The sequence below is a fragment of the Plectropomus leopardus genome, chromosome 1, assembly GCF_008729295.1.
Source record: "Plectropomus leopardus isolate mb chromosome 1, YSFRI_Pleo_2.0, whole genome shotgun sequence".
In the NCBI taxonomy this organism is placed as follows: domain Eukaryota; kingdom Metazoa; phylum Chordata; class Actinopteri; order Perciformes; family Serranidae; genus Plectropomus; species Plectropomus leopardus.
Window position 1 is genome coordinate 36,829,387 of NC_056463.1, and position 144,179 is coordinate 36,973,565.

General features: G+C 40.4%; 1 protein-coding gene and 1 long non-coding RNA gene across 3 annotated transcripts; one reads left to right on the forward strand and one right to left on the reverse strand.

Moving 5' to 3' along the window:
• Positions 1-21,157: 21,157 nt before the first annotated feature.
• On the reverse strand, positions 21,158-38,593 carry LOC121947317. The gene is made up of 3 exons (XR_006106071.1): positions 38,481-38,593; positions 22,007-22,083; positions 21,158-21,307 (listed from the first exon to the last, which is right to left on the reverse strand). It is a non-coding gene; the product is annotated as an uncharacterized LOC121947317 (long non-coding RNA).
• A 4,063-nt stretch (positions 38,594-42,656) lies between these two features.
• Positions 42,657-90,202, forward strand: tshz3b (teashirt zinc finger homeobox 3b). Of its 2 annotated transcripts, XM_042484550.1 has the most exons (3): positions 42,657-43,011; positions 43,430-43,907; positions 86,052-90,202. In XM_042484550.1, exons 2-3 carry the CDS (start codon positions 43,868-43,870, stop codon positions 89,702-89,704), a joined length of 3,693 nt encoding a protein of 1,230 aa, XP_042340484.1. In that variant the 5' UTR covers positions 42,657-43,011; positions 43,430-43,867; the 3' UTR covers positions 89,705-90,202. The 2 variants fall into 2 exon arrangements, with proteins under 2 accessions (XP_042340484.1, XP_042340476.1); XM_042484542.1 differs by lacking the exon at positions 42,657-43,011 and having other exon boundaries at positions 43,325-43,907.
• Positions 90,203-144,179: the final 53,977 nt, after the last annotated feature.

Below are 144,179 nucleotides of genomic sequence, written 5' to 3' on the forward strand. Positions count from 1 at the left end.
CTGGAATTTTGTCAAGAATATATTCTTGTTTCAACTTGTAATTATACAAGCTTTAATTAGATAAAACATAAATTATTTCCATATTTGGTGTAGTTACAATGTTTAATGGTCATTTAACCTTTTTTTTTTTTTTCTTCAAATGTGGAAACCCAGTTTGTGGCAAAGAGAAGCATAACCACCTTAATAGACAAGGTGAAAATAAATGAAATGGAAACAATTTGTCAATTTTAAGGTGCCAGACACTATTATTATTATTATTATTATTATTATTATTATTATTATCATCACAAAAGCAGAAGTGGGGTATATGTTAACAAAACACAGGAGTTGAAAAATAAGGGATATATCACTGAAGAAAATCTAATTCTTGCAACCTACCTTTTTAAACACTGTAAAGTTAAAAAATAAAAAAAATTATCAATATTATGGTAATTAAGTACATCTTCACATTTCCTTCTCTATATTATGGAAAAACAGTCGGAACAACGTTATGTTTTTAAAACTTGCCTGCACTAATATCAAATGTGCCTGTCCTGTTATAAAACAGTAAGAGTAAAATAAGATTTTTTTTCTTATCTCTTGAATGTAAAGCACTTTCATTAATGTTTGTGTATGTTAAGGTGCCATATCAATAAACTTGACTTTCCTTTCCAACAGAAAGAAAAGCTAAATTACTTACTTGATCTAATTAGTTGGCTGAACATGATTTTGTCAGAAGTTGTCATAACTACAAAACATTGATGTAAACTGCTGCATAATTTCTCTATTATTGTTGTTGTGCCAAAACATTTTCTACCACACTGTGGCTTTCTACCACTCATGACAAGGAGTTCTGATACTTGGTTGACTGTTTGCCCTGCAATGCCTGACTTTACCAGAAAAGTCTCGCCACGTGACACTACTTCTCCTGAAAATCCTAAAATGCAATGCATATTTAACAGATCCATCAATAATAAAGCAACAGCATACTGCTCATTACATTTTTGGTGTTAATCATGTATGCAATGGTAGCTTTTCAGTAAAAGTAGTTTCAACAATTTTTAATTTTTAAAAAAAGCAATGACATGATGTTGTCCCTGTTTTCATGTTCTCCCCTGGTGCAGGATCAGTACAATGTGATCCCCTGTCTCTAAGACCCAGTACCCCCACCCACCCACCCCGTGCCTCTGCAGTGTTCGGTGCAAATCTTTCCATTGCCGGAGTCCAAATTCCCTTTGGACCAATGCTGCACTCGTATCATCGCTGTCTGGCGTTTAGCCCGGCCTCCTTTTCCAAATGGGCCTAACCTTGAGGGACTTGTTTGACCCCCCCTTTCACCACCAACACGCCACCCCCAAACCCCACAGTGTGTGCATAAACACACTGAGATACGCACTTTTCCAAACCAAGAGGAGTGAATAATTGATGCCTATCCTTCTGATGCATTTGTTAAGTTGCACCAGTCAGACAGGGACTGTCAGAATGTATGTGTATGTGTGTCTCTACTGGTCTGTGTGTGTGTGTGTGTGTGTGTGTGTGTGTGTGTCACATTCAGTATGTTTTCCAAAATCCCCCACTCCCCCATCATCACAGAGAACATATACTGTCCCCTCCGACATTCATCATAAACTCCATATGTTGTTTTTCCCCTCCTTCTCTATCTCTGTCTCTCTCGTTTCATTCTCCCAAAGACCCAGAACTGACAAACACACAAACCGTTTCTGATGTGAAACAGTGGACCAGACGAGCTTTTAGACCTCTCACACTGACAGTTGAGGGAATAGAGTGTGGAAGGCTGTGGGGGGGCATGCAAGTTTAAACACACAATAAGAGGAGGGGAGAATAGTTTGTTTGAGAGAGATGTTGACAGATGAAACAGATGAAAAAAGGCAGAGAGGAGCTGGAGAGGCATTGAATTCGCTTTGTGTATTTCCAAGTCAAATGTCTTGACTATTTTGCCTTCTGTGGCGGCAAAGCTGTGTTTGTGGCATGGCACCATGTCTTTTGTGTCTTGTTTGAGGGAGAAGACTGTCATAACAAAAAAGGGATATCAGCCATTAAAAGACACAGGCAAGACCAAGGACATGGCAACAAGTTATTTAAAACTGGGTTTTACCCTTGAAGAAACACACACAGTTTTATTTACATCCAGTTCATATTGATGTGAAGTTAGGTCAGCAATTATGTTACGTCAGTGCTGGTTTTGGTTGTAGCGAAGTAGTAAAAAAATGCAGACTGCTCCATCCCAGCAAAGCAGCAAAATGACATCAGAAAGACAACAAGAGGGGAAGGCAATAACAAACATTCATCAAAACTACAGGGAGGATGAGGCTATTCATTCTAGAGGCAGGGAAGAGAAATATCATCAATATTTGACATTGTTTTATGGAGAAGCCACTTGATTTCGTCCCGGGTCCTGTGCGGGTGACCAGCAGCAATCAATTACCATTGACAAGATTTGTGTACATGGAAGGCCTTCGCACTTTGTTTCGCTCTGCCCTGCCTCTGTGAAGTTGCCTCCTCAGAGATCACAAAGCAAGTCTTTAGTGAGTGCTCCATCTTCTCTATGACTGCTTGGCATCATTACTCTGAGCCTGCTAGAATAAAGAAAATATTGGACTAATTATGTGGTGTGGTAGTGTGTTTCAAAGTGGGAAGAGGCCTGCTGCAGTGCTGAGCAAGCACCCTGACGTAAACCCTTTTTGTTACTCTAAATTTTAAAATCCTTTCTAAATTGTGTTGTGGAAGTAAAGTTGGGCTTAGATTTCTAGGATCAAACCCTAAATACTCATTGTGGGTGTAGAAATAGTGGAAGTAGGCATGTCAGTATACCAGGAGTTTGCACTGGCCTCAGAAAAACACATTTTCTTTGCAGCTGCACTTGTCATCGTCTTCCACGAGTTGTTGTTCTTCCATGCTTGTCTGTGTTTTACATCTGTCTTTGGCATTTTACAGCAGACTAAGAGGCCATTTACCATAACGGTTCTTGCATGAAAAGTTAAACTTTTGTTGCTGGTTGGAATTTTGTTCACACGACAACGGCGTTTTGGGGGCCTGACAACGCAAACTTCTGAAACCGGGTTCCAGAGTATAATCTTTAGAAAACGCAACCCCTTCTGTCGCCATGTAAACTGGCAATGCACAGATCTATTGAGAACGGTGACATCAAGGCCGCACTTTGCGCATGTGCATGGTATTCTTTTATGGTGTGTCATTACAACGTTACACCGCCAGCTACTGGCCTGGCAGGCATACTACTGAGTTTTCTGTTGTTTTTGTGGATCAGTGTACGTGAGGATCGTTTTCACAATGTTATCATATGAACACAGATTCTTTTTAAAACGTAAAGGAAACATTTTTAGTAGGGCCGCTCTGGTCTAACCGTGGCCTAGAGTTATCTGTGTATATGCTGCAATGTCAGGTCTGGAAGAATTGCATCGCTGGTACCTATGGTACTAGAGAAAAACGAGTACTGTCAGGTTTTCAAAATTTTGGCACCAGCATGGTACAGAGAAATCGGTTCTTGTGACATCCTTAAGTGAGAGGTAGTTGTCACTATTTGCTATGTGGCACTAGATTAGGAATGCTATTGTATACCCTAAAGAGCCATCACGCATGTATGTTTGCAAATGCATCATATGCCGCACAACATTTATATATTTGACAATTCTACAAAACCCTAAAAAACACATTCCATGTGAATGTTTGTAACTTTCAACACCAACATTTTGAAATGTCTTTCTTTCTACAACTAGGGAATGGTAAAAGTTAGGGAAAGATTGAGGTTAACAGTTAAGGTTAGGCAATTGAAACACTTATGTGAAGCTGGAAAATGTCATAATTGTGGATAAAAAAAAACAACAATAACAAAAGAAAGAAAGTGATGGGAGGGCAACTCCAGCCTCTTGCATGAAAGTTGAAAGCGAAACATTCCCATCAACTATGCCGACCTCTGTACTTTTGCATGAGCACTGAACATTGAGAAAGGCAGCATAGGAACTTAATTGTGAGTACCACCTTATAAATAGAAAAAAATATATATATCTATCAGATCTAATACAAATGAAATGGGATTTTAGCTGAGTTAGGGGTTGCGTTGGGTGTAATAATGGAATTTTGAGGAGCAGGGCTACTTTCCATCCACCACCATAAAGAGCGGAGAGGGGAGTCAGCCTGTTCTCATTCTGAACTCATCTTATACCTCTGCTCTGTCTGTGCCCGCGTTAGTGTGCAATGCCAAAAGCCAACTTTTGCATCACATGTCATGGTGTATACCTGCCTGCCTGCCTCCTCCCCCTCCTCTGCTGCCAGTACTTTTCCACTCACCCTCCCTCTGCTCACCCCACCTGCAAACCACGCCCACCTCCACAGCCTGCTCACCACACAGCTGCAACTGATCACCAATCAACCCTGCATATAAGCCACTCCAGCACACTCACTCTCTGCCAGATTGTTCTTCAGCACTATGCGAGACTCTCCAGCGATATTCTGCCAGATCTTCCGACGCCGACTCTGCCTGTCCCCGACATTCCCTCCTCGCCTGACTCCTTGTGTACCTACCTGCCTTCTGTCCCTGACCACGTGCTCTGCTTCGGCGTTTCGGAATCCTGACTGCTCTCCTGGTTACATCTCCTCCGCCTGGCTTCGACAATCCATCTGCTCTCTCCTCATCGGTACTGCTGCCTTCACGGACTGCTTTCCTGGTTACGGAACTCCTGCCTGCCCTTGACTATCCCTGTGCTCAACCGACGACGATCATTCACCACATGTTGTCGGCTCGACGGGCTACGGGGCTTCCTGCTCTCCAGCTGCAGTAACTGCAAGGTTCGTGTCTTCTCTTCGTGGGATTCCCAGAGACTTTGTTTGGGCTCTCAGCCTGAAGAACGAACTTTCCACACCATTGACTGTGAGCAGTATTGACTTTAATTGTGTTGGTTTAAATAAAGTTTATTACCAACCGTCCCTGAGCATCAGAGTACTGCATTTGGGTCCAACACTCACTCGTTTCATCACAGAATAATGCTGGATGGCATCAGCTGAGAACATGGCTGGACAAAACCATGGTGTTTTTATCGCATGCCAACGGACAGCCGAACGGCACCAAGCGAGTTCATGATACGTGCACAGACGGCGTGTCATGCTGCTATGGCAGCAGCCATGGCACAGCAGTCTAAGATCTCTCTGGACGGTTCTCTACAGCTGTGTTCTCAGCTGAAGCTGTCCATCTGTGTGTCATGGAGGCATGAAAGGTTGTTTTTGGTGCTGGTATCTTAGGCCAAAATCACTGCAAAAGTGGCAGTATTTGATGACTTTGGAAAGAGAATGTGCTGGGTGTTCAGGACCCTATACAATCTGAATGAATTTTGAGTCCTTTTAAGGTACGTCCTCACTATGTTTCTTCACCTAAACATAACCACAGTAACTTTACAATACTTGCCAGAATCTTACCTCTGTACCTTTACATTAATAACATAACACTAGGTTAAGAATGTAACATAATTTGTGGTGCGCTAATTCGTAAGATATCATACAAACTCTTGTGTGTGCATTTTCATAGTATGTTATTTGAACCATTGTATGACACCTTGAAGTCGTCTGGATAAAGCTCGTAGCTGTGAGGTGAAGAGAAGTAGCTGGTCACATGAAGACATGTTGTATGGGGAAGTAGCATATGGCTGCAGCCATAGGTCAACGGGGTGCAAACGGAGTATTCAAAATTGTGAGAAAACAGGAAAAAAAATGCATATACAAATACAATACAAAATGCTTAAAATACGTAATGATTTAATGTAATATCATGTTTTCAGCTCTCTATAATGTTTAATAATTTGAACACAGTTGAATGTCTACCTTTTGCCTCCTGATAGTTAGTAAAATAACAAAGTCTGATCTAAATCAGGTGTTAATGATGGCTGTCTTGACACCTATTAATTATGTTGGTATTTTTAACAGTTTTTTTTCTGCACCTCTTTGTAACAGTGTTTCTGTGGCACTGGTTTAAGCATCCTTGAAATAACTAATGGATAAGGCTTCTGTCAGGACAGTTTAGAAAGTGTCTGATAAGTTTTCACCATCATGTTTACTAATGCAACACCTGTGACCTGCATTAGCTAATCAAGGTAATGATTTTCACCCATGAGAGCTTAAGTGCTTGTTTTCAGTCAGCTTGAAATAAAACATCTAAATGCATGAGTCATCTGCTATTTTGACAGAATAATATGGAGTTGTTTACTGTGTGTATGGGTGACCTATAGGTATTGCTACTGAACCACAATGCCACGTGCCTCTTGACTGAAGGCATGTTTATTCAGTCATGAGCTCCTGCCAGCACTCAAAACTTTTGAAAACTAATTTGACCAAACAGTGTACAAGCATTAACATCCAGACTAATATGTTTTCATTTATAACAAATGCTGCATTTACTCCTAGCCACTACAATACTCCGACATTTTGAAACCCTAACACGGAGACCTTTAAAAATAATGCTGACCCCTTTTTATTTTTTTAAAACTCAGGGGTTAAATTTTAGTGTGAGACAGAGAGACTTGTAAAATATGTTGATACAGTCACCCATGTTTGATTCTCAATGGGGTCTTATCCATCACATTGTGTCAAGCCAAAACTTCAAAGCTAGGTCTATATACCTTAAATGTTTTCATCCTTCCTCTGTGGGTCCCTTAACTATTTTGCAATTGCCATGGCTTCCTTCAGTTGATATGCAATGGGTAATGCTCCAAGTACTAATCTGATGTGTCCTAGTTTGCTTTGCAGTGACTCCAATTCTCTTTCCTGCCACCTTAACTGCCTTATACTTCATTCTGAGGTGGTCCAATACCACCACTTTTGCAAGCTTTATGGCATAAGATCCCCATGCCAAAATCCACTTTTTGCCTCTGTATGATACGCTGCTGGAGCTAAGAAGCCGGTCAGACAGAATATATGCAGTCCGCTGGCCAGACTGCACCTGCCAGGTCCGTTAGATATGCAGACAGGAGATGTAACTTGATAACGCAGCTGGATGGAACCTGTTGCATCCACATGATATGTCATCAGGTTGAAATGCTACCTGTAAGGACATAATATAAGGAGCACAAAGGGAGGGGCTTCTGACTTTCATGCAGGAGAATGTGCTGTTGTTCATGTCCTGGCATTGGTTGCCATATGCTTTTGTTGCCTAAACATAACCCTGTTCAGTGTAATCCCACCATGTGCTTGTGTTGACATCACAGTAGCAGTATCTCAGAACAGAAAAAGTAAACGCAGAAAAATACTATGTAGATGCAGAAATGCACTGATAAGTTTGTGGAAACTTGGGATGAGAACATGTTTATAGTTGACCTTGATGATGGATGCTGGTCAAAGTAACAAAATGTGTAGAGACCTTAAAATCAAATTTAAGGACTATAGGTAAAATTAAATCCTACTGGAAAATCACCATTGCTTTCAGACGTCCTAAGACCATCCTGTCCAATGTGTTCTCACTGTCAGTGACCTTCTGCATCCATTTATGACGTTCTAGGTATCCTTCCGCGCCAGCTGTTTACACTCTGGAATGCTGTTACTGTGATGTCAACAAATAGACATGGTGGGATAATGCTGCACATGGTCCTTATGTATACACAACATGAGCACCTGGCAACCAACCTCTGTAAGGATGGTTAGGCTTAGTCAAAAAAACAACATGGTAAGGTAAAAAAAAACAAAAAAAAAACTTCCACACAGAAAGTGAACACCGGAATCCCACATGAAAGTTAGTTGTTGGTGGAACCCTTCCACCTCCCCTCCTGCCCACTCTATAAACACACCCACACTCCTTGCATTATGTCATTATCAGTAGCCTTATTATCTGCTGTGTCCGTCAGCATTTCATGTTCAAGCTGCTGGACATGATGCCATCCTCTGGCATATACTACCAACGCCACTGGTTCTGTCCAAGTGCATTCTCATCTGATGGCATCCAGCTGCATTCTGGTTACATATGGAAGGTGGCTTTTGGCGTCATGCTTGTTTGCCAAAAGCACAGACAGAGCAGATGTATTAAGCGAGTTCCGAGTGAGAATGGGCTGTCCTGTCAGATAGTCCTGTGAGACTGTCATGTGCACTTACAACAAGAAACTGAGCCAATTGAGCAACAATGTGATGAAAAAGCTGATTAAACAAACAAACAAACAAAAAAAACCAAAAAACACTTGAGCTGCCTAATGCTTCTCTGTCTTTCTTCTTTAATATGCAAAATCATGCAGCAGTACACTCCAAAATATAATCAGATCATCTACTTCATAGGGACACCTGTAGTTTAAATATCGTGTTCTGTGTGTTTGTCTTTTGTGATACACATTCAGCACAGAAGACAGTAAAAATACAATCAAAGCATACACTGCACATCAGTCCTTTGTTTAAGAGAAAGTGATCTCACTTCCTTCTTGCTTTCACATTTTAAAAAGGAAATTCACCAGGGGGAGGCAGTTACACATACTGATACAAGAAAAAAAACAAATGAGCCTCCAGCTGCAGGGCTTTCCACTTTGTGGATTATGCCGTACTTAAAGCCCGCACATTTATCGTAGTAGTGTTGACTTTGACCCACAGTAATGCTGGATGTATAGAGAATATTTTTGCATTGCTTCATAACTCACTCATAATGGCTGTGTGAATGGGCGGTCACTTTAGACTGTTGAGGCTGTAGTAATGTAGCATAGGTAACAGCGGTCCCTCTGAGTGCCGCAGCACTAGCAGGTGATTTGTAGCTCAGGGAGACTAATGAAGTGGTCGCTCTGCCACCCTGCTTCTTTTGCAAGATCAATTCGGCGTCAGGGCGCGTACGGCCGCCGTGCTTTATGAATGATGGAAACCTCCTTAGGCCATCCATATACCTGAATCCCCGGCATCACGACACAACCCCCCCGCTCCCTCCCCACCCTCAGGCCCCCCTGCTCCAGGATGCAGGGATTCAGCAATCTTTCTTGTTTGGAGAAAAATAGATTACCATCAGCCTCCGTGGCTCTCCGGCCTTTGCCCAGCACACACATATACACTCCTTGACTCTATGGCTGCAAAAGGAAAATAGTCACAAATTGTGTGTGTGCAGATCCACACGTGCACTCCTCCTGCTTTTGTGTGAGTTCCCCTATTTTTCCTACCATCAAACCAGCTCCCAGAGTTGTCATAATTAGTGTCGATGATTTGATCGACTTGACGCACAGCCTTTTTTCCGCCATGCTTTTGGCCACGATGACATCCTCTAATACAGAAAAGGTGTTCAAGAGGCTGGAGAAAAGAGGAGCTTTTAAACGGATAATGCATAATGCGATAGATGTTTTAGTCAGTGGATGATAATGAAAATGAGCTAAAGCGGCGAGCGAGGGAGCCAGTCGCTCTCTCACTGGCTGGCCTTTGATCCCATCCAGTCTGGCTTTTAAAGCATCTGCTTCCGTAATGAGGAAGAGTTTACCATAGCCGATGCAGATTCAGGAAATGAATTCAAAAGTTAATGGTGTATTTGTCCCGATGATTAAGAGCCGTGCCTCGTTCTTTATGACATTGCTGATCCTCGCCATAAAACAGGTTGTGTCGAAGGAGAAAAAAAAAAGTATTTATCATAAGTTATAACAATTATCCTAAAATATCCAGGGAGTAATTATCTTTGCTTTAGATGTGGGTACATTCAGTGTAGGTGCTTTTAATGTGCCGGGATGAGCGAGGCCTTGGGCTGGCAGTGCATGGGTTGATCTCTGTTACAGCGTGTGTCAATAAGAAAAATCTGTCAGGGGTGTTTTCATATTCCAAGATCACAGTGCAGCTCATCTAAAGGCGTCAGTGGCAATTTGAGAGTAGGGCGTCATATATAAAGATGTCACAAGCCAAGGCCCCCAGCCGAGAGGTTGAAAGCAAAAAGTAGATCGACAATGAATACTTGCCGGAGTTTTCTGGAGGCTATGAAATTTAAAGGCCTCCCCTTTCATTTCTTGCTTAGATTAAAATATAAAAGGAAAGAAAAGGGAGGGAGGAATTGAGACAACAGAATGTGAGTACGACTCAGAGGAAGCTGGGACGGGGGAGTGAGAGGACGAAATAGAGGGGAGCGTGAAGCCTTTACCGTTAATCTTAACTTTTCAGATTGATTGGTTCAAGCTCCCTGTAAATCAGCACCTGCACGGCAGTCGTCTTCTTATATGATAATCTGGGTGTCAGCAGCAAAAGAGGGAGAACAAAAAAGGTGGGAGTGAGGGAAGGCAGAGTGTAGTCGTCCGATTGAACCCGGCTGATAGCTTCCCTCCCTCCCTCCCTCTCACACCTTTCCTCTATCCCTTTTCTCCTTGCTGAGAGCAGAAAATGAGCAGGAAGAGTGTTTAATGTTTCCTCTGATGCCACAACAGAATGAGCTGAGCCCTGCACCTGTGCGAGGAAACAAGCTATATGCCGATGATACTGTAGTTTAGAATATTCTATTGCTGGAAGAAGCTAGATCTCTTGTTTTATCACTAAGAGAACTGGTGTCAGGCATCACACACACACACACACACACACACACACAGTGTGATTAATGTATGGTAGTTTTATGCAGCGTAAAGAGTTTGCCACATACAGAAATCCTGATTTCAAAACTGATAGATGGATATACTTTTGATTTAGGACTGCATTTAAAAATTATTTTCAACATCAATTGTCTTAAACTACACCCTCCTAGAGCCCAGATTGACACATTTAAGGGCACAATACATTTCCTGTCAATCAGTTTATTTACTGAGGACGGTTTGATGCATACGAAGAAGCCATAACATAATAGTGACTTATCACCACCTTATGAATGGCAAACACATTAACGGACAATAACCTATTCACATATCCAACAGAAACAGTTTTACTAGCATCACCGAATATCTTGGGGTTCAACATTCGCTTTCATTTAACCATTTGAAACCTGGATTGACATTAGTTTTTTTATGTTGTGTTCAGACACCTTGCCCAAGCATTTAAACCACATGGAACCAGAGTAAATTGGTTTGGTTTATTTTAAAAACATGGTAAAAAAAAAGGCATTGAGCAACGTGGCAAGAGATGTAGAGTTACTAGAACAATAAAAATGACCTTAAAAAGAAGAGAAAGATCAAGAACATTAGAACATTAACAGAAAACTATGGGGGAAAATCCATTCATCCAATATGATTATAAGAATGATCATATTATAGAAGAAAAAAAAATTTAAATTATTTTTAGCACATTTTCAGGTAATTTCTTAGGTTGTTTTTTTTTTTTTTGCTGTTTAATTATTTGTTATATATGGGTTGTTTTTTTTTAAGTTTTCAGGTATTTTCTTGAAACAGTTACTAATTTCTTGCCAATATTTTGGGTCACTTCTGATAAAGCTACTCATTGCCTTCTTCACATATTCTTAACAAGAATCAGGCTAATTTGATTTATTTTATTTTAATTATTGTTAGAGGAACTATCGCAGTTTTTTTTTTTATTACATAGAAAAAATGTCTGTTAGATTTGTTTTGTTTATCAGCTATAACTAGTTAGTTCATAAAGTTTGGCTACTTCAGTAGTTTATTATGGTTAAATTGGACTAGGCTACACACAACATAGACACAGACAGAGAGAGATAGAGAACAACAGCCCATCCTGCCCTCCACCTCAATGGGTACCCATAAGATTCTGAAAGTAAAAAGTTAAGACATTGTGAAGTACTCTCAGGGAGTTTAAACAGTTTTATGTTCAGCTTACAACATTAGCTAGTTAAGTTTTTGTCCTTGACTTGGGGAGGATGATTGTCACGAAGATGTTGGAACATATTCAAAGTTTTGGACCCCATTGCAGTCACTTTTTTAGCATGCTTAGGAAGTTGAATATCCATCTTCTACAACTCCCTGGTCAATCCCAAAAAGCTCCCACACTGCCGATTTAAGGCATTTTTTTGGCAGATATAAGCCTGGAATGTTCTTTTTTTTTTTGCAGCTCTTCTGCTCAGTGCTTAAGGTGAGTGGCATGTCTCACACACACACAGAAGACACGTTACGTACCATGGGAGAGAAGATTGCGCCGCACACATTAACAAAGCAATAATGAAGTGATCAAGTTGGGCTGTGTTCTCATCAAGTGAAATGAAACGTGGCAGGATGAAATGCTGCCAGTAACGGCATAGTATGAAGAGAGGTGGGTGGGGGTGGTGGTGGATGGGTCCAACAAACCCTGGACTTTCATGCGGGAGTTCAATGTGTACCTCCTGTCTGAATGTGATTTTTTTTCCCCACACCTTATCATGTGCCTCCTTCCCCTAATCTTAACCATCTGTACCATCATGAGTTCCAGCATCAAGCAGCTAATGTCACCCATTGGTCTTTTACAGGATGAGATCACATTGTGCTGTGTTAGTTCATGCTATCCAGGCAGGAAGAGGAGGAGAGCCTCTTATAGGGATTTTCCTTTCATGTTGTGTCAAAAAGCTGATCAGTGCCCATCAGTTGTTAGTACTCCCCATCCCCCACCACTCTTCCTTCCATCACACAAATTCTAATTCTTTGGAAAACACTGAATGCTCATAATAATACACTCCGAATTAGAGACAGCATTGCAACTGTTTTTGCAATTTTCACTTGCACATGCAGTTTCATTGCAAAAAAATTGCCCTTGCAACATACATCATGATATTTTCAAAGAACTGCCACAAAATCAGGCATTTTAGGCTGCAATAATCACAAAAGGACGCTACAAATGTTGAAGGGACTGTTGAATGCTGGGCAGGAAGTGGATAAAGAGTTAATAGTTTTTATTACTCAAACAGCTTCTCAGGACTAGAAGCTATGCTGATGAGAGCCATGAGACTGAACCAAAAAAGTAAAGTTGTTGCTGCCAAGCAAAACAATGAGCTGAAAGATTCTAAAACAGTTCGTACAGCCGAGCGTAACTGTAGATTACAGTGATAGTTCTCTATGGGTTTGTCACCATTGGCGACACCTTATTCATTATACATGTAATTTGAGTTATTGTTAATATATAAATATTTATTGGTGCCACTTTATGTATCCTTCACAAATGAACTTTTATGACCTTAAACATTATCAGAGCCCTTTGTTTATTATTTCCTCATGAACAATTTTATGACAAAGTCCTAACATATAACTTTGACTAGTTATATGTTAAGAAAAAAAGAAACTGTAAAACCCATGTTTTACAATTTCATAACAGATACCATTTTTGTATGGAACAGTCTAAATGCTATTGTGGGCAGACATACCAACTATCTGGAAATATATTCAGAAAAATGACCACACAAACCTTCATTTTCTTTCCCTGCCACACAAACGGGCAAAAACTGTACCGCAACACACACATGCACCACAGCTGGCTGCACCACCACACACACGTACAGTATGCACACCACACACACACATGTACAGTATGCACACCACACACACACACACACACACACACACACACACTTTTCCTCCACAGCAACAGGGGATAAGATTGACCAAGAGATACAGTATCTGTGCAGCAGCCGCAGCAGCAGCAACGACGGCGGCAGCAGCAATGAAGCCCTCTCCTTGTTTCCCCTGAGTGTTCTACATTTATTTTTCCTTTATATATTATTCAAGTTCAAATAATTAATTCAGGATATCAAATCAAGATGTAGGAAATCAATCAAGAGCCTTTTTCAATCTGCCTTTCATTACGCTGAACCCCCGGTCCTGGCTGAGCCTGTAGCGGAGCTGGCCTGGACTTCTATAAAGACAGACTGAAACACTTACGTGGCATCCCGTCCGCCGGAGAAGATGACTGCTTCGCTTCGCACGGCCATGCTGAAGTATTTAGGCTGCATCCGATTGGGTGGTTGGAATTATTTTTGTTTAGTGCTGATATAAAAATGAACCACATGGCAGGCTGGGATCTAATGGTCCACTTGGGTAATGACTTTTTTTCATCGTTTATGCATACTTTTTTTTTTTTGTTTTGTTTTGTTTTGTTGTTTTTTTAAATGTAGGATATCACTTGCTGTATTGTGCTTTATGCTTTTACAGAAAAAAAAAAAGATTCTGCCCTTGGTTTCACTCAAACTTTATTGTCTCAAGGGAAAATTTTATTTCACAGCCCTAAAAGGAGTAAAAGCAGAGCATGAAACACATCCTCTTTCTAAAAAAAAAAAAAGGATACATTTGTGCAAGATGCTTGTAGACTGAGCTGAGATTAAGCAAGAACAGATGTTATTATAAGAAACGATCTGAAGTCACCAGACATGTATACATATTATCGTTCTTTTTATGCCCCGTCCTCTTCCTTAGTCTGCTGTCACCACAGCCACCGACTCTACCCGCTCTGATCCTGCGCGAATCAATAACCCCAGTTCAAATGACACAGAGGGCCTCGATTCATCTCATCCCTTTTTAGGTGGATACTTTAGCCACATTTGGTGCAGCGATGACTCTCCCGTCTTGAGGCAGACGCAATAATGTCGTGGTAAAAATGTCAGTCAAAGAGCACGAGGGAGGAGGGCTGCAGACAGGTAGTGAGTTGTGTGTGGTTGTGCTGGGCAATTTATTGAAGGAAATGTATCTATATTCGCATTGAGCCACTGCGAAGCCGAGATCTCCATCGCAGTGATAATTCGCGGTTGTTAAAATGACACAGTGTTGGTAGGGCTGGTTCGAGGCGAGGAATGTGGGGGCCAGACCTGACAATTAGAGCTCTGTATATCACACACACTCTCAAAGGAGGGGTGGAAGAGAGAGGGCAGGAGAGGTCAGGACACACACAAGCACAAATACACACTCTGGGGGGGAAACACACACTTGCAGAGACAGGCAGTACTTTAAATACAAGCACGGAGAAAGAGGTCAGAACATATCGTGCTGCACTCGGGCACATGTATACAAAGCAGATAACATATGGCTTTTATTTGTAAAAACACAGAGGAAACAACAAAACACTTCTCAGGTATAATAGAAGTTAATTTAATTTCCTCAAGCTGCTCATTTCTGAGTTGTGAGGAAAAAATGTGACTGAGAAAAATCCCTTAACATGTGTATTTGTATCATTGGAATCTTGTTTTACATCATGAACCATCGCTTTATCTCACTCTGCCTCAGAGTAATGTGATCTAATTGGAGGGGCTTTGTCCAGCACATAATAGACACCATTCCCATGCAGGTAAAAATCTATTTCCGACACCAATACACTCACAAAAACATGCACATGCTTAATACGCCCTAACCCTTTATTTTCCCATTGAGTCTTTTTGGGTGCATCATCACACAACCCGTGCAGAGGTGTAAAAGCAGGAGTCGATATGTGTCTGTGATATGAGGGTGAATAATTGTTGTAATTAATGACCTGTGGGTATTAACTCCAGCCATCTGACGGACCTCTGAGGCTAATTCTGCCACCGACTCTATCTGGTATCAGGTGCATCATCCACGCTCTCAAAACAGCATATTAAAAGATGCGGTACTTTGTTGCACAAACACTTTATGCGTATTATGAATGTGTGTGTGCCCTTGGGAATTTTCCCTGGGTGTGTGTGAGCCCGCTGGTGTGTTGTTTTCCGCTCACGTCTGGCCCCAACTCCTCTGTGACACACACACAAACCTGTCCAAAGTGTCTGAACTTATTCCATGTAAGATAGCTGGAGCCATTAGCTTCCTGTGACCTTTTACCACTCTTTCTCTGCCGTCACATTCCGCCTCGTCTTTGTGTGTGTATTTGTGTGTGTGATTGTGTGTGTTTGCAAAAAAAAAAAAGAATTTCCACAAGCACCAATTGATTCCAATGCCTCCAAAATAACCAGAACCCCTCGTAGATATGTATAGGTATCTACTGTCTTTGTGCAGTTAGGTAAATGTTGGTGTAGATACAAATCGCACACACACACACACACACACACACATGCAGGCATGTATTTGCAATGGATTTTCCTTTTCTTTTATTTGCTGTAATTGGAAAATAATTCAGGCAACGTCAGGGAGAATCGATAAAGAATTAATGAAAGGAGAGGGGGAGTCATTAAAGGCAATAAAGAGGGAGAGGTTATGATGAAGATGGCATCATGGAGAGACACAGAGGAGACAGACGCCGACGCTGCTGCTGCATGTGTGTGAGAGAGAGAGAATGAGGGAGTGTGTGGAGAAATGCTGTCCATGGTGCAAAATAGGTTGCAGGGTTTTTTTGTTTTTTTTTCTCAGTTTCTTGCTGTAAAAAGCGACAACAAAAGTGAATTACGCAGATGTTATTTATTTTCCCTCTTAAAAATGCAGCAAATAAATAAAAGGAAAATAAAACATTCAAAGTTTGGTTTGATTATAGCAAAGTATACTTTTATGTAACTGTAACATCATTTCAACAGCACATCTATTAATTATGTACGCAAGACACATTTTTTTATCATATCATTTAATAAAAGGGCCATCCTATTCTACCGTTTCAACAGCCGGTGTCACAGTCAATCATTCAAAAGGGTAATTATATGACACTGCAACGCTAAAATACCTACAGTCCCTTAATAGGATCTGAGCCATCGAGATCCAACCTTAAGCTTCCATCCCGGCCCCTACCACTCATCTGAACGCCGTAAAGCTGCCAGAGGAAACAATACTGCCTCTCTCCTCACCGCTGAGGTTAATGGCAAATGGGGCTATGGCTGCCGGTGATATTGTTGGATAAATGATTATTGATTAGGTAAAGGTTGAGCTAATCATTAGGCTTCATCCATTTTACAGACTCTCTCTGTGACCTTTCTGCCTGGCCCCCTTGGATCACCAGGATTTCTCCATACGATGATTTGATCGCCCCGCAGATGGGCGCAGGGGAGGAGAGGAAAAGAGGGGGAGGAGGAGGAAGAGGAGAGGAAAAGCAAAGGCGGATTATTGGAAGAGAGCTGCGAAGGAGCAATGGAGGAGATGAGTGTGGTGAATGTGTGCATCTGTTAAAATAAGGCTGATGCAGAAGATGAAGTCACTCTTAAATACTCCACCTGCCCGCCAAACCGTGGAGCATTGCATTTTCTTTGCACCCTTTATTTGTAGAATTTTTTAATTTACAAAAACACAGATTGGGTTGATGTGGTGCAGTCTGTGTAGTTTCTCAATTGCAAACTAAGATGTAAGACATTTTTTTAAAAAACATAAATAGCTATATTGCAATTAGACAGCATTCCTCTGCAGCATCTAATTCCAGTTATCTAAATTTTGTATACATTTTTGCAGATGTGGGGACTGCAGAGGTGTTGGCATTCATATGTTTACAGTGAACATTCAATTCTTTTCAGCAGTTACAGATTCACATTCCTAAAACACACTTTTTTAACCTTTAAATGAGGAATTATAAGACCTTTAGTCTGCATTATATGTAGTTATATGTGGCAGTAAAATAAAAAGTATAGTTTTATTATGAACGCATACACAAGAACCTGTCGCTTATGAATGACAAGGTCATGATGAACATTATTAAGAGCATGATTTTGGTTTTTGTTCACCTAGATGATGGGACATATTTTTGTATAAAACAAAACAAACAAAAGATAGATGATATCGACAGATAATTACTAAATGACATACAACCCCTGAAATACATAGTAAATGTGATGATTTGAGTTCTCCAGTGTGCCAGAAGAACCAAAAATAAAACAGGGCATTTACTTTAATTTAATATGGTCATGTCCATTGATCATAACATTTCAGTTTTCTTACATAAATATACATATATATATATATATAAACCTCATTCATTTGCCTTTAACACCAGAATATTTTTTTCATTTCATATTACTCATAAGTGTCTAAATATTATATATGTATATATATATATATATATATATATATATATATATATATATATATATATATATATATATATATATATATATATATATATATATATATATAGAGAGAGAGAGAGAGAGAGAGAGAGAGAGAGAGAGAGATAGATATTTATATGTATAATATGTAAATATATATTGGAACCTTAGAGCCTTAGGTCCAAATTGTTATGCAACACCATTTAAAAACCCATATAAGTGTGAAGTCTATAGACATCTGTAAATCCAGCACTAAATTCATGTTCAGTTTCATCATTCGGTCTGCCGGTGCAGAGTTTCAATAGCAGCATTCTTGAGTTACACTGTTTTACATTGAGCTGAGTGTATAAGCTCAATATTAGATCCACCCAATGTGAAACATCCGCTCTGAAACCTTGACATGGTGACAAGGAAATGCCTTGCTCCTAACAGCTCTATTTATTGAATTGTAGCGAATATTCCTGGCAGCGGGATTTTAACCAAACCCAGACTGGAGCTCACATCTGCACCCAATCAGCACAGGAGAAAACCCCTCTGTTCCTTCTCCGTTCCATTTACTCACAAAGTCCAGCACTGGGAAACAGAATGTTTATTTGAAGTAATACTTTGGTCTGAACTACTGGATGGTAATATGTTCGAATTTTCATTGCTACATGAAAAACCTGTTGTGGAAAATGATGAAGAACATGCTTTTTTTTTTTTTTTTTTTTGGTCCTGTGTTTCTCTTTGTGGAAATAACTGGAAACTGGAATGTATGCCACTTTTCTTTGCTATTCACCTTACACAATATGACTTGAAGTATAGCATGCAAAATTGAAATAACACACTGCATATTAAATCTTGATTTTCTTTTTAATCACTTTGTTTATGAAACACTACAGGGCACTGTAAAGTTTTATTCACTTTTGTTGCTGCACATTTAAGTTTGTACAAGCTAACAAACTCCCCCACCTTCACAGACAGGTCTGATTTCCAGCTTTGTAATTACAGTCCTTTGCAAGCAGGACTTAACATTCAGGGGAACCATACAAGTTAGCGATGCAGCATGAAGAAACATAAAATAAACTGCAAACACAAACCCATGCATGCATGTTTATGGGCATATAGTCCAATGATGTGGGTTAAGAATATGCATACACATACACCTTAACAAACACACGCATGCATGCTTAAATAAGCATTTGCACAGCCAGCATGCAGCTCTGCACACGAGTGGATGAGAAAATAATTAAAGCAAGCTTATACAGCACGTGTGGATGATTGAATAAACAGCACACATATATATACACACACCTACCAGTTCTCCTTTATTGTGTTCTTTTTCTTGGGTAGGAGATGGAATCAATAAATTGAATTACAAACTTCTATCTGAGATCCTGTTTTGCAATTTTGAGGTTCCAAGCTTTTAGATCTCATATGGCAGAAAGTGGTGTACAGTTAAATTCTCTTTTAAATGGGCAAAATCACAGGCACCTAAAAAGGTGCTCTAATGATACAACATGAAAATCCTTCTAACATTTTAGATGAGGTTTTGCAGATAATACTAATAACAAATTTTCTGTTTGGAGAGGTGACTGTGCTAAATAATAATAATAATTTTTAAAAGAAATACCATTAAGTCTTACTTTGTTTTAACACATTTAATAAATGTATTAATTACTACAAAATAGTAATAATATAAGGTACATATTTGGAATAAATTAATAATTTAATTAAAAATCACACAAAAAAGTCATAAAATCTTTCTCTCCTAATTTCAGCTCATTCTTTTGTGTCGTGTTCTATGCTTTTTTTGTGTTCCTCAGTGTCCCACTTGTCTTCTGTTCCTCTTTTTTGGTGTCCATCTTTTTTTGCTCAATTTGCATGTACTATTTTTACATGGACAAACTCAGGTCATCACTGTCGGTGTCTGAGCTCTGAATGTCTCCACTGTTATCATTTTATGTCTGCAGCTGTAGATGAGCTATAATCAGACACCAACTCTGTTAGGAGCTCTGTAGAGTGAGCATCAATTCACTGAAGTTTTAAACTTATATTCATCTCAGATCCCTGCATATATAAACAAGTGTGGATACGCTGAGTTATTAATAAAAAAACAGGAGATCTTGTAAAACTGGCAAAACTCTTGAATGTGCTCAATTTTATGTTTTAGCTTCTAGTTAATCTCAGTTAGGTAACAGGGCAAAGGCAGGAAGAGGTGGGACTTTATTACCTGAGCACTGGTTGGCTTTGCAGCAGAATGACTTTGAAGATAATACCTTTTCTTCTTTCAAACTGTGGAGGCATTCATTCATGAAAGTAAGAAAAGAAACATGTGAGTAACTGATTTGTGGCTTCAAGTGACGCCGCCTGTGGTCGTTGCATATGGACGCGCCTGGCTGTCTAACGGTGTATAATAACACCATCGGTTCTGTCCAGGTGCATTCTCAGCTAATGCCGTTCGGCCGCGTTCCAGATGGCTTTTGGTGTCACTCATGTGCGCCAAAACGCACACAGAACGGAAATATTTGACAACTGCGAACAGACTGGAACATCACAACACTAGGCAGCCTCTTGTCCCATTCAGCACAATGAACTGGTGGCGGATCCCATCGTTGAGAGAAACCATTCTTATCTGCAGTTCAGCTCAGTGAATGAGAAGAGTAATTGAGGTAAGGCAAGAAAACAAATGAATGAGTCTGAGGAGTGAGATTAAAACTTCTTCTATTAGTGAAGCTTTTCTTTAAGCCATTGAGCTCTTACCAGAAAAGGTTCTTAATTGTTAGTATTATTGTGCACTAGTGTACGGTATGTTTTAAATGTGCTAACTAGCTAACTAGAGTCTTAATTCGTCTGGTGGGTCTTCGGTTTCCAATTTTAAATGACAATTACAGACCACCTCTACCTGCAGATATGGAGAGTTATTTCTAATGCAGAACATGTGTGCTGGTTTGCCATCTGTTGTCATCTTTGGGGTTCATTTAGGTGCAACTCTTTGGTCAAGACACAGGTGGTGTGAGGTGTCTTGACACAGTGTCATCACCAGTTCCTTGATGCCACTGTGTCGAGATCTTTACAGAGCCGTGCGTATAACAGAAAAAGTCTGAGCCCTGTAATTCTAAGGTAGCAAAATCACTGTAACAAAGTTCTATTTTATTTGATTACGTTTTAGATTCATGAGCAGCTGAGCTGGCACCATGCTGGAAGTACTGTGACACGTACTGAGACTTGCTGATGATTTCAAGACAAAGCGATGTGATCTCACACTATATTGGTATATTTCTCTTCAGGCTACTTCGGTAGGTGAAAGCCAATTCATCTGCACTTCTTGTCGCACGGCCCTCTCTTTGCCAAGAAAAGAAATCCTTCACATTCTGCTCACCATCTCAATATCGTCACTCTCTCCTTCCCTCGTCCTCTGTCCTATATTCTTTTCTCTCTCTCACCCCCCCCCCCCCCTTCACCTCTTCTACCCCTGCCGTCTTTCATTTAAATATTTCATCCAGTTGTCTTGCGGCTTCTACAGCTTGCCAAGTGTCATCCAGATCCCAGGGCCCGACACTAAAATGGAGCACGGAAGTCATTTTTAGAGGCGTGTGTGTGAGAAAGAGAGAGAGACAGAAAGAGAAAAGGAAAAAAGGGTGGGATGAGGAGAAGCAGCTCGGCTGGGGTCTGAGACATCGGGTGGTGATAAGAAGTGAAAAGGTGGAGAAGACATGGGAGTGATAACTAATGTACTTCCTGTGTACTTCCTCTTCTGACCTGTCAACCCCTCACGCTGCCAACAACCCCCCCCCCCCCCCCCCCCCCCCCCACACACCACTCCTTCAGCCTAAAAGATATAACTGATGTGTGATATATTGTGTGTGTGTGTGTGTGTGTGTGAGTGAGTGAGTATGTGTGAATCTCAGGTGACGTGTGATGTAAAGGAGTCGGTCTGTGCGTGAATGCGAAGATGTACATTTATGTTTCTGTCAGAGAAAGTGATGGCTGATGCGTAGGCGTGTGTGTGTGTGTGTGTGGTTGTGTGAGTGTGTGGGTGTGTGTGTGACTACCTGATGGCTGATGTGAAAGTGGAATAGTAAGGGATGGCATGGACAGATGAAAGAACAAGGGAGGACAGATGAGTGAAACTTCTACTTAGCAAAGAGTGATGTGTTTTCTCTATTTAACAGATGTATGTTTCTTTGCACGCCAGTGTGTGTTTTGTGTGTGTTTTGTGTGTGTGTGTGTGTGTGTGCGCATAACGTTCGCTCTTACCCAGGTGTATTGTTGGTTCCGGTTGTGGTCAAAATGCACTGGGTTATAACAAAAGATCTCGCAATATCCACGCCAACCTGCAAAACAAAGCACAGGAAGCAGAGAGAGCGAGAGATGAGATTTTGACCACGTAGCACCAATCTGAGACGCCCTATTGTCCTCGCCATAACACCGACTCATGTTGTAGTTTAGATCGTAGCTGTGAAAACATAACGACAAACATGGTTTGGCTTTTAACACATTTCTGCCTGCGTTGTCAGGTAGCTCAGCTTCCCCCGCAGACATGCACCGCCTGCCGCTACAGCACCGTACGCTGTGGTACGATACGTTAGGAGTGGTAGAATCACACCGACTGTACATCATTATTATTTCTGCACAGAGGATCGGCTCGTCCCAAGTATAAATGAAAGTCATGCTTTTGTCGCTACAGCATAGTTTGACGGGGTGAGCTTACTGAGTTTTCATACATAGAGAAAAGAGAGAGAATTTTCACAGTTATAATAAAATGTCCACCTGGTCACAGTTAGTAATAAAGTACCTATTAACATGAAAAGTATTACTAGTGTAAAATATCATGGTATGCATGTCACGTGCTTAAGTCTGTTATACATAAGACTCGACTTATTGCACTTACAAGACCACTTATCAGAGCCAGTACATAATTGGTGCAATGAATCAAAACAGAAAAAAAAAGTTCTTCACTTTTCTTTTTATATTAATAGCAAGAATTCTGCAAAATAGAGTTTCTTTTTTTTATCTATATTTTATTTGCCATGCCAGGAATGCACCTGCCATTTCACCTTGTTCCGCAAACCTCAGCTTTGTTGTTTATTCAATTCAATAGTGTGTCTTTATGTTGTTGTATTTCAATTTCAAGTTATCAACATGGCAAAGTATAGCTGGTGTCATCCGACAAACTATGAAGCTTCTGCAGCTTTCTTGTTCAACATGTTGAAATCTGTCTTTAGTTTTAGGGGAGGAAGACATTTCTATGATGATCCCTCTAATTTAGGCTTTAATACCTGGAATAACATTTTGTGCTGCACTATTATGAATTTCACAAATATATATTAATTTTATTTTAGTTATATATATAAAATCATATTACAGGATACAAATAATTGCACTTTCTTGAGGTCATTTGATTGTTTGTTTGTTTTGCTTATTTTTAGGTAATTTTCATTCATTTTCACTGTTCACCAGTGTCTTTCTTTTTGCAACTTTTTGACTACTTCTTGTTAATTTGCTTGTTGACTTCTGCCCATAAATTTGACCAAAAAAAAGTCGAGGTAATTTGCTGAGGTATCAAAGGGCTAAAGGATACACTGATTCATCCAAGTGGGGATTTACATATTCAATGAACTGCTGGTTGGCCAACAGTTTTGATAGTCTGGTATTGTTCTTGCCAAATAAACATTTTTATTTTATAAACATTTCAATATATTTAATTAAAAATGGTTAAAATGATTAAAAAAATCACCATTAATGTAAGATAGAGAATTTGGGGTCGTTGTGATTAGGACAGTAACAATTCAATAAAATGACTTCATCAAGAAAGCCCCTGCCAAACATAAATTGAATGTTTTTATCACTTAAATCTTCAGGGAGAAATGGTAAGTTCTGCCCCATGAGAACTGCAACACATCTAGAGTTTCTGGAACAAATATTGGAATATGGAATATGTTGTGTGATTTTAAGCAATATCATTACCTTGCTTAACTCCTTCACAAAGAACCCTGTCCTCTGGAGCTCTTTGGATTTGGGGCCATCCAGTTCACAGAAGTATCATATTTGGCAGCTGTAGCAGGACGGCTCATTGTCTGAACTGTCCATATTGTTATAATTCAGTATAATGTGTGGCGTACAGTCCCAGGATTTATATCCAGTAATTGACTTGAGTATTTGGAAAATCCTTCAAATTGTCCTGCTCGACACCAGATGAAGGACATAAATTTGTAGGTGCAGTGCAGCTTGTGTAATTTGAAAATGTATCTTTTTTTTCTTTTAAATGAGACAGAGACATGTGAATTCATAAGACTCAACTTTGGCATTTTTTTTTTTTTTCAGGAAAAAAGAATAATAGATTGTGTCACATGGACCTGTACCTCTACTGTAAAACTTTCAAACCCAAAGTTGGCCTTTGGTTTAGTTCCGCCAATCCTCCGCCGACACTCATTATTTTTTTCCCAACCTATTCCCAACCTAAGGGTCAGGACCAATGTGAAGTCATGATTACTGGAAAAAAAAAGGGAAATGAGAAAACAAAAAAACTTCCTGCACTATTTTTCAGACTTTTTTTGAAATCACACGTATTACTTTAACTTTTTAGGCCTCAAAAAAAAAAAAAAAAAACTTTTCAAATTAAACATTCTATTAAAGTAAAATTACTATTCGATAAAACTAAAAAGACATCATGAAGGTTTGCAAGTAGACCAAGTAGACCTTGCTTCGTAGTATGGGGTCACAAGTAAAATAGGCTAAGAACCATTGTGCAAACCTAGATTCATTAAAGGCCTTTAATCCTTAAACGTTTGAGTGAATTGGATTCCTTGCGACCATGACCCTGTCATGGATCACCGTCATCACTCCTGTTCCCATTCTTTTATTCCATTATTTTACTTTAAAGCACAATCTGCTTACAGTCAAGATGGTCTATGCAAACCGTATGATTCTACATTTTAATGTTTTAAATATTTTCAGGCTCGCCTCATTTGACTTATACACACACACACACACACGTGCACTTGCACACACACATACACACACACACAATAACTTACCCTTGTGTTTCTGTGTGTATGACGCTTTCGTTCCGCTTGCCAGGCTGCTCACTGACCCCCCACATGTGTGTTTGACCTTTCAACTGCATGCTTCCCCCTCAGGAGAAAGGCCCTGCTCTATGATGCACCTTTGTACACCCAAACAGACACACACACGCACGCACGCACACACACACACACACACACACACACACACACACACATAAAACTGATCCATCCTTCGAGTGTGTCTGGATTTAGCCATGCAAGGCAGTCAGGCTTGTGGTCATCCACGGTAACAGATAAAAGGATATATCACTTCCTCAATTCCTAAAACCACAAGTGTGGGCTCTGGGACGCGCACACACACACACACACACACACACACACACACACACACACAAGCACGCCAGGCACTGAGCTCCTGAGTCCCCTGCTTAGCACTTGATCCTCTCCCTGGGAGGCTGACACTTCAGAGGGAAAGCCTTCACAAACTCCTTTGGTCTACACACACACACTTGCTCTCAGACCCTTCACAGAACATACAGTGAAAATCCAAAACCTCGGAGGCCTGTTCATGGTGATCTGCTGGTCAGCATCTGTTTACTGTCGAGGACGCTGCTTCCTATTTCCCTGACCATCAGTCATCGCTTGCACCAAATCCACATCTCAGCCTTTGAGGTGCGGCGGACACATCAAGAAAATGTCGCCAATAAACAATCATCTGTGTCACTAAATATCCTAAAGCTAGGAGTCTTTGCGCTCTGCAGAGGGGGAAAATCATTTGAGTATATTGACCTCCCCTTTGGACTTCCCCGAGGTGGGGCAGATTGTCCGGCAGAGAAGCGCTAATTCAGATAGGCGTAGAGCAAGCGTGGAGCAGACACGGACGTCAAGTCAGCTAGCATCTTTGCAGGGCCCTGGGGCACCTGACCACCAATTTGTAAAGGAGACGTTGTGGCCACAGCACCCTAGGGTACCCCCATTTAACACAGTGTCCTATCTACTGTTTGTGCAGAGGCGTGCAGAAGCATATGGATGTTGGTTCAACCTGAGGTCAGGGAGAGTTTATGTTAGGAGGGGGGGCATGCACACACTTCGACCTCCACACAATTTAAGTGCAGGGATGACTAAAGCTTATTTTAAATGACAGACATTTCTGTGCAGGATAAGATGAATTTTATTACATACTGTAACTACTACAAAACCCTATTTCCTATTAAAAAGATAAATATGCATCTAATTTAATTTTGGGGTGATGGGTAAGAAATTTATGGGAATTCCAACACGAGGTGTCTTCGTGAGGTATTGGGCCATCGTGAGCCTCCAGAACAGCTTCAGCACTGCTTGTCATAGATTTTCAAAGTCTCTAGAACTCGACTGGAGGGATAAACAGCATTCTTCAAAGATATTGCTTCATTTTTGATGTTGATAGTAGAAAGCACTGTTTTACTGTTCGGTCAAAAATCTGCCATAGGTGACTGCAAAAGCCATAGCATATGGTTGAAATATTTTTCCTAGTCATCAGACTATTCAGTGTAGCAGTGGAAGCATCTGTTTTTGTTGTTTCTCCAATTTTTGTACAGTTTTTTATGCCACCATTGCGGGGATAAACAAGGCCGGATCAATTATACTTTGGGGTTATCCATATGTCCGTTGTCCATCCATGTATTGTCTTGAATGTAATATCTCAAGAATGCCATAAGGTAATGCAAAAACCTCCACTTGGACACAAGGATGAACCAATTATTATTATTATTATTATTATTATTACTATTTGACTGTCATAGATAAAGGTCAAGGTCACTATGACCATCTCTGTCTCAATCTTGTGAATACATACTCTCAAAAACACCTTGAGACACTTTTTTTTTTCAAATTTGGAACAGACATTCACTTGGATGAAAGGATGAAGTGTTTAGATTTTGGTGGTCATCGGTCAAAGGTCAAGGTCACTGGGACCTTGTTTGTCTCAGTCTTGTGAACGCAATATCACAAGAACACATTGAGGGAATTTTTTCAAATTTAAAAAAAGAATGAAGAAAATGTTTTGACTGGACTCAAGGATGAGCTGATCTGATTTTGGAGGTCCAAGATCAAGGTCACAGTGCATTTGTCTCATTGTTGTGAACGCAATATCTGAAGATTGCCTTGAGGGAATTTCCTTTAATTTGGTGGAAGCATTTAAGTGAACTCAAAAATGAACTGATTAGAATCCATTCGACTTCAAAAATGTGATGTCAAAGGAAAGAGCAGTTTGACTCCCAGGGAATTAACAATGAAAATATTCTGGATATAGTGTACACTTAGACCAACATAGATTCTTTTGGGGGGTTTTTTTAGGCTTAAATGTATTTTGCTGCTAACCCCTGCCCACATTAGTATGTAACGTACATTCACACTCAGCTTTTCTTTCACTGAAACTGTTTTACAAATGTATGCAGAATCATACTTCCCTTGTGTCACATCAGGGCCTCTCATAAGTGAGACAGCATCAGCACTGTCACAGTGGACAAATGTCTGAACATTTACTCTCTTTCTGTTTCTCTCAGCGTCTCTCTACGACCATAAAATTCATCCGTCTCTCTTACCATTTAGCAGGTATCTTAAGCAGGGTAGGAGTGGATGGAGGAGGGGAGACTTTGGCGTAACAGCAGGGAGAATGTCACAGTAAGATAAACACCGGGTGCAGCTGAAGTGGCTTTGGGCTCAGCACGGGCTGACGTGACAAGAGTATCGGCCCGTGATTTGTATCCACTGAAGCTCTCAGTGTGGAGTGGCTCCCACACACTCGCTATACATCCTGAAATATACAGCGTTTGACTCCTAAGTGTTTCTGTAACCTAGTGCTGTATAGCCAGCAATATCGTAATATACTGGATCACAGTGAAGCTGTTAATGGTGCCACACTCAAAGGGGCTAGTATGAGGCGATGCTGTATCAATCAAAACCTCTCAAAAAGAATTTTTCTTTTATCGTTGTATTGTGACGTTGCAGACATTGCGATGTACTTCTTGATCCAGCTGTCCAACTGTAACTATTTGATGCAATAAAGATAAAATATGGCCTCAGGTCTTGGGTTGGGTTCTGGCCTCAAATTTGGCAACACCAGAGGTTCAGGCGGGTTGGATAATAAAGGACAACCTTGGATTATTAAAACTTGAATTTTACTTGTATTGCGTCTGACATTGTTTCCAATGATATTGTATTCAACGGAATATTCCCGAGATCTCAGAATGCAGCCACATTGTGTTTTGGAAGTAATGTGCTTTTTGTGTAGTTTTATGTTGTATTGCCTGTCTTGTGTCTTCTTCTTTGCGTCACTTATATCATGTGCTATTGTGTGTATTATAGGTCTTGTGGGTGTCTTTTATTTTCTCCTCCTCTTGTACAACTTTGTATAATCATGTCATTGTGTTGTGTTTTTGTTCTGACCTGCCAAGGGACTGCAAATGCGGATTAGCTCTAAACTATAATCTGGTACAGGGCATCAAATGATAACATTTATTTTTTTTAACTGTACATGGTCCCTTTTAAATAAAATTAATAAATACATAATACTGTGATGTCAACAAAGTCACTTGGCGGGATGACACAGCACATGGTTTAAACAACCCAAGCACATGGCAACCAACATCGGAACGTCAAATAATGCATATGATGCCACATAGTTAGGATTAGGGAGGAAGGCACATTAAAAGGTGTAGAAAAAAATCACTTCTGGTGCCCTCATGCTGCTTATATTACATTGTTGCCGGGAGTACTTCAACCTGACACTGTTTTGAGGTGTTTCTTGCAAATTCAACCTGTTTTATCTGGCCACAATCTCAGTCGATGCCATCCAGGGGCATATCATGCAGGCATGAAAGGTGCCTTTTGGCATTGGGAAGTGCGCCAAAAGCACTCATTCGTATGGTTACTCATTCTTATGTAATACGGAGCAGGTGGACCTAAAAGCAGGAAAAACTTGAAAAGGTCACGCTTCAGTTCAAAGGAACAGCAACTGAACACCACACAACCAAATCAAGGAACTAACAAATACTGAACTGAAGGCTAGGACTTATATACAAACGGGACTGACGTAGGGATGAAGTTCAGGTGGAGAAAAAGGGCAGAGAAGCTTAAGTGAGGGGAATAGGGTGATGAGGCAGAGGAACAGGCAGAGAGCTGATTGGCTGGAAGTAACTGAGGAGCAGGAAGGACTAACGAGGTGGATGCAGAGCAGGTGTGCAGCTGGGTCATTGAGGGACAGGCAGCACGGGAACACAGGAGGAGAAAACACAATAAACTGAAACCCCCAAACCAAAAAACAAACAAACAAACAAACAAACAAACAAAAACCCACAGTATTCTCAATAGTAATCTGACCAAGTGAAAACAAAGACAAACTTACTAATAAAGGCAAATTAATAGAATTGTATGCACCAGACCAGTCTCCCCAAAAGTCTGAAGAAATCAGGACACAGACTATGACAAATATATATACAAGTATTTGGAAGCAACCCAATAAGCAGAATAAATGTTGGTATTGTATTTTTCAGCAAACCATGCATTTGTTACGTATATACATTTTATACATGGTGGATATGTTGAAACCTTACTTTTCTACATTGTCATTTTCAATTTCATCTTGTGACAACACTGTGGTTACTGTGTGGTTAGGTTTTTGCACAAATATAACCTGGCTGGGGTTAGGAAATCATGTTCTGGCTTAAAATACACATTTTTTTGGTTAAAACATGGCTGTACATTTCCAAAACCTCAAATTAAAAATTCCCCGCTTTTATCACTACAAACTTGGCTGAAAATGTCTCAACCTGTCGTTTAAAAATATCCATTTTTGTTGTGACAATAATTCTGAAAATGTCCAAACTCTCCTTCCTTTTTTGCTAAAAACACAGCTGGAAATGTCCCAAACTCTCGTAAAAAAAAAAATACCCACTTCTGTTGCTACAAACATGCTGGAAATGTCCTGAACTCTACTGTTTTTCTTGCTACAAACGCAGCTGGAAATGACACAAAATCTTTTTTAAAAAAACCCACTACTGTGTATATTAATAGAGATGGAAATGTTTTGGCTTGTTGTTAAAATATATCAGCTTTTGTAGCAAAACCACGCCTGTAATGTCCCAAACTCTTGTTAAAAAATGATTGCTTTTGACGCTATAGACAAAGCTGGCAATGTCCTGAACTCTCATTAAAATAACTGCTTTTGTCGTTACAAACACGTCTGCCAATGCCTCTTGTTAAAAAAAAACTACACTAAATCTACATTAATAAATAGCATTAAAGGTAAGAAGAAAAATATGTAACTTTAATTTTGGGGATAAGCTGTCCTTTTAGCCTGTTTCCTTTGTCAATATGAATATGTATTATAATTTTAAAGCATTCGGTCATCATCTCAGAATGGATGTTCCCTTTGGAAGCTCTTTAAATGTTTCAAAAAATATAGTGCTGAACAATCTTACAATGACATCTTTGAATGACTCAAAAAAAGATCCATTTGCACAGTTGTGCCTTTTTAAAAGCTCTTTTTATCTCAAAGAGGCATTGGTATGAGCCAAAAGATGTATCTTTGTGTTTTCAAAGGATCTTTTGTAAAATATGGTTTAATATGTAAAAATACAATGACACAAATATGCGTGAGATTATTACAGCTAACCTTTTTGAAGGACTTAATATATCCCTCTGGCTTTTTAATACAGATTCATTATATGATGAATCTTTGCCATTACTGTTATTACTGTTATTTTGCTATTTTTAGTGGCCTAGTGACTGCAAACTGCAATTAGTCTGATCCCCAGATTTAACCTCACATCAGTGGGTGTACTTTATAAAGCACCCAGTATTAAAAAACTGGTATCAGCAAGCCTGTAATTGCCTTGGTGGACAAGGGTCATGCCTTCTCCAATATATGAAATATGGAAATCTGATCCCCCGAATAACTGTAATGACCAGACACATCATCAAATCCCCCAAAAGCTGAGAGAAAGCTATTTGTTCGTCTGAATAATAAGAGTTAAAACACTGGCTGCGTAGCTTTGACTGAGCTCTTCCTGCCTTCATGTTGTGTACGTGTCCTGTGCACACAGGTCAGGAGTGTGTGCCAACATTTTTTGTATCATCTGCTCACCCTGCACATACCTCTAATGCACAAGTTGACCACTCGCATGTCTTAGCAAGGAAAACACAATCTGCTTGATCTGCACCATCTCTGATACACATGTGAGATATGAACCACATCTGGACTGGTGTTTTTCAGTGTAACTGGCTGTAAGATGATAAAGTTTCACTCAGTCACTGTATATTAAAAAATGGGTCTGTAACTGATTTGTCGCTAAACTGTGAACGGCCCAGGTTATGTTGGGTGGCAGCCCTGAAGCATGCCCCAGGGCACACACTGTCTGTGGTGCATGGTGCTAATCGCCCATATACTTTGTTCTGTGTTTTATTGAACTTTGACATGTAGCTGCTGATTTAAGAGAAAAACACAGCATTCCGCCACTTTTACAAAACAAGCTCTTACACAGTATTTGTTCCAGGTGTGTGCACATTTGGATACAAACACGAGCCCGACTGGCCAGTACGACTTCCAGATAGTGTCAGACTGTTGGGAAAAATGTTTATAAAAATTCTAAACTTTTTTAACTGCTTAAAATGTCCTAAATAATAAAATGAATGCGCAAAAGAATCTTAGCAATGCATAAACTGAAATTTATAGGTTAGGAATTAAAAAAAAAAACCACTACCTTTATCACAAGGGAATTTAGATATGAAATACTGCTACAGTGTCAATGTAATATCTGCAGGCAGGAGTTGCACCACATGTACTTTTTTCACTTATTTTTGATATGTTTTTAAAGACACAGATGTCTAATAATTTCCCTTCCTTTGATGCATTTCCTTTTGCATTGTCCCATTTGCACTTTTCATTTGCTTGTAATGAAGCTTTCTGCTTCTCTCTACTGTCCTCTTTCTTCCTCAAAGTGATGTGTGTGTCTAAACGAGGAGGGAGGGATGGCTGGGAGAAGCTTCAGCATCCTCACGTTGAACATAATTAATAAAAGCAGCCTGTTCCAATTTAAGAGGCTGATTAATGCAACAGATAGATCACAGCGTGGAGTGGACCATCTCTCTATCTCTCTGGTCATGACAACACAGAGACAGAGTTTGGCATTACTAGGTTATGGCAGAATATACTTATAATAAATCTTTGTAGATAGATTATTTTTTTCTATAACCAAGTCTTGCAATTGGAATTACAAATATTTGTCTATGCCGACGATACACCCATTTACCACTATGCCGAAGCTTGTAAAAGCCAATGAAGAAACTCAAACTAATATAGATTTTATATATGACTTGCCATCAAATAATCAAAAACTGTATCCTGTTTTGCTTTGGGTTTTTTTGTTTTTTGTTAAAGTGAAAACTTCCAGCCAGGCCATTTTTCATTATGCAATGTTTCAATCTAACAGAGAGCTTCGTCTGGCATTTTTAAATCATCATCACAAAGCAGAACAAGCGATGTAAAGACAAAAAACGCATTCATCTCTCAGGTTTGTTTGTTTTTTTAAGATAATGTTATATATATTCAATGTTACTTTTGGTGTGTTGTTTTCAGAATAATCCTCATATAGTATTGCATGTTTTTTTTTGTTTGATTCTTTCTTTCTTTCTTCTCGTGGAGACATGTTCTTTCCCCCCATGTGGAAGAGTCAGACAGTGCCAGTCAGCTTTGCTTTGACTGGCCCAATCTGACTGTTTCGACCTCAGAATGGATTAACTCTCAATCAAGTCGATCACCATCACTAGAGAAATGTTTTAACATTTCTTGTTCTGCTTTGTGATGATGATTTGAAAATGCCTGATGAAGGTCTCTGTTCAAAACATTGCAGAATTCAAAATCACAGGGAGCTTTTAATACAGTGTGAAGATCTCCTGTCTGATTATATTGATTGATTGATTGATTGATTACTTAATTTGATTTACCAGCACCTGTTAAAGTTTTTTGGGTGTGGGTGCCCTCAAGCTTGCTTGTAATTCTGACAGAACCACATTCATCACTGCAGCTCACATGTATGAACTTGGTTTATCAACTAAGACTGGTTTTGTGATATATGTTTTTGTTTTAATAACATTGGTTCTTATCCAACTTAGAAACATCTGGGTGTATTTGGCTTACTCTATTTCACTGCTGTTTTCTTTCCTTAAAATATAACAATTCTTTTAAATATTATTACCATGAAAACAATTAACTGATCCTCTAATGTATAAAGCCCAAATTTAGGCCATTCCTCTGTGCCATAGAGAGGGTGCAAAGGTTAGTAGAATGGATCGAAAAGTAATCAGAGCTGACACATTGTTGATTTGGGTATTTTTCCTGAGATTTGTAAAATAAAAGAATAATTCCAGCTTTAACCTTCAGTCTTGAAGCAGACTACTATTTAATCCTCTGTAATGTTTGAAAAAGTGATTTTCATTTTATTGATAGTACAGTAAAACTTAAATTTGACACTTTGATGTTACAACACACTTTTGCAAGCTTTTTTTTCTACTTCTCACTTCCACAGTACGAATATCTTTCTTTGCGGCATCTCTTTGTTTGCATCCTCCCTTTCCGTTCTTTCATGATGCTGCATTTTTAGATCGTCCGCAGTTTAGCACACATTTAAAAGCCGAATAGACACAAAGAAAAGAGCTCACCTCCATATACTACTGCAAGTGTAACTAATATTATCCTAACTGCTGCTACTGCACAGCAAATAACAGGAAAAACAACTGTTAGATATGATACAGTGCTATGTCGGGATTCTTGAGTGCTTCTCGTAAGAGTCGTGCAAATCTTAGAAAAAATAGCGATCCTTGTGTTCTTGTGACATAGAGCTTCAAATAAGTTAGATAAAGAAAAACAGGTAACTGGCCTTTTTTTATGTAATGAGGAAAGCCCCAAGGCTCTCCAAGGAGCCCTGGTGGTCCCTGAACCTGACTTTGAGAAACCACTATTTTCAAGCAGTGTAACCAATGAAGTACAGTAATGGAGTGTAGTGGCCTGAAGTGTAGCTATGAAGTCTTCCCTAATGACTCTAGCACATGTGTGTCTGGCTTTCAGCCCTCTCATTAACGTCACTGGACACTGTATACTCTGTGGCTCCGTGTGTGTGTGTGTGTGTGTGTGTGTGACGCTGCTGTTTGCCAATTTAGAAAGGCTTAGAGTGCTCCAGTGATCTCATCTCCTCTTAAGTTTGCTCACCCTGTGGCTGGTTTGTGTGTGTGTGTGTGTGTGTGTGTTTGTCTGTGTGTGTTTAAGTGAACACACACCTACACAACTGTGTTTGTGTACTACATGTAAAGGAGTATACAGTACTTCATGCACAGGTGAAGGATGTCTTTCATTCCCAGCAACTGGTAGGATGGAGTGTGTGTCACCTGCTTTTATAGAAATTAGCTTCCTTTTTCTACATTTTTCACTGAGAACTAAATGTTTAGTAAATGTTTCTATATGTTTTTTATCTTTATTTTTTTTTTGTTGCTGTTTTTTCAGTTACAGATGTTGCAGCTCTGGTTTATGAATAAGCGAGACCTGTGTGTGTGTGTGTGTGTGTGTGTGTGTGTGTGTGTGTGTGTGTGTGTGTGTGTGTGTGTGTGTGTGTGTGTGTGGTAAACAGGGTGGTTTGCTCTGTGGAAGAAGGAATTTCCCCCAGCAGTCCCCATCAGTAATAGTGCCTGTAATGAGCTGCAGCTGTCAGCGTGGTTTCCGCGCACACATGCACGTAAAACACACACATGTACACAGCGAGGAGGAAGCAGTGACTCACTCAGCAGCGCGCCGTCACACTGTATGCTGATAAACAGTGTAACTCATCAGACTTGCATCAGACATGAGACACAAACATTTCCGAAGAAATACCTACTTCTAAAAATACCCGAGCCTGTGAATTTACTTTACAGTTTATGACTATTGTATAACCAAAAACACACTGTTTGGGCTTCTCACTTACGATTCAGTGGAATAAAAAATTCAAGTTCTTCTCCTGCGTTTTTTTTTTTTTTTGCTATATCTTGGCATATGTTTAGTATATGCCAAAACACTATTTTTTTGAGTTATTAAAAATCAGTTCCTGTTATCTTGTCTCTGCCCTGTTTAAAATGCATTTTTCACTGCATTCAGGGACGTATATCAATCCATCCAATCAAATCGCACTATGAGACAACTTTTGGCCTCATTAGCAAGATAGTTGTAGAAGCTAGAGGATATCAGCAAAAACGTGTCTGATTGCAGTCTAATTTCTCCCTCGCTCGCCCCCTCATGATCTGACAATGTGAATGAAGAAAGATAAAACAAAACAAAAAAGGAGCTTAGAAAAGATATGTAACATATTAACTTTGCTAATTTTATGATAATTGCTTAGAAACAAAATTTTGAAATGATGGCATATTTTCAAAGGCTCTGAAAATTACATTTTTTTTCTGGGTGGTTCTAAAATATGCAGAAAGTAAATAGATTTCCATATGCTTCATGTCCGCTATTGCAGTTCAGAGTACTTTTTATACAGCATCTTTCTTCCAGAAACCCAAATAATGCATGCATAGCCCACAAAACACAAAACATTTGGTATTACTTGGTGTAATAACAAAGCTTCATCCTCATTTCAGCACATTGTGAGCTTCATCAAATGTGCATTTTGTGTCAAAAGGAAGGGTTTCTACCATTTCAATAATTCCCAACATTTTCATATTTTCTTTTGCAATCTTGTTTGCAGGATTTTAATTAAATTATGACAATAACGCAAGCATTGCGGGGTGCTTTGATTTCATTATTATGACTGTTGTTGAGACCAGTCATGGACCAACATGTGTCTTTTCTTGTTTGTTGATTAATTTCTGATTTTATCGCATTTTAACCAGAAAATTAGCAGAAGTGGCAGTTTAAAATCAGGGGCGTAGCACAAAATTTTGGGCCCAATGCATAACCATTCTCTGTTGGGCCCCCACCTACCCACCCCTTCCTCTCTTGATACATGCCTCTCAACCTTTTTTTTTTTTTCATTTTATAAACTCACTTTCCTTTCTTTCATTCATTTCTGTACTGGGACCCTAATTTCCCTCCCTTGGGATAAAATGTGTCAATGCATATGCAGTCATTCACTTGGCTCTAGCTGCATTTTGTGCAGGGGGCAGACTAAACCATTTTGCACCTTTAAAGGGTGACAGGGGCCTCAAGAAACTTCTACTGTTGTACAAAGTTCAGTCTTTCAACCGATTACTTGGGGGGGGGGGGTGCAACTTTCCTACTTTCTTCCGTTTTGCATGTCATTTTGCAGTACTGTTTGCAGGGTTTTAATTAAGTTAAGACAAAAATGCAAGCATTGCTGGGTGCTTTGATTGCTTTAGTTGAGACCAGTCATGGACCAACATGTGTCTTTTCTTATTTGTCAAATCATTCCTTTTTTACCATGTTTTACCCAGAATCATAGTAGATGTGCCAGTTTATAACAAGGGGTGTGGCATCAAATTTTGGGCTCCAAAATTGTTGTTGCTCCAGCAGCACAAGCAGTCTGTGTTTAGAGATGAATCCTTGTGCAGGGGTAGACCAAATCATTTAATCACCTATACAGGGTGATATGGGCCTCAGACAGCTTCAAATATTTTTTTTTACACAATGCCAGTTTAAATGTAGTTATGGCACTAATAATTTTGCCATTAGCAAACAAAACCAAACTACGACGCCCCTGTTTGTAATATCACATTAACTGCCTTATTACAATTTTATCTTATTGGCAATAGTTACAATGGACATAAATCTATGGCTACTAATTCAGTCCATCTTAATGAAACATCAGTTAGGATTGCCCTCATTGGCCCTCCCTACAGACCTCTTGGCGCTGATCCACCAGACTCCCCAACAAGTCCATCTATTAATTTGACCATTTCCTCCAAAAAAACTAAAATCACAACCACGGAATATTGAGACAAATAATTAAAGCACCTCACATCAGCCCAGCTGAGCCACAGCTTTGTGTTTTGACTGGCCTGGCCCTCAGTGACCTCTGCCAATTTTTTATCTCATTTCACTCTAACTTTGTAGATCAGACTTTAATTTTGAAGCGCGGAGCACAGGACAGTGATGAATAGGCTACATCAAGGAGGGCTTAAATTACCCCTCTCCCTGGTGGCAACACTGACCGCAAGGAGAGGTATGTGTGCATGTGTGTGTGTGTGTGTACGTGTATGTGTGTGTGGTGACCTAGTAACAGCAGACAGAGAAAGAAAGAGGGCTGGTCAGCACTTGCCCTCTCAACCCTGCTAGCTCCGCAGCACACCCAACTAGGTGCGGGGGGGGCACTGGGGAGAGGGAGAGAAACAGAGAGAGAGAGAGAGAATGAGAGCATCCACTCAATCTTTTTGTTTCAGCTTCTCATGTCGATGTGTTGTCTTGTTTTTGCTTGGACTTTGGAACTTTTAAGGTTATTTGAGGAGAGTCTCACCCTGGCCTCCTTTCCTTTCTTTCTCCCTCCATGCAAAATAGGGTCTTTTTTTAGTGAACACCACCACCAAAACTGGAGAGTTTTGGAGGTCACTCAGATATCGACAAAGCCTTAACACTACATAATAAAACACTCGGTGTCAAATTGAAGTGGGAAAGGCAGAAGGGTTTGGCCAACAGCCACAGGCACGGCCTTAGGCTGAAAGGGAGAAAATCAAAAACGGTGACAAAAAGCAGATATTTTGGAGGGAGAGAATTTTTTTTATAAAACTAAAGTAGGAGTTAAAAGGATGCTTGTGGACTTCTCATTTCAGCCTGTCCACATTAATAAAGAGAATTATTTTTTCCCATTAACAATCTTGTCAGTACAGGAATTTATTTGAACTGGTATATATATAATTTTCTTTATGCTTAAGGAAACCCGTTTTCTAAAAATAAATAAAGTCCTAACAGAATTCATAGTGATAAGAACTTGTTTTGGCAATGTTTGGGGAGCTCCTTTATCAGCAATAATATTCATCAGTTTTGTTCCACTTTGTTGTTGTTAAGGACAGATAAAATGATTCAGGGGCTGTGCTATAGTTTAGGTTTTAGGGTATACTATTTCTTCTATATTTCCTGCGTGTTTTTTTTTTTTCCAGCTGCTCTGCGGACTGTCCCTCCCCCTGGCTCTTTATCCAGTCTACTAGAAACCATTGTGCCGTGAAGCCGGTGCGCCATGCCGCCTCTCCACGCCAACATGATCATCGTAGAAGAAGCAGAAAAAGGAAGAGAGAGAGAAAAAAAGGAGTAAATCGCGGATGGTAGAGTGGTGGGGCTCAGAGATAAATCACAGTAGTTGTGCTCTAAACCTCCCCCTGTTTCTACTGAACCGAATGCATCTATTTGCGTTGTGAGGAGGGGGCGGATATTCACCAAAGCCTAATCTGGACTGTGACAAAGTCCCTGCAGCTAATAGAATATGGCATTGGAACTTTAAGAGTCGCATTAACTGGTGCTGTCTGTGAAAAGAGGTGTGTGAATGAGACCCTAAAAACATATTTTTTCTCATCCCTGTGATAATTTATTTGTTGCAGGTCACCAGAAAACATCTTATATCTGTGCGTCTGCGCGCGTTTATATCTGCACTTAGATGAGATGTATGCATGACTTCAATTAATTTTGACTTTATCTTAGCTGTTATTTGCAAAATAAAATAACAAAATGACAGGATCGAATTTGGACTCACCAAAGCGCAGCGTGAGTGCCAAAACCGCCATGCCGTGCGTCCGTGGAGAGGGGTTTGGAGCTCCGAGTTGTGCGTAAAGGCACCAGCGGCAGAAGGCAGAGGCGAGGTCCCGATTCCCTCTCTACAGACTCCTTTTACAACACACACACACACACACACACACACACACACACACACACACACACACACGGGATACTGAGGGAACATCGACATGAATTACTGACCTTTTGCGTAAAACAGAGGTTTCTCACACTAACACACACACACACACACACACATCGAATGGCTCCTGTGTAAAGCCTTTAAGACTATGTGTGTGCGCGCTGCTGGAATCAACAATATAATTGCTTATGATTAACGTAATCAGTTTTGTAATAATTTCACTCACGTTCTTGAACAGAGTCTTTGGCTTAAACACTCAAATATGAATCATCTACGCGGGTATTTCTATGCTCTCTGCCTCTATAGAGTCCGCGTCCTATAATTCCAGCAAAGTCTTTAATATGTCAGCGGAGATTTATTTCGCTGTATGATGCATATTGTTTTTAGGAGGGAAAAGTAAATCTGTTCATCTCATCAGTGAAAGTTGAAAGTCACAGATGTGAGCAAAGAAAGGGGAGAGAGTTCAATTAAATTCGTTTTAACATCAGTGAGAACATAAGGACGCACCAGGCACAAACACAGAGTTATATTTATACTACAGGCCCACTGGCAATAAATAACTATCTGAAATGTGAAAATATTTTGTATTGCAGTAGTTTTCTTGTGTGGCTCGAGAGGGACACTAATTTACTCAAGTAATTAATCAAAAAAATAAACTTTGCTTAGCAATTGACAAACGAAAAGAAAATCAAGAAACGCACCTCTGCGTCATGCGTAAAACCATCTTTGCGCCACAGACGCAAAGTTCTGTTCTCTTTCACAAAAGAAGTTTAAACAATTATGTACGCATGAGAGGTTGATTCAATGAGGTTCCCAGATACACAGTAAAGTGCCTAATCTGACCCAGAATGACACCGCAAGTCTCTTCAACAGCAAACTTCGATTCCAGACAGTTCCTCTACATCGATGGGTTCTGGTAACATCAACAATTTTTAGCTGTACCTGCTATGAAAGAATAAATAACTTTTGATGGGAAACGTTTTGTGTTTGATTAGAGCTTACGCGCCGTGCAGCTTTTTAAATCCATTTTTTCAAAATAGTTAGGTGTTCTGGAAAGTTTTATGTAAACATTTTAATCTTGTGAATAATATGGATGAACCGTGATTCTCTCTCTCTCTCTCTCTCTCTCTCTCTCTCTCACACACACACACACACACACACTCACGCGCGCGCGCACACGCTGTACGCCACTGACTTCATGATCTTTCCTACAAAATTGATAAAATAATTAGAGGTTATAACGAATATTATCAGTCTTTCGTAAGAACAATAATTATTGAATAAAGTCCAAGAAAAATGTACTCGCTAAGAGATGACGAACTCGCAAAAACAAGGACGAAAAGAAAGAAAAAGAAAAGAAAGAAAAAGATGTTGTCAGATAATAAACCTATTTAACTATGACTCCCCACAAACGTCCCTTAATTCTGACCTCACGTTACCTTCAATTTAATATCCATACTATTGTTTCCACGAGTTACACTTGTACACGAGTCTCACCAGCACTCTGACTTCGTGATTTCATTTCACACATCGATGGCTGAAAGGATTAAAAGTCCTAAAACTCCGCAGATGCCACCGTGTGATATTTAACAGCCGGAATTTGCCAGCAGAGCGAAAGTTGAATGAAGTCCCCACAAACACATCCGGCACACAGGAACTGTTGAGTTTTCTTCTTCTTTTTTTTTTTTTTCCTACCTGAACCCAGTTCTCCACCACACTGGTGTAAATCTCTCGGTCCAGAGCGCAAATCAGATTCCATCTAACAGTTTAAATTGTATAAATTGTAGGATAATACGACGTTTAAGAGGATAAAGAATTAACTTGTGATATTAAATTTGAGTTTTGTATTCAAGTGTTTGGCAGCTATGTAAATCAACGCGCACCCCCCCCCCCCCCCCCTCTCTCTTTTCTCTTCTCTCTCTCTCTCTCTCTCTCTCAGACTCAGTCCTACAAGGTGTCTGAATGTCTGCAGCCCCGTTCACAATGTGCACATTCAGGCGAGGATGATCAAATGACACTAGAGTTAAATTGTCAAAACACAGCAGAAATAACCAAATATCTCCCCAAATCTGCAGCACAATGTGAAAAGAGCAAAACATGTTAGGCCTGAGGAAATTTTATTTCATGAGAGTAATGAAAAATCCAAACGAGTTTGGGATAAGTTTGACGGATCATAGCTTTTTTGACATATTAAATGATACATATTTTAGCTCAACTGTTACTTTAACTTGATGCATATAAGTTGTAAAGGTTTTTTTTAATTTTTTTTCAGGTTTTTTAAAAACATCGTTGCATTTTGCTGCTGAACAAAAGACAAAATTCGCTTTTGCCCTGGCACCTTAGCAGGTAAACACCTCGGTTATTAAGTAAACATCCTTTATTTGCTTTTTTTTCTCTCATACATAATTATATCGTGAGCAAATTGAAGTTTTTCATTAAAGCGCAAAGCACGGAAAACCCCGCTGCATCTGGCAGAAATATTTAGAAATGTTTAATACAGAGGAAGCAAAAATATTTCTCTGTCTCAACACTGAGTAACCTGACACACGTTTTTTCTGTTGTAGATATTTAGGGAGAAGAATAAAATGCTGGCGCCGCGAGAAGAAAAAAAAAAATAACACTCGGACTTCTATTTGGGAAAGAAAATGTCAAACAAAAACGCAGCACGCTCGCTGACGGGCTTTTAAGAAAGTGGGCTGTGTCAATCAGACGGAGAGGAGAGCTCTCCATCGGCCGCGAGCGCGGGCGCGTTGTGTGTGTTTGCGCGTGTGAATGACTGTTATGTTTGAGTGTACGCTGTGGGGTGGGGGGGGGGGGGGTTGTGGTATCGCAAATATTCAACCACTGTCACTGATAACAGGCCAGGTGGACAAATAATTGATACACAACAGGGTGAAACTGGAGCGCACGGCAGCTGTGTGTGTGTGTGTGTGTGTGTGTGTGTGTGTGTGTGTGTGTGTGTGTGTGTGTGTGTGTGACACTGATGGATGCGCCAATGGAAAGACGGACAGATGCTTGGGCGGATCTAACGGCATGCAGTGGTGGAGCGGCGCACATAGTCGCGGCGAGATTAGGGCGAAAACATCCTCGATCGGCGGAGAGTCACCAATCACCAATCCTTCCAGCTACCCCGGTGAACGGAGAAGGAGCGGACGGACTCCCCGGTTTACCCGAGGAGAAAAGAGATCTGATTCCCTCGGCGGTTCCGACGAAGAAAGCTGTTTCTCCGGCTATTGATGAGCGCGAGAGACGAGGCGCAGCAGCACCACATCTGGCGCAGAGGAAGACAGGAGGTGAGAGACAGACAGCCCTTGGCAACTCACCCTCATTGCTCTCTCCCTTGTTCTTCAATCCCCTCTTCAATAATCCTTTGTTTTCACCGCCGTGAAGCCATCCACGCGGAGGATTGCCTGAAAAATAAAGGAGGATATTTTTTTTTTATCCACTTCAACTCAATCCCCAAAACTTTTATTCCTCACCGTGAGGTGAAACACTAAAAAAAGAAGAAGAAGCAACGACATCACCAGAAGAATAAGAATAACCCACAACTGAGGATTTTGATCTTACCTGTGAAGACAAAAAACTACTTTATCCCATTCAAATCAAAGGGACAGCGCTTGGTGAGGGGTTTTTGCGCCTCTCCGGTCACTTGAGGCGCAGGAAGGAGCGCAGTGTTGGGAGACACGTCTGATTCGCTGCGTGGCTGATTTAAATAGCTCCTATCAGGCCACGCAAAGAAAAAACGGGAGAAAAGTACCATCAGCGACCAATAAAGTGTTTTGGCAGAAGGCGCTCGAGCTCGGCTGATCCGTGCGCTCCAGCCAGCCAGCCTGCATGCATGGGAGCAGCCTGAGCCCGTCCCCTCCGCCTCCTCCTCCTCCTCCTCCTCCTCATGTACATTATTACAACAAGGGAGACCCAATCAAGCACGTATCTCATCGATTCAGGAGCAGACACACGCGCGCACTTACACTCACGCGCACGCGCGCACACACGCATACATACTGACTTTGTGACTTGCCCTCAGCGGATTTTTCAAAGCGCTCTCGGACAAAATATCGTATAGCCGCCGCGCCAGGCAGGGCAGCGTGTGGGTGACCAGTCCCGGTCGTCACCTCCTCCTCCTCCTCTTCCTCCTCCTCTTTCCTCCTACGCTGTCGGTCCTGAGAATAACAAAACTGAAAAAAGCTGCTTTTTTCTCATCACCACCAACAGGACTTGCCAGAGCCGAATGGATTTTTATGAGATGCTTTCAGGCACGTTTGAGCTGGTCCACCTTTTGGCTTTGAATTACGCGTGATTGCCGGAGGAGGGGGGAAAAAGCGGAAAACCTCATGGATAGCGCGGCGGCGGAGGATCAGCCTGTAAAGTAAGTATGCATTTCCGTTCAGATCACGCTGTCAGCCCGTGAGTTTGTGTGTGTATGTGTGTGCTTGTGAATGATACTGTATGTTTTGTTAGGCTACCAGGTGTCTTTAGATCCATCTGCAGCGTGAATGACATTACGCGCATTTCCAACCTTCTGATTCGGAATAAACGGGGACAGAATGAGGCAGTGAGTGACAGAAAGAGAGTGAGAGGGGTAAGAGACAGGAGAGGCAGAGAGAGACAGAGAGAGAGAGAGAGAGAGAGAGAGAGAGACAGGGAGCTACGTGACGCCTATCAGCGGCTGAGAGGTTGAACCGTAGAGAAGGCGCAGAGCTTCAGTTGTGTCAGCTCTTGATGTGCTGTCCGCTTGTTTTCGGACTTTTGACTGACGCGATCGTTTGGTTTTTATCCCCTTCAAGCTTGCCTGTTGCAGTCGCCAAGTGAGGAGGATCACTCGGAGGCACGAGGCGCTATTTTTTAACAACCTCCGGACTCTGTTTTTCTACCGCGAAGCCCCCCTCTGTGTTCCCACCGCGTCCATCCAAGCGGGCAAGAGAGAGCGACCGACAGCCAACCGGAGGAGTCACGCTGATTTTTTTTTTTTTTTTTTTTTTTTTTTACCCCTCATATCTCTTATTTTTTTTATTATTATCTTCGCATTTGCTGGCTCTATCTCATCTGATTTTCGAAAACTGCACACCCTCCTCTCCTTTGACACACACCCACCCCGATCTATGTGGGAGCCCTGAGAGCGCACCCGGGGGGGGAAACTGTGTATCAAAGCTCCGCGGATCCCCCAGGCAGCCTCGAATCACCGGGGCCAGAGAAGAACTCCCTGCCGGGCCCCCGACGCCGACATGCCGCGGAGGAAGCAGCAAGCGCCTCGGCGCGCCGCAGGTACGGACTGGCTTTGGTTTGAATGCAATTTGCCTCCCTCTCTCTCTCTCTCTCCTTCTCTCTCACTCACACTCTCTCTCTATTTCCCCCCTCCCTTCTCCTCCCCACCTTCCTCATTCACTTACTTTTCATTAATATTGTCTCTCTCCCCGCAAAAAAACATATTTTGTTGGCAAACTAACAAGGAAAGGGCAAGACAGACAGCACTCTGGATTCTACTTTTCACAGCTCTCAACACAACTTTTACCCTTTCATACTCAACAGATCCTCTCATTTCTGTCAGAATTCCTCCTATTATACCCAACACATGCCTCTATTATACACTGTATCACCTCACTTTAGAATCCCAAAGACCTTCAACCTCACATTTCTCTCATTTTCTGTAGGTGCAATTTGTAAACAAGGTAATTTCTTTTGTAGTGGAGCTGAAAAGATGAGTTAATTAATTTATCCACAGAAAAATGCATCTCTAATCTTTCATCACTTCGGTCACTTTTCAATGAAAATTGTCAGACATTAGTTGTTGCAGCCACTTATGCATCTCTGTTGTGCATCTATGCAAATTTTAAATCTCTTTGAGTTGGACAAAACAAGAACACTTCGCGCGCTGGAAAACTTAATTTCTGAGGTTGTACACACAACCTCAGAAATTGATTTAGAAAGAAAAGAAGGTCAGATCAATTGACGTTGAAGATAATTGTTAGTGTGTGGATTATTCACATTTTTCATGCACCTGTGTCACAAACAACACACGTTTACAGGTGTGACCAAGTAGTTGGAGAGATCATCCCTCTAAAAAAAAAAAAAAAGGTCACAGGTCAGCCTCAGCATACCAGTGCACATGTCCTGGAAGAGTGTCAGTGTGAGTGGACTCAATGTAAAAAGCCTTTTTCGCTCTCCTTCTTCACATTCTTCATTCTTCTCTCCTCGCCTCAGAGATCTTCAGGTCTAAATTTTTTTTTAACTCCTTTATGGCACCTCCTTCTACTTGTAGATATCGACTGTGGAATTACGAACGTACACTGGAGAGATTTGGTTGAGCCCTAGGGGTCAGCTGACTTTAACGGAGGCCTTTGATGCGTGCTGATTTCTTTTGGGGAAGTCGGATTAACTCCAAAACGTCAAAGGAAGTTGTCTCTTTTTAGCCACATTTGTCTTTTATAATCAGTATTTTTCTTTCTGTTCTTATTAAAGCATCCGTCCATGATCCCTAATATAGTCTATAGTGAATCTGTTAAACCATCATGTTGCTGGAATATTCTCAACAGGAATTTGGTGTTTTGATACACAATGTTGGATTTTGGTGTATTTTCCAGGATATTTTATCTTGCATGGTATTTCTTAAAAACTCCTCTTGGAGTTTGCTTTTTGTCATTACCTTCTATTCCTTTGAGACTTTAATATTATAACTTCTCTGAGAATTCACCATGCCTCCTTTTTTCATCGGGGGTCCTGCTTGTTTTCTTTCCCTCCCTCCCCTCCGTTTCTGGGAAAGACTTTTCCTTCAGCCTAAAGATTATTTCACAGCCCGGGGTGGGAGTGTATACTGGAAGAGAGCTTTAATGGACAATTGCCATCTTTGATTTGACGCCTGATTGATCGCCTGTCATCTGGCCGAGCCTTTGATCTGTTCATTCCCGATAAGTGTCAATAAATCACCCCTCCCTCCCTTCTCTTCCTCCCTCCCGCCATCCCTCCCCCTTGTTCATTCTGGTAGCACAGCAGGGCCTGCTGAAGTCACGTCTGGCCTCACAAAGTTCTCGCCATTAACACCATCATTTAATTGCATCTTTGTATCTATTTTCTCCCTGCTTTTATTAACTTTGATTTCTTACCCCCCCCCCCCTCCCCTTGCCTTAGTCTTGAGGAGGATAAAGTGAACTCAGCATTTATTTTATGCTCCCGTTGAGGTGGACAGACTTTTGGTGTTCTCATAGGATCTTTTATGACACCTATAATTTGTGTTCATGTTAAAAATTTTCTAGGGTTAGGGTTAGGGTTGCTTTTTTCCACACATCAAATACATCTTTGAAACACTAATTACTGCTTGTATTTATTATACTGAATTAGTAATGATTTTTTTTTTTACGTTTCACATTTTACTGTAAACTGCTTTACCTTTGCACACTCTCGTCTGCAACTCTGTCTCACTGTCAAGGAAATACAGCCTCCGAATTTCGCCCACAGCCTACCAGCACACACTCTAACACACATAATTACATATGAGCAGTGGTGCATGCACAGAAGACATGCTGCAATGACTTTATAGTAGCCTACATATAAACAAGCATGCAATACTTTTTTGCCGCACACACACACACACACACACACATAGAGTGCTATGAAAAATGTAACTATTAGCCTAATCGTGAGGCGGAAGACTGGTTTGCTCCATCAGAAGGGCCCGTCAGAGAGACTTTGTTTCATATTTGATTTAATTGTCTGCCCTCTGACAGCCACATTCATCAATGGCCCTAATGGTCAATCAGAGGCTGGCACTGAGAGAGAGAGAGAGAGAGAGAGAGAGAGAGAGAGAGAGAATGTATTCTCAGCCCTGGGCCTTACTTGATCAAAATGTTTTAGCCGTAATGGACACAATGGGTGGGGGTAAAGGAATGGGTGGACGGACAGATGGATGGATGGATAGACGCATGGCGAGATGACTTTTTATTCATCCGGAATGAGCGAGTGAGTGTGGTGGCGGTGCGAGCGGCAGAGAAAATGAGGCATTTATTTCTTTGATGAGCGGACGAGAACAAACACGAGGCAGGCGAAGGAGGAGTTTCATTTTAGACTATTGGCAGCTTCTTATTTTTTTCATTCCTCCTCCTCCTCCCCACGTCTCCTACCCCTACCCTCCCCGTCCCTCCGCTCACAGCTGCAAGTTATAAGGTTGAGGAGAACTGCATGGCACACAAAGAGTGATGACAAATTGATTGCGCCGTAGTGATGGCAAGAGTTATGGGAGGATGGCAAATGATAGGCCTTGATTAGGAACTTGGGAGGAGGCAACCTTGAGTTTCTTTCCCCCACTTTTGTTCTCTTTTTATGTCTCTGCATCCCTGATAAATTAAGCATTCTTTAAGGGTTTGTGGTTAAAGGCAGCAGATATATCATAGCGAGCTTCAGTGATTCATTCAACCATCAAATTTGTTCAAACGACATCAACTCGTAAATCTGGCTAAAGGTCAGCGCGCTTATCGAAAGGTTCCTTTAAATCTGCTTATTTGGAGCTTTTCATGTGCTCTTAATTGGTCATTACCCAAACCGACCATATGTAGATCTGGAACATGGCGTCACAGCTTCTGCAGCTCTAAAGGAATAACCAATTTATTTCACTTTTACACATCTCTGTGTGTGTGTCCTCTCCATGATCCCACACACTTCTTCCTCTCCTCTCTCTCTCTCATCCAACAAACCTCGGCGCACACTTCCCACCCCGGCAACAGAGCGCATTCAGCCGTCTAAAAAGAGGAGTTGTTTTGCCAGCTTCATTAGCGTTCTCCTAATTAGCCGAGCATCTGATGGATCCCTGACAGGCCTAATGATTGGAGATGACAAGCTCAGCACACTGTCACGCTCGCCAATTAGGTCTGCGACATAGTTGGATGTAATCAACTTGATCTTACACCGTCCTTATTTGCCCACCCCCCCGCCTGCCCGCGACTTCCTTTTTTCAACCCCAGCCCAGGTGAAGCTGTGGACAGTGGCGGCGCCGTACGAGCGTGAGTGTTGAAGCCAATCCAGGTCATTCCTAAAATTGAGATTAAGATTTTTCAGGTGTTTGTGATGCCTTAAAGACTTGATTCTATAGAAGTTGTGCACACATGTATACGTGCGCTCACACGCAGTTTTGAGGTATTTATTTTTTCAGTGCTCCAGCATTCAGGAAAGGGAAAAGCTCAGGCGCGCGTCAGGCTTTTGTCTGTGGGCTTCAAAGCCAGGCAAGACCAAACAGATTATTGTTATGGTAGGAGGTAGCTTAAACATCAAACATAAAGTATATTTTTTTGTACCAGTTTTATTTTTTTTTTGCACTTCCAAAATGTGCACATCTTCACACATGCAAGTACAAATCAGTTGTTTCTGTTTAAAAAGAAGCAATAGCTGCAAGGTGTTAACATCGTTTTGTGTGTGTGTGTGTGTGTGTGTGTGTGTGTGTGTGTGTGTGTATTGTTCCCCTACGAGGCCCGCTGCAGATTGATGACGTTGACAGTGGTCATTATTAGCTACTCAATGACACTTTCTCAGAGTGGGAGGATTTTTCACCCCCGCGTTGATTTTTCAGAAACACCTATCATCAGCATGGTGTCCAAAGAGGCTAAGCATGATTTATGTAAATATTAACATCAAGACAGATCTGGTTCTGTCCAACAAGAGATAGATGGCAGCCGAGGAGGAAAAGCAGCTGATTTCTGTGATTTCTCTGCTTCTCTGTGTGTGTGTGTGTGTGTGTGTGTGTGTGTGTCTGCCAGCGTGTGTGTGTGTGATTGATTGTAGATGAGAGCGAGAGATTAATCATGCTTGATGTGTGTTAACGTTGCACTCGCAGTGGATCTAAGTCGAGATGCAGTGGCCCATTTAAATATACTCACTCAAACACACACACACAAAGATTCACAGGAGGGAGCGGGTGCACTCACAATACAGATACACACATTGTTCAGCTGAGAGGAGGACACATTTTAAACAGGAATTTTGAATTTATAAAGGTAAAGGGCGGTCATTTATAGCGCATTTTATGCAAGGGGTTTGTTCAAAATACATATTATAGCTTGTATCAGAGCCTGTAGTCCCAGCCAGTGTGTGGCAATGGGATCTAATGAAACATATCAATATAATGAAGCTAATTAACCTTGTTTAAAAAGGCCCTGATAATTGTATTAATGATGAAGAGAGTGAAAAAGGATTTTACAAACAGCACCTTTCACACAGCCCTTTGCATCAGCCCACCATTAGTTATATTTAATGTTATAATGTAACAGAAAAGCACTTTTTATGTCATCTCAGGCAGCTGCTATATTGAATAGTGAAATGATAGCATGAATCATTACATTGTACAATCTCTAAGCATGTTACATTCTATCTTTGTCTAGTACTTTTAGCTTGTACAAAATTCTTTCTTTTTTAATATTATTTTGTCTTTTAGATAAAAAATGCACCATCTCTCTTATGACTTATTTTATTTTTTTCACCACTTTTGCTTTTTCTACTCTCCCTCTTCAACGTTACAAAGCGTGTCGCCTGGAAATGACATATAAGACACGCTACAGGAATTACTAAAGTCCTTCATTGAGAGATGGAATCCAGAGGTTCCTCATCCTTGAAGTGAAAGTCGTCCACTCCAGTTTCTAATGAAGTGGATGTATTTGAATAACAGCGCTTCAAAGTTTTCCATCTGCAGTCCATTAATCTGAAAGGTGGTGGTCCTTTTATGCTTCGGCTGCTTCCCACCTCGCTCAAACTAAAACACATTAACTCTTTTTTTTTTCTTTTTTAAATGTACCGATCACACATTGGATCATTCTCAGATGTAACTGTGACCTGAGGAAAATAAAAATGAGGAGTTTTGTTTTAAATGAAGTGCAGTAAAAGTACATGGTTTAGTAAACCATAACAGTATTTGTTCTGTTAGTATGACACATTGTCCTGCATGGGATAGAATTACACTCATCAAACATGAATCTAAAGCAGACTTTCTCTTGAGGAAGACATTGGGAGGTTGTTTTAAAAAAAAATTTTTTCAGACTTTCGAATGGTTCAAAACTGACTTTTGATGAGTTTTCTTCATTGTGGTTTACTTCATTAACTTGCTCAGACTACAAGATCATGGTCAGATTTGCCTGGAGAATACTTGCAAAAAATATTTAACATGTTTCATGCTGTTGCTGTCCTGAATGATCTGACACTCCGGTGGAGGATAGAACTTTGGACTTGGTGCAGACTATCCCAGATCTTTTAAAAATTAGTTGCCACGGCAAAATCGGATGTGTAATCAGGCTTTTATTTGTCTTTTTTTTCTTTTTAAGAATAGCTATTAATTTTTATAACTTTTGTGTGGTTGGCCTAACAGATTTTGTCATATTTTTAGAATTTTGTCTATGCCATTGGTTCTCAACCTGGGGGTGGAGACCCCCACATTGGGTCACAAGATTTATCTGTGAGATCACCAGAAAATTTTAGTGTTAAGAAATAATAAAAAGCAAAATTCTGCAGCTTGAAATTATTTTGAGTATTTATTTTGAAATACTCTGAGTTTGATCTGTTGAAGTCTCAAAAAGATATTTAAATTAAACGATATGACTAAGGAAAGTCACTCTTGGATTGTATTGCTCACTGCTCACAGATATGCAATCTGTGATGAGAAGTCAGAACTTGCTTTGCAGCGTGGTCTCAGAAGGAAAAAAGAGTTTGGAAAAAAAGGTTGGTAAAACTGAATGTCGTAAACTGTGGTTCCCAGAGGGCTAGCTTGGTATGTTAATTTTGTCCCAAATCCCAAATCTGGTTTCACTAGCCAGTCTCTGACTAAAACTGGCTTGTCTTTTTTTGTTTGTGTGTTTTTTGTAAAGGTAAAGAAATGTTGTCATATTTTCAGAGTTTCTTCTATGCAAGTGGTTCTAGGAGTAAAAAAAAAAAAAAAATTCAATTTTTAAAGATTTTGGTTATTTCTTGTACAATACTTTATAGTCGGATCTGTCCAGAACACCAAAAGATATACTTTTAACTATTGTTCTTACTCAGGTTTTTAGATCTAGATTAGTAGGGTTGTTTTTAACAGGAAGTTTTTAGATTTTTTTTTTTTGTTTTATGTATGCACACACAAGAAAAATGACAAATTGAATCTAAAATGAAAGTCACTCTTCGATCAAACTGCTCACTACATACAGATCTGCAACCTGTGATCAGGGATCAAGCATCGTTTGGTAGCGTGGTCTCATATAGAAAAAAAAGTTTGCAACCACAGTTTCATGACATTCAGTTTAACGAGCAAGCGAACGTGGTTGGTTAAAGTTAAGACTAAAATTTAGCATGTTTCTTAACATTTGCATGTATGCTGAGCTGCAAACACATCAAGTCTATCAGTGTCTGCGTCCCAGCCTCAGTCCTGCTCCGTGCATTACTTTGTGCAGAGTGAGTCTTTCCCAGGCAGCTAACTGACATTGTGATTAGTTATGGCCTTCTTCTGCTTTTCTCAGTGCTCCTGCCCCACTACGCTCTGCCACAATGAAACAAGAGAGGGAGCGAGAGAAAAGATATAAAGTGGGAGAACTGTTGCATAGTTAAATATTCTATCATAGGGAAAGACAGAAAGGTAATGAGATTGTAAAAAAAGATTATGTGCACGGGCGAGAGAAAGTGGGAGCAAATGAAAAAGCAAGCAAGTAGACAAACGACAATCATAGCGAGAGAGACAGAGGAAGACGGAGGGAGGGAGGGGAGGGGAGCTCCAGCTCCCTCACCCCCCCTCCTTCCCTTCCTTGAGGATAAGTGGCTGATGGTTTATAAACAGTGTTTCTTTTCCTCCCTCTCCCAGAATCTTCCGTCATGGCTCCCATTAGGTTGACAGCTGTCAATTAGAGCTCCCTTGGTCTGGCGCACTGCACTTTATTGCAGGCGGTTGATGCTGTCATTTTGCTCCCAGTTTCGCCTTGAGCGTTATCACGAGCGCTCAAACAGTCAATAGCTGATGCATCAGCAGTTATTTCTTAAATTGGCTCACAAGGCTGCATCCTTTCCTCATTTTTATCCTCCCCCCCAATTCTTCTCCCTCTATTCTCTTTCTATCTCCTCCCTGTTCTCCTCTTCCTCTTCCCCAAAGATTATTTTGTGAGGAGAGAATGGGATTGTGTCTGCAGAGGGCTGGGTGCAAAAGAGTGGAGGAGAGGTTACACAGGACGCATACATTCATACACAGACATATGAGTTTGCATCTGTATTTTTTTCTTTTTTTATACTTAACATAAATTTAAGGCAAAATACATGATGCAACTGAACATGTGTTTGTGGATGGCTGCGAAATAAAGAATTGAGAATAAATTAATTTGCCATGGTTTTTCCCAATAATAAGAAGAGGAAGAGGAAAAAATACTTTGTGTCTTTTTGGACATATTTGTTGTATAGTTCTTAGTAATAGATTAGCAAACAAATTAGAAACCTCTCTTACAATAGCTGTAAATTGTGTATTGCCAGTAGCATTACATTAATGCACATCTTACACTGATACCTTTACACATACCCCAGGATTCCCACACATTTTCATGGACAAAATTTCAGAGCTTTTCCATGACTTTTCAAGGACCCATAATAACATATAACATCCATTCACTACAACATGAGCACATTTGTATGGTAGTGAAATCCCATGAGTATGCCAGGTTTTCCATGAAAGTGGGAACCCTAAAACTGCTGCACATTTTGGCCATCCTGCACATCCTCCTTTTTTTTTATTTATAGTACTTTTTAAAAGTATCTCTGTAATATTGTTTGAGTACTTTGGCTTATTTTTTAACCTCTTAATTTGTGGATTTTACAGTTCAGTCTTTGCACCAAAACCCAAAACAAGTTCTTTGTAAACAAAAGTCTATGTGGTAATAAACTGTATTCAGATTTAGATTTTTATGTTGCAAATACTGTATGTGATACAGAAGTATACAGTTCAGAGGTGTTCTTTGTGACATGCTTGTACAATATGTGCACTGAAATGCATGCTGGAATACTCTTAAGCAGTACTAAAAAAATCTAGTGTGTATTTAAAGAATAGCATAAAAACAATGATAAAAAATAGATTATTAATAAATTGTATATATATATATATGAAAATGAAACATACATACATTGTTTTAGTATATAAAAATGTGAAAAAGAGGGACTTCCTGCACACTGTCAAATTAATTGTTCTTTTATTCAACCTGATGAAGGTCTGATGACTGAAACGTTGTTTATTTAAGAAAGTTTTTTTGCAAGTCATTGAACATTGTGCGGGAATTCTCTCTTTTTCTCATACAGGGACATTTTCCTTCTGTGCACCTGTCCATATGTTTTTGTGAAGATGTACATTAGCCTCCACAGTTGAGTATATGAAAATGTAAAATTTACACTATTAACAGTTTTAAAGCAAACCAACATCAAAAGTTTGGATGCACTCAAATGCAAATATGCAAATGCCCAGGGCGATAGAAGTCTATAAACTGTTTGAATATAGAATGAGATATAAAATGTTGATGGCTATTGATTTAAGTAGTTTTGTGTCGGAATAATATTATTGGTCTGTGTATCTTCCCATTGCAAGAAAAGTTAAACCACACACTAAACTTTAAATTTACCTGTTATAATGGGGATCAGAGGTTGTTGGCTTTATTCCCAGCAGCAGGACATTCGCTGTGAGGTCCGATTGGCTGACTGGGCCACACCAAGGCACCCTGGGAAAATGGCTGAAACAGGAAATGGAGTGATCTCCGCACATACACATGCTTCCTGTGCTGACACAAAGCAGATATATGTGTATTTACTGTGATCCCATAGTGAGCTCTACACCAGACCTGCTGTATACAAAAAAAAAAACTGTTCCTGGGATGGTCTGTCCAGAGTATGTCCTTAAGTCCAAGTCATCATCAAACAATGGATGTGAATTAAGAATGACATCAAGCGGCTTTTTGACTTTTTGACTCATTTTAGAACTTTTTTAATTGTCAGCCAAGTGCTGTTTCCAACAAGACAACCGGCTTCTGTTTATGGTTAGCTTTATTATTTATTTACTTTTTTTTTATAGCATGTACAGCCTGTTGTACTTCCTGTCATGTTCAGGAGACAAGGGATGTGTGAGTGTGTGTGTCTGGAAAAGGCTCATGGAGTTAAAGAAGCTGCAGGGCCAGTAGGAGGACGACACAGTATCAAGACAAGGTATGTGTGTGTGTGTGTGTGTGTGTCTGGTGTGTGTGTGTGTGTGTGTGTGTGTGTGTGTGTGTGTCTTTTGAGTGTCATCTGGGCTCGGCTCCAGGTCTGGGTTTCTTCTTACCCTCAGTGGGGGTTGCCTTTATGTTGCAAAGTGTGTGTCTGTGTGCACGCTTTACACAATCAGAGTCCCCTTTGCTTCCCTTTCCCACGGAGGCTTTGGCTGAACCGAGACGAGACTGGCAGCCATCAGTCTCGTGTGTGTGTGTGTGTGTGTGTGTGTGTGTGTGCGCATGCACACCCGTGTGTTACGGTGGCTATGATGAAAGGCAGGGGAGCCAGCGAGGACCCGTTTGAGGCCCTGGTAATCAGGGCCAGCCCGAGCTGACATCCTTCTCAGGCTGACAGCGCCTTCCTCTTCTCTCCTCACACACACACACACACACACACAATGGTCACCACTCAGTCACTGCCAAAAGACAGTCCAACATGCCTCTGGCCCTCCTATTCCTCCTTCTTGTTTCATGTTCTGATCAGTTTCAGATGCCGGGAATTATCCTCACCCTCTGCAACATAGTGTGTGTGTGTGTACATATGCGCATGTGTGCAATCTGAAGGGGAATGCAATGTTTGATACGGTCTGGTTTTACAAGGGTGTGGTAGGAAACGTGTGTGTAAACCAACACCTCGGCGTGTATGTTTTTGCGTGCAAAGAGGGTTAAGATCGAGGAGGCAGGTGAGAGAGAGACAGTCGACCGTGCTGAACGGGGAGAGAAAAAAGTGCAAGAGAGAGAGATGAGAGGAGTGAGGAGGAAGGCTGTTTTATTTTATACTGCGAGGGCCTGTTGCTAATTAATGTTTCTTGGTCGGTTTCTGTCGGAGCTGAGTAATGTTTTTGATCTTTATGCCTGATAACTGCATACCTAATGAGATTTCAAAGCTGGTGGAGATGGGAGTTGCTGCTCCCTGCAATTATTGACAGATGCCTTTTCTCCGCCACTGGCTGCCGCGCCATAAATCCTTCCTCAGTAATGAGCTTGAGAAGTGCCACCCTGCCAGTGAGCTAATGAAACCGAGCAAGGGGGGCCGTCTGTGTGCGTGTGTGTGTGTGTGCATGCGTGCAAAAGAGTGCATCACACTCCTCTGACACATTTTTTTCTCTTTAAATGCACTCTGCAGATGTCAGCCACCTCGCCTGCTAGCGACAAAGAGAGAAAAGAGGCAGGAGAGAGATAGTCGATGAGGGGAGAAGAAAAAAAAAAGAAATACAAAGCTGAAGCCGCTCTATGTTTCTTCACTTTATGAGAAGTTTCAGGGTGGTGCTGGAGGGTGCTCAGGTTACAGCCCCATGTTAAGGTGATTTGTCTGGGTTTGGCTGTTTTATTTGAAATGCTAGTATCTTTGTTGCAAACCGGACTGTGATTGATATCACTGTGCCCCTCTCTCGCCGCTCGCCTGCCCAGATCCTTCTCTCTCCTTTTCTTCTCTTTTTCCTCGATTAACTCTTCCTCTCTGTAACTCAGCCAAAGGGCTCTAAATAAAAAAGGAAAGAAAGTGGCACGTGAAGAAAAAGAGATCCCCCAAAAGAAGAGAAAAGGAAAAGCAAAGCTGCCTTTTCTTTGCACATTGTGTGTGGTATCACAGTACCAGGGTATTTAGAAACTCCAAAGGTATGTTTTTTTTTAATACTGTCATAAATGTAGGCACTCCTCTTTCTATGAAACTCATTATATGTAGTGCACAAAATGCACCACCAGAGCTCATTCCCCAGTCTCTACTGGTGGAACAGCTGAAAGACACCGCAATGCCTTGTGGTGGAGGGATAAGTTACAGGACTGTGATCAGCCTGTGGCCAACAGGCAGAGAGAGAAACCTTGGGAAATAACGGCAGTTTTTTGACATCTAAATGATTGTTGGAAGTGGACTGACTGACGAGATTACAAGCAAGAGTAACCAAGACGCTTTGGATGAGTTTAATTTTGTTTCTGTTGCGTTTGAATGAAGTGTGTTTTATGATGACTTAATGAGGCAATTGGGCTTTGACAGTCTTGTCAGTAATGGAAAGTTGAATTCAAAAGGTGTACAGTTGTATTTTTCTGTTTAATAAGGGGAATAGGTGTCTGAATATTGCTTTTCTTAACATTCTGTTGGATTCTGTTGTGTATTTATTAGTCAGAAAAACTGAAAGTAAGTAGGGCACTTTCCGTTGGTACTTGCCATATTTGGCAAAACTGCAATCGAAACACCTTTTTTCGCTTTTATAGGTCACATGATGCTATCGTCGGTAGGAACTGCAGTAAAAAATAAATCTGCTAATGTTCTGAACATCCATCACCATGCTTCTTGGAATGTTATTGCGAGAGGAGAAGTTGCATAACATCACTCAGTAGAAACACAGTAGTTGCAATTGTATTTTATTGACACTTCGAAAGTATCGCTTAAGTTTTGCACAGATCTGTAATGGAAACCTGCCATGCTATAAATGAACTACACTATGGTTGTGTCACCATTGCTACGAGGCTGTAAAGCCGTGTTCGGCATAGCTCGATGTGATGACCTTCTGTAGTCTCATTTAGCCACTTGTTAGCAACCGCCTTTTTTAAGACACATAAAAGATTCAAAGTTTACAAGTAGGATATTTACATATTTTATGTCAGAGAACAAAACGTGAGAGTCTCATCTTGTATTAACCACAGACCTTATTTATGACTTCAACCCAAAAACACATTAAAAGAAACTCACTGACTTTGAGGCAATGGGGACCAGAGGTGACAAAATGCTAATTTATTTCAGGTTTTAGGACTCATTTCTGGGGTTCTGTGTATCATCATATACCGTATACCCTGGATGAATGTCAGGAAAGTATGAAATATAACATACCGCCCAAGCTTACCAGACAGAAAATCTGCTGCAGGTTTGTACTTGTGCATCGACGTGTGTTTGCGAGTTAGCATGTTGATGTGAATGCATGCATGTTCGGTACGTGCTTTTTTCCAGAAACCAGAGGAAGGAGAGCAGCGAGTAGACGAGCGCCGTCTCACTGCCAAACAGTCGATTTCCCCCTCTCATCGTCCACACCATACATCACCGACCCACCCTTCTCTCCTGACACAATGACGTGTGTCATTTATCAAACAGGGCCTTGCCAGGGCCTCACATGTGTGTGGGAAGCGGTGTGTGCAGTTGTGTATGTTTACAAGCACATGTGTGCGTTTCAGTGTGCAGGGCAGTCCTTTCCTTCTGTCTCCGAGGTCCCCCCCTCCAGGGAAGGAGGAAGGGAGTGAGGGATGAAGAGTGAGAGCAAGAGAGAGAAACAGACAGAGAGAAGGGGATTATTGGTAGTAAATGAGTGAGTGAGTGTGTGAGAAGTTGGGGTAGTGGAGGAAATCGGCAGGACTAGTTCCACTTTTGGCCCGGCTACTTTCCAAATCCCCTACGGGTGGTCGGAAAAAAAAAAACTGTGACTGCTTGTGATATTGATACAGCAACTTTTAATCGTATTTTACACACAATTACTCACATTTCAAATCATAAATAAGTATAGATTGTAAATCAGAGCTCCATTAATCTCCATGATGCATGTGTAGGCAGGCATTTGTGTTTGTGTGTCAATAACAATCTGTGTATGTCTCTCTCTCTTGTGCTCGTGTGTCTTGGGGCTTGCTTGCAGGCGTGTATCAGTCACAATGTCTTATCTATCACACACACAAACTCACAACCGCGCGCAACTCTCTCCCATGGGCTCGGGCAGTGCAGTCTTTCTCTCTCTTCACTTCTCCCTGATTCAAAGGGAGGCCTTATAGAAGATGGATGCTCCTTAAAAAAAGAGCCTGTTGATGGATATGAATCTGGCCCTGCCATTCATCACTGCTATATTATTTAGACTGGATCACTACAGAGCTGTAACCTGAGCTACGAGTGTGTGTGTGTGTGTGTGTGTGTGTGTGTGTGTGTGTGTGTGTGTGTGGAGGACACGGCAGGTGAAGGAGGGGGACGGGGGTGGAAGGAGGGAGGGGACAGCTGTGGTCTCAACAAAGGGAGGGAGAAAAAAATAACAGTGAAGTGAGCGGAGGAAGTGACCAAAAATTGTGCAGCAAATAAAAGAGAAAAGAGATGGAGGGTTGAAATACACATAAAGGTCCTGAAAGGTTAAAGGTTGGTGTTGATGATGGATGATAAGGGACACTTCCCTTTTATCTGTTCTCTCTAAAGGCAATGCACAAATATTTAGATGAAGGAAGCAAATTGAGCAATATTTTTTTTAATTCTTACATGGTCCAAACTAATATCATTTCTAGTAATATAATTTCATTGTGGATGCATTAGGCCCTTTATACATGTATACTGATATTTTGGAAAACAAAGATTTTTCCATGCAGTTTTAGAAGTATTTCTATCCACACTTCTTTTTACAATATACACAAACTAGAGGGCAAAAAATGACTCAAAACGCTTGCAGGTCAGTGTACCCTGTCACAAAGGTAGTGCAATGTTACTTTTTTTCAAAATACCTACTTGAGATTAGGGATTGACAGATTATCTGCCTGGCCGATTATTGGGTCTGATATTTGGCATTTTGTCGATTATCTGTATTTGCATTTTATTTTAATGATTATCGATAACAATAATTAATCAAAAAATGCAAACAAAGTGTCAGCATGGAAGGAACTGTTTTTATTTATTCACTTTTAATTAAATTTTCAGTTGACTTAATAAAAAAACGTGCTGGGAACTTGCTGTATATGATGTTGAAATAAATATATGAAATAAATACTGACAGAAAGATTTTCATTTTTATTGTAAATGCACATTGGTTTTAAATACCTGTTATTGATATCATTAACTACTAATAGTTGGTATGGGTCCTGAAAAAACAATATGGGTCAACCCCTAGTCAAATGTACAGTCTAACATTACATTTTTCAGTGTTACTACCAGAGATCTCATCACCACTGATTCCATTTCTCCATGGAATCAATGTCAGAACAAAGGAGCTTGACACAACACAACACAAAAGTGATGCTCTGGACATGCAAAACTTTTCCTTCCACCCCTCATCAACAACAATCCAACTCTAGAAAGTGTCCCATCTTCTGCTGCTTCAACCGAGGCTGATCCACAACTGGTGTTTCTGGTAGACTAGCAAAAACACTGGGAGCAGCAGACCCTTCAATTTGTCCATGAAGTTGTGTAACAATACAAAGTTCAAGTGTGAAGTATTAGACTAAGATGTGTTAACAAAATGTTAGCAAACCTGCAGTCTGTCAGTGTTGTTTATAGCGTATGCTCATTGCACAAAGCAACAATAGGCATGCGTGAATTGAGGTGAGGACAGCATTGTTTCTCAACTGTTCTATTTTACCTGTCCTCACGGATAAACAGTAACAGGAGTTTTAAAAAATCTACACCTTAGGAGACATTTCGGTAGGCAAAATTCTAAATTTGTTTCCAGGTGTTGGGGAGTACCAGTGCAACAAAATTTTAACAAAGTTGTCAAAGGTCTTTGTGGCGCCAGAGGGAGTTGCATAAGGCCTTGGGGCTTAAGATTGTAGCTTAGCTGTTAGAAAGAGGTAAGCTCACAGACCTCTGTAGCGCACTTCTCATCTTTGCTTAATGCTAGCAAGGCTACATTAGCCACTGCTTGCATAACACACCAGCTATATCAACTTGGATGCATTTTTTAAAATAATTTTTCAAGTCTCCAGTTTGATTCTAACACTGTTACAGGAGTGCAATGCTACGCCAGTGGAGTGCTCTTTTATGAGAACTGGATACCATGTTCCAAGATGGTGCCTCATTCTTTCCAATTGAAATTAGATGCCTAAAACTTCTCAGCCTTTCTTTTGCTTCCTCATGTTTTGGGTCTGTAGAGCATGTGCATCAGCATCCTCCCTGACTGAGTTAACTGAAATCCGGCTACCTTCCCATACACAGATATTGCACAAATTATCATAATGATGAAACTTTTTTCCTTCTTTCTAATTTTTTTTGTCAGGCCTAATGAAACGAATTCTGATAATGCAAACAGTTAAGCCTATTTTGTGGCAATTCGATTATTGTCTTTTGTAGAGATTGTTTTTGGGATGTTCTGTGTTACATGGCCAGCGTTTCAGACTTTGGCCAGTACGTCAAAATCACCCCACAGCCTCACAGCTCAGTGCTGTTTCTGGAGGCGTTCATGCATTCCTTTAATTATAGTCCAAAGGTCTAAAGGAGGCAACAATGTGTCGGAAATCTTGGCAAGTTTAAGATGACAGGAATGTCCTCTCGCCTCCAAAAGTGCTGACTTTGGTAATTGCTGCAACTCACTGTGGTCTTTTCAGTTTTTTATTGCTGTGTTTTGTCTGATTGTGACAAATTATGATAATCAATGGATTTTGATTTTTTTTTATGGCAATTAATACAGTCAAAATACTGCAGTAGTTTGATTAAAATTAGACATGTTTGCAAACGCCTTAAACTTGAAAAATAACATAGTGGGTCCATGAATATGATTTGAAATGAGCGAAAGACTACACTGGCTATAATCAATTGGGGATTTGCAGCTTTGGCAATGCCATATTCACCCAAAACTACCACCATACCTACCAACTATTTGTCTGTCTGTCCCAGTACACTTGAGGCAGCCATGAAGCTAGCATGCTAACTGTGGCAGATAATTATACTGAAGGACATCATGATGGCTTCATCATGCACACATTGTTGTAAATAGCAGGTCTCGTGCTTTTTTCATCCACAATAAATGTTAGAGCCCTGCCGATACCCCTTGTCAACCCTTCATGTACATGTAGTGAATGACTCATGTTGAGTTTGTGTGATACAATATTCAATACGTGGACACAGTCAGTGAAGAGAAGGCTGCTCATTATTGCTCTGAATGGTATCGGTCTGAAACCATAGCAATTTGGCTTGATTTCCTAAAAAAAAAAAGGGAAGAATGCAATGAGCAACGTTATAAGAAATGACAAAAAAGCAAGATATTAGTAAAAAGTACTAATATAAAAGAAAATTACTTTAAATGAGGAAAATATATAAACAAACAAGAAAATTACCTCTAAAAAAGTGCATTAAAATGATAATTCATTTTTTTGTTTTTTTACTTTCTTTTTCTTTTTAATTTTTCAAACAAATTTTCTGGTTATTTTCTTGTACTTTTTATTCATTTCTTGTTAGTTTTGGGGTCATTTTCCCTTATTCTGCTCATTGGCTTCCTCCCATGTTTTTGAAAGAAATCAGCCAATTTTCTCAGCTTTCTAGGGAATAGATACTTGTGAAAGGCATCTATGCAGTACAAGAAAAGTGTGATCCAGGTTTCAAGGGGTTAAAAACCTACCAGTACTACATTACTTTACCCTGAGAGTTTCTTTGAATGAAAAGGATATTGGGAAAAAAATACCTGTGTGGAAATAATTTTATTGTCAGTGTAATTTCTGTGTTGACTGACTATTTTGTAACACAGATTTAGAATTCATGATATAAAAAAAAAACAAAAAAACATTTGCATTATTGGCATGTTTGATGCATTGCATCACATAAAGAGTTTTTAGAACTGGTGGCCCATAAATCCATGCTTAAACAAGAGATGTAAAAGTAAAGAAGCGAGGGAAGAGGGAACCACAACAAACTCCTTCTCAGAACTCCTTCCACTTGGCTGTAACTGGTTTAAATAACATTTTAGGTTGGTTTTTTTTTGGTATGTTCCCTCCTTCCCTTCCCCTCCATCTCTCTCACACTCTTCCCAGGTTTCTATAGCGCCAAGGCAGACGTGATGATTTATTGTGGCCATCCATCTCTGGTACTCATCCATCACCGGCCGGTTGCTAGGCGATCATGGCAGCAGCTGTTTGCTTTTGAGTTCAACAGAGGGGCCGTCAGTCAGCGGCGGCAGGTGAAAAGCATTACGAACGCGCCGTTGTCACGCCGAATAATTAATCAAAGGCGGGAAAGATAATTAAAAAGATATGACCCTTGCTGGTACTTGGTCCTGGGTTTGCCCAGGGAGGGAGGGAGGGGAGGAGGGGGAAAATGGAAAAGGTGAGAGGAAAAGGATTCTTTCTTTGTTGCTGCTTCGCTGCAGTATCATGCTCAAATGCTTCTTTGAGATTCTACCTTATTTCTAACAAGTATTTGATGACATTGCCGTAGCTTTAGACCCCTCCTCCTCCTCCTCCCTCAAACACTTGTGGAGGAGTGGAATGAGTGAGTGCTGATAAAACAGGCTCTCCTGTTAGTCAGTGGCACTACTCCATTTAATTAGGAGGAGATGGGCTGGAAAAAGGAGAGAAAGGATTTTTTTTTTTTTTTTTTTCAGAAAAGGCCTGGCAGAGAGAATGAGCGAGCTCTTAAAGCTGGTGTGGATTCATCGTCACCTCCAGTTGCACTTGCAGCTATATGCAGATACCAGACTGAGCTGGAGCCACCTGCTCTGTCAGTGTTTCAATTATTATTTTTGGTGAGGCTTTTTGGAGAGTTTGGAGGGACAACTGATGGTAGCACAGCTATGAATTGTTGGTTCTAAAAACGCTCTGAGAATGGTACAATGCAACCACTGAATGTTTTAGTAACGTTTTCAGCGGCAAGTTTTCTTTATGTTCCCAGAACGTTCTTCTTAAAGATCAGGCAACATTCTCTACAAATATAAAAAAAAAAATGATTTTGTTACATTTTCATCTAAAAATGGTCTGTAATCTCAATCCTTAATAACATCTTCTGAATGTTGCTTTGAAAACATTCTTCCTTTTGTTCTCATGTAACATTGTGGGAACGTTTTATAAAACAACAGTCTATGATCTGTCCCCTCTCAACATCCTCAGAATGTTGCAACTGTCATGTCTTAGCCAGCGTTTGACCTTACATGAACATTTTTTGAAATGATAAACATCCTTAAAACATTTTTTGAACATTAGACTAAAATGTTTTATTTAAAACATTATTGCAACTTATAGGTAATGTTAGCCAATCTTGTGAGAACGATAGCTTGGAGTGCATACACACAGTGGCTTTGCGCTCCTCTTTGCAATTTTATTTTGCTTGAACAATGGAAATAAAGTTCTGGAATCTTAAAAACAAACAGGCGAAAAAAGAGAGGAGAGAGTGACATAACAGAAGTCTGATGTGTGATTAAGCCAGTTAAAGGCTTCATGTTACACACACACACACACACCAATGTATCCTCATAGACCGGCTGATATGATATCCTATAAAAATACACACACGATGGTTCGTATGACGTCCTGCAAATTAAAGATGTTTCATCCCAAACGTAAGGTTATGTAATTGATATAAAGTTACTGAGTTTAGGTTTAGGACAAGAAACAGGGTGAGGATGTGCCTATAAGTAACTCACAGAGTTCACACGGTTCTGAAAACTGGTCTCCTGCAGGAAAGACCTGTGTTTCATGACACATCCAACACCCCAACCTGCCTCCTCGTGGAACGCTCGCAACCACTTCCTGTCAGCACATTAGTCACATGATCATAGCTTTTAAAAATACATGGGTTTTGCACAAATTACTGGTTCATAATTACATTGGATATGTATGAATTTTAGCGCATTAAAAGATGCTGAGAAAGTGAACAGGATTTGAACTTCGATCTCAAGTTTTCTTTTTAAATTCCAAATACATTAACATGTGCAACACCATGAAGGAAGATGGATTGTCCAAAACTGTGCACCTTTTATCATGCTTAAAAAAATAAGACTTGTAATGGCAAGTTTTTCACCCTGAATCATCTAGACACACTTTTGGTGCCTGATGTGACCAGACAACATGCTTTACTATTACTATTTCATTTTTTACATACTAGAACCTTTAATTTTCCAATCTGTGATTTTTATTTCCTGGTACTCTACCCTTAATACCTTTTAAAGGAACTAGAGAGAGTCCTAGATCTGATATCACATCTAGCTATATTATTTTTAAAAAGACTTCAAATTCAAATGACTCGATAAGTAGTTTTATTTTGTGTATCAAAAGTCTGTCCATCAACAGTCTGTTCCATGTTTCTGGTGTGTATGAGTGTGTGTGTTCATGCGTACACTTTGCTTAGAGTCATCTTAGCCTTTACATGTGCATTTCCATCAGTGACGAAGTATCAGACAGGATCTCTATTCTTCTCCTCTCTGTCACATCTTTGATCTCCGAGGCCGGGTCCCCGTGTGTTTTGACGTCCCTCATTTTCTCACCACCATTTATTATCTGGAGTTTATACAGAGCCAACACACCGGCGGAACCAAACGTTCTGTGAACACAACAAGCCGGGGTTTGAGACATAATAACAGCACGGGAGAGGAATACACGGACAGACTTACAGGAAAACAGATTATCTTGTATTTGTCTCATCTGGCTCATTTAGGGATGTCTGAAACGGTTTTGCTGCAGTATCAAATTTATATTTTAATGTTTTTAACAAATAGAGTTTGTTTTTTTTCCCTGAAATATTCGACAATTACTTGAAACAGGAAATAGATTCTAGTAAGAGTCACAGTTTTTTTTTAAATTAAAGTATGTAAACCTATTTTAGTAGCCCCTCAAAATACAAATATGATCCCCAAAATGAGCATTATAAAGCCTCTTCAATATTCATAATTAAGTTTTCATTAGTGTATAATCGCCTGAAACTAAGAATGGTTGCGTTTTTGTTAGCTTAGATAGAGATAAGGTCATTTGTGTTTTATGCTTAAGTGGCAGCTTGTCATGTAATGCAGAGCAGGTGGATAAAGCAGGAGACAAAAGAAAGTCAAAAAAATCACTCTTAAACCCAAAAAACAGCTACTGAACAACACTCAACTAAATCCAACAAAGACTAAAGTGAAAACCACAATTTAAATACAGACTAGAATAATGAGGAGATGAAGTGCAGGTGGAGAAAAAGGGTGGAGAAGGGGAATGAGGTGATGAGGCAGAGGAACAGGCAGGGAGCTCATTGGGGAGAAACTGATGAGCAGGAAGTTACTTAAGAGGCTGATGCAGGACAGGTGTGCAGCTGTGTCAATGAGGGACAGGCAGCACAGGAACACAGAAGGGGAAACATAGTAACTGAACCCAAACCCCCCCCCAAAAAAACTCTGCAATATTCTCAATAATAATCTGACCAAGTGAACACAAATACAGATTTACTAATAAAAGCAACTTTGCAAGACATTTCTTGCTATGTTGCTCATTTAAGTTTTTTTTAACGTTTTTTGTGAGTGTGTGTGTGTGTGTGTGTGTGTGTGTGTGTGTGTTTCTCAAGAAATCAAACCAATATTCTCAGGGTAAAACACCAGTGAAAGGTGTCTAAATGCAGCACAAGAAAACTGATGTCAATCCAGGTGTTAAAGGGTTAAGGAGTCTATCATGTATTTTATTTAAGCAGGTTTTCATGCATTTCAAATCCTGCATATGCAGACTTATTTGGTGGGAATAGGGTAGAAGGTGGCAGGGGGGTGTGTGAGTAAAAAAACAGAATGAAGGAAAGTGCATTTTTTCTTTATCAAAAAGCAGTTGTTTTAAAAGAAGGAGCAGTGCAGAGAGGTGTGAGGACATTGGGGCAGAGAGGAAGTCTCAACAGATTGACATATACTTACACAGGTAGTTAGGAAGGACAGAAAGAGAGAGTGTGTGTGAGGAAGACGCTCATTTTTAGGAATCCACAGAGCGGAGGAAGGGAGACAGAGCAAGCAGCAGAGCTGGAAGCAGCAGACACAGCAGTCAGTCAGCATTTAACATTTTGCTTTCTACCTTTTCTGCCACTCTTCCAGGAATGATTTAGCCTCAAGCCTTGCCCCAGGTTATATCCAGTCTCACTGAACTCTGTCTCTCCCTCCCTCACACACACACACACACACACACACACACACACACATGCTTGCACATTCTATCTTGTAAACATCACACAACCCAGCGACATAAATGAAAGTCTCTGTTTTGATTGAACTAAATGAAAGAACACAGGCTATTTAAAAGCACATTGGCATGCAGAATCACGAGCAATCCGCAGTTGGGGAAACAGAGAGAGAAAGAAAAGGAGGGGTGTGAAAGTGTGTGTATGTGTGCGTGCCTTTCATTAGCACTTATAAACCCAGTCAATAGACACTTGATTGGTTAACATGTAGCTATTGATTCATCGACCATTATAAGCTCGAGTGTTAAACGCCTCCGATACACAGCTGCAACTGCTACTGTACGAGTGGAACTCTGAAACACTTCACACTCATATCTGAAGGCCTGAAAAAAATGATGGCATTCACTTTTAGTCTCACTCTTAAAATCTTATTTTTTTCTCTTAATCTAAGAAAAATCTGCTGTACCTTTTAAAGAGGTCTAATCCTGGTAGAAATATAATCTGGGTGTATGAAGACTAAATTCTTGAAATCAAAATAGTGTTTCTGTGGAATCTCAAAGCATTACTGCAATGGCGTCCATAAGGGAGCTTCCAAGGGGACCCAAGGCCACCCTGATGCTGGCAAAAATAATTTGAAGCAAACATCATTTAATGTAGCGCAAAGGTATCAACCATGGCATGCTAGCTTGTCAGAATGGGGGCTCTATAATGCCCCAAATTTGGGCTAAAATTTGGTGAGAAAACAACTGACATGGATATTTTTAAAGGGGTTTCATCTTAAGAAAAATGGGTTCTGTTGGTACCCACAAGTCTACATTAAACTTGAGAATGCTTGTTCCCAGTTCCCATGTTTTGTGTCCTTCAAATTAAAGTTGTATATTTGTCTTTTTAAGAAAAAAGATAACCAGCCACACCGTAAATGACCTGTGAAAAGTGCTTACTCAGTGAGCAGGGAACATTCCCACAACACTGGCTAACATTACCTACAAGTTGCAATAATGCTTTAAAGAAATATTTTTCATCTAATGTTTTAATAACATTTTTATGATGTTTATCATTTCAAATAATGGTTCTGTAAGGTTAAATGCTGACTAAGACATAATGTTTCAACTACAACATTCTGAGGATGTTTTGGTGATGTTGAGAGGTGACAGATCTTAGAATGCTCTTTTATATAAACATTCCCACAGTGTTACATGAGAACAAAGGAAGAACATTTTCAAAACAACATTCAGAACATTTCATTGATGCCATATATACATAAATAAATAAACAAATAAATAAAATGTTTTGATGTTTATTGAGAATGTTACCCTAATTTTAAGAAGAACATTCTGGGAGCTAAAAGAAAACTTGCTGCTGAAAACATTACTAAAAGATCACCAGTCCCATTCTCAGATTGTTTTTAGAACCAAAAATTGCCATCGGGGTCAAAATTATTAATTTTGTAACAGCATTGTAAATATGTGGTAATGAAAATTATTAATACAGTTTTTCCATAGTTTTTCTTTTCTCTTTGCACTTACAGCTATATGCAGATTTTTCCCTAGTTATTTTAAAAATAATTTTAATCAATCTGCTTGTTTGTGGAACATTTCTTACCAAGTTTGTCATTTTCTTATTCCCCATATTTTTGAAAGAAATTTTAGGTTTTTTTTTTTTCCATACTGACATATGCTTTCAACTAGCCTATGTACTCCAACAGCATAATCTAATACTTGTAATTCAGTTATGCTTTTGGTTTTTGGTGTGCCACCCGAAGATTTCTGTGGCCCCATCTGGCCACCCCGAAAAGTTTCTGGGGCCGCCACTGCATTCCTGAACTCTTCTCAGCCATGATTAAAAAAACCCAAAACAAACAATGTGTGTGAAATAACTCCCCTGTGTCATATGGGCTTCATTTCACTTGGCTGTCCTGTTTGAGTCGTCACAACATGACTTAAGCCAAAGCAACCATTACATATCTCAGCTGAGAATTTCGGCAATTTAAGACTGATGGATTCATCCACTCTGACTTCCATCATGGGGAGCTGAAGCCGTGTCACTGTGGAATGAAAGAGAAATGAGATATCCGATGTTTGAGAAAATTCAAGAATGATTGCTGGTCTCAAAGCTAAACTCACTGTGAAATGTTATTGAAATTACAGAGCATCTCGAGGCTTAAACTTACAAGCTGCTAACTTCATAGGAGATGTAAATATTTGCGTATTAAAATTAATGAGCATTGACTATGAGATAGTTTTGTTTGGTAGTGCACAAAGCATAAAATTAAAAATACTTCCAGCTCTCTTTGAAAGATAGAAGCTCTGTCAAACCATGTTTCTTCTTTTCCATTAAATTAAATTTAGTGTTTGAATGAAACGTCTCATTCATCACCATCTGTAACATCAGATGCTCAAATAAAGCACCAAACCAGTTACGCAGTTTTTTTTTTTACATCCCTTCAATTCCGACTCATTCAAATGATCCAAAATTGTCTCCTTTTGGTGCATGTGCATTTTTAAAAAGCTGTCTGGTCAAATTCATCAGCATTTTGCCAGATAAATGCGACCCATTGTTTTGTTCCCAGTGCCCAGGGTGATGAGGCACAAATGTAGCTTTGTGTGGTGCGTGATTTTCTTTTTCTCGCAGATAATGTGATCAAGTCTAGAAAAAGCTCCTTTACTTTTGTAGTCGAGGTATTTTTAGTTGAACACCACGAAATGGGGGGGGGGGGCTTTTGTTAAAAGAGCAATGTGGCCAGTCTCTAATTAAATACACACACACACACACACACACACACAAAGGTTCAATGTCATTTTCTAAATAAACTAGATAACTTTGTTGAGATGTGTCGGAGTAATAGTGACTGTGTGTGTGTGAGTAAGAGAGGAAAGTTTGTCACTTCCCGTCAAAGAGGAAATAACATTACACGTAGTCTTGACAAGACTTTATGGATTCCACAGGCCTGATGCAGACCCAGTGCACACAAACACACTAACACATGCAAACACACATCTTGCTGACGGAGAGTGCCTTTGTGTGTGTGTGTGTGTGTGGTTGTGGGAGTTACGCTGTAAATCACACTAATCAATTGTGGCCTGTGTCAAGGCATGCCAGACATAGCGAACGGTCTGTTTTACATTGGGGGGGATGTGTGTGTACGTGTTGGTGCATATGTGTATGTGTGCAGCTGTCACATGATGTCCTGCACACAGCTGTCACAAATCACAGTTATGTGTCTGCAGCACCACAGTCACCGTATGTATCCTGTTGGTGTGTGTGTGTGTAAGTTGTGTAAGGCTGTAACATGGAAAATCTTCATGACATGATGTTGTGCAGTGGTGAAACGGCTGGATATAAAGAAAGGGCTGACTTGATCACACACATCCACACACACGTTCTGGAGAACATGATGTCAGCATTTTTTCCCATGTTTTAAGATGGACATCCAATCACCATCTGTATATCATCACTAAGGGTTTAATGACTTGCTCAAGGATTCATTGGCAGGAGTAGATAGCAATAAGTTTTTAGTTATTTTTATTTTTTTTTAATTACTTTTATTGACTTTATAATATACTAATTCATGTGAAATGCATTAGGCCGCTGCAAAATCCACATCAGGTGTGCACTAATTATCTGCTCCCGATTTATAAACAAAGTTTAGACGTGCTCATAGTGCATTTTAAAACAGTGTTTATCAGTATTATTTACTTATAGTGGTTCAGTTTAAATGTATTGTATTACACTGTTAAATCAACTATGAGTGAAATCCTTTTGGTAATAAATACCCTAAAATGTACCTTTCCATAATCAAATTTCAGTATATGTATGCACCATCTATCAGTAAGCTTTGTTTGTTGTTTTTTAAAATTACTTACTAATTATTTAATTAATGTTTTGGCTGTGAAATTTGCCACAAATATATTTATGTGTTTTTACATATGATGTAAATAAATACTTATTTTAAATTGTATTAATTTTATTTAATTTATTCTTTTATTTAAACTCACCGTAGCACTGCAGGCCACTTTGGCTGTTTCTGAACACACTGATATTGGAGGTTGATTTGATTAAAGTTACATAACACATAACTTAAGCAGGCAAACTTCTCCGAATAATGAGATGATTAGATTGTACAAGGCAGTTATTATAATATGCCAATATAGCCACCTCCCTAAATATATTGCTTAAAAAATATGAAAGAAATAATATTCTACAACAGACAGCAACTCACTGCTGTCCAAAATTACCATTGGCAAATAATGTAATCATACTAAACTTAAAACAAATTGGCATCAGCCTATTATTAATATTTGTTCTAGTATTGCGGTATATTGCAATACCGCATGTGGTTTGTCCTAGTAGTGCTGTCATACTCCAGCAGAACATGGCTTGCTGGCATATTCAGTTTATCCTAATGTATCTATTGTGTTATATTTGTCAAAAGCTCTTGTAAAGCCTGAGGAAAGTGTCATACATTGACATTGCCCCAACCCCAAGGTTGACTCCTGGGCTATGGCCCTGTGATTTTAAAATGTTCCTTTAGTACCCTGCAGGATGTCAAATGCAGAGTATCCTCTGGTTCATTTTAGCTGCTGTATGGTTTAAACAGGAAATGCTTTTCTAACTCATTCTGCCACATATATTGTTGTTGTGATCCATTAATCATCAATATGTCTGGATCATTGCAGCATGCATAAAAAGCTCCTGAACTCTTTCATCTCTTCTTGTATGTACAGTGTGTGTGTATGTGTTTGCATGTGCATGTGTATTCCCTTAAGGCTTGGTTGCCATAACAGCACTCTGATGTTGTGTAGTTAGACAGGGCCTCATTGGCCTTCTTGCTCTACCTGTAGCCTGGGTGACATATCTTGTGGATAACATACACACATGGAAACACACACACATCACTGGTGCCATTTTAACTTGGTTCGCATGACATAAAAGACCTTTATTCTCGTTTTTTTGGCTCGTCTTTGGGGCTAATTACATGATTAAAAATGGCAGTCTCCTTCCTGACATAATTCATTGCTGTCTGTATATTTACTGCCCTGCTAGAAACACACACACACACACACACAGTTGCAGACACACAAATCCAGTGCTTTGAAACAGAACCCCCCCCCCGACAAACTCGCACACTCTGACACACTACACCCTGTGGCCAGAAGGAAAGGTGTTGATGGTTTGCGAGGGCCAGAGATCCATCATGTGACATATCTGCAATCAGACTAACATGCTAGCAACACACTAACTACAAATCAAAGCCGAGGAACAGCCTTGTTTAGTACTCTCAGGTTGCGTTTTAATTGCGTGTTACAACAAAGACGATGAAGGAGTTACGATGTAAAAAAAAGTCAAATGAACAGAGACGAATCAGCAACCCTTTGGTAGAGAGCGACATGCCCCAAGCTACAGTATCAACATCTTATAAAAATGTACTTTTATTGAGACCGTGGAACAATATAAAAGAGTAGAGACCTTGTGGATCGCATTATGTGAACCCCTCTGATATTTTAATCTAAAAGAAGGCCTTAGGTTTTTAAACTGAGCATGAAAATGGTCTGAAATGCCATCGTAAAAAACTATTCAGTTCAAATGATGCTCTGTACTTGCTTCGGTGTCTCGTTGTGTTTTCATGTGTGTGGTTACTCATCGTAGAGACACACTGTGGAATGGTGGCGACTTAATTATGGCTTTTTTTGGTTCGAATTCAGTATGCAGTTCTTTCTCTCTCTATTGGCGTGACATGCAGCAGTGTTTATTGCCAAAGCAGAACGCAATGACAGAAACTGTAACAAGAATAAATACCAAGTTTGCATGTGATGCATGTGTGTCATAATTGTGGGGTTATTTATAAGAGTCAAATGACTCAATTCAGCAACTCAGAGGTCTTCTCTTTCTCTGCTGGTCATCATATCTTTTTACATATTGACCAGATTTGTTTTGAAATGTTGGAAATGTTTTTTGTGATGTGTGCTGCGTAGAAAGAAAAGAAGCTGTGTGTCTTCTTGGAAGCAGAGAAAGTGTTGATCGTGTTCATGGTGTCTGGGTCTTGTCAAGGTTTTTCTCACATTGACCAGGTACTCTGTCACTGCGTACTTGTCTTGTCAGAGTGCACTAGTTTCTTTGATTGCTTTGAAAATATGGTGTAATTGAACATGCAAACAAATACAGTTTTTGCCCATGTGCACACATTGTATTTAAATATTTGCCAGCAAGCACTTCCATTGACTACATCAGTTCCTTAAAGGAACACTTTACCCACAAAACAATCACATTTTGACGAAACTTTTGCTTTTCTTACATGCATCTGCAGCAAACGAAGAATCCAAAAACAGAAAATATTCTCGATAAATTTTGCTAAATGGGGTCCACGTTTAACCTGACACTTCTAAACATTTCTGCATCCCATTAACACTTTTGGGCAAGTATGTGTGTTAGCTTGTGATATACCGGTACACATGATGATATTTAAAGACTGAATATGAATACCATGTTAATAATGCACATATGATAATACTGTGGAAATAATTCAGCGTCTCTTGAATATATATATATATATATATATATATATATATATTTTTTTTCTTTTTTTTCTCGCATTGTGTTCCTTCCTCAATGCCACCTCTTTGCCCTCTCACTATATACCATGCACATGTAACCTTGCTTAACCCTCATCCTACCCTTATCTTAACCCTAAGAAAATGTGTCTTTAGGGTTTTGGAGGCGAACAGTCTCTCCTTTCTATTATGATTCTCACCAGCCTCTGCCTCTGACAACATTTGTTTCTAATAAGTATAGAATTACAACTGTAATTCCGTCAGTCGCCCTAAAACCCAACTTCATACAGGCCTCTTTTTCAAACATGTCAGCATAGATACCTAAATTGTTGTTAAAAAAAATGAAAGCCAGAGGAAACAGGCCACAATGTGTGTGTGTGTGTGTGTGTGTGTGTGTGTGTCCACATTAAAACATGTGTGACTCTGAGCCTCATTAAATGAACCTCATACATGGTGCTGTAAACATGCTAATATTTCTTAATGGCACTTTCCTACATTGATATGCATGTGAACTCCAGACTGTTAACCCCCTTCAGCCCAACCTACTGCTCATCAACAAAGACCTGCACACACATACACAGACATACACACCCACCACCACCATTACGGGGCCCCCTGGCTCTCTGTTTTTCCATTAATATCAAGTGATTGAGCGTAACATTAGCAGATAAAGCGGAGACTAAGATGACATATATGCCGTGGATGGAGGAATTAAAGCCTAATATAATCACTCGGCCTTGCATAGGGAAAAACCACCGCTCGTCACTATGCCTGACATTTTGATTTCCGACGTTTCTAGCACAGCGAGAGCGGCAGGGACAGATGGAGACTGATTTCTCTTTTAAGTAAAGAGATACTTAAGTGATTGTTCAACACACACTTAAACCTCCCGCACAAAAGCACACACTTCAAAACAAACATGCACAGAGTATTGATCTTTTTACCTCTTAGGAAGGCGCACGTGTGTGTGTAGGTGTGTTCGTGGGCAAGTGTGTCTTTGAGCTCTCGGTCCGGCTGGTTATTTTCAGAGCAAATGGAGAGCACATCAGTTTTTATTAGCTTAATAAATCACCTTTGTTGTCAATCAAGCAGCAGAGAATAATTGGATATGGTTGAAGCCTTGCGTGATGGATTATAAATCATTCAAGATTAAATTAAAAGATAATGCACAAACTTAATGGTTTGTGTTTTGCAGTCTAAATTGCCTCGGAGCAGTGCTGTTTTCCAGCTTTATTGCTTGCCGTTTTTCTTTCCTCTAAAACCCCTCACATTTTACACCTTTTATAGCTCAGACAGAGCTTCACCACTGCTCTTTTACATCTGCGTTTTGTTTGTTTTACGGATTCATTTTTTGGGGGGGAATTCTCTTCATTTTTTTAATGCATTTCATTTTTTTAGATGCAGGACGTGTTTTTAGTGAGAGCACATCTGTCTACGTGTGTGTAAATGTGTGCGTGGATGGTGCACCCTCTTGTTTCATACAGATTTAAAGGAATCTGTCTTTGACTGACGCTTGCTTTCAATCTGTTCTCAGCAGATGCACAGGCCTGTACCAGCGATAATCAGAAAAAAGGCATTATTGCACAAGAGACAAGGAGGAAAAAGAGAAAAACATAAGAAAGACGACACACAGAGGCAGGCAGGAAGAGACAGGAAAGGAGCTATATCATGTACATTACGCTCCAGCCAGTGAATTTAAGTGTGTCCGTTTGCGTTGGAGCAGAGCGGGCGTTATCATAATCGCCTCCTGCCTACTTGACAGGACCTTAAAGTGATCCTGTCGTTTTATTTACACCCAGACCACTGTGTGATTTACTCCCAAACACACACGTGTGCACATACACGTACACAAACGTTCCCCCTTGCTAACTTCTCCAGCGAGCCCAGTCGAGTAGGTCGGATGACATCTTTTGATCAGAGCTGTCCAAAGAGATCAGAGCAGACTGACAGGTAATAGATACCCGGCAACTAACCAGAGTGCAATGCAAAGAGTGTGTGAACATGTGTGTTTCTGACTGTGTGCTTGTGTGCGGTGGAACTAACACAATCTTAGCAAATCTGGCTCAACATGCAAAAACACTGATATTACTGCACAATTGTTGCTGGCATATATTTCATTTGCAATGTCAGTATGTGTCATAACCCTCTGAAAAGTGAGCAAATTGCCTTGATTTCTTTCAAAAAACATGGGAAGAAGGGGGAAGCTTAACAAAAATGGCCCTAAAATGAGAAAAAAAAACAGTAAAAATTACAAAAGAAATATCTGAAAATATTTTTGGAAAAAGAGTGAGAAACAAGCAAGAAAAAATAAGAAAAGTGCTAAAAACTAAATACTTTTTTTTTGTGGTGTGATTTTAAATAAATAATTAAGAGAATTGTGAATGTAGTTTTCTGGACATTTTTACCTTGCTCTTTGATAATATCTAACAACATCCCCCCAACCTCCTCCCAGTTTGTGAAACATTTCTTGCCAAGATTTCCCATGATTTCGAAAACAAAGTTAAACCAATTTTCTCAGGTTTGAGCAGTTAAAATGCAATTAACAGGCATCTGAATGCAGCACAAGAAAAGTGATGTTGATCCAGGTGTTAAAAGAATTCATTATTTTGGTCCCTTTATTGTGCATCAGGGTACTCTCTTGAGTTGTGTGTGCGGAGACGAGTGTCCACTAGTATGTGCACCCTTGCCTTCTTGTCAAGTTTGATCTCTTCTCTTGGAGAATGATGAAAAACCTGCGATAAATTTTGAGAAGGAAAAGTAAAGTTAAAACGAAAGAACTATTCTCAAAGTGAAAGAGAAGTAGCAACCCTGTGTTTGTTTTTGTGTGTGTGTGTGTTTGGTGGGCTGGAGAAGAGAGAGGCAGAAGAAGAGAGATAGATAGAGAGAAAGAGGCAGGAAATGGCATTTAGAGAGAGGAAGAACACAGGACGAGTGGGAGGTAAGGATTCAGAGAGGAGAAACAAATGGGAGATGGTGGAAATGATGGATCTCGCTCAGCCCTGCTTGGCTAACTCTGCACATCCCGCTGTTTTTTCACACACATACACAAACACACACACACACATACACACACCACACATCCCCTGGGATGAGTGCTCATGACCCTGGGTTGCCCTGTGGGCTTTGAGAGTGTGGCTGCTCCAAGTGCAAGCTATCTGAATAACAAAGGACAGGCAGAGGATCGTTTACTGACAAACAGTCGCCCACTGATAATATTTGTGTAGTGTGAGCGAGATATTGTCGCCTGTGTGTGTTGATTCACACACACATACTCACATGTTGTATTTCTATATTTATTTTTATTTATTGTCATGTTTTAAAACCCTCCATGTGTCTCCAGCACACACACACACACACACACACAGAAACACTAACACATCATCACAGTGAGCCCTGTGTTGCATATATTATGTTGTACAGGGCTTTAATTGGGCCAGCACTGAATGCTACAAAGTACTGGCACATTTGGTTTTCGTCCAACTGAATACTTTTACTACACACTGCCGGCACTTTCTAATGAATGGAGATACACATGCTGGAGTTATTGTGAATGTGGAGCAAGTTTCCTGCTCAAACATGGCAGGAGTAGCTGTGTGAGGAACTGTGTAATATGTGGTTTATTTCAGTTCGAGAGCTGCTAAATAACAGCTTATATTTCTCCAAACCTCTGTCTTTAGATGGCCTCTGCAAAGCTACTCTTAGAAAAAGGGCTACATTTTGCTTACACTGATAACTATTAGTATTATGTTTTATAAAATAGGAATGGGCTATACATATTGATATTATATTGATATTAGTAGGTCATTGTCCTCTGCAAAGTCATTGACCCCCTCTTCAAGCAAATTAATTGGCTGTCCACTGAGGAAAAATAAGAGACGAATTGCGGACTGTTATCCGCAGGTAGTAACTGTGGTGAGGTGCTTGCTTTGCATCGAGTGATGCGTAACAACTCGTGAATGTTAATAACTTACAGAAACATTGCATGCAATCGCCCACCTTCCACTTTCTCTTCCCCAACACATGCAGCAGCACTAAGTCCTACCAAAGTTGGGTTGGGCTCTAGTTGTGGTTGATTTGCATATATGGTTATCAGTCACATCATGTTGAAGCTTTGAATATCTGAAGCTAACTACAAGAAGCACTGGAGCCCCAAAATTGTTATTTGGGACATCCCCATTTGACATTGTGTTGTGAGACTAGATATAATGTTAAATTTTGGTTATCGCAATATAGGAATTGTTGTCTTTGTCCTTTCTTAAAAGCTGCATCACTACTAAGTAATGTCATTTTCTGAATTTGCTCAACTGTTCTACCTGTTCTGTTATTTGCGTTTACTACTTAATCACTACATCCTCATTACTGACAATTATTTAGCAGAAATTTCATTGTGTAAATACTTTTTTAAATCACCAATAGTCAACCATACAATATTGTCCCAATATCAATATAGGTACGTTGGTCAAAAATATTCTGATTGTCATTGCCCAAACCTATTATGAGTTAGTAATTTATCATTAAATTAGCATTTTTTGTCTACGATTGTGAATGCTATTCAGGCTGGTTTATATTCCAATTCAAGCACTGAAGTTGTGGCGAGCGTACTGTAGCCACTGCACATGTTAAAAGTTTGAAATTTTGAACTTTTAGCTGCTCTAAAAATAAATGAGCAATTTTAAATGATGTGGGAGTTGTTTTGTCTTCTTTTTATAGGGAATAAGTATTGCAAGCTGTCAAAATATAACTCAAATCAGTCTGTGAAATGCTACTATAAATAAAGGTTGTGTTCTTTTAAATTTAGCTAAACAGTGGGCCCTGACTAACATCTGGAGTTTTCCTTTGACATCACACTCAGCATTGATTCTCTGTGTGTTCTGATGGTTGTTGGAGCTTCACAGTGGTATTTGAAATGTGTTTTGGTCTATAATACACACATTCAATTCTCCTCCTGTTCATTTGATTCAATTACAATTTCATTTTTTATTGGGCTTATATGACACACTCTGTTTCTAGCAGCTAATGCACGAGTGCTGACCGAGTTATTATTTCACCTTTCATAGCATGTGTGGCATTTGTAATCTAGCAGAGGAGCACCATGTGAAATTAACCAACATTATCATGATCCAGTCACACCAGATAGAATATATGCAGCATCTATCTCCCCTTTCTTTCATTTTTTTAAATTTGTTGTGCAAAGGTTTCTGCCAAACAACAACTACAACAACAACAACAACGATGATAATGATGATAATAATACTAATAATACTAATAATAAAAATAATAATAATAATATAGATAGTGATCTTTGTGTTGTAACAATTTCTTACTTCTATAACTTATTTAACCAGCAGCTTTACAGTCAGTGAGAGGTCACATAGAGGCTCAGTGCTACTGACGACAAGAGTGTGTCAGTGTGTGTAAGAGAGAGAGAGAGAGAGAGGGAGGGAGGGAGGAAATTATTCACCTCTCATGTGTTTAGGATGCCAAGAGTTAAACAGATCTGGAAATACTGACTTGATAATTAGCTGGAATATGTTTTTTATACTTCTGAACTTTTGATACCATTTTTTTTTATAAATAACTGAATATGGCTGTGTTGAGATCAAACAAACCCACACACAAATGCTAATTTACACAGTTAAAAGTCAGTGTTTAAGTGTTGACTTTGTTTCGAAGATAAACTAATTTGAAAGGGTGCTGCATTTGATTTATACAAAATTGATCTGTTTTGCTAAATAAATACTGCACAAGTATAAATCAGCATGCACACGCACACACACACACACACACACACACACACACACACACACACACAAATACATACACACACAGGCATCATTGAGTTTGTCAGTAGCTCTCTAGCCCAGACATACAGTGTTGTATTGGCACTGTAACAGCAGCATGTAAATACAGTGTCAGCAGCTCCCCAGCTGAGTGGCATGGGGAGATGATTAGCCTGGCTAACACACTCACACACAGCAACACTCTCACACACGCACACAAACATTTCCGCATGTACACCAGCATGCTACAACAGCTTGTGTGTTTGTGAATAATGGCAGTATTTCAGTGTGTTGCGACGCTGCTGCTGCAGTCACAGACAGACACACTAACTGTTGCCACTCCAAATCTAATCTCCCCTCTCTCATCCTCCCTCTCTCTCTCTCGCTAACGCCACTGCCACTATGTGCTGTATATGCTAATATTATCTACGCTTTTTTGAAAGGCATTTTGCATATTTCGGACTATCGTGCTGTTCATTACGGCTTATCAGCATTGGGTTTCACATGGAAATAATTCATATACAGTACATACAGATACAGGCCAGAAAAATAGTACATTTTAAACAAAAATCTAACAGCTATTATTGGACTGCATTTATATAGTGCTTTTTTTTTTTTTTACCTTACTGGACAAAGTGCTTTACAATCTATTTCCCAGTCACCCATTCAGACAAAAACACAGATGATGGCGGAGTTGCCATGGTTGCCCTCAATGGGCAGGTGCTGGGGGAAACTTGGGGTTCAGCGTCTTGTTCAGGGACACTGTAAAAATGCACACAGAAGAATCAAACCACCAACCTTACCACTGCTATTGCAATTTTACAGGAAAGGCATTTTATAAATAAAGTTCAATAGAATTGAATTACAAGACGACTCATTTTACCTTATGAGCCACAGTCGCTGTAACTGATACAAAACAGGAACTTAACATTTAACTGAAGCAAGCAAGCAAGGAAACACATTTGGAGAAGAGCTTTGAGTTATTTGTTTTCATCTCAACACACTATGTCCTCATGTTATTAGAAGATACTGCTCACACACAGAAACTATAGCTACAGCATGTACAACTAAAACTACAACAGCATTTTCCGTGAATGCATATAAATTACATCAGTGAAAGCATATATGATTTTATGCATGATTTTAGTAAACATATTTCATTGTTTTATATTATTATATTATTCTCCTTATATAAATATTTTTAAAATACCCCAAAAATGTACTTTTTTATCCCAATAAACTGTTGTTTTCTTTATTTACCCAAGTAAACCTTCTGTGCCATGATCAGCTGAATCAGTCCATATGTATATATATATTTTTTTTAATTATTAATTTTATTTTATTTCATGTTTTAATTCATTGCATAGAAAATCTCTGACGGTTCCTGCAGTTTGTGTAGCTACTATCATATTGCTACTATACCCCATCTGACAAATTTCTATCACTGGGCAATCTGATGATAACATGATATGATGCAATATATTATGATGCACCATCCCAGATTTTTTATTTTTTATTTTTTTTTGTTTTTTGTTTATGTTGTAGTATCTATCGCTTTAATATCTTAACATGCATTGTGGGCAGCATTGCCCTTTGCCAATCAATAAGCAGGAGAATCATTATGACAATATTTGGATTTTTTGGTGATTTTTTTTTCATTAGTGTGATTAAGTACTTTGGTCTGATATTTAATTTATTGGACTAGAACAGACAGACTGGTCATGTGTTTGAAGCAGTTTCTTCATAGATAAAAAAAAAATCATGTCAACATACATATATGCCAATACTGTAACCAAAAATCACAAATTCTGCGACATATAGCCTATTGGAGGAATACTAAGCTTGAAACATGCTGTGTCAGTTTGTTATGGAGCAGTTGCCGTTACAATGACATTGTGACATTTCACACAGCAGAACTGCAATTGTTTTGATAATGGTTTGTTTAAAAATGTCCGAAATTTATAGTTGTAGCTTATGCTCATACTTTTTCTTCATCAAAACAAAAACAACATAGCAGTAGTATTGTATTGATTCCAATTCTGGCCTGGAATTCTGCAAGATTAGTACGATTAGTACCAAAAAAAAGTCTCTATAGGATTGTAAAGTACATTTCAAATGCCTCAAGTGATATGACAAGAATGTTGAAACATTTAGGAGACAAAAAAGCACAACTGCTATAAAGTAAACTAATTGTAATGTTGCTTTTGATCATCACAGGCGCATTCTCATTTCCTGCAGCACGATCATGGAGATTTGTGCATGACTCATTACTACAGTATGTATGTTCGACAGTGTTTCTAGCAACATGGTGTGCCAGTGGAGGAGAAATTAGTGCATCATATTGCAATGATACTGTAAATATGTTACAGGTCCGGTAAGTCATGTAGCCGGTCCAGGGAACAGCTCCATTCATCAGGCGTCTGGGTCGATGGAACACCTCTCGAGATCGATGGCACGCCTCACCAATCCCAAGGCGCTCACTGCAGACAGCCATGCCCCTTTAACCACCCTCGCTGCACGCACACACACACACACACACACACACACACACACACACACACACCCACACACACAAGCCATCCCACTAATTTGTCTGCGCATGTCAAATTGCAATAATTAAGTATTATCGATCTCAGATTCAATTAACTTCATTAATGTGGGTTGCACCAGTGATTGGGGAGGGATGAAGAAGGGTTGGGGGGGGGGATTATGGGATCTCATCAAGTGGAAACTGGCAGCATGGTGGATGCATGTAACACACAAACATGTACATCTACAGTTAAATGTGAGAAAGTTCAAATAGGGGTTGCTTTTATCTCAGACATGTCTTAAGCATTGTTTTAACAAAAATGTTTCCCTACATGAGACTGATGTGGACAGTCTGTCTCTGTCTCTCTCTCTCTCACAAACAAACACACACACACACACACACACACACACAGAAACTGCACAGTTTAAGCAGAAGTGTAAACAGGCAGCGCTGACGTGCCTGTGTGTCTGATAGGGCTGTTAAGTGGTTATATAAGCATGATAAACTGTTTCCTAACATCATAACATCTGCAGAGTGCATAAGCATTTCCTCACTTTGCGCACAAACGGAGACTTGGTTCACAAACACAATATTTTTTTTCACTTGTAAATCCAAAACGTCCATTTGCTTTTGTTTGGCTGCCTATTATTAGAATTATTTGCTATTATAGCAGCGATTTGTAATTTTGTTCAGATGTCAAGAATCATTTCCGAGCCCTTCGAGCTCTCCCGGAAACAACTGTGGCGTTTGCTAGCTCTCCTCCAAATCAGCAATCTCTCCCGGCCCCCGAAAATGAGATCAAACCGCCTCTTCCACCCTGCTGACAATTCATCTGGAACTCTTTCTCCCTCTCTCTCTTTCTCTCTACTAATTAAAAGAGCACCTGCATACCTGGTGTGTTTGGCCCGTGCTTCTTCTACTCCAGCGTATTTTATGCGAATGTGTGTGTGCGCATGTGTGTGTGTGTGTTTCTCCACACTTAACTCCTGGGTCATAGTGTTGTGAACCTTGCAGCCTGGACCTAAGCCAGTAGCCTTGGGGATCATCTCTGCACGTTCATGATTGTGTGTGCAAGTGTGTGTGTGGCCCCAGTTCTTGACTTCCTTCCAAGCCCCGCCTCCCTCCTCCTCCTCCTCCTCCTCCTTATCCTCCCTTCTCCTTCTCCTCTTCTCTCCCTAGTCTCTTCTTTTTCAACCACATTTATTCACATCTCCTGTCATCTTCTTCTGTGTTTTGCATTATAAATTATGCCGCAGCTTTATTTGACTGCATCAGCTACAACAATAAATACAATAATGGAAAAGGTGTAGATGTCTCTAAATTCATAAAATCATATGCTGTGTCAAGTTCTGGCCAAAGAAAGAGAGGGATTATAGGCTATATCAGTGATTCCCAACAATGGGGATATGTGAGATCAGAGTAACTCAGCTAATTTATGAAAAAAAAAAACAAAAAAAAACTTGTTACCCAAAAAAAAATTTTGGGGGGGAAAATAAACACATTTTTTAAAAAATGTATTCATTGTTACAATAAATAATAGGCTACTAGTGACTACAGACTCACACACACACAGCCCACAGCACACACACTTTAGGTTCATTATGTGGTGTTATTGAGCAGCCCTGTCTATTAGAAATTACATTTATATACTTTTTATTTAAAGCAGCAAATAGTTTCTCAGGAAATGTAATGCAGATTGCATTATGTCTTCTTTTTTTAACATAATGAGAAAATGTTTCATATTAACATACCTGGCAAGCTAAAAAAAAGTGTTGATACTGCATATTCACTGACGTGCAATTCAGTTGTAGGCAATCTATTAATATACCAGTCAAAGTGACAACATTATTTTTTAAAACCTATTTCTTTTAAATTAACATTTATCCACTGTCACAACAGTTCCCTAAGATGTATTGTCTTGTTGCCTAAACCTGAGAAAAGAGTCTGTTCTTATTATTAAAAAGTAACCAAAATCACAATCTTCCTCTAACCTTAATCAAAATTCTGTTTTTGCCTAAACCGAAAACAGAAGTCTGGACATGAATGTAGAATACTAGTGTCATGGTCCTGCACTTTGTAGGCTCCGCATCCTTCCAAACCAGGCAACAATTTAATTGCCACAACATAATTAAGAAAGCAGCTCCTCAAAGGTCTAGTGTGTAGGATTTTCAGGGCAGCAATCAACAGGGTATTTATTTTATGACGTCACAAAACAATGCAGGCACCAGTAGTTAAACCTGAACTATCTTTGCGGCTCATTCAGTGCAAGCCATACCATAACACTGCACCAATTAAATGTCAACTATTTCCACATTTCAACATCCTCTGCCTCAAATAAGTCCAGAAATCAGTCGTGCGCTTCCTGCTCCATGTAGGTGGATGTAGCCTACACACTGAGGTTTCATTCAGCGCACACTGGTCTTGCTGGCAAACACAATTTTCTCCCTGATCCTCTGCATGTGTCTCTATACATATCACACACTTGCAGGTACACAGATGGGCACACACACATACACACACACAAACACATAGCGTGTTCTTATCACACAAAGGCAGCTAATTTGAAGCGGAGAGCGTACGTTGTGTTTTAAAGGAGATTTCACATTGATGTTTGGCCTTGATGAGAGCGCCGGGCTGCTGTGTTCGGCTGTTTCCTCAGCCAGAGCATTGTTCTCTTAAACAGCTGTCGTTTTGGCTGATTCAGAACAGATGGCATGTACATGTGGGTCTGCTCGGCTGCACGTATGTGCAGGCGGGTGGATGTGTCTCCGAGACAGGGTGGAGGAGAGAGAGAGAGAGAGAGAGTGAGAGAGAGAGAGAGGGGGAGGGGGCGGGGGGTGGGGGGAGCCGTAAGAGAGGGGTGTGTGTGTGTGTGTGTGTGTGTGTGTGTGTGTGTGTGCGCGCATGTTTTATGTCCATAAATGTTAAACCATGCAGCTGAAACAGATCAAGGTTTTAAGATAGTTGTAAATCAGTCAAGTAAAAGACAATCCTAAGTGATGTGGAATGATTACAGGTCATGTGACTAGGCAGTTTTTAAAAAAAAAAAAAAAAAATCACACATAACAGCATCAAATATAACAGAATGTGTTTGAAGTGTTTCAAATGGATCCTTTTTGTTTGACTGAGGGCTGGAGCAGACTGCATGTTCCACACACAAGTTCCTAAAATCGCCTGAAGGCAACGAGTTGTTAGACTACAACAGTTACAGTACAACTGTGTGTGTGCCTGTTTGTGTGTGTGATGGGCTCTGGGATATCTGTGTCTCTGTGCATCTGTTTGTCCCACGGTGGTGTCGTATCATCGCCAATGGCAACCAGTAGCCTGACAATGACAGAGACTCCTCTCCGTGTTGCTGCTGATGTGGTACCAGCTCATACACAAATACGCATACACACTCCTTGCAGTGCTCAGTTAGAGATGGGAGTTAGCAACACCTGAAGTGTGTTGTATGATGTAGTTGGCAGGCTGCGTAGGTATTACGTGGTGAAAGCCTGTATTTTCCGTTGTTTTCAGGCCCACATTTTCACATATCTGTCGGCATAATCTTCAGTTTTGTGTCATGATTTTACGGTGTATTATCATCATAGATATAACACAGTTTTACCATTTAACTATATTTTTGTTGTAATTTACCCTTTGTGTGTTAGATTCTGGTTGAATATGTGCTTCTGTGCCACACCCGTCCCACTGACCTGCTCGCTCTGTGTTTACATACCAGCTCAGATGAGTGATGGCCTGTTACAGAAAGGAATGCTAGGCACAAGGCCACTAACGTCCACACACACGCTCATCTTCTTTGCCAATGTAGTTGCTAAAACAAGAGTGCTGTATATGCATGGGTGTGCTTCAATTGTAATTCAGAAATCCAGGCTTAATTGCAAAATGTGAGCATGCAGCATTTCTCGTGTGATGTTGTTTTATCCCTTTGATAGACTTATTAAAAAAACAAAACATTCATAGATGTACAAAGAGGCGAGACTGCGATTTGTCTTGATACGTATTTTCTCTTTATGATTTCCATTGTATTATTCTTAAACTAGAAGGATTTGAATATAAATTGAAAGCCTCAAGCCCACTCCCCGAAGCTAAACTGTAAATAATAACTCTAAACTTTTTTCTAATCTTTGGTAATTGAAGCAAATGGGTTTTGCGGGGAGAGATTTGTTGCAGGCAAACGTACATACATTCATTTTTATTTACGAGGAGGCGAGGGCTGAGCAGTGTAATGAGTGAAAATGCATGCTTAATTTAAATGGCGAGTGTGTCTGTTAGGGAATGCATTAGAGTCTGCAGAAGAAGCGTAAGACATATTAATTGACAGACAGGAACCGCTGTCTCCGAGGTTGATACAAGTAATTTATTACTTCAGAAACGAATGCCACCGCCAGAATGTGCTTCATTAATTTCAAATTTAGTTTTAATTTCAAGCTGTTGCCCCTTGAGAAGAATAAGGTGGCAAGTTCTGTGTGAAGAGACATTTTTCCCCCTCTTCCCCCCTCCCTCTCTCTTTCCATCCTCCATCTCTCTCTCTCACTCTCTCTCTGTCTCTCTCTCTTTCTGGCTGTATCTGATTTTCTGCAGTACAGAACAAAGACCTGGGGGTGGAGAGAGAATGGAAGGGGGCGGTAACTTGATTCCAATTTGATAATAATGTCAATGTTAAAGGCAGAAGTTAGAAAAGAATTACCGCAACAGTTTATGATAGGAAATACTTGGTCTGTGAATGCCATTAAATGATTACTCCTTTTGACTAAGTGTGAAGTTGGCTTTGGCAGTATGTAACATTTCATTCCATCATACCCTCCTAAAATTTCACCTGGGTACACAATACATAATGGTATAATTGTGCAGCACTGACACTTATAATCTAATAGAAACCTACAAAATGTTAAGAAAAATAATATCCTCATGCCTATTTTCCTTATTAAACAGAGAAATAAAATTGTACACCTTTGACTTCTACTTTCTCTCAGACTCTCATCAGAAGTCTGATGTCATCATAAAACACACTTCATTCAAAACAAAAACAAACAAAATAAAACTCAGCCAAACCGTCTTCGTCACTCTTGCTAGTAATCTAGTTAGTAAGTTCACTTTTCCAGAAATCTCCAGCTCGTGTTAGGTTGAAATAAATTCTCAATTCACCAAGTTAGATGTCAAAAACATGCCGTTATGCCATACAGCCTCTGCCGTTGCTGGCCAGCTGTTAAAAGTCCTGTAACTAATCCCTCCACAGCTGCCTGTTCCACCAATAGAGACTGCAGACTGAGCTCTGGTGGTGTGTGCTGTGCACTACTTACAATGAGTTTGATAGTAATAGGAGCACCTGTATTTATGATGGTATTAAAAAACATAGCTTTTGGATTTCTAAATACCCTGGTAAAACGTAATATCGTGATGCCCCCTAAGCCTAGTGTGAATGTCAATATCTTGTATTTCTATCATTTGGCTTGGTGAGGAAAAAGAAGTGCAGCATTGTTGATCTCCATCATTAGATGTGCTGTCAGTATGATTCTAACAAATCTCTCTTTCTCTCTCTTTGTTTTTCTTCTCTCTGCCTAAGCAGCATATGTCCCTGAAGATGAGAAGGAAGCAGCCCTATTGGATGAGGACCTGGATGGAGATGACTCAGCTCAGGAAGGGGAGGAGCCTGCCGCCAAGTTCCTGTGTCAAGACAAGGACTTCCTTCTAAAGGACAGGCCAGGATCCACTGGCTTCCATGACTCCCCCAATGCTGCTGACTTTTCTGGTCAAGAGCTGGACAGTGAGTCTCACCTGAGTGAATCCAGTGACAGAATGTCTGATTTTGAGATCTCCTCACTTAAAAATGAGGATGATGTTCTCCTTTCTAAAGACCCCTCAAATGCCCTGTCCCTGTCTTCCTCGTCTGTCATGATGGCCGCTGCCAATGCTGCTGCTCCTGTAAGTGGAGATGAGGCCATATTAGCCACAACAGGGTCTGTGGCTGACAGTCTGGAGAAGATGAAGGCCATTTACACCTCCTTCCTGACCAACTCCTATTGGTCCACACTGAATCTGAACCTGAGCCAGCCTCCTGCAGAAAAACCCCCTCGCAGTCACAGCAGCAGCAGTAGTAGCAGCAGTAGCAGTAGCTGTGGAAGTGGAGGCTATGACTGGCACCAAACAGCTATGGCTAAAACCCTCCAGCAGGCCTCACAGAACCACAACAACAGACTGGGTCTAGTTCAACATCCCCCAGTGGCTGTATCTACAGCGTCTACAGAACCTAACCTCTTTAGTACCGTCCAGCTGTACCGGCAGAGCTCAAAGCTGTACGGCTCTATATTCACTGGTGCCAGCAAGTCCCGCTGTAAGGACTGCAGTGCAGCATACGATACACTTGTGGAGCTCACAGTGCACATGAATGAGACAGGCCACTACCGCGATGATAACCATGAGACAGATAGTGAGGGTACTAAACGGTGGTCAAAACCCAGAAAACGTTCCTTGCTAGAGATGGAGGGTAAGGAGGACGCACAGAAAGTTCTGAAGTGCATGTACTGTGGGCACTCCTTTGAATCCCTTCAGGATCTAAGTGTCCACATGATCAAGACAAAACACTACCAGAAAGTGCCTCTGAAAGAGCCTGTTACACCAGTGGCAGCTAAGATTATCTCCTCGGCTCGAAAGAGAGTCCCTATGGAACTAGACATCCCTAGCTCACCAGACTCTAATGGAGGCACCACACCTAAACCCACCTCCCTCAATGACTCTAATGACATACTCCAGAAGGTCACTAACCCTTACATCACACCTAACAACCGCTATGGACACCAGAACGGTGCCAGCTATGCCTGGCAGTTTGAGTCCAGGAAGTCACAGATCCTCAAATGCATGGAGTGTGGTAGTTCTCATGACACACTGCAAGAGCTTACCGCTCACATGATGGTGACTGGACACTTTATTAAAGTCACCAACTCTGCTATTAAGAAAGGCAAACCCATTATAGAGTCCTCCACCCCAACCCCTACGCCCAATTCAACAGCTGAAGAAAAGGTCCAGTCCGTTCCCCTGGCTGCCACAACCTTCTCCCCTCCACCTGCTCCGGTGCCTCCTCCAACCAGCATCTCCCCCACTGCCATGGTTGTGGAGATAAAAAAGGAGGAGAAGGAGGAGGAATGCACTAAAGAGACCATTATCAATAATGGTAATCTCAACAAGGAGAAGAAAGTAGGAGGTGAGGAGGAGGCTGAGGAGAAGTTTGATATTTCTTCAAAATACTCTTATCTGACTGAGGAGGATCTGGATGAAAGTCCAAAAGGGGGTCTTGACATTCTTAAGTCCTTGGAGAACACAGTGACCTCAGCCATCAACAAAGCCCAGAATGGAGCTCCAAGTTGGGGTGGATATCCCAGTATCCATGCAGCCTACCAGCTCCCAAATATAATGAAGCTCTCACTAGGCAACTCCGGGAAGAGCTCTCCCCTTAAGTACATGTTCCCTGGGGGTGAGATTCTCTCTCCAACTGGTAAGATCCAGCCTCTGGTCTCCCCTCCCAGTCGCCAGAACTCCCCGTTACCCAAAAACAACTTCCATGCTATGGAGGAACTAGTCAAGAAAGTGACAGAAAAAGTGGCCAAGGTAGAGGAGAAAATGAGAGAGCCCAGTGGTCTTGTGAGGGAATCTCCTTTGAGACGCACCACGCCCTCACCCTGCAACAGTGAGGCAGGGGACTCGGCCCAGGGAGAGTCGCCCAAAGAAAATAGAGCAGGAGGCTGTAAAACTCCAGAGAGTACAAGTGGAGCTGAAAAAGCAGTAAGTGATGGAAGTGGAGCCAGTCACAGAGATTCAAATGGAGATATTTCCATAAAGGAATCTGTGGAGAATGGAGTGGAGTCTGCTGCTGTGACATCCCCCCTGCCTGCTTCCCTGTGTGGCAGCACAGCTATCATCACAGACCATCCACCTCCGGAACAGCCATTCGTCAACCCTCTCAGCGCCCTGCAGTCAGTAATGAACGTCCACCTGGGGAAGGCCGCTAAGCCTGCCCTGCCCTCCCTTGACCCCATGAGCATGCTGTTCAAGATGAGCAACAGCCTGGCAGAGAAAGCAGCAGTCGCTGCTTCCACCCCACCAGCACAGACCAAAAAGCCCAGTAATGACCGCTTAGACCGTTACTTCTACCAGCAACATCTAAACAATGACCAACCCATAGACCTCACCAAAGGCAAAAATTCTGACAAAAACAGCAGTAGTAGTTCTTTGGGTTCTACAGCGCTTTCTTCTAACACCACCACCCCATCCTCAATTTCTCCCTCCTCCACTGTCACTATGACCAAAGCCTCAGCTGCAGTAGCTTCCTTTATGTCCACATCCCCTTTGAGAGAAAATGCACTGTCAGACATATCCGACATGTTGAGGAACTTGACAGAAAGTCAGACTGTCTCCAAGTCCTCCACACCTACCAGCTTGTCCGAGCGCTCCGACATTGAGGGCGTCACACAGGAGGAGACGGAAGATGTTTCACCAGCCCAGAAACGTAAAGGCCGCCAGTCCAACTGGAATCCTCAACACCTCCTCATTCTACAAGCCCAGTTTGCTTCCAGTCTGAGACAAACAAGTGATGGCAAGTACATGATGTCGGACCTGAGCCCACAGGAGAGAATGCACATCTCCCGTTTTACTGGCCTCTCAATGACAACGATATCCCACTGGTTGGCTAATGTCAAGTACCAGCTAAGGAGAACCGGTGGCACCAAGTTTTTGAAAAACTTGGATTCAGGTCACCCAGTGTTCTTCTGCAGTGACTGCGCCTCTCAGATCCGCTCACCATCCACCTACGTCAGCCACTTGGAATCCCACTTGGGCTTCCGTCTGCGGGACCTGGCCAAGCTTTCTGGGGAGCAGCTGCTCAGCCAGATTTCGCAGCAACATCATCAACAACGCCACACCAAAGGACTATCTGAAAAACTGCTCTCTAATCTTCACCCAACCAGTCACCCTTTACCCTCCTCTCTACCCACATCCCTATCCTCTTCTGTACCAATCTCCCTGCCCTCGTCCTTAACCACCTCTCTGCCCTCAACTGAATCTCCATCACCCTCCCCCGACGATGACGACAGTGGGGCAATGTACCAGTGCAAGCTCTGCAACCGGACTTTTGCGAGCAAGCATGCAGTCAAGCTTCACCTGAGCAAGACTCATGGGAAGTCCCCTGAGGACCACCTCATGTATGTGTGCGAGCTGGAGAAACAGTAGCACTGGCTGAGGACATTGCTGCGTTCTTTTGTAATGGCTCACTGTTTCTTGCTCTGTCTCTCGTAAGCCTTTCACGGACATTTCTTTCAAAGAAAAGAAAGGATTATTAACATGATGGAACTGCACAAAGATGCCATGCAACTACTGTTTTGAGTTTTGGCACATGGTTTTGAATTTTGTGTTGTAGCAGTTGTTTTTTTCCTTTTGTCGCTGTGTGAGGTAGACTCACTCTGCCCCAGGACGCTCAATTTTAGTGATCTCCTTTGACAGGAATAGAGTGACTTTTTTTCAAAATGTGCAGATGGAGGCTTTTGTCAGTGAGAAGATACAGTATATGAAGGTTTAAAAAAAGAGATTCTAAAATGAAGTGGTGTGTATTTTGAAACTTGTGTAAATGGAATTAAGTTACTTTATATTTTGACATCACTGGGATGTGATAAGCTGCATGCATAAATAAAACAGTTTAGTTAAACATTTTCTAACTAAATCTGGTGCACTTTTCATGATTTTGTTTTTCTTTTTACTTAATTTGTTTTGTGTTGTTTTGTCCACTCTCCCGCTTGTTCTTTTTTTTATTAACATTTTTTTTTTTTTTTTGTGCTGGAGTCAGCATTTAAAATTTAACCCTCTGAGTACGTCAAAGCACTTCTACACCTAAGATCCAAACACTATTTACCCAAGATTTGTGAATTATTGAAGCTATTGTGTGAATTAGACAGACAGTATGTGCATTGTATCTGCAATGCCTGCTTCCCAGACATATAGTATGTCTGGGATAATCCTAGACATGAAAACATTTTTTTAAAAAGCAGATTCTCTATTCACTGCAAGGTTTTCATCTTGGACTTAATGTTTGTTTGAGATATGTTCGCAGGACTTGACACAAGCATTGTAGCTATGTGGTTAGAAAAAAAAAGAAAAAGAGAAAAAAATGTACTTTTACTTTGGTCGATCAGGGACCTATATTAATTCAGGTCTGTGTAAAATATGTACATAAAAAACATATTAACTAATTCCTGTCTAAATTATGCATAATTTCTATATTTTTTAATTTAAAAGGATTATGACTATCTGCTGGTGCACAGTATATGAAGACATAAATAAAAATGTTTTGCACAATAGTTTTATAAATGTGTTATTTAATCAAAGGATACGAAAAAAAAGATAGGTAGCAAAAGGATGACAACAGGTGAATCTTTTTATTCCCAACTCGTGCTCAAAGGGTTAAAGACTCTTTTTACCAGACACTACTCTACATGTGCCGCTGTATGAACACTAAAAAGATAATAAAGGTTGTACAAAAAAGATGTTACTTTATAAAGATATTTCACATGTAAACTGTTATTTATAAGCACTCTTGGTTGTTTCATATCGTTGAATGCCTTTTCGATTGGTCCTATTTTTTTTTTTTTTTTTTTTTTGTTCTGTCTAATTACTCTGCCATGATTCCACACTGCAGCTTTATCTTTTTGGGATATGAAAGGTAACCATGGTTACACTAACCTCTTGAGTGACAAGTTCTGCTACATTTTTGGCAGTTAATTTGCTGAAGTAACTGACAGCTGCCAGGGTAGAGAAATAAAAAAAAATCCTTATGTGTAAAATATCGGCATGTAAACAGCACAGATACTGTAATGCATTCTGTGCCGTTAGTCTTTTTCATTTCGTTCTTTCGTTTTCTGTTGTTGTTGTTCTTGACAATGAACCCCCATTATATGACTTCATATAACCTTGTTTTCTACTGCAGCATTAAAAAAAAGGAAACTGTTTTTTGCAATAATGTGTGTATGCATCGTGTGTGTGTCATGGCTATCAATTATGTGTGTGCTGTGCAGTCCCTAATGAGCACATTAGACTGGGAGTGTGTCAACGTCTGTCTGTGACGAGCTGCATACTAGTTTACAGTGAGTGGCAGCAGCGGGGCCATGTGGGAGACAAACACACGTGCACACACACACACACACACACACACACACACACACACACACACACACACATCCAGACATATAAACAGACACCATCATTGCTGGGCTTTCCCAGTAGCCTCTTCTGTTGTCCTTGGCTTAGACTGAGGCATATACTGCATATATAAGACACAGTTTGCAACAAAAGGCCTCAGAAACAGTAAACAATCAAATGACAAAAAGTTGTTTTATCATTATAAGGGGGCAGTGGAGCAATCACACATCCAAAAAGCAACTGAGCTGCCCTTCTTTCTCTTTCAACACCAGATATGGAAATATAAGGACCCACACACAAAGTTTCCCTTCCATATCTCCAGCTCTATAATTACCTCCAACGTTCATTTTGTGACTACTCTCCGCGAGGTAAGACACCTGGTAGACATATTTGTTTGGGATTCATGGGAGATGACAACAATGCTGACAAGATGAGCAGGTCCTTTCAGATGTTTATTTATTCATAATTTTCCCTGTCCGGAGCTAAATAGGAATTGTGTCACTATCAGTTTGATGATATGTGGCACACAACAGTTCGATATAGATGAAGCAGATAGAATGGAGAGTTTAAGAGGTATTTCAACAATATAAAGAGGGTCTTCACATAAAACTAAGCCATAGATGCAGTAAAAAGACACAAATACTTTTGAACTGTTACATGACCGGAGAAAAATAGAGGAAAAAGGACGGTGGTATTCATTTTGGATGAAGAAATACAGAACCTACAACTACAAGAGTGCACTATGCCGTACCAAACAAATAAAACACTCCCGCTGGTGGGTGACGTACTACAACTTTGTCCGTTTAAGACCATGGTGGCCAGCTGGAAACAAACAATCCTGAAAAAAATTAAACAGTGAGATAAAATATATTTCTGAAAACAGTTTGAGTAAGAAATAGGCAACGCAGTAACAGAATATTTTTGGATTTGATCAGCAGTGCTTAGTTTTACCTCTTGATTGCATTTCAGTCTGTGTTTGAAAGTGAGAGAGAGAGGAGGAAGGGTTTGTCTCTTGGCATGGGCTGCAGGTGTTATGACAATGTGGAAGTACCAACACGTTCTCATCCTGGATCGTCACATATTTAAGTTTTGCAGTGGACTTCTGCATTGACATATTACGTTCTAGGTATTCTATGTCTGCTTTTGGGATGCTGCTACTCTGATGTCAACACAAGCACATGGTGGGATTATGCTGCATGGGGTTATGTTAACTCAACAAAAGCACATGGCAACTATTCCCAGGACATCAACAAATGCATACAGGGCATGGATGGTTAGGATTAGGGGAAGGTCGCACATGGTCAAGTGTAGAATAAAAACACCACATCCAGACAGGAACTGGATTCCTTCATGAAAGTCTGAGGTTTGTTGAATCCATCCAATGAACCTCCCTCCTATATTACATCATTACATAGCATTTCAACCTGATGCTACCCAGTGACATATCATGCCTTCCAGCCATGTTCTCAGCTGACTCTGTCCAGCGGTGTGTCAGGCACTTGTAAAAAGTGCCTTTTGACATCACACAGTTGCATCAGAAGCATTGTCAAAGTAGCACTATTTTACGAGTTCAGAATGAAAACGGGTTGCATTAGTGATGGGCGATGCAAAAATACTTGAGTACAGTATGACAGTATGGAGTATGACATACTTCCCACACTGTTTTGATATAAAGCTGGTTGAAAAAGTATCTCTTTATTAAAGTATTCAAGGGAAAAGATTTGTGAGAGCTGTCTTTTGTGCCAAAGATCTACATCAGAATCGGTACATGTTCCACAAGGATAAAGGAAGGAGAATACAAAGGTAGGTATTAGAAAGAAATGCTGCAGAACTAGCATATACACAGTGTATCATCAACACAAATATGCCCACACATTATATAGACACACGTGACGTATACATAGCGCACATTATAACACAAAGTGAAACAGTGCAGTGTGTTCCTGAACTACATCACTTTTTCTGCTATAATAATATACATACTACAAAAAAAAAAATGTGCATGTGCTACTACACATAGTGACTCTGAATTGTACAGACCAAGATACCAAATTATCTTCTTTTCTTTACACATGCCCATAGACGCACAAAAGGCCAATACACACACACACACACATGCGCACACACACCTCTCAGCAGCCAGGTAGAAGGACTTCATCCGCAGTGACAAGGTGCCACTGTGTGTGAAAATGTCAGCCTTCACCAGCGCAGCCTGAAGTCTGGCACCGTATTTAAGGCTCTCATTAGCCTCAAAGAAAATATGCATGAAATTGAAGTGTAAGAAAGCCCTTTTCTCTCTCTCCCTGTCTTCACATCCGGCGAGTTGAGGCAAGGGCTTATTAAGGTTCAAAACTACCACAGAAGAGACAATGGGCACCACCACTGGGATGTGCACACACACACAAACACAAATACACAGATACAAACATATGCATGGAGACACAGTCATGCACTTACTATGTATCTCAGTGTAATCATTACTTACATTAAACTGCAATAGTTTCAGTGAGGTAAAATGATGAGTACATGCTTATCTCCAGAAATGTATAATTCTGAGACAAACACCAACTTTGTCTTTTTGTTTTTCCTTGAAAGCACCCTAAGCTCATGTAACTTTGGTTCATCTTAGCTGAAAAAAACATTATGTGCACCATATCTGCAGGTCAATGATTTACAAGAGAGTTCCTACTAAAGTAGAAAAGCTGGTAGAGGGTCTAGTCTTTATAATTTCAGTCCTGGTTGATCTGACAAAATGTGGTTACTGGTGGTTATAGCAACTGCAGTTCCAAGAGTTCCATTTGAAATAACATATTGTATTAGTACATTGACCCCTGGAGACAGTTAGCACACCTTGGTACTAAAAACTACAAGCTTTACTTCTGTTTACAGAATAAACATGACATTGTATTAAAAGACAGAAATCGTAAGAAGACAGCCATGACTGATGTTCAGTTCCAGCGTCAGTCACGGCCTAAGCAATGACATAATACAAATACAGTTATAAACAGTTATAAAATTTTGACCAAAACAAAAATGTGTTTGATGTAATGGAAAACCTAATTAGCCTAACTTAAACTTGACTGTAAAAGCTCCTGTATAGTCAACAATATGCACCCACAAATATTTCACAATAAAAATCATTGTGTCATAAACTGAAGGGATTCTGCTGACAGAAACATTGTCAGAGTTTTTTTTTTTTTTTTAAACAGACAGAAAGGTTGAGTACAACATATATGTTTGTATTTTGTCATGTCTGTGACAGACAGAGAAATCAGCTGCTCATGCGCTGCAGTGTGTTCCATCTGTTAAACTTCTATTTGCAGCCATTGCATCATGAAAAACAACCTTTCAATCACTTTGCAACACTCGTGTACCTTGATGGTGTAGCTCTAACTTTTGAGCATGCTTTCTGCATGACTGTTTCAGGATATTTTTTTTAACATGAAATGAAGATAAACATAATCAACATCTTGTACACAAGACCCTTCAAATAGTCTGAAAATGCATAGCAATTAAACATGATTGCCTATTCTGTGGACTCTACAATGGGAAGTAGGCTCTCTGAGATGTAAAAGGACTGCAAAGCCTGAAGCCAGCGATGCCAGTGAACATTAACATCTTAATAGTGGTTTTGGAGATGGTGCTGTGTGCCAACATACCACACCCTCATTGTAGCCCACACAATGCAACCGTCAGAATCCCCCAGGAACATGGAGAGAGCCTCCACAACAACAGTAAGCTGCTCACATGCATTTGAGGAAGGTGTGCTGCAGATCCAGATAGCTTTATCTGAAGCAGGGGGCTGCTGGGAGGGTGGGAATACAAGCTCAGTGGATCTGCTCCGCACAATGGAATCACATGGCATAACACAAATAAAGCCAGGGTACAAGCAAGCGCACTCCTTACACAAAGACACACAGGGAGAGCACCCTGTCCATCTCACTTTCTCTTCATTTCTTTTTCTGTTCTCATTTCTTCGCTCTCCAGTTCTTTCTTTCGCTTGTACACACACTCACAAAAACCCAAAAGAAAGCAAGGCTACTGCTTCAAACTCATTATATAGTTTTCCTATTAAACACAATATAACAGTTCTAATTGGTAATACTTTATGTCAACCTGTTCAAAGGAAGCCTCATCTCTCTGAATAGATCTGATTGGCTGAAACCCACTAGGAATAATTTGTCACAGCAGGTGTATGCCTGATATCAGATAGAATCGTCAAATCCATACGCTCCATTTCCATCTGCAGTCTGACATTGGATTCACTCTGACCAATTTCCGTGGGGGAGGGCAATTTAATGTTTCCTAACTAATCACTAAAGGCAAATCTGCCTGAATCTAATGCCATGATAAATCCACACAACTGCGGAGCCATACTGGAGTTTCAAGAGTGGAGCCAAGCAAAGTAAAATAAACTACGATTCCGAGAGATATTGAGAAGACATGTTGATTAAGAACGCCCAAAGCAGCATCTGTCTTGTCTGTAATGCTCACCATTGGCTCCGGCAATGCACACACAACAGTTCATATGATATCTTACTATGACCGGCCCACTAATAACAATATATGCTTAATGTTACTTTATTAGTGGAAAGTTACAAACTTTGGGTTTAGGCAAGCAGAGTTGCTGTGAGGTTTAGGAAAATAAACAAAGTGTACTTTTAAATGACTCAAAATTTAAACAGTTCAAAAGACTGGTATCCTGGGGTAAAGTCCTGAGTTTTGTGACCCATCCATCAGCCCAAACTGCTTCATAACTGGACTGTTTGCTTCTTTCTAAACTCCTGTCAGCACATCAGTCATGTAATTGCCTTCCAAAATATGTGGGTTATTCACTAATTACTAGCTCATTATTATGTAGGATCTGTACAAATTTTGGTCCACAACTCTTTGCAGAAAAAATGTACAAACAGTGCATGAGAATAGCCTGCAGCTTGTCAGTGTTGTCAGTCCCACCTGTGAAGCTGATTGGTTGATTGAGTCCCTTGGTGGCGCTAATTGGTTATTTTTTATTTCAACTGAGAAACCACTCTTTCATGTAATGATGCCAGACAAATCAGTCAACTCAAACTCGGTGGAGGGAGCGGATTTAAAGGTCTGGAACCAGGAAAGGTGTAAACCCAGCTGTGTTGATGATGTCAACAAATTCTCTTATTTATTTATTTTTTAACAATTTTGGTTGTGTTCATGCATATGGCATACGTTTTGACAAGATTGTGTATTTTTGTTTAATCTTGGAATTTTTTTTTGTACTATCTTCTGCCTGATGAAATAATTTTTTTAAACCATTTTTGGCATATGGAGAAACTACATGATATCTCCACTTTGTGCACTGTCACAATCAGTGTACAAATCATTGACATATCTCAGGCTCTGATGATAATTAAAAAAATCTGCTTTGGATATATTATATTGAAAATAACTCATTTTTGTGTTTTTTTCTTTCCATCTGAAAAGAGTGGCATCATGACAAAAACCTGGCATTTAAAGGGTTAAAGTTCTGGAAATAAATTAATCTTTGATATTTATGAGTAAGTACTGATTTTGGTAAAAAAAAAACTCAATGAAAGTAGAAAATCATATTAATTTATATCATTCTTAAAACTTGATTTTTAAGCAGTCCCTTTGGGTTAATTAGGCCGGTGCTCTTTGTCAACTAGACATCATTGATGTGCAGCTTGATGTCACAATACGATTTGAGTTTTTGTCGTTAACTACTTTGTTGTCTTCGCCTCACTTTTTCACTTGTGTCATGGCACTTGTAAATATGTACTTTGGACAGCATTTCTCAGGAAACTACTTTTTACTTTTAATAGAACAATGTTCACTATATCGTGTAAGTGAATCTGCAGGCAGCATCCTGGCTTATCTGATGAGTGCCATAGCAAACCAGTCCAAGAACAACAGTGAGAGCACATCCTCTGTATGGTTCATGCAGGACTTGGGACAGATTGTATCTCCACAGGAGAAGAATAGATTATATTTGGTAAATGATATGGTCTGGACTCACTTGCCTGCAACCCTCCCTCACTCAGGAGAGCTATACTCCTGATTACACCACATCCACATGAAGAGCCACAGAACTCTGCACTCTTTTTTTTAGCGATCAATTACAAGCATATCAAGCATCCCTCTCCCCAGCAACCTTTTCCAGCTCGTCCTCGAGAATCCTGAGGCGTTCCCAGGCCAGATGAGATACATAATCCCTAAAATGTATTCTGGGTCAACTCGTTAAATATTGCCACTTTGTCAATGCCAGTCTCTACTACATATTTATTACTATATATCCTCCTACATTTGTTGTTGATGTCCCGGGATAGCGGGTCAATTTACACCATTTAAATGCATTGTGTCTTTTCAAAATAGATGTCTGTTTTCATAGGAAATGTACAGCTTTTGCTCGTTAGATGCATAGTCTATTTCAAAATGAACTTAAGTCTGTAAAAAACCTATTTTTTATGCTTTTTTCAACCTTGTGCAACATACACACATGGTTAGGTTTAGCCATGGAAGCATGAGGTTAGGATTTGAAAAAAAAACATCATAGTTTGTCTCAACATTTATATGCAAAGCAAACAACAGGCTTCTGGGAGAAAGTCAGGGTTTGTTCGGTCCACCACCCCTCCTGCCCACTCTATAGCTCTTTCCAGCTCCATATATTAAGTAATTACCAGCAGTTTTTCAAGTCGACACTGTGCAGTTGAGTATCATACTGCTGCGACAAATTCCATCCAGCTGCCTTATAAAATGAGGTGACGTTTCCGCCACGATCAGTGCCACCCGGCTGACCAGGCGTATCATACTGCCGCAAAATGTCCTGTCCGGCCAGGTCATAAACTCAAATCCCACTGCAATGAAAGGTGGTTTTTGGTGTCTGCGTCTGATACCAAAATCACTGACCAAGTGGCAGTATTTGACAATTTCAGGGTGAGCATGGGCTGAAATAGCTAACTGCTGCATAACACATTTGCCACTGCAGCTATTGAAATGGCTGGTATTATGGAGGTATTATGAAACAGAGGGCTGAGCACAATGTAGAATGAACAATGTCAAATGTTGTTTAAAATTCTACAATAAATTATAAAAATGCCTATGAAGTCCATCTTATTAGCATCTGATTTGTGTCACGTGGGCCTACACACAGAGAGACGCACACACATATGCACACAGCTTGCATAATATGTTTAGATACACACAGAAATATCAAACTACACTGCACAGATCACATGAAATATACATTTGACTCATAAGCAAATCATATGTACACAACACAGAGTACTTGAGGACACACACACACACGTATACATTAAGTACATTCAGTGTTATTTTAAAGTGTATCATCCATACACACACACACACACACACACACACACAAGCATGCACATTCAGCATACATCTTCTCGAGCGCATGTGTGTCAGAGCGTGTGACTGGGATTCTATTTGTGTCGGTGAAGTGGCTGAGCTGTGTTTGTAGCGTTTAGAGGAAATTACCCCGCAAGCGTTGCCTCGGCCACAGTAGATAGCAGGTCGCCTCTCTAGGCTGCATGGCATATTGATTTCTTGTTGTGAGGAGTGCTGTTCAAGCCCCATTTAAGATTTCCATCCAGCCCACAGCCCTGAGTACGGCAGCCAGCCGTAAATTAGGGAAATTGCACATTCATCACATGCGTTATTTTAAGATACTTTGGAAACGTGTAGGGCCAGAGAAGATCTACAGTGCTGCAGGTAACAGACATGCACAATGACTCACTGACTCTTCATTAGAGCCGGGACGTATAAATTTAAAATTCATATCACAGCATACTTCGAAACATGGTAGTTAGCGTGGGAAGTGGTAGCTATCATAGCAGAATGAAAAAAAGAAAAAAAAAGTCATTTGCAGTGCAAGAACATCACAAGGTCCAAAAAGTTAACTTGTTTTGAAAACTGTTGTCCAAAAAATGGTAGAAGCAACTAATAGAAATGTATGCATATCAGCTCTTTTCAAGTCCAGTTCATATGAAGATATGCAATTCAATGGAAAAGAGAACATTTTATGAATGTGGATCGCAAGAATGTTACACTTTTTATAGTCTCAAACCCCACAGAGATAAAAGTACAGCACTTCAGTTGGAATTATTATTACATGCAGGGATGTGCTTTACTGTCATTATGACAGTGATGCGCACTAAAGTATCACTGTCATGCCAATACGTTCAAGTTACCAATAACAGTTACCAATAAAATAAAAGATAGAATCACATTGTATTCATTCATATTGTGTGGTAATTCTCTATTAAATCAAAGCACCGTTATCTCCAACCTTTTTTACTGACCCAGCAACAATTTCTAATCCCTGTTGAGTAAGCCAGCCAGCTTGAGCTAATATTAATACTTCCATTCCGTACATGTTAACACAAAAGTGCATTGCAAGCTTAATCTAATTGTAACTAAGATATCTGCTGGTTTTTTTTTCTTTTCTGTTTGTTTGTTTGTTTGTTTGTTTTCCCAATGGGCAGATTTAGCTACTACACATATCACAATAAGGTTAATTTGAGTTAAGGTTTTGCCATGTTATGTTTTGGTAATAAAAGCACATTTTAACCAACGCAGGGACATCAACACACGTAGTTAGGTTTGGACAAAATAGGCATGTGTTAATGTGTAAAAAAAACCCCATTACATTCAGATGAGAAGTGAACACTGGACTCCTGTATGAAAGTCCGCATGAAAGTCAGGGTTTTGTTGGATCCAAAGGGGGATCTTCATGCCCCATGCTCCTCCTCATTCGTTCTCATCATTATATGTTGTTACTGGCAGCGTTTCCACCTGAAGCCATCCAGTGGCGTATCATGCAGACGTGACAGGTTCTATTCGGCTGAATTCTTAACTGACACCGCCTATTTGTGTATCATGCTGCCACAGCAGGTGCTATCCGAATGTCCAGCAGTATATCATATCACCACAAATGATTCTGTCCAGCTGGTGGGTGATTTTTGACCCCTAAAATGATAAAGGGTTAATTATGTATCAATATTGTAGCCTGTTGGATTTTGATTCAGCTCTGGACATTGCAATGATAATGGCAGGGTAATATTTTTAGTGATGAGGAAGGAGTGCTGTTATGCTGATTAGATCATGTTCTAATTTTAATTAAGATTACAATCTCAATATGCTCTGCTCGATATGGGCCTTTTAAGGTGGTAGTGCCACAAGAAGAGTCATTCTCCCTTAATGACACTTAATTAATATGGTCTGCTCTTATGGAAAAAATACAAAACTACCTTTGTTAATAGTGTCCAAATAAAATAAATGAAGTCTTTCTAACTTAATATGTTCCTTACGTGTCTCTAAGTGTTTTGATGTTGTTAAAGAGAGGTCTTGCTCATAACTAATTCTTAAGTAGTTTGACACTTATTAACCCATTTTTATTTTATTCCAAACTTGCCTCCTCTTCACAAACCCATTATGGCACACAACTACTGCAATTAACAGGGCCTCTTCTTAAGTGATGGGTTACACCTTGAAAAAACTGAAGGTCTGAGATGCATGTGTTTTATTCCTATTGAAAAAAAGTCAGTACAGAATTATCTCCCTTAATAATGGACTACTTCACAGGTGATCAAACTTATCTATTAAAATATGTTTCAAGTGTTTTCAAGGCTAAAAAGATATACTGCATAAACATGCTCTATACTTTTCAGCTTACAAAGCTTTTTGGTGTGTAAAAGATTGCCCAGATTTTTTGTATTTGTTATCATACTATATGACATGCTTATATAAATACTGATATACGGACTCAATATTCCTTTTTTTCAGAAAGAGGCTCCATTGAGATACCTAAATCCAACATCTGATGGCAGGCCACGTAGCGGAGCTAGAGACTTCAACAACAGTTCACTGCCTCTGCATCGTCAGCCGTAGGATTTGGGATGGTAAATAGTTAATCACTGACAAGCCTGAAAGTGTATAAAGTCACAACTCAAACGCCAATAAAATATTAGCATTACACATTTTTGCAATCCATTGATGTTGCATTTGTGGAGGATACATGTACAGTATGTTTTTTAACAATGCTGTGGTTGAAGTGTGGTTAGGTTTAAGCACAAAAACACTTGACTAGATAGTGTTTGTCTTAAAATACCGACATTTTGTAGCACAAAAGTCAATGGAAAAATAGTAACTACAAAAAATGTATGTGGTGTCACAAAAGCAGCTGGATAAGTGGCAACGGGTTGTTAGAAAACAACCAGTGCTTTTTTTTCTTGGTCTCGGACATAGACTGTAAATAAAGATGGACAACATGACAGTTCCTCGAAAGTGTAGCTTTTCAATCTGGATTGTCCCCTGGTGTCTGGCTGCAGTATAGGTCATAAAGCCTATCCCTCCATGTTGGTGACAGGGACACAGGCCAAAATAAAAACTTAATGTACACGCCAAATAAATTTTTCCCAAAGATGGTTTCTGTCACTGAAGGTAGTGCTCATCACTCTAATGTTTGTTAAAGTGATCATTTTTATGATAAGTTTGATTTTAATAAGTTGTTAAATTCTACAAAAAGTAGATTTTCCACCATGACTGACAGCTGTATCACCCACTGTGCATTTGTGTTCAGTGGGGTTGCTCGCGACTGGTCGAATGGGTGGTTTGGCAGGAGCTCCCCCACTGCTAAGTTAAAAAGCCTTTAAGAAATGGGCTTGACACCAACACGTTTCAACTTAAAGTTTTCATCAGGGCATGCAAGCCCATTTATTAAATGCTTTTAAACTTTTGCAAAACAGTGTGCTTTGGAATTTTTTGGTTTTGACTTACTGACAAAAGAAATATCAAATCCCACCTCTACCTCCTTTTTTGGGTCCTTTTTGTCCTTGAATTAAGAGCACCTGTTTTTGAAACCCACACTTGTTGAGTAGCACTCCTCAGCGAGTAAGAGTTCTTTTTCTAAATGTTATATCTATTTTGAATATAATTTATATACATGCACTCATAATGTATAATACCTTAATCTCTGCCTATATAAAAGTGTCCCAATTTGTTCTTCCTCTTGCATGCACCAAGAAAGAAGATTTGAAGCACCACAACCTTAAAGTTAACCCTTGTAAGGATTCTTTAAATATTTTATTAAAAGAACAAGTAAATGTCATGATTCTACCTTCTAGCTGCTTCTGATGTATGACTTTGATGTGCAACTTCCCCATCTCTTGGCACACTTCCCATAGTCTTCTTAGGGGATCTAGCCCAAGAACCAGCTGAGACAGAATTTACATATGCCATTCCTATGATCTGAGACATCAGTGGTTGTACAAATGAATAACTCTTTCCCAGAGCAAGACATTAGCGAATCAAGGCCCCGGTAATGTGACCAAGAAGATTTGCTCTGGTGAATTAATGACTAAGAGACTTGAAGACAGCGAATCCGAGAGCAATCTTTTGGTCTCTTAGAATGTTTCTTTGATGTTTTACATCCAAATGACTTTAATTTGATTTGTTACTGTAGCATAAATGCTTCTGCTGCAGACACGGAGAAGTGCAAAGGTTATTTTGAAGTTACAGGTGGTTGCCCACAGCCAAGATGGCAAACAGCAAGTTGTAACTCAAACTTTAAGATTAGTTGCAAATATGGCTTTGATTTTCCTCACGATGACCCGACAGCTGCCCTGGGATGTCTGGAGTGTTTTTCTGCCTATTGACAAACTTCTGCAATTCAAGATGCCAAGTGGGAGAAATCATTGACCACAAAGTATTTCCATATGTAATACATGTAATTATCTTACATAAACTCTTTTTCCCCAATGAACAGCTTGTATTTGTGGAATTTTGGTTATGATTGAACACAGCAACGTCGCCCATATCTCTATATAATTAGTGCTCGCCGTCAGTGTAGCCACATAAAAGTCTCAATGATATAGCCTGAGAATTTGTAACAATATTTTCTTTTTTTGTGTGTTTGACTGTAGAGAGTGTAGCGTGAGGTTGTTGGAGCTAGATCCACAGTCCAACATGTGAATTTTAGGGGAATAATGACTTTAAGTAACAAGGTGAAAAACATGCAGAAAAACAGTATGTGGACTGGTTGGATCTGACGATGCCGAAGGAAGGAAGACTACCCTTTTACAGGCTCTTGCCAGATATTTGTAAGGAAGCGCTCTTTGAGTTGCAACCCCAGTCAATCAATATCAACTGAGTAAACAGGGTAGTTGAAGCTTTGCATTTTCTTTTGGCCTCACTTGCTAAAGGCTCAATAAAGTGAATGGGGCTGTCAAAATATTAAGTTTTCATGTATTTTGGTAAAGCATAAGGGTAGGGACTGCAGCCATGACTTGTGAGGTTAGTTGGGTGTCCATCGTATGATCACTGTCCCTGATGTGTCTCCGGAGTTTTCTTTCCTTCTCAGAGTAATATTTTGTTTGACCGACATGTTGTTGGCAAAGAGCCAGAGTAGCTGTAACTTGTTAAACTTCTGCCCCCCACTGAGTGCCTGTGTGTTTTCTGTAATCTTAAAACGATGCACACAAAATACTGATGTAACTTCTCTCAACACCAACAACTGCACCTGCAACCTGGCTTGTGAGAAGTACTGTAAAAACTGTGCATGAACAAAAAAAAAGTCATAAATGTTTTATATTTCAAAGAAATGTTTTCAAGATTAACCCTCTGAAACCTGAGCTAATTGGCTTGATTTCATTCAAAAACTTGAGAAAAAGGCAATGAGCAATGAAAGCAGAAATGACCCCAAAAAACTGAAAGAAATTGGCAAAAAATACAAAATAATTACCTGAATATTAATTAATTAATAATAAGAATAACAGATAAAAATAATTTATAAATTGAATTAAATCTGTTTAATGTTAAATGAATAAAATGATAATAATTTCGTAACATCATTTTAAATATACAACTGTGACCATTTTAATATTTTTACCCCCAGCTTTTTGTCTTTCCCTTGCTATTTTTTTTAAATTAATTTATTTTTAAAATAATTTTCTAACTCTACTAACATTTACAACCAATGTTTAATTGCCTTTGTTCCCATATTTCTGAAAGCAACTGCGCTGATGTGCTCATGGTTCAAAAACTTATATACTTGTGAAAGGCATCTGAAAGCAACAAATGAAGAGTCAGGTCAGGTTTAAAAGGGTTAAACTTTAAAATTTTCCAGAGGCTTTAACAACCATCCTAGTGACTCTGCACAGCATTGCTTTGAGCTAAATGCTAATGTAAATATGCTAATGTTCTCACGATGACAATGCTATTATGCTGATGTTTAGCAGGTATAATGTGTACCATGTTTACTATCTTAGTTAAGGGTGTTAGCATGTGTACATTTGCTAATTAGCAAAGTACACAAACTACAGCTTAGATTAATGGTGCTGTCATCTGTTGTGCGGGCATTTGAAAGTAGTAGACGAAAGAAATGAATTTTGCACACTTAGGTGTGTAATTCCTTTTTCATACCATCTGCCATTCACTCCTCGCATGTATTCTCATTCATAATTTCTTGTTGTCATTATTGGGGGCAGTAAAATAGAGAGACATCAGCTCGAACCAATAGCACAGCGACACACTGTCTTTGTTAGCCTATCTTATTGCCTCTTGTTTTAAATATGGTTCTCTTTCTGTGTGTAGCTCGTTCATGCCGTAGTTGTGTGCACCTTCTACCTCACCATCACTGCCTAGTCTTTGCAGATTCTTAGGCATCATCAGCCATCACTCTCAGAGTCATCAGCCACCACAACCACCAGTGTCTGGACTCTATGGGGGATTTATCTTTCTGCTACTTAGATGCCCCTCGATTACACAATCTCCCTCTGGTGTCAAAACACTGATGACTCTCTGTCTTATCTTAATCACGACATCATCTGTTTATCTGTTAATTTATAATCTGTATTGAATAAATATCCTCACTTGACTCACTTGGTCACTGAAATTAAAATTTTGACCTAATGATGATGCCAGATGAAAAGTCAAAAATCATGACATGAAGTACTGTTTGTATTTTAATTTAAAAATAATAATAATAATAATAATAATAATAATAATTTCTTGGCTGAAAATGATCTGTTTGGACTTAGTTGGACGTACTACTTCTGCCTGTTGTTACTTTGACATTTTGACAGAACATAGGTCTATCAAGCTCTACAAATGTATCATGTTGAAGAAATTGAGCAAGAAAATGAACTTTTTAGTAGTGCAGCAAAACTGATGAAAATCCTAAGGCTAACGTTAACAAGGATTTTTGGATTTTTTTTTTGGGGGGGGGTACATTGCCAAACTGGAAACAACGCATTAACTACGCCTGTCACACAGGTTCCAAAGAAATACCACCCTCCAGAACTCAACCACTATTGGCCAGTTGCACTTACCTCAATAATTATAAAATGCCTGGAAAAACTGGTGAACACCACCCTGCCAACTGTCAGTCTACAGCTGGATCTCCACCAGTTGCTGACAAGGCTAAGAGGGAAACTGGGGAAGCAGTAACATGCATCTTCTATCCACTATTCTATCCCCTGCAACAGCCCCTAGAATTACTGAGCAACTGTCCTCATCGACTTCAGCGTGATCCAGGGTCAACCCACTTCTCACCCACTCAGCTTTCTCAGCGATGGACCGCAGAGTGTAGTGATCGGCACAGCAACATCTTTAACCATAACCACCAACACCACAGCCCCACAATACTGTATCCTCAGCCCCTTCCTCTTCACCCTGTACATTAATGACTGCAATAGTGCATCTTCCATCACCACATACTTAAAGTACTCTGATTACACTTGCACCTTCTCAGTGATGTCTTATTAACACTCCAGGTCTCATTTTATCGAGTGGTGTCACAGTAACTATCTACAGCTGAATGCTAAAAAGACATAGGCATTGGTTATTGGCATCTCCAACGCATACTGCACTCTCCCAAAACCTTGTTTCCAGCAATGGTTAAACAGTCGAGCAGGTTGACAGTTTAAAATATCTTGGAATCACACCGGACACTTTTGACTCACACACCACTGACATCCACAAACTCTGCCAGCAAAGACTAACGGCCATTCTTAAACTCAAAGAACTCTCTGTTGCTTCCACCTTCTGTTACTGCTTTACAAAAGCATAATTCAATCCAAAATACTCTACGGCTCCCGCTGTTTTCTCAACATGCTGTCCGTCTCCAGCAAGAACAAGTTGTCCCGTATTACACACCCTGCTTTCAAACTCATCGGTCTACCAGCCTCCAGCCTCTCTGATCTCAATAACAGAGGCATCACTTGCATGGCAATCGCCATAGCACATGACTCTGAACACCCTCTCTTCTCTTTTTACACTTAGATGTAAACAGATTGATTTTAGTGGAATTTGTATCTGCAGTGCTAAATTCATTAGCCTGCTAATCATATTAATGCATTTTTCTCTGCAAATGTATTTATGTTGTTTTCCTCCTACTCCAGCAGCCTGGACTCACTCGAGTGGTAGAAAATTGATGGACAGTTAAGATAACAAATTTTGAAATATATTTCTTAGGGAGCCTTGACTGGAGATCTCCCTGTTTTTAGAGATCATAGAAAAATTTGGACAAGAATATTTTATTATGTTAGAAAGAAACGGAAAACAAGTATTTTTGATTGACGTTACCTTAAATAAATCAATGTTAACTCTTCTTACATGGAATTAACACACTCCTTAAAATGCATTATTCAATTGTATTATCATTATTATTATTATTATTATTATTGTATTATGTAATTAAAGGTTTCGTGTCTTGACATTTTTAGATATTACCTATTACACATTTGATCCAAATTGATACTGCCACTTTTTATTTGCAGCCACTTTCCAAACTCCCCTCTCATGTGCTCCTCATGACCGGATAAAGTTAGGAGAGGGAGGGTTCGGGCGCTCCCTTTTCTGTTTGCCTGATATCCCGGAGATCACACCCCTCTCACTGCTCCTTTTCAAGCTCATTATCGCGGTTAAATTATTTCCTCCCACAAGAACGTTAATTAACACACACGTCCAGACCACGTCTGGCACAAATTGATTATAACATCAGAGACAGTGTGTGTGTGTGTGTGTGGTTGGCCTCTACAGGAACAAAAGACGACTGGCCCTCAGTGGGGCCTGCAGGCCTCTAATGGCAGCAGAAACATATTACATATGCCACACATTGTATAGCATACTACCCGCAATCTGTGTGTGTGTGTGTGTGTGTGTGTGTGTGTGTGTGTGTGTGTGTTAAAAAGAGTTCATGTCTTTTATGCACATGCTAATGAGAGCAGGGAGGCATACATGTAGCTTTAACAAAGGGATGGTGGTAATCAAGAGGTATCAAAAGACTAGATCTGTGTGGGGGCACAAACACACACACATACACAGACACACACTTCAAACCGAGGATGTGGATTTTGTCATTACGACAGAGCAGGGTGGGTAATTTCAGGTTTGGCCTCAATCACCAGTGTTAAGCATAATTTCAGTCCTGAAGGGGTTAATTAGGGGCTGTGAGGAGAGGCCTGAATTAATTGGCTTCTGCCTGAAAAGACAGAGAAAATAATAGAGGGGGAGAAGGGGGACGTTCTTCGTGCATCAGAAGCAGTTGACGTGTTGACTTGCCATGTCTACGGCTGTACATATAAGAAGTGTTTGATGGGAAGTAAGCGACTGATGGATGTTAAAAAATTAGGGTTTGGGTTATTCTTTATATTTCTTATTGTCACCATATTCAATGAAAAGACCAAAATCAACATCAAATTTATAATACTAGTATTAATTATGACTAGTCTTAATATTACTATTAATTATATCCAACACCAGATATATCTTCTTTTTCTTTGCCATAGAAATCCCTTACTGTCCTAAACTATTAAAAAACACACCAATGAGCCACACTTTTGCGCAGAGTGATACATTCCTTTACAACCATGTCCACAAATTTTATTTTTTTTTTTTAAATTTGGTCTGTTCTTGCGTTTACTGACGTCTGATTCCATGGTTGGAAAAACAACAGAGCCAATGAAATGTTTATAGGCAGAGAGAACTGGGACTTCCTGCTGTCTCCTACACAAACATCTTGTGTAGGAGAAAGGGTATTGGAAGGCAATGCAGATGAGAAGAATAACGTATACATTATAACCAGTGCTTTTTACTAACGTTATTTTCTCATGACAGAGCAAAAAGCGTGAAAGATTGCCACATCTGTACCAGTTGTTGTAAGCCAACTACAAAAATCCAAACTACTCTTGAACTGGCGCATGTCTGTAATTAGAATGCAAAGCTAACTGCATCCAGCAACCAGTATGCAGTTATTGTAATGACCACAAATAAATATTGGTAGGTCGGATGCATAGCTCATTTGGTAAGGAATAAAAAACCTGCCCCCATCAGAAAACAGCAGACATGAAGATGATGTCAGATTATCGGACTAAACTAGCAAACTTTGTACATCAGTCTGCAGGTGAAAATAGCTTCCACTTTTTCTCACCAAAACTAGAGCTGACTAAGAAGGAGCTAGATTTTCTTTCTTTCTTTCTTTCTTTCTTTCTTTCTTTCTTTCTTTCTTTCTTTCTTTCTTTCTTTCATTATAACCTGAACAGTGTCACCAATTAACTTACATACTGTGTGACAAAGTTAAGCTTTTAGCAGTGCAGGTGGTGACCGACTGTTACATGTTATCCCCTCAGGGCCTACTAAAGTGGTAAGTGCTCACCTCTGAGTCCGTTCAGCTCGACAAACCTGTATACTCAACTTGACTCAACTGCTATTCATGCCAGCTCCTATTTAATACTCACTGCCCTCAACACAAGCAGCATGCATGATGAAGAATACCAAAGAGACCAGTTGGGATCCTTGGGGATCGCCAGCTTTTGTTGTCTCTAGTTTAGCTGTCATTTTTGTTGTAATACCACATACATAATATTTGTTTTTTATTCACTGTAAAAATGATAAAATAATACACATTTGCTAAACACAATTATCACTGTATGTTAAGTCACCCATAGACACTGCTTGACTTCATGAGTTGTTACTTTGTGTAGCCTACAGGTAAAGTTTTAGGAAGATAATGAGACATATTGCTTTGCTTCTATTCACTAGCTGAATATGATGTTAATGTGCCCTGCAGACTTGTGGGCTTAAAGTAAACAAGTCTGAATTCTAGAAAAGTCTAAATACTGGACACATTTAGGAGTCTAGACTGTGTATACTGGAGCAAGATAACATTTGAACTTCCAGCACCACTGAAAACTACAGTGCCCAGCTTTTGTTGATGTTGTTGTTGTTGTTGCTGTTTTTGATAAAATTATATTTTTTACATGTTTTTTTTTTTTTTTTTAATATTTAAATCTTAAATAACAACCTAAGGTATAGAAAGGTCGGCACGCACCAGATATCTCAACACTGTCTAGCGTTAACTACAAGTTGCAATAATGTTTTAAAGAAAACGTCTTAACCTAATGTTCAGAGAACCTTTTAAGGATGTTTATCATTTCAAATAATGTTCCTCTAAGGTTAAATGCTGTAATGTTATAACTGCAAAGTCCTTTGGACATTTTGGTGATATTGAGAGGTGACAGATCATATAATGTTTTTAACATTCCCATAATGTTACATGATAATAAAGGAAGAAAAATTTCAAAGCTAATTCAGAAAATGTCTTCAGGATGTTATTGAGGCTTTAGATTAGATAGAAACATTTTTATATGAAACATTCCTGTAATGTGGTATGGGTGAGTGCAATATGTGTTATGTGCAATGTATGTGCAACATTTGTGTGCATAGTACATCTGATGTTGTTTTTGTTTGTGTTTTTAATGTAATGGTGTGATTATTGTTTTTATCGTGCGGAGGCTATCTGTACAGCACTAAGTCCAAGGTAAATTTCCCTACACAGTCAATAAAGTATATGGTACTGTATCGTATCATATCATATCATAAATAGCATTTTTGTGGCTTTTAAGAGAATGTTACCCTATTTTTGAGAAGAACATTCTGGGAACTAAAAGAAAACTTGCTATTGAAAACATGACTAAAACATTGAATTGTGTCATTCTCAGAACTTTTTTTAGAACCAAAAATTGCTAGTGAGGTTATACTGTTTCAGAAACATAACTCAATGCAAAGACAGAAAGACAGAGTTTAGAAAAAAAGAGGCCTTGATATATGTGAGCGTATCTAAGACAAATGATCTTGCACCATGGGTATTTTTTCTTTTATCCCTTTATTTATCTCTTCTTTTATTTAAGCAGCGTTGCACTGATGGCCAACACACCTGAGCATCCATGATGCAGAGTTGGCAAAGAGCTGATGGGGAAGAAAAAAAAAGAGTCCTCCATCCCCTCAGTCTGTTTCTCAGTCTCTCTCCCTTCCTCTCTGCAGTACTGAAAGGCTCATCAGGACTTGTCATCGCTCTAATGAATATCATTTAAATTGCTTTGTGTATGGGAGTGAGTTTGGATGTTGATTTAATTTGCGCATGTGTTTGAGCTCTTGTGCTCGGCGGGGCGGACGGACAGAGAGCGGCAGCCCTAATGAAATAGGCCTCGGTGACAGGCTGACGAGGCCCGACCCGATCAGACGGCTTTGAAAGGAAATTCTGACAGGGCGATGGAGGTAGAGAACACAACACACACACGCATGCACACACAATCATGCAGACAGAATGGAGGATATAAAGCTGCAGAAAGACACACATTTACACACATACATGAAGATTAAGACACCAGATACACACTTATGCAGGAATATTAATGTGTACCTATTTGCATACAAACTCAACTAAACCCATGTACAGAGACAAATATCAGCACACATCACATCTGCATTTCGGGAAATAAACTGACTTGAAGCCAGGTTTGTTTTATCGCAGCATCCCATTGCTAGGGACGCTAGTGAAGCACCTGTCCTAATTTGCAGATCCTATCCCCCTTTTAGCGCAGCCGTGCTAATGATGGCAGCTCAGTGTCCCTGAGCTGGGGGAATATGTAAAATAACACCCGCTCCACACTGCTCAAGATGAGCCACACCAGGCTATAAGCATGGCCTTATCAAAATGAAATTACAATATATGCTGATACCGTATTCCAGCAACCCAACCCCCCCTACTCCAAATCCTCGCATGTGCACTCCCACCGCCGCACACCCTGGTGAAATATTACAACCTTTCCCAAAGCAAAAGATATAAATCCGCATTGAGGAATTGCAAAAACAGCACAAAGCATTCCCAGGCCGGCCTCTATCTAGTGAGGCGCTTATGATTTAGCATTGCAGGTGTATCAAGAGCTAGCTCCCCCCCCCCCCCTCCCCCTCCCTCTCTCTCTCTCTCTGCCTGTAGCCCACTGGCGAGCTTGGTCGCGCTGCTGCTGCCACCCGCTCAGCCGCAGCACCCTGTTTCATTACTATCACCCAGAGGTTTTTTAATTGAGTCAGATCCAATTATGAGCCAGCAATTAGCTATTAATGTAATCAATTACTCCTCCACGCTTGTCATGTCAGAATATGATGCAGATGTGAAATGTGTGTACGGTGCATTCAGTGTATAACCAGCTTTATCACAAAGTGGGGAAAAGGTAAAAAATAAAAATAAGACCTCATTAAAAGAAATGGGAAGATAGCACTACTACTCAGCTGTCTGAAGAAGGACTCGGCATGCAATCATGTCCCGGCTGCCTTTTGTACATCTCTCGATTGGTTATAAGACAAGGCTGCTTTTACTTTGAGACAAAAAAGCAGTTTGTTTTTTATCACAGTGTTGCAGTCCTGAATTTGTATTTCACGTGCACACTTGCAAAAACTCTGATGAGAAACACTGCCACAGATAATTGCATTTTAACCTTTTGAAACCTGAGCAAATTGGCATGATTTCTTTCAAGTGCAACTAAACAAGACAAGATCCAAACATTAGCAAGAGATTGGTAAAAAAAGTAAAAATTAGTGCAAGTAACCTTATTTTAAATGTATAATAACAGTAATTTTAAATGTAATTTTCTAGACGTATTCCTCTAGTTTCTTTTTTGATAATTTAATTGTGTCATTCTACTGTATAGACCATCTTTGCAGCAGTGAAATACTTCCTTAATAATAAATAAATGATTTATTAATCCCTTAAAATACAGTTACAGACCATCAATATGACCGTTTTTGGTTTCCCCAAAATGGTGTGCCAGGTTGAAGAAAAATCCACCTAGCTGTCAGCTACAGTTTACAATGAATGCATCATAAAGTGTATGTGGCTTATCATAAAGTAACACCGACTTTTTTAAACTCTCAGCTATTGATGTCAGTATTGGCCTAAAAAAAAAAAAAATCTAAATTTGAGTTATACACAAGCAGCAACAGCCAAGGCTGAAAAAATTAGCAGCAGCTCTTAGGATCTACAATTCAGACATATGAGGCAGTTAGTTTTAACAGTTCAACTCACAGTTTTTGATATTAAAGGGGAGAGGGGGGCTGGGCAGATGGTCCACAGAGAGAGATGGAAGGTGAGGCTGGATGTGGCTGAGCAGAGTTGGTGAGTTTGGCAGATCTGAAGCAGAGAAAAAAAAGTAAAAAAAAGTCTTCACATAAACTGATCAAGATGAAGGCTGAGGTGTTACCACTAAAGGCTTCACAACTAACTCGCGTAGACTGGAGCGGACGTCTGGGGTTAAATCAGGTAGCTGGCAATCAGAGTTTATGATCGGCAGGTGTGTGTGAGGAGTTCAGCTGGAGAGAGGAGCAGCATGAGACACACACGGCAGACAGATGGGGGAAACAAACTAGGAGCAAACATTCGTACATTTGAAGAAGGGGAAAAACTTGAGAAACAAGGGGAAACAGACAAATTACTGCAGACCCGAACAAACGCAAGATTGCCACGAACTGCAGTTCCACTAATGGCCACTTGAGGCTGCATCTTACACAGAGTCATTCCTCATAGACCCTCATGTTAAAATGTCCAGCTTTACAGCAGAAATAAACATGTTTACAGCCTGATAAAAAAAAAAAAAAAAAGATTTGGTCTCTGTAACTACTTTCAACATTCATGACAACATTTAAGTCTTAAAGTTAAGCACAATAGACCTTTTCACAGCACACAAACTGACTTGTGATTATAGGAAGAGCACAGGTGTTATTAATGTCACTAACGATGGCTTTGTTCTGTTCAAGTACCCCAGTGAGAGTGACAATAAGCTTGCATGCAGGATTCAAGGATCCTAAAATCAAAGCAGCTAAATGGAATTCAGTCATGATTAATTTCATTATTTATACCTGTGTTGTTCCTATTAAGGGCGTGCCATCTTGAGTGACAGGCTGTCTGCAAGACATTACCACTGTCAATGTGTCGGATCCACCCCTTACACCTCCACAGCTCCAAATATGGTCCCCTGGCTCCAAAAATCCAAAATGGAGATTGGCAAAATGCAGAGCTTGAATTTTTAGTCCACAAATCAGTGGGTGATGTCAAAGTAGGTATGTCCATATTTTTTTTTTTGTTGTTTTTATACAGTCAGAAAGCTGCAGCCAGACTTAAGTGGAACAAGCAAGATAGATCACTTTCGTAGTTTAGTAGTTTAAGATTTGATTTTATGATTTTCTCAATTACCCTGGTCTGGCTCCAAAATACACTTGTGAGCTTTTGTGTGTGTGTGTATATATATATATATATATATATATATATATATATATAAATATGTTTACTGCCAGGGCCACCAAACGGTGGAACAAAACACAAAAACACTTGTTGCCGTAGTGACTTCTTTTGAATTGCCAAGAAAAAAAATCTTTCTTGCTTTTTTTTTTTTTTTCAGTGAGGCACTTTGTAACATTGTTTGAAATGTGCTGTACATATAAATATTATTACTTTTGCAGTTGTCTTTTCCTAAAATATGCATTATGAGGTTCCATTTCTGTAGTGGATGGCTTTTTGTACATTTTACACATTTTTATACATTCTGTCACTTGTTGAATGATATTTTCCATTAGTCACTTGAAATGACTCGACTAAAGCTGCACATTTTGAGCTGGTTTACACATTATGCGCTTTTGTGTGTCACATCAGCGGCTGCAGATTCAACCTCCCTGAATGACACAAATCATACTCTGGAGGCACAACGTGTCGAATGAAAAAGCATATTTGGGCTGTTACAAACGCTCATAAGCGCTGGAAAATATTGGAAAATCCCAACGAGTGAGAGACAAAGAAAGAAAGGAGAGAGCGGTCCCTGACAGTCCAGGCAACCAGGCAAGTTAAACAGACACACATAATAGGATATTAAACTTTAACTACCCCTTATTCATTCCAATCATCCAGGAGAGAAACGGCCAAAACTTCAGGCTCCAAATTTCATTTGTGTCTCATTGGAAAGGTTGAATTTATGAGGCCTTTTTGTTAACAGAGAGGTATGTGCCGGATTAAAAACTTCTCCAGGCCTTTTTGCTCCAGTCTTTCTCTCTTAGTGACATATGTCTTCATTTGTGAAGGCTCAGCTAATGCCAGGGTGGAACTTTCATTGGCAAGAGCCCGTTTCCCCCAGGAGAACTGTTAAACAGTGCACAGGAAATAAAAAGGAATGCCAAGTTACTTCCTAATGTCATGAGTGATTTCATTACCTCAGACACTGGACTAATTTAGGGCAAGCAAAGGAATGGGATTTCAACATGCAAAACAGCCAACACTTACCCACCAGAAAACCGCACAAGCCTGAATTCATACAAAATTGCATTCATAATTGAAAACAAATGGGGATGTGTTATGTCTCAGTCGTTAGCTTGGATTTCATTAGATATATTTGAAGTGATCCCGGAGGTCCAGGTCTCTCATGTTCTCACTTCTGATTCTGAACTTAAAGCCCAAGTTGTTAGTAAACCAGTGGAAATGAAATGCTGACGCCCCGTGAGTCCACTGTGCAGCAAACTGCAGAGAGCTACAGTGGAAAATACACTTAAAGTGATAGTTCAGATTTTTTGAAGTGGTGTTTGTCTATAGACAGTATATTACATTCAGTAGATGTCAGCTGGCACATCTCCAGTATAGAGGAACACATAGAGGGGGCAGCAAGAAAACATATTTAAGCCTCCTAAAAGAGGTCCCATTGAAAAAAAAAATCAAAATCAGTTTATGTGTGCGCTATATTAAGAGTATTTTCACAATTTTACCTTACCAGAAATTCAAGCTGTTGTATCGTTCTATAAAAAGACAGACTCTCGTCCCAACTCGTCACATGTTGCCACTTTGCAGCAGACATATTATGTCTTAGGTATCTTTCTGCAACTGCTCTTCCAGGATGTCGCTACAGTGATATCAACACAAGCGCATGGTGGGGTGATGCTGCAAGCACATGCTGGCTTGGATGGTTAGGATTAGGGGAAGGAGGCCAGTCAATCAGTCGCTTTCTGTAACCGCTTGTCCTCGTAAGGGTCGCGGGGGGGCTGGAGCCAATTCCAGCAGTCATCGGGCGGGTCGCCAGACTATCGCAGGGCCGACACATATAGACAGACAACCAAACACACTCACAGTCACACCTAAGGGCAATTTAGAGTCACCAATCAACCTGAGCTGCATGTCTTTGGACTGTGGGAGGAAGCCGGAGACCCCGGAGAGAACCCACGCAAACACGGGGAGAACATGCAAACTCCACACAGAAGGGCCCCCGCCCGCGGACCGAACCCCGTTCCAACCGGGTTTCGAACCAGGGACCCTCTTGCTGTGAGGCAACAGTGCCGGTTCTGTATGGCCACTATCTCACCTGGCGCCATCCAGCGGTGTATCATGCGTATCAATGCATTTGGCACTGGGATTTTAAGCAAAGAGCTGTCAAAGTGCCTATATTTTACAACTTTGGAATCAGAACTGGCAGGTATTATATAAAGTAGATGTCAGTCGGCACACCCCAAGTTTGGAGAAGCAGCCTTGAGTCAGACACTGAAGCTAAGCAATGTACTTTTGTGGATGGGGGTCAGTAACAAACAAACAAATATATGCTTTACTGAGAGTATTTTCACTGCTTTACCTTTCCTTCAGTTATTGTGTGACTTTGGTGAATCTGAACTCTTTTAAATGACAACATCACACAATAACACACACACGCAAACGGGTTGAGACAGTGGTAGACCAGCAGCTCCTGTGTTCAGTGATGTCAAATCACAGTTTTTCACTTTTTTAGGTGTGACATTTTTCAAGTGGCTAACATTCATTTTGTTGCTGCAACCCAATCCACAGCAGTATTGCTTATCCTTCATGTTGAATTGGAGCCTGCTTCTCCAAATTTGAGGCATACCAACCATTTTCTACTGTATGTAATATTCTGACCATGGATAGGTACCTCATATAACCCTACTTCAAAAAATCTGAACTATCCCTTTAACCACCTCACATCCTGAGGCTGACTTCTCTTTGGCGCAAAGCATCCTGAAAGGGTTACGAGTAAAAAAAACATGTGATTAAGATCAGGGGGAGAAAGAAGAGGTGAGAAAGAAATGAGATCTCATTGCGGGGCGGTACGTGAAGCTCAGATGATCCCGTGATGAGCTTGTCAGGACGGCGAGGTCGTCGCCAGCCGAGATCTCTCTCCTCTTAACTAACCTGCATCTTGACAAGGCAATCAAGTCCCTCCCTAACTGTAATTAAATGATAAGTTCATATTTGAGGGACAATTGTGAGGCGGCCGGTCGGAGAGCGCTGTCACAGCGAGCTGCTGGCGTGACGAATACCCTTATTAGCAGCCACACTGCACCCTGTCAAGAAGAGAGCTGACCGGGAGTGTGTGTGTGTGTGTGTGTGTGTGTGTGTGTGTGTGTGTGTGTGTGTGTGTGTGTGTGTGTGTGTGGGGGGGACAGGTAGTGAAGGTCCGCTGTTGTGCATTCACACACACGAAATACACATAGTTGCACCATGGCAGAACAGACACGTACGTGCACAGACTCTCTTGCCACAGCCGCCGGTAATCGTTTAAGATATGCCCACAAAGGGCAGATGGAGGTAAAGGGGACATGCACTCCAGCGTGTCAGCGCAACATGCATCTCCCTGTAAATCAATGAAAGATGATGTGAGCTCTGCATCCCAGCTGTTTGATATGCAAACGGCTTTTCTATGCAAATGTGTCTCGACAGCTTTAGAAACAGAGTGGGAGAGTGGCTTCAAGGCCCAGGTGTACTGAGGGATGAGAGGATAAAAAAAGGTATAAAAATCCCCACCGAATGACAAACAGCCGATTTGGACAAGAGGTTTGTTTAAGCAGCACCGCACCTATGATGTTTGGCCCCCCTCCCCCCCTCCTAATGCTGGGATCATCTCAAAAAAGGTGCTTGCTATACACAATACACCTACAGCTATTATGAAAGGGTGAGCAAACATCACACTATTCAAAAAACGTCTTCATCAAAGGGAACACGCCAGATAGCGTTTTGTGTTCTATTTTCTCTGTTGGTGTCTGTGTGTAAGATATATCCCCTCCCTTTCCTTTTATGGGGTGGATCTTGAAGTGTGTGCTCGCTTTAATCCCGTGTGTGCGGCTCGGTGTAGTGCAGGCCTGCTCTCGGCATGACTCCCATTGTGGCGTTCGCTCATTGTGTCTGTGGAATAAAGCTGCCTGTGTTGTCTAGCCAGCTTCCTGCTTCAAACACCGCATGGCTGCTCTGTGGAGATCTCCCTCCTCCCATCCTCCCCCTTTTTCTTCCGTCGCTCTCTCGTCATTCACCCTCTCATCTCAATTGTTTACCTCTGTCCTTTCGGCCTGTTTCGCTCCATCTTACTTGACTCTACAACTGCCCCTCCTTTTCTTCCCATCTTAAGAAAATGCTTTTTTTTGCACAAGCTGTACAGTGAGAGGGATGAGGGAGGAGAATGGAGGGGGTTTCTTTAACAAGAGAGGAGTGGGTAAAGAGGTGAAGGGATAAAATGACACCAGCAGCCAAAGAAAAGCAAGGACCAAAGAAGGGGAAATGAACTGACACATACGGCACCAAAGCATGACTCATTTTTCGTGATTGCTTTTCAATGCCTGAGTCATTTTTGAGCTGCCACTTGAGCTAATATACAAGCGCTAATGTTCATCTGGAGAATAGCTGAGACGAAACAGAAAGAGAGGCATGCACACTGTAAAATCTGTTAAGTTGATCTTGTAAAAGGAAAAGTAACTATTACTCCTATTTTACACTTACTATCTAATTGTTAAGTTCACTCAAAACAGGGCTTGATTTACTTAATTTTGTGAAAGTGTTGCAACTTATAAATAACTAGTCAATCATATAAATATGATTGACTAGTTTGCAACTGACAGTGTACAGATATATAGCTTATAGTTTCTAAAACTTAGGAAGATTGGTTAAATTGAACTTTTAAGTTGCAACAACTTCACAGAATCAAGTAAACATAATAAAATTTCAAGCTAAAGTAAACATAAATTAAGACTATTTGTTATATTTGCTTTTTCAAGGCCATCAGTGGCCTCGACTTTTTAAAGTAACATCAACTTGTCAGATTTTACAGTGTAGCACTTGCCGATAAAAACTCAGAGGCAAACTCTTGAGATTCTCCACAGGTGATACTTTTCTCTCTACCCATGACTTCTTACAGCAAACCAAGTGGCATGGCAGCAAAGAACCGGGCTCCACTTCAGGTTTCAGGTTAATAAATCATAGAGGAGAGGCTTGTTAAATTGAACTTTATATAACTTCTGTGTAAAGGTCAGTGCTCTCTTTTTCTGAGGTAATTTAAAGATTAGAGGAGTCAGTGTTTCCATCACACTCACACACACATTCAGGTGGCCATGCACACACACACACGTGCCGTTCACATGGAGCAAAAGGCCTGAGGTGAGAAGGGGCCCGAGGTGAGACTTTTTAATCATTTCTTCACCCGTGCTAACTTATCTGGGCACCATTTGCACATACCTGAGTGAGGTCCAACTTTAATTCCCAAAGCAGCTAATAATAGAATTTCCATTCTTTTTCTTTGAGTTGAGGTCTTGTTTGACAGATTAGAATGTCATTAAAAGCTGCCCATGCTGAGAAGCTCCAGATGTTGTCATTGATTGGTGTGAGGTTCCTGCTGGAGATGTCAATTGCTGGTAGTGTCACATGCTAACTTGATGGAAACCTTGACTCACTTAACCCTTTGAAATGTGCAAAAGAAATTGTCTGCCAGTGCCTGCACTGATAGTTTTGCTTATTACTCCATTTCTTCAAGTATTTTAGAGTACTTTATATTCCTAAAATCTGTAACCTAAGCTAAAAGGTTATGCAAATCAATAATGGGAAATTATAATTATTTTACAAAATAAAAACGTAAAACATATTGATCCAAAAGATTTTGTAGAAAGTAGAAGTTATTTGTGCCAAGTTATTTGAATTAGGTACACTATTTTGTTTATGCTCATATTTTTACGAGCAAAGTGCAAAAGCACTGAAGTGATTTATCATTCATTCCTCTCGTGCCACAATGTGTTTTTGCACAGCAGTTAGCGCAATGACATCATTACGATTGTACAGCATTTTAAAACGAAAGATGGAAGCCTTAGCTTTCTGCAACAAAAAGAATGAATGTTTAGGAATTCTGGTTTTTGTTTTAGATTGATATATGCAGAGTTATGTCAACAATGATCTCTTGTGGCCATCACAGGGAAATCCCCGGGGAAATTCCACATAATTTTGTCATAATTTTTGTGAAATACTATGTTTGCATCGCACATAAGATAAGGTAAAATAAAGTGATGACATGATGGCAGTGAAGACAGAAGCCATAACTTAAATGAATGACTGCCCTAGCTATTATAGCTTTTATTTTAGATCAATATATCTATACAGAATTATGCAAAAAGCCAAAACATCTAAATATTGGTGCAATTATGACAAAGTTTGCACAGTACGTAAGGTAACATAACATAAAGTCACAGCGTGACAACAGTCTTAGCTTTCTGCTGCAAAAGAAACACATGTTTTAGCTATCATGCATCCTATTTTAGATCTATTTAAACAAAATTATGCAAACAATGACCTCCCGTGGCCATCCGCATTAATCAGGAGTACCATGAGAGTGCACTGCTATGGAACTTGTGATAGGTAAAAGCTGAATCACAAAGTATGGCTGGATGTTATAGGGGATGTTTACAACAGGCATTGTTGGTTGTAATGCTCATCCATTCTTCTTTGTCATCATATCTGAGGTTTCAGCTTTGGTGAGTGCAATGTTATCAGAATTGCACTAATGGCTGAGGTTTCAAAAAATAAAATATGAAAGTTGCAATAAACCATTTTTTTCTTTTCATGTGGGTCCAGTGTTCGCTTCCTGTCTGAATGTGAAGTTTTTTTCTCTAAATCTAACCATGTGCCTTTTTGCCTAAACCTAATTATTCATGCCTTTGTTACCTAATCCTAGGAACATGCTAATAACGTAATCCCACCATATACTTTCAATGAAATCCTGGTATCGTCAATAGGCATCCCTGAACATCAATACCAGATGCAGAAGGATACCTAGAACGTAATATGTAGACGAGAAAATCAACAGACAAAGCGGCAGTGTGTGATGACTTGGGGTGAGTATGTGTTGGTAATCACCTTGTTGAACCAAGAATTTGCTAGAGTTGAGTAAGCTTTCAAAAATACTAACATTTGACTTTTGGGTTTGAACAAAGCAGTTACTTAATGCATTTCTTCAACTGTGAAACTATCTCTTTTTTTTTTTTCACCTGTGAGGTAGTTAAGTACATTATTCTGGCATATCAGGTGTGAATGACTCCCTGATGGCTGGATGGCTTCGAGATGACTGGAGAGAAAGACAGCGAGTGCAGCAAGAGACAAAGAGTTTGAGCTCAGATGTCAATCAGAGTAATACTTTAAAAAAGCACCTCCCTCCCTCTTCTCTCCTCTTCCTCCTCTTAGAGAGACCTGTCACATGCACTTTGCACTGATGGCTGACGGATCGGGCCAAGACACTCGTCTCAGGGCACTCCTCTATATATCGTTAATTTAATGCATGATGACGTGGCCAATTACAGCGGGCCTGCACGCTCAAATAGCATGTCAAAACCTGTGTATCAATCTATTAGATGCCGTCTCCTTGCACATTACAAGGCACCTTAAAGCTCATCCCTGGCGCTGCAGGAAAGTGCTGACCTCATGGGAAACAGGCCTCTAATCCTCTCTCCGGCCTTTTAAAGTCTATAAAAAACATAACACGACTTAAACTGGCATGAAAGTGAGATCAGGGGTAGAAGTATGAAATATATGGCTGTATGGATATGTATGCATGTATTCCAAAAGGGTTGTTACTGTCACGCAAGAGGCTTTTTACCTCTTAGTGTTTGAACACCACTAAGTTGGTTCGTGGTAATGGGAAGCGCTTGGTTGTTGCATTGCAATGATGGGCTGAGCTGGGAAAACTTCTCCTTTGTCTCTATCTCTCTCTCTCTCTGTCTCTTCACTTTCTCTCCTTTTTTGCCTCCCTCCCTCCCTCCTCGTGGGATTTTCTTGCTGACAGGAGGGGCTGTGAAGTTTGACTGGCTCAGCTCAGGCTTTGATGCTGTCACTTCCCATCCACTCAGAGAGTTCAAGGCCATCAAGCTCTTGCAAATGAGCAGACACTGGCGCAAGGAGATGTAGTGAGTGGTGAGGCTAGGGGCATCTTGTCTGTCCCCGTGCCCAACGTTACACTTTCTCAGCCACAGGGTGATGGTGTGCTGCGACCAGTCATGTGCCTTCTACAAAGTATGAATTCAAATGTAATAAAAGTATGCCAAACTGCATCCTTATTTCCTCCTCAATGACAAAACCAGTGAAAGGCAATTCATCAGAAAGATTCAAGTAGCCTGTTGACTTCCGTAGACTTTTCAGTAGTGAAATTATGAAGTTGCTACAAAGACCAAAAAACTATTTGTGCACTACAGATTTTCATGCATTAGATGTTGTTGGACCAAATAATCCTGGGGACTCCTTGAACTGCCCCCTGGAGAACTCCCCCAAGAACAATAAACCTTGAAGGATTTTTTTGTGTTTGTGTTTGCAGGAAGTGACATACCAACTTGTTCTCACTCTAAACTTGTGAAATCGCTTGGTCAGTGCCTTTGGCGTGAGAGTGTGATGCAAAAAGGCACCTTTTGCGTCAAATGAAACTCTTCTGGATAGCGTTAGGAAAGAATGAGGCAGAACAGAACCAGGCAAGGTGTAAATATAGGCAAGTGGGTGGCCGGAGGACACACGCCATGTCCACCTGATACACATGCTGGCAGCAGCTATTAAGAATGCAGCGTGATGGAAACTGTAATGTGTGCATGAAATGCAGCAGGATGACGTCATGTTGAAACACTGCCAGTAACAATGTAATAAGGAGCGCAAGGGCACTGAAGGGTGGTTGGGAGGGGAGATGGATGGGTCGAACAAACCCGTATTCAGATGTAGGGGTCCGGTGTTTGCTTCTCTTTTAAATGTGATGTTTTTTTTTACACCTACCCATGTGCCTCTGGTCCCTACACATAACCATCCATGACTTTGTCACCTAAACCTAACCATTCATGCCAGCATATGCATTTGTTGACATTGTGACATTGGTTGTCACGTGTTGCCTAAACATAACCGCATGCAGCGCCATCCCACCATGTGCATTTGTTGACATCACCATAGTAGTATCCTTGTAGAGTTTCAAGTGCAGATACAGAAGGATATATAAAACATAATATGTAAATACACAAGTCCACTGGCAAAGCTGCGATATGTGAAGACTCAGGATGAGAATGTTTTGGATGTACTGCAAGTACAGCAGTTGATATAGAAATGCCACTTTACTTTGACAAGTCAAAATAGCATTGTATCTCCAACTTAACATGTATGTGCAGTAGAGCCTGGACTCCGCTTTCAGTCTATTTGTCTATGTTTTTTTTTCTCCTTTTTTTTGTTTGTTACAAGCTGTTTGGGTTTTGTTTTGTCTTCTGTTTCCAGGGTTAATGGTGGGTGCCATTGCTGCATTGGCTGTGTTCAACCAATCAATGTACAGTCACATCTGAACCAGTCACTATACACTTTCATTACTCATGTTGCTCTTGTGCTGGGAAAGTACATATTCTAAAATAGGAGCTAAAAAGGTCCCTCAAAAAACAATGAAGGGGGTTCTTAGAAATAGGTTCTTAGAACTATGAAAAGGTCCTCCAGGCCCTGGCATCACCACATTACAAGTAAAGTTGATATGGCACCATATCCATGTGAATCCCAAACAAACCTGAAAATAATGTGTGTTCACGCTGAATGCAAAGTGAAAGGGCAACTGCATTATAAGTAGAAGAAAAGAAAGACAACACAGATTGAGTCAAATATTCATCTGCAAGTTCTAAGATTGATTGAATGTTCTACATGTTACTAGCTAGTTACAAGTAGCACCTGCACAGTTGCACAGTGAACATTGGTTATTTTTGGTGGAGGTACATGGACCTCAGAATGTTTCCACTGGTTAAATTTACACAAATTAAGTGAGTCACACTGTTCAATCTGAACACATCTTTAAATATTTCAGAAGTGAATTTCTAAAAGGTTCAAATGAAGTCTTGTCGCTAAACAAAATTTTAATTTGGGCAATTGCAAAACCTTCAATTTTCTTTTTTTATGACAACATTTTTATGACACAATTGTGTGTGTGTGTGTGTGTGTGTGTGTGTCTGTCTGTCTGTCTGTCTGTCTGTCTGTGCAAGGCAACAATGATTTGGTAATAAAAAGAGTATGACCATAGTACATAGTACAACCGTGGCTGAAGTTGGTTGGTCAGTGGTTGCCAATCTTCAGCCAAAAAGCCCCTGACTCAACTATGATTTTGATAGTTGAATAAGTGCACTATAGCACAAGATAACTGCATGGTAGGCTTGGAATTTTTACAAATCAAAGATTGTCTCAAATTACATAACTATTACTATAACTGTGATGGAAACAGAGGACAGCGTGATGGAGGGCAGGACAGCACAGAGCAGCGTGACTTGTTTCTGTTTGCTGCTCCGGTGGTCTCTGGTCCGATGCTGAATGTTAGTATTGTTCAATGTGATTGGTTCTTCTGCTGACAGCTCTGTCAGCAGCCAGGCAGGAGAGACGCTCCATGGTGCGCTTGAATTTTTTTAACTGAATGGTGACCAGGACGCACACATTTTACTGCTCTGACTTTGTGGAAATGACTGTGTGTCAGCCTAATGTTTGCACAGCTGATGAACCTCGTACACATGACAGTTGACATGTAGGCTCTTGAATCACAGTGTCTCGCTTAATAAGAAGTACATTTACGGTGGTTCAATGTTAACCTGATCTCACCAAGCAAATTTGCAAACTATGGGCGGACTGCACTAATTTGAATGGTAGGTGTGCTTTTGGAGAATAACTAAAGGAGATAAAATGGTGGATCAAAAGAATCTTCAGCCTGTTCTCACTCCGATGTCATCAAATATGTCTGCTCTGACAGTGTTTTTGGCGTACAAGCGTAATGCTAAAAGACTCTTCCCGTGTCCAACCGGAACACAGCTGGATGGCATCAAATGAGAATGCGGTTGGACAGAAATGGTGGCATTGTTATTACACACCGGCGGATGTACACTGCTGTGATACATCCGCTGAGATGCTGTGAAGACGGACAGGAAGACAAAATGTACATGCATTAGATGCAAAAACCACAGCACACACACTAAAACTTTGTCATGAGGGATGTAGACCAGCAAGAGTTTGTGCTCAATAATTTACATACAATGCTGTAAAATGTATCCATCCAATATGCTCAGTTTAAGGAAATAAACATTGTAATCCTGGAGAAAAAAATAGTTGAATGTCTCATTCTCAGGTTTGTTGAATATCAGCACTTTGGGTTGGTGGTTCAGTCCAGCTACCCATCCAAAGCATTAGTATGACAGGACTCAACAATCAACTAAGACAAGTATGCCTTTCTGTTTTTTTTTTTCTGGTGTCAGAAAACAGAGGTTAGTAAACAGTAGAAAGCAGCATGGAGGCCAGTGAAAATGTTAGTGATTCCATTTTTTCTATATCTGTTACTTATTCAGTCCCTCTTAAACTTAGTGCAGACTAATGTGGAACTGTGTTTGCGTGCTGCTTGGACAGAGATGGATGGTATTTTGTAGCAGCCCTGCCTTGCATCACACTGGCATAGATGCTAAAATTTGGATTTCATTCGTGTTTTCATTACTGTCCCTCCAAGCTGATTTGAGCTGGAAACGATTTATTTCTATTTCGATTTTAGTGGGTGTTCGTGGGTTTTCTGTCCAGTGGGAAAAAGGCTTTGCAGTAAAATAAAACACTCAAGGCCCAGGACTAACACTTCTTTTTTTTTCCATGCAACATGAAAACTTCTTGTAACAGTTTTTGGTTTACATTTCTGGCCAAGTTTTATCAGCTGAGTGAGAAAGTGAACAACCTGACCACTTTGTAAACAGCAGCTACTATCAAACTGTTCTTTAGCACAGCAGTGCTATGAGAATGCACTCTAAACACACCTGCAGGGTTAAAGGAAGCATTAAAATGTGTTCATGTGGACTCTCACTATAAACAAACTACTCTTAAAAGATAAGCATTCCCTGAATATGTATGACAATGTCAGCAGAGCTACACTACACTCACTTACCCGGTATCATCTACAGAGGCCACAAGAAAAGACTGTCATGTGTGTGTGTTTGAGAGTGTGTTTTTGTGTGCGTGACTCTTCTGCAGTTTGCAGTGGAGTTATGTAAAAGATCCGCTGTGCTCTACCTTGTTGTCTGCACTACACAGCTGACAGATACAGTGATGAGAAGAGAAGGTGTGTCTTTGTACGAGTGTGTGTAGAATGCGGTAAATTTCAAATCATTACATTTGTGTGTCTTTACGAGCATGTACATGAAAAACATAGGTGCGACTAATGACAATTTCCCGTGTGCTACTGGATGTGTGTGGGTTTTGAGACATCCCGAAGTGTGTGTGTGTATGTGTGTGTGTGTGTGTGTGTGTGTGTGTGTGTGTGTGTGTGTGTCCCTGTGTGTGTGAGCAACAGTGATGGGCACTGATCTCTGGAGTGACAGGGCTAATCTCCCCAGTTACTGTCCCGCTCTCCTCGTCTTGTCGTGCTCCAAGTGGCTCTCTGATCAGCTCGCATTAAAGCTAAACACTTTGACTGATTTGGAGGAAAATCAAAATCAATTTGTACCAGGGCCCTCTATTTGGAGCCGTCCCCCCCGGGCCCTGGAGCTTGTCACATCCCCTCGGTGTGGAATTGACGTTTTGACACGCAAAGTTAGATTAAAAAAGAGACAGAGAGAGAGAGAGAAAAAGAGAGAGAATAAGAGAGAGAAAGAGAATGAAGTTTTCCTCCCACCCACTTCCATCAGTCCCCAAACCAGCCACGAGATCAAGGTAGCCTGGGACATGTCACCGCTGAACAGGTTCAATCAGGGGATGTCAGTCAGTTATGTAAGTGTTAGCGTATGGTTGTTTTCAAGTGGGCTCCCATGATACTGAGAGGAATGCGGAAAGGACTCCCGAACTGATGAACAAATTAAATTGGCGTTTGACAGACGGAGAGACCAAAAGACGGCTCGGGGACAAACTGACTGACAGGCTTGATTGAAAGTGGGGCCACAGCGGAGTGACAGCCTAACAGCCAGATGGAGTGTGACAAGCTAAAGCTGGTGTGTGACACCGAACACCGTCAGACATAAGGCGAACAATTGTGGCGTTTGACGGACAGAGGGTTGTCACGGCGAGTAAAAGTAGCGAAGGGCGACTGGCGCAGGAAGGCTTATCTAAGAGTTTTGAACATTTGCATGTGGGGGGGGGGGGGGGGGGGGGGGCGTATTGGATTAAAGTGACAAAAAGTGGGGATGTAGGATGGGGAGAAAAGAGAGATTGGGTCATATGGAGGTGAGTGGCCTTATCACACACACACACAGAGGATGTGGTCCATTTGCAGTGACACGTGTAGCGATATCTCAGCTGGCGTCAGTGAGGAGACAAGCTGTTTGTCGGCCTTGACAGTTTTGGGTGGGCTCAGTGCATCACACCAGCTCCTCCACTGTGAACTCTGCTGAACAAACGTCAATCTCCTGCTGTCTTAGGGGGATTTTCAAACTTGGAACAAAACAGCGAGGGCAGAGAAATAAAGCAAGATGGAAAAATGTCTGGAATTGATATGCACGTACAGTACTCTCACACCTAAGAGCACATGATTTGCTCCATCTTTTACATTCCTTTTTTTCGCTGTGTAATCTCCTGCACTTGTAATCAATTGAGGTACTGTTGTGACTTGTTTGTAAAACTAGCTGTTTCATGTGTTTGTGCATAAACACATGGATCAACTTCACTTTTCAGGCATCATCGGTTCTTGATAACTGCAGGGTTTCAGACCACCCCCATTTAATTAGCTTGATTATATTGTAAGTTTTTTTTTTTTTTTTACATGCCGACATAACTGTAGCCGCTCTTTTAATTAGAATTAATTGCGCTCTAAGTGGAGGTCTTTCAATGAACATTAATATAAATTGTTAACTAATTAATCATCTTGTTGCTGACTCTTTCCCCCCCGTTTGTTAAAGCTTATCTTGACCTCGCCATGTCTCTATTTCCTGCAGAGGTGATGAAATTTTCACGAGCAATTTCAAAAACTGAGAAGCTGACACAAAACCATGTGCCACTCAACATCATGTATCCTATTGGTATTCATTAGGGTCACTCCTCCTTGACCTCTCAGCTAATATGATATCATGGTCAGCGTGTAAGCGAGTGAATCAGGCGTGTCATGGTGCTGACATTACAGGCAAGTCATGCTCACTAATGGGCAGCGGCTCTGACGTTCAGCGCTGTCACGTGGTTCGACCCCGCGATGGCACGGCGCTGACAGGCCTATTAGCTGGGGTAGAAGGAGGGGGGCTGTTGACACAGATAGCCCCTGACAGAGGGAGATGTAGGAGAGAGTAGGGTCTGTTGACACAGATAGCCCCTGATAGGAACAGAATGGTAGGGGGGATATATCTGTAAGAGAAGCAACATCCCGTAAGTCTGTTTGGAAGTCAACAGATAGTTGACTGGAGATTAACTGGCAGAGACATTTTCATCCCCCAGTGAACTCTGTCATGATCCTGGGTTTTGTTATATTGTGGAATTTTGTTTTGGGTTCAGTTATGTTTTCTAATTACTCATGTTTCCTCGTGTTTATTTTATGGTGTCACTCCCCATGTGTCCTGTGTGGTTTTATGCTGTGTTCCATTTCAAGTTGGAGGTTGGGATTTCCCAGTTGAAATTTTTGACTTCCAAGCGTTCCAGGTGCACAACATCAAACGTAAAGAAAAAACATGACAGACAGTGACGAGCTGGTGTTTCTGTGGCTAGTCCATGGACAATCAGAACCAGAATCAAAATCAGAAATACTTTATTGATCCCCGAGGGGAAATTGCACGAGGCCGCCTCCTTGCACATATGAGCAAAACAGGATTAGAGATGTATTTTGACATTAATTTATATGAAGAAGAGGTTTTAGTATATGATAGTGCATGTTTTATTTTAATTAAATACTTGCAAATACACTTTACGGTGCCTTTTAGTTGATTTCTTAATTACAGTGTGCACCTCGGTGGCCTCCATGGATGCTGCCATTGTTGTGTGACGTCAGACAGCTAAAGTCAGGTTACATGGATTGGCCAAACCCTATTTCCCTCCTTTTCCCAGTGTTCACCTACCTCAGCTGTTTGTCGTTGTCCTGAATAGTTCCCTGTATGTTTCCCTTTGTCCTTTGTCAATTTGTCTGTTATCCCTGCTGTGATTCGTGCCCTGTAATCATTGCTGTCATTTTACCCTGTTCATCTTTTCTGTGATCCTCTGTTTGCTCCTGTCTTCACCCTGAGTTTTTCCCTGTGATCCTGGATGGTTTCAGTTTAGTTTTTTATTTGTGTTTTGTGATTTGCATACCAGATCACTTTTCATTTCTGCACCTTGTTTTGTTCTGCATTTAGGTCCTCATCTTCAACTCACTGTGACAAACTCACAAGATCCACTGCATCACTGGGTCCTAGCCTGGGAGTCCCAACCACTAAAACAGGTTGCCAACTCTTTACAGGGGGTCGTGAGGACTTCTTGATTTAAAGGGGTGTCAGAAAATTTGCAGTAGGCCTGTGTCTTAGCATTCCATTCATTATATGAAGAAAACTGAATGAAATTGTTATTTTTGAAGTTTTATTATTATTATTATTCAAGATAGAAATTTAAAAGGATAACTGTCATGATTTAAGCATGTTTTTTTTGTTGCCTAAACATACCCATGTGCAGTGTAACAGTGCTGCCCCACTATACATGACCAATTCGCCTTAATTCGTGTCTGCCCCACCCCACTGGTCACATGTATCCATTCACAATCCCCCACCTCCTCTACCACAGAAAGTTTCACTTAAGTTATATCCTGAATTTTATTGTGAGATACGTCTGAGTTTTTGAATTTGTCACAGTTTTTGGTCGCGTTGCAGGTATCCTAGGTCTATAAATATCAGCAACAATCATCTCTGATGAATATTCACAGAAAACAGTCAGATCTAATTTCACCCAAATTGCTTATTTTTGTTTTACATAATCTTTCTGTGGTTGTTGTGCTCACTATTTGGGTCAATTGTACAGTTATCACTTGTTCTGAACATTTATAATGAATATAATATGAAATTTCATGTCACTTAGTTAGGGGTTCTCTGTTTACTTAGTGAAAGAAAAGTGGTCCCATAAGGGAAAAAAAGGCTGAAAACCACTGCACTGCATGACATTTACACAGTTTATTGGGTTGTTGGAATGAAGTTTTAAACCTCTCCTGGTGAAGAACAATGGATCCATCTTAGGATCCAAAAATGGAAACCTCCTGTAATTTCTGACTATAGTTAAGGAGTCTGCAGTATGACAATTATATTAATGCACAGCTATGTTAACATAAATGGATCCATACAACTTTTTCAACTATTTGCATTATTATCTTCCATAAAAGAACTTAGTGTTTGCTGAACATGTTGGTTTCTAAATTGCTGAGTGCTTCCTTTTCAGTGAGCATGGCCAGACATTAAATTAGTGCTGTTGAGACCAGTAGTAAGTTCATATATTAGCAGTAACAGAGTAAAACTGAGGAGGGAAATTAAAACCTAAGCATCAGTGCACTCTTACATAGGTAAGTATAGCTATGTTTAGTATTAGAGGGTTAGGTTTGGGATAATGGAACATAAATAATGTACATTTTGGGGGGTGGAAGACAGTTCGGATTAATGGATAAACAGGCCTTTTCTGATCTTTTGCACAGTTTATGTAGCTTATGTTTTGTTTTTTGTTTTTTTATTTTAGCAAAATTTTACATCCTTTGCCATGTATTTCTGTCTTAAATGAGACTAAGTGATTCTATGCATATACTTGATAGAGTCTTTTGATTACCTGAAAGAGTAACGCATATATATTTATATTGTTCTCTAACTATGCTGATATGCCATGTGCAGCTGATATGCCATGTGCAGCACCAGTGTTGACTAACACACCTACCACATGGCAGTCAACAAGGTCTTTAACCTGTCACATGTACCAGACTGGTAGCAATGATAACTGCCAGTGGGAAGTTCTGGCCAATGACTCATAGTTCTATGTCTAAGCATTGATGAACCTTTTTTGTTAGGGTATATATATTTTGCTACTCTTCTCTTGGCGTCTTGGAGTCTTGGGTGCAGATCTCCACTCCATGAGATAACTGCAGCTAATAATAACTCATAGTAACTGCTCATAATCTGCTTAATCTTTAAATTCTACAGTCATGTCAATTCCCATGGCTCAGAGGTAGGTCAGGGGCAAGATACTGAACCCCAAATTGCTTGTGATGCTCCGTCATCAGAGTGTAAGTGCATATGAATGATTTCTGAGTAGCAGGTGACACCATGTATGGTAGCCTCGGCCACCAGTGTGTGAATGTGTGTGTGAATGGGTGAATGTGACATGTAGTGTGAAAGTGCTTTGAGTGGTTGAAAGACTAGAAAGCGCTATACAAGTGCAGTCTATTTACCATTTACCATTTAATAAAAATAGAATTAGAGTATAAACAAAATACTAAAATGCAGTGTATAAAAAAATCTGTGTAAAATGAGATTGGTTTTGCCAAGTTATTAGTTCAGCAATTTGATCTAAAAATTTTTTTTTTAAAAAGTCAACCAGTTAAGATGCCACTTTCGTTGGGCCCGAATTCATAAAATATCATACGAAGCAATGTATGTCAGTCCTCAGTCCCTGACTACTGTTAACAACTGATCTTGTCATGACATGGACTTTGTGAGGCGAAAATTATGACCAGACCTTCCCTGGTAAAAGAGACAGGTAGTTATGGACCAGTGCCAGCTGGGGACCAAGCACCTAATCTAGGATCAGTTTCCAGAAAAAAGGAGATACCTGATACCACTTGACCTGTGAGGGATCAGAATCCGATTTTTTGAAAGGTTGATAGCAAGTGAAAAAGTCACTGCAATACGAATAAAATAGCATTATCTTGTGTCTTGTATTACTCGTTATCAGCAGAAATAATAATACCACACTGTAACAAACATGTAACCAATCAACAGTGAAGAGAGATGGGTAATCTATTGGATGTGTGGTTGACTACAAGGGGCTTGAGGATCAAAGGGATCAGAACTGCAGCCGTAAGCTAGAGACTGGTGATTTAAGGAAGAGAGGGGTATGTTGAAACAGAGAGCTCTCAAGCGATAACATATGAACTATTCAGTCGAGGAGTGGGAGGGAGAGAGAAATGGAAAGAAGGCAGTGTTCCTTTTCAGATATGCCAAATGTCTAGGATAATGGTGTGACATACACATAATGCACTTTGGGCTCCAGGCTAGGCGGGATGACACTATCTCAATCATGCTCGACACAAACACTCTGATGTTCCCCAGCTGGCCCAGGAAGAAAGCAAGGTTAGAGTACACACACACACACACACACACACACAAGCACAGAGTTGATGGTTATAGCACGCACTCTGTCCCCTCCCCTTCTCATTCATTGGGATGCGTTGCACTGCAGGTAATGGTGATGATCGAAAACGACCAGGACCTAATAAGAGCAGCAGCTAAATGACACACTTCATCTCTGCTGCTCATCACAACATTGCTATGTGGAGCTGTTCTACTGCATTACTGTCTGAGTACTGGGCTTTGTGTGTTGAATAGAAAGTGGTTCATTTCTTATGTCTTTTAAGGCCTTTTTGTCAGTATCTCTGTTCGAGGCATTTTTGCAAGCAGACAGAGTAGATGGTAAACACAACAAAAGCCAACTAAGTGTTTGTTAAGCACTCCGGCAGTGCTGACAATGACGGTCGATCGAATTCTTGGAATCCTCAGTCATTTTTGAGTTTATGATTTTAGACACTGATAGACAAAAGCAGGCATAATTTTAGCCAGCGACTGTTGAGTTTGCCGTGGAACATGGACAATGTGAACATTTGTCACTAACACAGACTGTGTATAAAAATGGACAACATGACAACCCCCAAAGTGTAACTTTTCAATCTGGATTGCCCCCTGGTGTCTGACTGCAGTATAGGTCCTAAGGCCTGCCCCTCCATGTTAGTGAATGGGACACAGGCCAAATTAAAAACTCAGAGTACAAACTAAGTACATTTTTTCCAAAAACAATTTCCGTCACTGAAGTTAGTTATCATCGCCAAGATGTTTGTTCAAGTGTTTGTTTGTATGATTAGTTGAAGAGTTATTAAATTATACAAAAGGGGAATTTTCTGCCATGATTGACAGCTGTGACAGCCAATCCATGTGCTCGCATTCAATGGAGGTGCTCGCGATTGGGTGTTTTAGCAGGAACTCCTCTACCAGGGATATGGCTACTGCACAGGCTTCGGCTCTCATCACCCTCGCAAGATGACAACGCCCTTATCTATTATATTATATTTTATATATTTTAACCTAACTGCAGCAAAGCTGGGGCATGTCGTCCATCTTTATATACAGTCTACGCTCACCAAAAGATGTTATTGCTGGAGATGATGCTTTAGCTTGAATGCTAGTTTCATGCAGGAGTCCAGAGCTGCTTTCCATCAGAATGTGATGCTTTCTTTTCTACACCTTACCAAGTGCCCTTTTTGCCTAAACCCAACCATGCATGGCAGCATGTGTTTTTGTTAATATCCTGGCGTTGGTGGCAATAATCCCATCATGTGTTGATATCACGGTAGTGGCATCCTGGAAAAGAAACAGCAGACGCAGGAGGATACGTAGAGTGTAATATGTAGACTCTGAAGTCCACTGCAAAGCGGCTACATGTGACGACTTGCGACGAGAACTTGTTGGAATTAGGGGTGCGGGTGCTTTGTGAATTACACAGTTTCTTTTTGTCTGATGTGTTCAGATTTAGCAACCACAAAAGCTGTGTAATCCTTTTTCCAGTGTGTAAAATACTACATAATATACTTATTTAAGTTAAAATATGATACAAAGCGCCTAATGCTAGCAGCCATAGTCATGCCTCAATTTTATCCACTAAAAGAAGTCAGGCAAGGATGAGGATTTGTGTGCATTTTGAGTATTTTTAACCATTATCTTCTATATTTGGCATCTCAGTGAGTGTTTGTCTACCTACCATCTCTCTCTCTCTCTCGCTCGCTCTCTCTCTCTCACACATACACTGTTCCTCACTGTCTCTTTTTTTGCCTGCTGCAACCACCCATCGTCAGTTTCTCCCCTCAATGCTGGGAGCACACAGGCAGACTCCTTCCACTCACCAGGGTGTAATCTCTCTTTGTTTACACTGCCAAGGGGTTATTTGGCTGTCTGTTAGAGTGTGACACAGACAGCGCTACACTGTCAAAGACAGCCTCAGCACACTGCAGACAAGCCGATTCTGTATTCAGTGTATCTAACACGTCAGCCCGCACTGACAGTATGTGATAGCCTACAATCACACAATATGCTCTGAAAGACAGGATCCATCCATATGTCAGAAAAAAAAGATTGGAGGATAGCCATTGGCTGTGGTGACACTTGTCATTTCACCCTGAGTTTTAAAACCTGATGTTAAAGCTGGGATTTTGTCAGATTGCACTGCTGCATGCTCACACTTGGCCTGGAAATGGCTGTCATGTGATTCCTGTTGCTGGATAAATTGAAATCTGAGTCTGCATTATTTCTCGGTGCCCCCCCTGTCTGCCATGTGTCTGGATTGCATTCACATGCAGAATACAAACAAAATAGCGAGCCTGACCTCTTTCCTGTCTGGTTTTGAAAACCTCCTTATCATATTTACTCACTAGACCAAGGCCACGGCCAAGATTTTAGAACTACTGACAAGCGGATTCCCAATCCCTGCAACACAATCTCAACACCCTGTGTTGAGAATCTCAATTGATTTCTCTAACATTCTTTTAGATGTCTCTTACAGGTTCATCTTAGGTAAGACCCAGCGTATTGGGATGAACAACTAATCAGAAATGATAAATGTCAACTGTGACCTTGACTGCTGTCCTACAATAACTTTCATTTAGCCTACCCACCCACTTACTCACCTGGTACCAATTTACCAATTGCCCTCGTTTGAAAACATGGTTTACTCTGTTTCTTGAACCTGGCTGTTTCCTGGTTTGATGTAAGGAGGATGGAGGCCCAGTTTTTTTGAACCCTAGTCGTGTGATGTTACTTGAAACTGTGATTTCTCCTGCTTCAACCATCCTTGGTTTGATGGTCCCTCTACCTGGTTAAGCTTGCCTTCACTGACTGGTTTCCTGGTTTTGATTTCCGTTTGCCATTGGATTAAAGCTGACAATAAGTTAAACAAATATACAGGCACTAAGATTCAGTGTCAGTGGAAAGTTATTTAATTGTTTATCACTTCATTTAATTCAATTTAGGTTTGTTTTTAGTGATATCATTATAATAGTAATGTAATAATAATATTCTATTTGACACTGAGACTAACTGCCATAGTACAAAAACTCCATGTAGGGAGGGAGGAAAGGGGGGGCGGTTGGGTCGATGCAACAGTCTGTAAGTCAGATCTATCCCTTGCTCCTCCATAGCTCCGCCCTTTCATCCAAATGTGGTCACTTCCAAAAAAAGCAAGATGGCAATGAACAAAATGCCAAACTCAAGGCTTCAAACTGGGAGTCACAAACCAATAGGTGGCATCATGTCAGCTAAGTCTATTATTTATACAGTCTGTGATGTATATGTGTGTCTTAAATAATAAAGTTTAAATGGTGGGCATGACCTTGGCATTTTCATAGTTGGCTCATTCCTCTGTTATTAAAAGACTAATCAGGTGGGGCTTTTTATGTGACATCTTGTGACTCTTCTGAGGAAGACTGCAGGAAGACAGCAGTCGAAACATGTCAAGGTGAAAGAAAAAAAAAACAACACAAAACACCTTAATCTGTTGTTAAGAAAAGAATTCAGAGGAGTTTCAGCGGAGTCTAAATTAACCTTTTTGGACTGTGCTCTCATATTAACTTCAGTCCTGAGTGCAGGTACATAGTGTACATTTCTGCCATTGCATTATGTTCACCTTGGCTTACCTTGATTAATTAATTAGTTTCACTGGCTAAACAGCTACGTGCATAAGTCGAGTAATCACACATTGGCGCTGTGACTTGAAATATAGATCCTGTTGAAGAACAGAATGCCCGCCCCCCCCCTTGCCAGCTCAATGGACAGGCTCAAATAGATGTGGCCACCATGTGTGTAGTGGTCATTCACCAAAAACAATGAGGGTTGTTTTCACTGCGGGAGGAAGGTGAACAACTTAGGAAAATAGAAGTTCATGCTCAGTGCACAACAGTAATGATTCACTCTTAAAAAGAAGTGGCAAGTGTTATTTCTCCCCACAAGGCTCACTTGTGAGGAATGAACTCCCAGGAGGGATGCTGCGGAGAGGAAATGAAGAGTGATGTCCCCTCTTACCCGGACACTCTGAAAGTCAACTATTACAATATGATCCAATTTTACTGAATAAAGTCTCAGTACCAAGCCAACTTTTATTCATCTGGTTTAGTAGCATAATAGGCATATGATGTACTGTATGTGTGTTTTTGTTCTGCACGTCTCTATGTGCTCTGTGTGTGTGCATCTATGTATGTGTGTGTTTGTTGTGTTACACAGATTTGCCATTCATTAAGAATTCTGGTACATGATGTGTATTTTCATCATTGACACAAAGGTGTGCAGCAGCTAATCAGACTTAAATCACTGAGTCTGTGTGAGTGTGTGTCTGTGTGTGTCTTAAAAAGCTCAGAGACAGATTTCATCCATTACGTCAATTATGAATTAGCACCTCTCTTCCATCTCTCAGCTTTCTCTCTCTTTCTCTCTCTCTCTCTCTGTCGACTGCTGTCTTAATTAGCCAAACACAGGGCATCAACTCATTCTTCCTGCTGCAGGAGCTCTCCTCTCTCTCTCTCACACACAAACACACACACACACACACACACACACACACACGCATAAGTACATACACATACACACAGACAAAGGAGGGGTTTGGAGACTCATTCAAACACACGCTGTACACGTGCACACATATGCAAGATGCAAATTTGCAGAAGCAAATAAGTGAACCAAACCCACAGTTATGCACACACACACACACACACACACACACACACACACACACACACACACACAGAGTGGAAGCTAGTGGTTTTAAATGGAGTGTGGGGACACATAATGAGACAGTCCGTCACACAGTGTCATGGTGTGACGATCTGTTACCAGTCTCCTATCTGGCCTGTTTCAAGTGTAATATGAATCAGGGCCCCAACAGGCCCTTAGCACATAGATCTGTCACTTCTCAAAATGCAGTCTACTAAAAAGGAAGTGGAGTAAAACATGGCCTTCTAAGCCCAATAAAGGTTCAACGTGACTGACAAACCAAAAGAGGATTTATTAAAAGCCACCGTTTGTGTGTAAATGAAGTTTTAAAGATTGGGATTCACTTCAGCTGATGAGCTAGAGTTCGACCACAAAGGATTGTGACAGGTGACTGCAGTTTCCCTCAGCTCTGTGGAGCATTTTACCGTCTGTCAGCTTATTGTTTCGCTTCTACAGCCCCTAAATGCATTTTAGTTTTGGTTTATCCTATCTCATCAACCTCATTTCCAACCATTAGCAAGCTGCATTTTTTTTTAAGTCTTTTAGTCTTTTTTGAGTCTCTAAAACTCCACTGTTCACTTCAACTAAAGTGCCGAATATTACACTTATAGGAGATAGGATTATTAGACTTATATCACTCCAAGTGAGTGACAAGCTATGAATGAAGACACTCTGATTGGCAGATCAGCTCAGCAAATGAAAAGAGAAGTCAGAAGAGAGTCAAGAGAGATTGAGGTCGAAACAAACTTGTTGTTCACTGGTGTAAATATGCTCTGTTCTTTTAACATTGGATTGTGTTGTTGTTCCAACAGCCTGACTAGCGTCATGATGGTCTTCTGGTTTCCCTTTTTGAATTACAGACCACTGCTGTCTGCTGGAATGGAGAGTTATTTCCTCTCAGGCAGGTGCAGAAAACATGTGGTAGTTGGCTTTTGGCTGTAAGTCATTGTGGTGTGTTCATGTGCAACTTTTTGGTCAAGACACAGGTGATGTGAGGTCACGTGATATCAGTTTGGTGTGTCAGGGCCTTAAGGCTACATCCACACCTACACGTTTTTATCAGGCGGGTTTCCATTAACCCTCATATTGTGCATATTTAAATTGTGAATATAGAATACACCTATTGGTAACACATCAATTTTGAAAAAAAATCCCTCCAGTTTTTTGCAAAAAGGATTTTACACTCACATGAGGTGGTATTTCTAACTCTCTTCTAAAGTTGAGCGGATCATCCAGAAGTTTTGAATCCACAATTCCTCTGTGAAATCATGCTGGGGGCTTGCCTTTTCATTATCGCTCGCAGAACATGCCTTCTATTAGATATAAAGATGGCTTGTGTACAATAGAAATAAACCTGCTAATGTTTTGAACATCCATCACCATGCTACTTGAAATGTTAACACGACAGAAGTCGCAGAATATTACTCAGTGGAAACAATCATCTTGCAATTATGCTTTATTGACATTTCGAAATGTCGCTTAAGTTTTGCGCGTGTAATGAAAACCTGCCTATTTTAAAATAAAATTAATCTTCGTATACATAAAAGTTTTTGAACTTCTTTTTTTATTTTTAGAAATAATCTGTCCATACTAACACACCTGAAAATGCATATCGCTTGACCATTCATGTACAGATTGTCTACTCTGGTGTGTTGCTTAGGTGGTCAAGGTGGCAGAGGACAGATTGGGAGTCACTGCAAAGTAAATACGGTGACATATCAGAGCGGCACTGGGAGCATTAGCCATCATCATCGGAGGAAGCCATGGCAATGGGAAAGGAGTAACATAACCCCCAAAAGAGGGATGAAATCATAAAAGCTGTGCAGACCTGGATAGAATGTTTTGGCTTGACACGTCATGACTGATACCCAATTGGGGTGCAAACATTGGTGTCTCTTTCGCCCATCCAGACTAAAATGCAACTCAGAGTCAAAACAGGGTCAGCAGCATTAAAAAGGAAAATACATAAGATTTCCATTGACTCATTTGATGGTCATTTAACCTGACAAAAACTCAAGTAGAGGTAGTGGAATCAGGAGACTGTTTTGGAATTAATCATACTTATGCACTTTAGTACATTTTTGTTTGATTTGCATTATGTATACTGCTTTTTAATAATGTTCTCAATCCAGTGCCAACACTAAAGACACTTTGACAAACATCACAACTTTCTGATAGCCTTTCAGTATGAGTAGAAAGGTAGGCATGACTTGAGACAAATTCCATATCTTGATGTTGAAATTAAGTTTTATTTAATTGTCTTTAGAGGCATGCCAACAGCACCATAGGTTGCCCAGTATGACTGTTTTTTTTAGGGTTTTTACCTATTCTGTTTTTCAAGATGCTTTTTTTTAAAGATCCAATATTGCTTATTTTCTATGTTGTTCTTTCTTACATCAAACTGTAAAGCACTTGATTGATGCTCTTGAACACTTGAAAGGTTCTGTATAAATAAAATTTGATTGTTTGATTTGGAGAACTTTTTTTGATGGTCAAATCAAACCACAAAAACAAACCTAAAGCAACATGGACATTATTCCTCTTTGAGTGAAAAACAAGTCAATACCAGACATTTATATTGCTTTACATGAAAGTGCAAACCACTCTCTGTATTTTGACTGACAAATGGACAAGTCGTCCGACGGGCCGAGCTAACCGGAGTAGCGCTGCCTCCAGTATAGTGCATGTTGAGTAACAGGCAGTCTGACAGGCAGTCAGGCCACTGAGCAGAGCCTCCTGCACACGGGGCTAAGTGAGTTAGCATGAGGCTGCTGGCTCTGTAATAAAGCGTTTAATGGACACACAGCTTCTCCCGGCCTTCCTGGGGCTAACACTAAATCCCTCTTTACTGTCGCTTGCCCAGATGTTAGTGAGTTATTCATTCCTCCCGTCACTCCGGAGGCTGCTGCATCCATCTTCACATTGGAATATGAATAAAAGGATGTTTTAAGTCAGACGTGTTTCCTGAACTACACACATGCAGTTACAAGATCATGCATGTGCTGCAACATATGCTTAATCAGATGTGATAGGGTGCCAAGGTTGAAAATCTCCCTGGAGCTGTAGTACTTTTATTGTTCAGTATGTTTAACAAAACTAAGAAACTGAACTTTGACCTTTAAAATTGCACACCCATGTCTAGTTTTGGGTTATTACATCAGTTTCTATATTAGTTTCGTACCAGTTTCTATATTACCAATAGTAGTGAGATGTGTAATTTAATGTCTGGATATCAATCAGGGGTGTAATGTAACAAAGTAATAATACTTCATTACAGTTCTTAGGTATTTTTGGGGTAGTATCTGTACTGTACTGTAGCTTTACTTAACTACCACATTTCCTTTAAAAAATCTATATGTCAACTTCAGTACATTTCCCCTAAGCCTCTTCATTACTACATTATTACAAATTAGGGATGGAAGGGAGCAAGGAAGGATGGAGGAAAGGACAGAGAGACGAATGAAGGATTGAGAGTTGTGAGAGTTGTGAGTTGTATAAGTTGTGAAAAAAAATCTTTCTCTTGAAGTGTAATGTATGCTTTTAAAGTGGTGTACATATTACGCAGTTATAAATTCATGAGACTCAAAATTCTCAAAAATCTCTTTTTTTTTAATTACCAACACTTTAACTTTCAGCACTTAAATACATTTAAAGTAATTTTATGTTAAAATATCTGTACTTTTACTCAGGTATGGCTGTCAGGTATTTCATCCACCACAGCTATCAGCTAAAATAAAGCTGATTAAATCTGATTTTTACAGCTGTTCTTTGCTCCCTTTTAGGGAAGGTCAAATTAAACTTTGGGCCTTAAGTTGGGGACAAGCTGAATATTAGCAAACTCTTTTGGTGGTCTATCCAAAATCTCCAATACCTATAACCTTGATTTTTTTTTAGGATGTGACATAAATCCTACACAGGTAGAAGCATTAAATACTTTATTCACCTGTAAGATTTATTAAATAATAACACTTTGCTTGTTTTGTGGTGTGCAGGCCTCAGATGTGATATTACTGAGTCACACACACACACACACACACACACACACACACACACACACGGCCCTCAGGTCCTCATCAGAGATCGCTGCTGTTGGGCACACACTCATCATGTCGCTGTATTTTCTTCTGAACCTTTAAGAAAAAACTGACAACACAAGTAAACACAATTGAGCTGGCAGGACAGAGCAAAAATCACCACCCTGCCAAGTGAGTATGAATTACTCTGATGTGTCAAGACTTTGGCCGGACAGACAAGGAGCAATCTGTGATGGAAGGAGAGGAAACCTGGGTAAAATAAACGCAGGGAAAAGGAGCCGGTGATTTCTGCTTTATTCAAAGAAGCTTGAAAGGTTTAGCTCTGATACAAGCCTCGGAGTGTGTACACGGCATACAGGATCTCAAGGGCACTGTTTTGTCTTTACATCCTTTCTCTCTGTGTTTCTTTTTTTTTGTTTGGGTCTGTATTTCCTCCCACGCCAGTACAAAGTGCAGTCTGGACAGCTCTGATGAGCCGGGGCGTCTCCGGTATTAAACATGTAAGCAGGACAAAGAGATAGAGGGAACGAGGCAGGGTGGGAGGGAAGAGAAATAGCGAGACCGAGTCGGCATTCAGCAAAATGCAGACGCGTCGAATCTGGAAGCGTGACAAAAATGTGTCCGGCCTAATGATGTCAACTAGTGTTCTCACCGCCCCTCTGCAGCGTGTGTGTATGTGTGTGTGTGTGTGTGTAGCTCGTCGATTTCAGCTTTTTGTGTGTTTTCCTCTTTGCTGTCTGACAATCTGGTTGTCAGGGAGAGGCTGCACTGCTGTAGGGATGAGATGTAACCCCCCCCCTCACCACACACACACACACACACACACACACACACACATAAACAAAGAACTGGTGAGACAACTCATCCCCTTCTGCTGCTTTATCCTAACAAAGTCTTCAGTTTAACACGTTTTATGCCAAAAAATGGCAAGAGTGGCCAGACGCTGACAATCTGGTGTCTGCGACTTTAAGGCTAACTAGGTGCTTAGGAGTGGAAGTTGGTGAGGAGGCTCTGGAAAAAAGGTCACGCAGAGTTCAGAGCCTGCAGAAGGATGAGTGATGGCCATGGAGAGGGGGCTCTGTTGCCGGGCCTTGTTCTTTTCTGTCTTGCCTGTCGGCCCGCACAGCGGTAGACTGAGCCTTGATGGATTGGCAGCCAGTGAAAGGAAACGTAACCCCCTCCACCACAGCCGCCACCTCCACCAATCTCCTATTCCCCTATTCCCTCCTCAAACCCCCCCCCCCCCCCCACGCTACAGTGCTGCTGAGATTATGCAAATGCATGTGATAGCACAAACACACTGACAGTATGGACGCATAGCACAGTTTCTACAACAGATGCATTTAGTGGAGACTTTGCCACGTCAAAAAAAAAAAACATTAATGGACACAAACGCAAATCTGCAACAAAAGTCAAAAACACTGGGACAGTCAGTGCATTTACGTGATCTTAGAAAAAGTCAAATTATTGTGTTAGTCCGACTAAAACTGGACTTTTAAAATACACGTAAACATGTTAGTCTGACTGAAATCATGCTAAGTCGAATTTCTCAAACTCAGACTAACACACCCAGATGATGCAGTTGAGGGTCAATTTACTCTTTCATGTACACGCCTCAACCAGACGTGAACTGGCTTCCGTGTTCTGCCAATTCTCCATAGTCCCCGCGCTGGGCTTTGACCCCAAAGTTGAACAGCATAAATTTGCTGAAAGCCACAAAAAACAAAAGATAAAGAAGGAAAGAAAAACAAAACAAGCCAATGGTAGGTGTACAAAATGTCACCAACTTCTCATCCCAAGTCATCACATGTTGCCACGTTGCAGTGGACTTAGGTGTCTACATATTATATTTTAGATATCATTCTGTGTCTGCTGTTTATGTCACCATGATGTCAACATATGCATATGGTGGGAATACGCTGCACGTGTCTGTGTTTGGACAACACAAGCACATGGCAACCAACACCAGAACATCAACAAATGCACATGCTGGCACAGATGGTTAGGATTAGGGAAAGGAGCCACATGGTAAGATGTAGAAAAAATAAATCACATTCAGATGGGAAGCAAACACTTAACTCAAGCGTTAAAGTCCAAGGCTTGTTGGACCCATAAATCACCCCTTACCCCCATCCTATAGGCGCCCTTGTGCTCATTATATGACATTGTGAGTGGAAGCGTTTTAACCTGAACCAGAACCAGTTCTGTTCGGCTGCATTCACCTGTGACGCCGTCCAGCAGCATTCCATGTGCACGCTAGAGGTGCCTTCGGTGTCACAAACTTACACCAAAAACGCTGTGCTGTGCTATTTTACAGAATGGGAAAAGTTATCGTTGTAGAAAAATTTTCATTAACTTTGGTATGTGACGTGGTCGGTCAACCGGAAGGAGGTCCAATAGCAACTAGCTGAAAGTAGGCAAATTGTCAGCTACAGTGGCTGATTCAGACACTTCAGTCACTGAATGCTTGTGTCCTGGGACAAGGACAGTAGTCCCATTAAATGGCCTAATCGTGCTTTAACTGTATGCATGTAAAAGTACTGTCTATTATCTGTGTGTAAACAGGGAGAAAGTCATTGTGATGTGCATGAGGAGAAGGTAGGTGACTGTGTGATGAAGAGAGAGGAGGCAAACAACTCAGGAGGGAGGAAAAAGGGAGGGGGGGTAAGGGGTGTCAGCGGGTTAAGGGTTTAAGTACAGGACATCCCCTGACCCGGGGTCAAGCGCAGAGGACGCCCCAGGAGGCTTGTTTTCTGGGGGGGTTGCGGTGTGGAGCTTGTTGTACCTGGACGGACACAAAAGACAGCCGACCAGCAGGGGGGACCGCCTGCTAAAATAAACATCAAAGCCTGCTGGCGATGTCCCGCTTTTGTTGCCTGGAAATGGTGGGCTCCCCCTCAGGGGTGAACGAGGTGAGAGGGAAAAGGAGGATAAGAGGGGAGGGGGGAGCAAAATGA

Bases quoted from the DNA above. Each gene is read 5' to 3' on its own strand.
- tshz3b (XM_042484550.1), top strand. From the start codon at position 43,868: ATGCCGCGGAGGAAGCAGCAAGCGCCTCGGCGCGCCGCAG. The intron at 43,908-86,051 runs GTACGGACTGGC...CTGCCTAAGCAG, and splicing joins AGCGCCTCGGCGCGCCGCAG to CATATGTCCCTGAAGATGAG.